The sequence below is a fragment of the Desmodus rotundus genome, chromosome 3, assembly GCF_022682495.2.
Source record: "Desmodus rotundus isolate HL8 chromosome 3, HLdesRot8A.1, whole genome shotgun sequence".
In the NCBI taxonomy this organism is placed as follows: domain Eukaryota; kingdom Metazoa; phylum Chordata; class Mammalia; order Chiroptera; family Phyllostomidae; genus Desmodus; species Desmodus rotundus.
The window spans coordinates 30,708,238-30,834,916 of NC_071389.1; the positions used below are offsets into that span (position 1 = coordinate 30,708,238).

The following is a 126,679-nucleotide window of genomic DNA, read 5'->3' on the forward strand; positions in this document are numbered from 1 at the left end:
TAGAGTAGGGGTGTCAAACTCATTTTCACCAGGAGCCACATCAGCCTCACGGTTGCCTTCAAAGGGTCAAATGTAGAGCTCCTTGCCCCTAGTTAAGGAGTAGTTACATTTATACAGTCCTAAAATTACATTCTGCCCTTTGAAGGCAACTGTGAGGCTGATGTGGCCCCTGGTGAAAATGAGTTTGACATCCTTGGTCTATAGAGTCTCGCCATTAGAGCTTCACCTATGGGTGGGTTAAGTCTCGCTTTCCTCTGTGTCTCTCCCCAACCCTGAGATAAATAACAACTGGCTAATGCTGATTTGCTGAATCAGACAATGACTAGAGGACACCTTAGGTAAAACCATTTTGGGACTGGTATGTGGCCACTTAGTCATTCTGAGCCCACCCAGGGCAGGGGTGGTCACCAAAGAGCAGTCCTGACAGGGTTATATGACTTCACAGCTTTCCTAATGGTGGCTTGGCTTCCGGAGAGACCAACCCCTCTTTAGCTGATAAAAAAGGGACAGGGCTATCATGCGGAGGAGGGCTTGAGGAGAGCTGGGTACTGACCGGGGTAGGGCCCAGTTTCCACAGATCCCATCTTTGGGCCCCGACAGTCCTTGGTTCTCTCCCTTCCTTTCCCGGCAGTGGCTGTGGCTACATTCATGAGACCTTCTCAGCACCTTCCAACCCCGTTCAGAGCCCTCACTGTTGGCTGGCCACTGACCCCAGATTCAGAATTTAGCACAATAGAACTGTGCACATCTCAGTGTCAAGGTATATGTGTGAGTGTGTGCGGGCATTGGGGTGAAGGATATTTGGGTGCAGAAGTGTGTGCTGGGGGTTTTCATGAAGCTTGTACTTGTGCCCATGTACATTTGATTTGCGGGCTTCTGCGTAGAAAGGAGTGTGTATGCGGCGCTATTTCTGTGTGTACTGGGGACGGTGGGTCTATACCTGTTTGAGAATCTGTCTACCTGCATGGTGGCTTTATCAGAGTGGGGGCCTGTGCACTTCAGTCGTGTCTGTGTTTGCTGCAGTTGGGGTGCCTGTCTGAGTGTCTGCGTGTCTGGCTTTCCACAGGCAAGTACCCGTGCTAGGAAGGCCTGACTGTGGTACCGAAAGGGTTAAAGGAAACAGGCGCCGCCATAACTCTTAATCATAGCTTTGTAAGCTTAGCCAGTGCCCCTGTTGAAAAATGTTTCAAAAAGCAAAATAAATGATCTTTTAGTTACAGAAGTATTGATTTTGCCCACATCTAGTAATAAAGAGCAAGTCACCTGTAGCTAAAACTCTTGTAAAATATATTTTATACTCTAATAGTCTGCAGATAGAGTCACCCGCTGAGCACAGATGACAAATCTCCCCAGCGCGGCCTGTGCCCCCCATATTTCACGTCAGGGACGCAGTGGTGGAGCAGGCAGCAACAGAGCTGGGCCTCCCTGCGGGCGAAGACAGGGCCTGGCTGGCCAGAGGAAAAGAAAAAAGCTAGGTTCCTGGCACATGGTCCATTCCCCTGCCCCCCCCCCCCCCCGCCGGGCTCTTACCACCAACCTGGGCCCTGGTGGAGGTTCGAGACCAACTGCCCTGCAGACAGAGTGCGCCCTCCCATATCCAGGTCCCTCAGAAGGTGCTCCCCCAGGCTCTCATAACAGAGCTGTATCTCTCCCCACCACCCACCTTTGGGGGCTGACAGTTTGGGAATGTTCAGACTGGATCTAAGAGAAAAGTGAAGAAGGGGGTGGGGGCTCCTTCCTGTTTTGAAGCTCAGTCACCCTAGGTGTGCCCAGACACATTCACACATGTACTACATGCTGGCCCCTCCCAGGCCTGCTGCACACACAAAGGGACACACTTAGCCCCCAATGCACACATACACAGAGTAACCCCCGAATATATGCAGAGACACACACTCGACACACCCCCACCTGTGCAAGTAACACGGGCACGCAACACTTGGCTTTAAGCATGCACTCGGACACACGTCAGGAGCTCGCCTAGTGCACAACCAGCCCTTCACACAGACCTGCCAAGTACCTAAACAGCCAGATCACATCCACTCTACCCAGACAATTCTCTCAAAAATAGACTTCTGTCTGAAATGACCACATAGTCATTTTGCTTTTGAGGCTCTGAATGTGTGTCACACTCTTCTCCTTCATCATATATATATATGGAGAGAGAGAGGGGTGGGGGAGCAGAGGGGGGTCTGGCCAAACACACACCCACTTGCACGTATAGCTCTCCCCACCCATCACTGCTTGGGGAGGGGAGTGCAGCCAGGGATAAGCCCAGGCCTGGGAAGTCACACTTGGTTCCAGTCCCTCCTCTGCCCTGACCTGCTGCTGTGCTGCCCTGAACAAGTCCCTGCATTTCTCTGGGCCTCCCTTTGGGTGGGGCCCAACCTTTTCCCCTGGTATTCATAGCCTCTCCTCAGAGAACGCCCACCCAATTCACCATGTCACTTCACCCTTGGAGAGGCCAGAATGTCCTCCCACCTCCATAACCACCCAGCTGACCTTGGGCTGCTCCCCCTTTTACAGTAAGGCTACCTAGGGGCCAAAGTGGTCAGAAGAAACTCGGTCTGGTCAAAGGCGCAGTCGGAGAACCCCCTCCTCCCAAAGCTGGAAATAAATAAGATTTTCCAGTTCCTGAGGGCAAGGGGGTGGGTAGGAGAGGTGAGGAGGGTGGAGAGTAGAAGTGGGGGGACCTGCTGGGAGTACGAAGGTATGGGAATAAGTCAGGTAGTACCGGGGGAAAGGCTGAGAGATGGCGGGAAGGGGCCAGAAGCACGTGGGGGGTTTAGGGCGGTTGGGTGCAGGAGCCCATCGGAAGGAGGGGACCAAACAGGTAGCAAGCGACCTTAGCTAGGGGAGGAAGGAATGAGCCGGGCAATGAACCGGGCGTATATGGGGGGGTACCTTGGAGTAGTCAGAAAGGGCCAGCAATATGCGGGGGTATCTCTGAGCGGCGAGGGGAGGGGACAGAGCAGGTAGCTGCCCGGCGCTGGGGTTGGGGCGGGGGGAGGGCTCTTTAAGCGGCGGCCGCGCTAATAACCTGTCCAGGAGATGGCTCGTGGCAAATTGCTTTGTTAGTCTTGTCAGCGCGGCCGGGGCCGCCGTCAGCGCGCGCCATGGATCAAGATGATGAATCGCCGCGGACCGCGCAGATGCGGGCGGCCCGCGGCCCGGCCCGGGGGTGGGGGTGGGGGTGGAGGGGGCCGCGGGGGGCCGGGCCGCCGCCATTAACTCTCGAATTAGCTCTAAGCCGCCCACCACCAAGCCACTGCCCCGGGGGGGCCGGCCGCGAAGGCGGGAGCGGGCCCAGATGGGGAGGTGGACCGGCGCCCCCCACCCCGAACCCGGACTCAGAGGAGAGCGGGCCTCGGGGAAGGAGCGTGGAGGGGCACGGTCTCAAGTCTCCCGGGCCCGCTTCCTCGACCGCAGCCTGGCGTTCCCGCAGTTCAAGGGTATCTCCTCCCCGGCGGGGGGCGCCTAGAGTGGCCCCACCCGGGCCTCTGCCCCCTCGCCTCCAGCGCAGTGAGTGGCCAAGGAAGCTGCGAGATCTCTTTCCGAACGTGTGTATAGCGGGTATGGGCGGTGGGAGGGCTGGGTTTGGCGCTGCTCCTCTAAACTGAGTCCGGAGCCCAGAAATGGCAGGGCTGGGCCTGCCTTGAGACTCCAGGGGGACCACGGACCCTCACGTCCCAGGTCTTTCTGCGCAGACGGCTAGGATCTGGTGGTCTCGGAGTTTCCGGGCCTGCCCCAAGCCCCCTGAGCACCTGGTTTGCCCAAGTAGCCAAGTTAACTCATGTCTTGCCTACCCACCACCTCGGTCCAATTTAGAAATGTCTCCCCAACGCCTCTGCAACCTACACGGTCACGGTCTACATTCACATACTGCATATTCAAACGTGTACACGTTACACACAAGTATAGGAGTACATACGTATAACTACTCATATTCACGGAACTCACAGGATTATGAATTAGCACAAACAGAACAAGCCCATCCCGAAATGCACTGCCGCCTCCCGCTCCAGGCCCCAGCAGCCCAGGGAAGTCTATTGGGGGCGGGTCCCCAGCCAGTCTGGGGATGCCTTTCTTTAAGCCCTTTGAAGGTGTCAGCCTCAGCCCTGAGGCTGCGGGTGGGGAAGCTCTAGAAACAAGCTAAGGAGGGAAGCCCTGAATCATTTCCACTTCTTAGCCCTGTCTAGACTGTGGGGCCATCAGATTCATTTTGTTAAATCGGTGAAACCCACCCACATTGTGGCATGCCGAACTCCCTAAAGGACACCTTCCCCTTAGCCCTCCTACCCAGTTTTCCCCTCTTTCCATCCCAGCAGGTGCCAGGGATTTTGCATCTTCTTCTCCATAAGTATCCACAATCAACCCAGAGCCCAGCACTGTGCTGCGGTGTCTGCGGAAGTGCACGGAGATGGGAACGTGGCTCCGTCCATGGCATTCCCACGAGTGGAGGCCTGTGCATCCCTGCCAGGGTGGTCTGCCTGGTAGTGGAGGCTGCTTCAGGTGTCTGGGAATTCTAGTCTGTGGAGGGCCAGAGTGTACCATGAGGCTCGGGGCATACTGACCACCCAGCTACCACCTTCATATTTCTGGGACTGGGACAGCTGTCACTGGCAGGGATTTGAGGTAGAGAGCAAGCAAGGATTTCTTCAGCTGGGCTCAGAGTCTATGTGGCAGACAAGTTCCTTCAAAGAGCAGGTGCCTAGTCAGGGCCTCTGCCCCACAGCCTGGAGCCCTCAGTAGCCCTTTACCTCGCCAGCAGCACCTGCAGTATCCTCAGCAGTCCTGCCCCCAACCCCAAGTCTGGGCCTGGCAGGCCTGGCCCCAGATCAGGCCCAAGCTGGGTTGGGAACCTCACCCCTCCAGTGTGCCCAACAGCCCCAGTCCTGGAACTGGCAGGAATCGGGGAGGGGCATGTTGGAGTTGGGACTCTGGGCAAAGAAAGATGATGGTCCCTCCTGCTGGAAGGAAAGCTCCAGTGAAGCCATGTTCCTCTTGGGGCGTGAGGTGTGCCCTTAGCAAACCCTCCTGGCCACCACCAAGTAGAGATGACTAGGGGCAGGGAAGGTCTCCATATCTGTCTACCATGAAGGGACTTCAGTGACTGCCCCCTCCCTTTATTTGTGTGTCTCTAAATGTGACCTAACATATGTCCACCTGTATCCAGGTCTGTGTGTGACTGAATAACTGTGAATGTGTGTGTAGGCGGTTACGATTTTCTTCAGGATGATTCATATACCTGTATGTGTGTGGAGGGTGCCAGGTGGGGGTGCGGTGTCCTTTCCACCATATCTCCAGCATTTGGAGCGCCCTGCCATTGTTCTGATTCTCTAAGCCAAAGAGACAGCCTTCCCTTTCCCTTCCCTTCCCTTCCCTTCCCTTCCCTTCCCTTCCCTTCCCTTCCCTTCCCTTCCCTTCCCTTCCCTTCCCTTCCCTTCCCTTCCCCTTCCCCTTCCCCTTCCCCTTCCCCTTCCCCTTCCCTTCTCCTCCCCCTCCCCTCCCTTCCCTCCTTTCTGCTCCCCTCCCTTACAGGGCTGGATCTCTGAAGGGAAATTAAAAGGTTATTTAAAACCCTCATCTCCACCTTTCTTGTCCCTTTAAATGGAGCCTAAACGGTTTTGCTTTGGCAGAAGAAATCTTTTCTGGAGCTTTGGGGTGGGGGTGGGGGATCCTGGTGGGAGAGAAGGGTCTAAGCGGCCTAATCCTCTTACCGCCCCCACCTCTCCCCTCCTTTCTGAGGCCCACAGCTCCCCACCCGCCCTGAGGCGCTCAGCCCCTAACTCTGCCGGAGATCACCCTCAAATCCATCCATGGCTCCTTCTGCTCCACCCAGGCCAAAATTCCTGACCTCCTTAACCCAGGCCAGGACTCTAAAACCTACTGGCAGCATTAGCCAGCCAACATCTCCCACCTCTCCATGCCTTTGCCACCAAGCAAACAGCCCGGCTCCACGAGCTAGACCCAGGAGCTTCGCTTACAGACCAGAGGAAATGTCAGAATCAGGGTGCAGCTGCCCCAGCCACAAGTGTAATACCATGTGCCTGTCCAGAGTCCATGCTGTACCCAGCTGCCTGGATTCACGACCACACTTGGACTTACAATTGCACGAGGATTGGTTATACCCCCCAAAAGGACTTACGGTCATAGGAGGTTGCACAGGTACACAGAAACTTGTGGCCATGCGAGTACTGATCAGGAGGACACACTCCACATGTAAGTCACAGTCGCTGCCACTGTGGTCAGAGGCAGGAGGTAAAGAATCTCAGCCATCAAAAGACACACACCATACACACTCCGCACACTGCAACACACCTGGCTAAGTGACACTCCAGTCTCCTCCACATAGCCACACACACACAGCCTCAATACTGTCACTTGCCATTCTACACTCCACCCCCACCCCCGCAGCATGGGCATTACCCTGTTCCTCTGGCACACAACTTAGGCACCTCTCAGGAGGTGGCTTCCATCACCGCATAACCCCAGAGCCAGCTCCACAGCGTTGTCTTCCTGTGAACCTGTGAACCGGTCCTGCATGGAGAGAGTAGGGCTCTGGGCAGGAACTCGAGGGCCCCGGTCCCGGCTTTTCCTCTTGTGGGCCAGGCACCTGGTGTCTATGCTCCTGGAGACAGGTGCTCATGCTGCTCCTGAAGCTGCGTGTCATACCTGCAGCCTCTACAAAGGCCTCCAGCTGTCAGACAGGTGACCAACTGCTAGGAGCCCCATCCTGTGTATGGACTGAGTGTGTGTGATGTGGTCTCTGACTTCGGGTTGTGGGACTGTGTGGTGACGTGGGGGTGGCAGGTGCGGGTGGTGTGGGGCTGATAGGGAGAGGGTGTGTGTGCTTGCATGCGTGTACGCAGCTCGGGACCAATCTTTGAGGCACGGCAGATTGGGAGTCAGGGCGCCCCACGCAGCCTCTGCGGACCCTAGTGCTAAACCCCAAGCCCCCAGCCGCGGGTGAGGCCTTGGAAAGGGAAGGTTTCTCAAGACCCCCTCCTCGCCCCAGGGATCGGCCTGCGGCTTCTGCAGACTCGAGAGAGGCAGAAATCCCTGCCGGGAGAACGAGAGACGGAGATTCGGAGGAAGTGACAGACGTTGGCCGGGCCCACAGACCCACCGACCCACCAACAGTCGGACCCCCGCAGCCTAGGCCGAGAGCGGCCCGCAGCACCGGCAGGGCGGGTCGGGGGCGGGAGCGGCGCGTGATTGGCAGTCACCAGGGCCATTAGGGAGCAAGTGGGCCCGCGCCGGGTGCCCGGGAAACGCCGTTTAAAACTCCAGCCCCGGCCTCGGCGCGCGTAGATGGCAGCGACGCCGGCGGCGCGGGCCAGGGAGACCAGGTGCGAGCGGGCGGGGCCCGCGGGGCCGAACCGGGAGGGGCGCCGGGACGGGGTGGTCTCGGGCCCAGAGCTCAGGGGACCGCCTCCCCTCCCGTGGTCCCGCAGTCCCGTGCGAGCTAGGAGTCCTGGAAAGTTTGCTTGAGGCCAGGGACTTGGAGGCAGACACAGACAGACTGCGCAGCGACCGAGGAAACGGAGGGGAAGGCCAGAGACCCAGAGCAGGGAGACTCAGAGGGACACAAACAGGGAGAGGCAGAGGGAGCGACACCAAGGGCTTTAAACGGAGTCCGAGAGAGCGCATAACTCGAAATTCCGAGGCAGAGAGACCGGAGAGCGAGCCGTGGGCAGAAACGTGCCGAGGCAGACACGGAAGCCTCGGCCGCGGAGACGCAGGCACTGCAGAGGACGCTTCGGATCCGTCACGGTTTTGCCTCATTTGGAAGATATTACTTCGCCCCTGAAAAAAAATAAATACAAAAAAGGTTTGGATATTGAGCGGAGACAAATCCTTCTCGGTTTGGAGGGGGTGGGGGGAGGCGGTGGTCAGGGTAATGCGGAGCAGATGCCGCCCGGGGCGTCGCGGAGCCCGGGTCCGGGGCTGGGGAGGGGGTACGACCGCCGCCCAGTCCCGGCCCGGGAGCGCAGGGGCCGCCCATACCTCCCCAGCTTCCGCGTGCACACCGCCCAGCGAACCCCGAGATGCCTGGAGCGTTGCGCGGGATGCGGCTCCGGTCCCGCTCGCACGGCTCCCGTTCAAACTCTGCCGCCGACAGATGCGTATTTTCTCTCGGTTTGTGATTCCGCACGAATTGGCCAGTTGGGGTGGTTCAGCGCTCAGCCAGCCTCTGTCCTCGTAAATGCTGCCTCGGGCTAGGGTCCCCAGGTGGGTGTTTGGAGCACAGTGGACCTGGTTCCCTGGAATTCGTTTTGCGTCCCGCGGCCTTGGCTGGTGTGGGTCGGAGGAGCTCTGGTGGGAACCTGCAGGCTGGGGCCAGCCCTGGAGCGGCTGTTGCAGTGCACCTGGTGGGGAGGTCGAAGGGCTGGGGCAACTGCGGGGTGTCTCTTCTCTGGGCCTCCCACCCAGATGGCTGTGACCTGCTCCTGGACGGGAACAGGCAATGTCCCGGACACCACCGGCTGAACTTTCCCTCCCGTCACAAGTTCCCGGACTCTGTGCGGGGACAGCAGCCGCTCTGGAGCGCACAGGGGTCCTGCAACGAACTTCTCCAAATTCTCCCTAAATCAGGAGCCCGAACTTTCCTGGATTCCGGTGGGGAAGGCGGGCTCCTCAGTGTTGTGATTTGTCTGTCGTGGGAGGCCGGATTGGGATGGAGGGAGGCTTTTTCCCCCTTTTCCTTGTTTGGAATCCCCCCCAGCTGGGAACCCATGAAGCCTCCAGCATGGCCTCAGGACTGGTTCCAGGGAGGCCGGGCGCCGGGGTGGGGGTGTCGGGATGGTCTTTTTCGTTTTTTGAAAAGTCTGCAGTGGCCTTGGACCAGCTGGGCGGGTGCTGTTTTTCTGGGTGGCTCGCATTTCAGGATGTCGGGGAGAGAGGAGTGCTTTACTGACTCAGTGGGCCTTGGGGACCCAGAAGCTGTTCGCACGTGGGAGGTGGTTCACTCTGAAGCCACCAAAACTGTGCAGGTTCCCAGTTCGCCACCAGTGGCCAGGGCGGGTGTCTCTTCCCTCACTCGGGTTCAGGACCCTGTGCGCTGCAGGCGGGTTGGCCCAGTAGGCGTCTTCCTAGGAAGTTTTGGGTGGGGTGGAGTGAGACTTGTTTTCAGTTTTTTGGAATTTGCGTTTCATTTCTCCGTTTTGCTAGTTGTCCCCCAAAGGGGAAGGCACTCTGACCTAAGGATCGGTGAATTTAGTTCCAGTTCCACTTCCCCTCTCTGCGAACCAGCTGGGCTAATGTGTGTGTAGGCGGTCAGACAAAAAATCGGATTTGCTGCCTAGTGAGAGCAAATTATCTGGATAATTGGCTCAAATTCCTCTCCTCTGTGGCTGGGGTAGACACAGTCTTTGCAGAAGAAGCAGGGAATCTCTACTCAGGAGAGGGTAAACACCTTCCCCTAACCCTGCAGACCTTAGGGGGCGAACTCCTGCAAGGACTCAGGAACCTGCCTGTGGCCGCAGAGACCCTGCTTAAAACTCCGAACGGGAAGGCAGAGGCGCAGAGGAGTGGAAACCCGCCCCGGGCGAAGGCTACCTTGAAGACGAGCACTCTGGCTTGGGGATGGGCTCCGTCTAAAGGCAGGCTTCCAGGCCAGCTCAAGGGCGATGGGTGAGTGTCTGGGGGATACCCGAACCCACTTGCCTGCCACTGTCACCTGTGGGAACCTGTGTGGTGGAGAAATCACACCATTCCTGTGCTCCCATATAAACTTGTAGTGGGCCTCCATCCTCACACTCCCACTCTCACACTGCCTAGTGGATGCTGGGCAGAAAACAAAGTTGCTAGAGGACCCAGGGCTGACAGGACACTGGCCAGGTCAGGCCAAGACCAGGGAACCCTCCCGGCCCTCTGCCAGCACATGGGGTTTGGCAGTTGGAGAACCTGAAACCGCGGGTAGGTCTGGGGGCAACGGGAGAACCTGGAGGGGCACAGCCCCCATCTTTGAGCTAATCCTGGACACACAGGTTTAGATTGATGAACACACACACACACACACACTGACCACCACACAGAGCCAGAAGCATGGGTGGCTCACTCAGGCACACCCAGGGGAACAGTCCCACAGGTGGAAGGGACACACACGCATAGGGGCACACAGGCAGATCTGCGGGATGCACACTCACAGGTCTTTCTGAGACCTGGGTTAGATGCACACCGACACTCACTGGCATCAAACGGGGAGGCACTCCCCAGGGCATTGCGGGGAAGCTAACAGCCCCACCTCTGGCACTGGCCCAGCCAGCCCCCAAACTAGAGCGGCTACACTCCAGCATGGTCTCTGCTCTCCTCACTCCCACGTTTTCTCTGGGCCTCGCTGCTGCTCCCCCTGCCAGGTTCCGGGTCTTCCAGTAGCCAGCCCCCCTACTCCCCACCACATTCCCATTTCTCTCCCCATCCCCCCGCCCCTCCCCACGGTCCCGCACGGCCGCCCCGCGGTGCCCATGTAAATGACAGCAATAAATATCTAATCAAGGCCCCGGGCGACGCCGAGGCCGCCGCCGCCCGCCAAAGCCCATTACCAAGCGGGCGGGCGGGCGGGTGGGGTAGGGAGGGGTGCTGGGAGGACGCTTGAGCTTCCAGGGGAGCTTGTGGTCCGGTCTGGACGTTCGGCTTGCACTCGGTACCCCTCATCTCTGATCTTGGGTAAGTCAGTGCTCTTCCCTCGCCTCAGTTTCCCCCTCGGTGAGAAGGGCACCGAGCTGCGTTCTCCATTATCCTGGGTTCTCACACCCTCCAGAGAACTCTCTTTTTCGTTTAGTTACCCTTCCTTTTTCGGACAACCTATTTGGCTCAACCCCGGTGCTGCCGGATGGGCGGACATCCCAACTTGCAAGCACCCGGGATTTCACCTCTGGCCGCAAATGTTCTTCTGATTTTAGCCGGCTTTTCGGCAGTGGCAAAGGACAGAGTCCCCTGGATCCTCAGTCACCAGGCCGGATGCCTTTCCCAATCGGGGTCACACCTTGCGGCCAGTCTACAGCCGCTGCGGGGGCTGCTTCAGTGTGCCCCAAGGTCAATGGAGCCCCCGGGTCCCGCGACCCCTTCTAGTCTCCACCGCTCTATCTGCCAGGGTTTGTCAGCATCCGGGCTGCCGCGGGCCGCTGCATCTTGCCTCTCTGTCCACGCAGGGCGGGAACAGGTCTCTCTGTTCTGCACCACACGCCCCGCCCCTCGTTCCTCCAGCCGTCGGAGGTCCGAACCTGGGCCTGGAGCATCGGCTCCACAGGGACTCAGCAGTCCCTGTTTCCCAGCCCTGCCTGGCTTGGGTCTGGACGAGGCTGGAGTGACTCGGCTCTTTCACGCGGGTCTCCCCGGCTGGTACGAACCAGGTGAGCCAGGCTTCCTCCTCCCTGTGGGCGAGAAGCCAGGAATGCTGGTGGCTCACCCTGCCCCTGCTCCACCCGGGCTCCGTCCAAGTCTCCTCGGTGTTCGTCTCTGGCGCTCTAGCTGCAGCTATGCTGGAAAGAAAGAGGAGAATCAAGCAATTATCCCGACAGTTCTACTCCCTGGGCCTGTGTGGTCAGGTCTTCTTCGAGAATCCATTCGGGACACGATTGGCGAAAAAACAACAAAAACCGGCCTCTCATCTTCTCTCCCTCCCCCTGCCTTTTTTCATTGCCTGGGGAAAAAATTAACTCCAGTCGCCTGATTTCTTTGCACCTCCCAGCCCTTAAATGAAGGTCCTCGAACACCCAAAGAGGTGGGCGGATGGGGCCTCCCTCAGTCTCGGCCCATTAGCCTGCGGGGGGCTAATTACCCCAATTAGCGGCTGATTTATAATTAATGGCTCGGACCGAGGGATAATTGGATGTTAATGGATAACAGTTTGTGTAGGGTACTAAGCGCCTGGGCTCCTCAAGAGGGTCGTGGGGGTGGGGTCCGCCCTGAGACCCACCAGGGACCCTGGCACTCTCCCCGCTGGCTCCCCCTTCCTCTCTCCTTCAACCCTGGGCCAAGATGGGAGGTGAGAATCTCTTCTGAGAAGCTGAGCTCTGGGTGCCCAGAGTCTAGCACCCCATCTGATCTGACCCTTGTAAAGCCACTCACCCTGAAGCCCACCTGTCTGAGGTCCTTGGCTCCAACTCCAGGACAGCTCTGGAGGCCCTCAGCTGAAGGGAGTGCTAGAGATTCTGGACCTCAAGCACAGCTCCTTCCCTCCCCTCATGAATCAGGCAGCGTGGGGTTGATGGTAGTAATGTGGGGATCACGGTGCCTGTATGAAATGCCACTAGGGCACTGATGGGGTATGGCCTAGGGGAGAGCAGTGGCCAGGGTCAGAGTTCAGTCTGTGTCAAGCTCAGGGTTGCAGCTATGGCCAGGAGGTGGCCTGGCCTTTGGTGGGGACATGGGGTCTTCTCTGCTAGGGGTAGGGCAGGGCAGGCAGGGTGAGGAGGAGACTGGCACAGTCTGCGCTGGGCTCTGCTGCCATTTACGCATCCCCCAGAGCTACTGTCCCCTCATCCAGGGCAGGTGACGGTCTGCATTTCCCTAGAATCGGAGCCCTGGAGCTGGAACTCATTACACTATCCCAGAGTCCATTGCCTGACAAAAATAGTGGCTCTATGTTTGCTTCTGGAGTGAATGTCTAATGTTCCCTGTGCTGGGTATGAAGTACTGGCTTTGGAGCCAGACTCTGCGCTGCAGGAGGTGAGGTTAGGTGAGAACTGAGTTCCCACTTCGGAGTTAGACTCCCTGGGTTCCTTTGTGGCTAAGCTGCTTATCGAGTGACTACCTCTCTGGGTCTCAGCTATCTTATCAATCAAATGGAAATAATGAGATTGTTGTGAGGCTTAAATAAGATACTGCCTGTCCTGTCTCTCTCAGGATGGCTGGCAAAAGCAGTTATTACATTTTAGGCGAAGGGCAGGCAAATGGGCAACTACAGCTTGGTGAGGTAATGCTATGATAGGACTTCAAAGAAGTCACCTGACATCCTGAGGTATCAGGGAGGCTTCCTGGAGGAGAGGGTGTCTAAATGCAGTGTGAGGGATCTACAGTTCTCCAGGCAGGGCTGGTGGAGGGACAGTGTTTCTGGAGGAGTCGTCAATAAATAACACGGTGACTTAGGAGAGCTGTATCTCAGGGGGCGGGGGGAGGTGTGCAGTGGGAGAGGAGTGAGCAGGACGGAAGCGAGTGGAGATGACTCATTTGGAAATTCCTTTCAAGAAATTTGGATTGAAAGGAACCAGAGACAACTCATCTGAGAGATGGCTTCATTTGTTTTAAATGGGAGAGATGAAAGCAGGTTTCGATGCTCACTGGTGGAGCAGTGGGACAGAGGTTTGCAATCCAGGGGAATGAGGATCTGAGGAAGGTGGATGGATGTGACTCCCCAGCTCTTAGACACCGGAAGTAAGTGATGCCACATTTCCAGCCATTAGCCCTTATGTGTGCCTAGAATGTGCCCTTGCTTATTCTCTGTGGCCTCGCTGGCTACACTGAATCACTGAATTGTTGGTGTGCTCGCCCAGCGCCTTGGGGGGGAGCATGGCTGAGAGCAGTCTGGTCCCTGGCAAGGGGAGGAAGAGGCTTTCTATACTTCTGGGAGCCTGATACTGACAGCGGAGTTTCAGAGAGGTTGGAGGGTTCAGCAGTGACCTGAGAATGGATCTGGGGCTTTCGGATCTCCCGTAAAATAAATAGCATCTGAGAGGGTGCATCTGGGATACCCTCATCTTCAGTCTGCCCTCACACCTTGTGCCTGTAGCATCCTTGGTCGAGGTAAGGCAGGGGTCTGGGTACCCCCTTACATCATATTCAAATCCCAATTCTGATTCTTGGCAATTTAGGACTAAGGACCAATGTGGGAATAGAGGTACTTATAGGGATGGGAGCTCAGTTTTCCCTGTTCCCAAACAGCTAAGGGTGACTCATTTTCCTTAAGCCTCAATTCCTTATCTGTGGAGTGGAGATAATAATATTGTCTCCTTCATAGAGTGGGGTTACGAAATTAATGCGGTTACTATAGTTAAGTATCTGGCATGTGCCAGGAATAGGCTTCTCTCAAAATCTTGGACCCATTAGCTTTAAGCTGGAAGAATTTAAGGTCATCTTCTTCAGCTACCTCCAACAACTACAACAACAACAACGACAACAACCACACACACACACACACACACACACAGAGGAATGTCTTCTCCTTAGCCTCCCTCAGGTGCATCTGGTCAGCCCTGGGTAATAACTCTTCTCATGACAGAGCTTTCTTTCCCTTCTGGGGCAGCCGTTGGATCAGTGTCATGGCAGAAGTCAGAGATGGTAGGACCCTTGCGGACGTCACATGGCAGCCTGACGTGGGGCAGGAGCTCTGGCCTGGTGCTCTTGGCTTCATGTATTCTTGTTCTACCTGCTGAGCAAAATCTTTTTGGTCTTTAAAATGCTGGGTAAGAGGGACAGGTACAGGGGCCTCTTCCCCCAGAGGGTTGCCGGGGAGCATCCAGGGGCGAAGGGGCAGCAGCATTTCTCAGGGAAAGAAGTGCACAGTCTACCTTCAGTCCCTACCGCTGCCTTTGCCATCCACGGCTAGTCCTCACCAGGGCCCGTCTCTTGGCCACATTCTGGAAATGAATAACAGAGATCCTCAGTGACCTGGGGTTCCCGTCTTGCCTCTGCCGTTGACTCCCTGTGGGACCTTGGGCAGGTGACTTTACCTCCCTGAGTCTCGGTTATTACATTCATATAATGGGGATAATAATTCCTATCTAGTAGGGTTGTGCTGAGTGAGTAGAAGATGGCCTGGCTCTTGGAAAATGTTCATAAAAGGCAGCTGCCATTGTTAATGAAATAATGTGTCTGACCCTGCTTGGAACGGAGGAGGTAAGTGGGTTGGAGAATGTTGGTTCCATCCCTTCCTGCTTCCTGTCCTTTTCCTTTAAACATAGATGTTCTGCCTTGTTCTCCACTGTGTGTTGGAATAAGAAGAAACGAGGGGGAATTGAAAGTTCAGAAGAGGAGAGGAAGAGGGGAAGGTAGATGGGGCAGCCTTGTGTGGTAGCTGAACCCTGTGCTACCAAAGGAAGGGTCCACTTTCCTTTTAATCAAAGGTGCCTTGTGTGTGGTTTCCTAGTAGTGCTGCTGTTAATTTATAAAAAATGCCCCCTAATAAAATTCTGCTTGATTCTTCGATTGGCTGGGCATTAGGCCGCAGCCAGCAGCGACGTGGGGACATAACGGATGCATTTGCAGATTTGGAAAATTAAAGCCATCTATATGGCGCCTGTGGCGGGAGATCCGCCGATCTGCTTGCTTAATGAAATATAAAGATTCTTTTAACCAATGTAAGCACAATTCGACAGCTTGTGAAACGCGGCCGCCCCATGATGGATGGCTCTCCTGGCTTGCCAGGAATTGCGGGGCGGCACCTTTTAAATATATAATTGATTCTGTTTGGAGTGTGCAGTGGGCTGAACCCATGCAGGGCCCAGCCTGGGGCCAGGAGTGCAGGGCCCTGTTTAGAGGCTCCCGCAAGCCCTGCAGGACTCCAGCCCAGGCAACTCTTGGCCTCCCTGTAGGGCCCACAGCACTCAGAGCTGGATGTGGTTGGGGCTCCAGCTGCTGGGCCGGGCTGAGGACCCCAGGAGCAGATCTGGACTGCCTCTATTTCTGGAAAAGGGCCCCCTGGGCAGGGTTCCACCCATGCCCACGTTTATAGTCCTGGGGACAGAAGGAGTGGTGGGACAGGACTCTGAGTGCCCACTCTGCCCCAAGAACACTGCTTAGGCTGTGGTTCTTTCTCATGCATTCAGTATTTATAATTGACTAAGCACTAGCTGTGTACCAGGCAGGCTCTGTCCCAGTGATGCAGAAACCAACAAGAAAAGCCCGGCTAAGGTAAATCTATTTTCTCTGTGTTGATCGACCTTTCTATCTCCCTGCATCAACTCCACCTCTTTGTATTTCTCTCTTGTTCTCTCTCAGACCCTTTTTAGGGCCACATGACTTCTGAGGGGTACCATTTAGTGTACATTCCTCTGGTCACACACACACACACACACACAGGCCCACAGACATGCACACCCACAGAGATGTGAATAACCACAGATACCTACACAAACATAGATGCACACATGGTTATGTGGCCGATCATAGGCTGTGTGCAGACATGGCCGCAAATAAACAGTGAGAAGAGCTGCAGACAGGTGACTCTGTAGTGCCGCATGTGTCCCACTCAAGTGGTAAGTAGCATCCACGGAAAAGGGCCTCTGTGGGGCTTCAGAGGAGGCCTGGGGCTCAGATGTCCACCCGAAATGAGGAAGAGGAGTGTGAGGCTGCAGAGAGGAGCTCAGCTGGGAAGATTTGGGCTCACACACAGCACCATCTCACAACACACACACGTGCACCCACAAACATACACACCAGGAGAAAGGTGCCTTTTCTTTGCTGTGGTCTCATTGCCTTGGATCAAATCAGAGATGTGAGATGTCAGGGAACGAAACATGTGGGAGTAAGAGCCTGAGTGACTGGGGTTAGGAAACACTAGCTGGTGGGAAGAACCTCACCTGTAGAAACTTGTTCCACCACTTCCTAGCAGCGGGGCCTTTCGAAAACGATCTAATCTTTCTCACCTTCCATTTCTGCATCTTTCTCACCTTCCATTTCTGCATCGGTAAGATGGGGATAATAATAGTCCTTATCTCCTAGGGCATTGGGGCGATTGATGGGGATGTCTGATATATCTTAATAAGTGGTTGTTATTCTTAATTAATTCATCCGATCTTCATCTCCTGAGCTTGCCTCTGTGCCAGACCCTGTGATTTGGGCTGGGCTGGGGAGTCCGGAAATGCATCAGAAACCCTTTCTGCCCTCAAGGAGCTCAGCCTTGCTGGGAGAAAGAGGTGTCATGCATTACTCTAACTCAGGCGCTAGAAATGAAGAAAGTCCATGGAAGGTGCTTTGTGTTCAGTAAATGGCAACTATTGTTGTTGTCACCATCCTTTCTGTGACCTGAGCGCAGTTATCTGGAGCCTAGAGAAGGGGGAGATGCCCCATTTCCTAGGAGGTGTCAGTTGAACTAGGCCTTGATGGAGAGGGAGGAATTGATCAGGTAAAGGGGGCGGGAGGGAAATGGTGATTGCAGGAGCAAAGGCATGGAGGTGACAAGAGGGAGTGGCAGGCAATCTGGTATGGCTGGGGTCTGGGGCGGGGGAAGGGCGTCAGGCTGGAGGGCTGGGCAGAAGCCAGACCAGGAGGGTCTTGGAGACTCAGAGGGCCAGTAGGCTGGGGGAGTTGTGGGGCCCAGAGAGGCACCTCCACTAGCTTCAGTTAATAAAGACTTGTCATGCATCAAAAACTGTGGGATCAGCAATAATTAAGTCAATTAAAATGTCACCACATTAACAGCAGTGAGTTTTAAAGCAACAAAGCCTCGGAGTTTGGTGGGGGAGGGACATTCCAGTTCAGTAGGGTTGGGGGAAGGGACGGATAAAATTACTTGGAAACTCTGTTCCCTCTTCCCCACCTGGAGCTTGTGATGTGTTTTGGAGCCTGGCTCTATCCCCACATCCATTGAAACACATGGATAACCCTCCTCCTCATCACCCTCAGAAAAGAAAAGAAAGAATATAAATGTGAAAATCACCTGTAATCCTATCTGCTATTTCCCTGAGATAACCTCCGTTAACATTTCAGGATATAACCTTCCAGACTTTCTTCCCCTATGCATTTTTATACATACATTACAAAAATGGGATCACATCATGCAGACTGTTACCTATTTCTCCCACTCAACAATATATTGTGAGCATCAGCACATACAGATACACATCGCTGTTTTAAACTGTGGCGCTGTATCCCATTGTTGGCGCCACTCTCCCCTCTCCACTGAACTAATCCTCTCTCAGTTGACGGTGAGGTTTCCAATGGTTTGCCATCAGAAGCAGCGCCGTGATAAATATTCCTGGATACATATCTCTGCAAACATGAAGGAGGCATTTCTGGAAATGGAATTGTCGAATCAAAAGATGTGCTCTGTAAAGGCTTTAGATGCAGGAACTAAAGAGCTCTTTTGTCATCAAGGTAGGGGAAGGACCTTCTCCCACTCCCTTAGATAACGCAGGGTAACAGTTTTTCTTCATATTTGCTAATCTGATTGGTGAAAAATATTTTAATATTTATTTCTTTGGTTACAAGTAAGGTTGGGCTTTTTGTGATATGTCAGGTAAGCTATCTGTGTTTCTGGTGTAATAAGTTGTCTCTTCGCTTACTTAGCCATCTTTTATTTAAGATGATCATGCTTTTCTATATAAGAGCTCTTTATATATGATAGATAGTCTCTTTCATTTTTGTTTGTGCTCTTATTTTAAAATCAATCTTGCTATGTCATTTATAGGGTAAACATTCTCCCAGGTTTATTGTTTATGGTATATTCTATTATACAATGTTTAAACACGTTGTGTTGCTGTGTCTATCATTCTTTTCTCTTAGATCCCTGCCTTTGGGGGTCATGTTTATGGTGCGTGGAGTGGGCTTCTGTAAGTGAATGTTTCCATCGCTCTTATGTGAGTGTTGACTCAGAAATCTGTAAATCTGTCTTTCAGCTCCTGGCTCAAATGTCCAACTGCCAATTCAATATTCTTACTTGGAAGTTGGATCCATATTTCACACTTACCACGTCCCCTCAAAACTGATTTCCATGTCCGTCTTCCAGACCCGCTTCTCCCTCAATAGTCCTGATTCAGGCAATGACCCATCCTCAGTAGCTCAGAACAAAACCTTGAGTCATCCTTTTCTTCCCCCTCTTTCCCTCACATCTTTTTTTTTTTTTTTTAAGATTTTTATTTGTATTTACTTTTAGAGAGAGGGGAAGGGAGGGAGAAAGAGAGGGAGAGAAACATCGATGCGCGAGAGATACATTGATTGGTTGCCTCTTGCGTGCCCCCAGCTGGGGATCTGGCCTGAAACACAGGCATGTGCCCTGACGAGGAATTGAACCTAGGACCTTTCAGTTCTCAGGCTGGCACTTAATCCACTGAGCCACACCAGCCAGGGCTCCCTCACATCTTAAAACTAATCTACCAGCAATCATGTCAATTCTGCCTTCAAAAAATGTTGTGAATCTGACCACTTCTTGCCACTTCCACCACCATCATCCTGGGCGTCTCCGTGGGTCACTGGCCTGGACTTGGGCAGGGACTTGGTCTCTCTGCTTTTCTTCTTGAATCTCTCTAGTCCGTTCTCCATACAGCAGCCACAGTGAGCTCCTAAAACAAATTGGATCATGTTACTCCCTATTCAAGACCTTCCAGGAGCTTCCATCACACTCAGGACAAAGTTTAATGTCCTTACAATGGGCCATGAGCTTTCTGGGATCTGACCCCTTCTCTCCCTGCAGCCTCTCTCCCCCACTAGCTCCCTCCCCTGCTCTGCTCCAGCTCCCCTGGTTTCCTTGCTGTTCCCCACACTGATGGAGCTGTTTGTGCCTCAGGGCCTTTGTCCCTGCTGCTCCTTCTGCCCGGAAAGCCTTTCCGCCAGAGCTGCTCGTGGCTCACTCCAAGTACCAGGGAGCCCTTTCCTGACCACATGCTCTAAAATAATCTCACCTTTTCTTTTTGTTATTCTCCTCCTCTTGCCTTATTTTTCTTCAGATTACTATTCCTGTCTGACATTATTGCATAGATTTATTTGTTGTTATATAGCCCTCCTCCCTTGGAATGTAAATTCCATGAAGGCAGGAGCTTTGTTTGGTACTTAGTAGGTGGGTGCTCAATAAATACTTGTCGAATGGATGTGTGTAGTGTGTGAATGTGAGTGCAACGTTTGTGTGTATATGTATCTGCTGCATGGATACGTATATGTAGGAATATCTGTGTGTGGGACTGTGGGAATAATGACATTGAATTTGTGACTTTGCTGAGTTTGTGTGTGTGACTGCTTCTGTGAGTGCCTTGCCAAGAACATCTGTGTGTGTGTTTGTGCATGAAACATGTGTGTGCATGTTTGCATGTGTAACCGTACAGGCACTGCAGATGTTTGCTTCTGGACAGGCTGTGTCTATTTCAGTGAGGGTGGGGAGCTAGGACACCTGGGTATATTCTTCTCATCCAAGGGACCTGCCATTGCCTCCACCTTTACTTTCCCCACCGCACCCAGGGAACAGGAAACACCTTTGTGTCTTTGGGAGCCTGTGGACATTGTACCATATTCCAAAAATGACATCTCAGGCTGACACAGGGTGGGTGCTCAGACGCGGACTGTGAGGGTCTGGAGGAGACTTGGGGGCTGGTGGGACCTTGGCAGCCTCATGCTGATCTGAACCATCTCAGTGGGAGGGATGTGTTGTCTGATGAACTGGCCACGAAAGAACGAGGCTGAAGCAATGTGGGCAAGGCAGCTTCTGGACTGGCTGTTGTGACGCATCCCTGCTCTTTCTTTAGGACTCAGTAGACTCATCTGTAAGTGGGGCTCATTGTTCTTGTGCTTGCTCCTTGGGAACACAGAAAGAACAGGGGGGTGTAATGGTGGTGAGTGTGTAACAGTGATTACAATAGTGTTATTATGTCTGTGCAACATAATAGGGTTTTAATCCACTATCCCATCAGAGCAGATGCCTCAGTGTCCCCTATCCAGCTCTGGACTTGGCCACATGTGGGCCTCAATGGATGTTTGTTGAATGAATCAATGACTGTTCAAATGAGTAAGTGCCCGGACGGGTAAATGGGGAGGTGCTCACATAAAACAGCAAGTGGATTGGTGAATCACGATGGATCACATTTCTGAGCATCTGCTGTGTGCTAGGCCCTATTGTAAAGGCTTCTCTTAACCCTTGCAACAACCATGTGAGATAAGTGCCATTATTAGCCCCATTTTGCAGATGGAGGAAGTGAGGGTCAGAGAAGTTAAGCGACTTCAGTGAGATTCCAGCCTAGGCAGCCTGACTCCAAGCTTGGAGCATTAAACCCTGCAGAAGCCTTGCTGAGGGAATCAGCTAATGAGTGGTTGTTGAAGAAATAAGTGCAGGAACCCTCACACTATTAGCTGTGCACAAGACAGACCACTTTCTGATGGGGAGGCTGAAGCTCTTAGGGGAGAGGTAGGCATCCAAGGTCTGGGCTGGGGTGGCGTCTTCCCCAGAGTAGTGTGCCTCCCTGCCTTATGTCACCTCTCCCTTTTCCCCCGTCTGCAGGCGCATGCCGAGATGCAGCACTACGGGGTGAACGGCTACTCGCTGCACGCCATGAACTCACTCAGTGCCATGTACAACCTGCACCAGCAGGCAGCCCAGCAAGCCCAGCACGCCCCCGACTACCGGCCATCGGTGCATGCACTGACGCTGGCTGAACGCCTGGCTGGTAAGGGCTGTGGGGATGGGGCCTTGGAGACAGGACTAGGAGGGTTGAGGGCGGAGGCTCTGGAATACAGAGATAGTGGGGAGGGAGCACTGGGAAAGTTTCCTCTGGGAGGTACCAGAAGACCCAGGTCACTTGGCAACACAGAGGGATGTCAATTCCAAACCTACGTGTGACCATCCAGAGCACCCCATGTTGCCAGCACTGTGCTGGGCACCGGAGCTGCGCTAGGCCTTCGAATTCCCTGAAGAACCCTGTGAGGAATTCATTAGCCTGTCTCAGAGATGAAGAGACTTAGGTTGGAAGAGACTAGCCCAGAATTTTATAGCTGGGAAGTAGCTGGCATGCCCGGGGCAGGATATTTCAGGTACAGGGAGTCGTATGAATAATGAGGACTCTCATGTTTCATACACCTCTGTGCCAGGCCCTGTGCGCAGCTGTCTGTCTTTCTGCAGCAAACCGTTCAACCCCGATAAGGAGAGGTTATTATCTCCATTTTTGTGGACAAGGAAACGAAGGCCCATAGAGGTTAAATTTAGGCAGGGGTGGGGTGGGGGAGGAGTTTAGAACATAATATTATAGCTGAAAATATGAACTCTGAAATCACAGACTTGCAGTCATTGCAGGGTCTGCCCAGTCACCTCTTTCTATAGCCTCAGTTTCCCCCTGTATAAACAGGGGGCAATGGCAGGGATCCCCGACAGCGTGTTTGGGAAGTTATATGAAAGAACTCAGGCAGGATAGTGGGTGGCAGAGACTGGCAGGTGCTCAGAGGTCATTATCATGCAAATCCCAAGGTAAGTGCCCATGAAGGAGCTGCAGGCTGGTCCCCCCAACCCCTACTCCTGGTTAAATTGATTGCTGCTCTGTCCTGACAGCCTCTCAGTGGGCATGAGAAGGATTGGGTGGCATGGGTGAGGAGTGTGATTTACTGGGAGGTAATGTCAGCCCTCCCTCCTGTCCTAGGCCAAACCTCCAGGATCTGTTGACCACATGTGGGCCCAATCCTGTGCCAGGCAGTCCTCAGAGGATTTTTGGTCACCGCTAAGGAGACCAGGTGCCCATTGGCCCATGAGAGGTCGTGGCAGGAAGAATGTGGCCAGGTCAAATGGCGGGGCTGCTCAGAGCAGAATGATCAGCTGTTGTAGTCAGGGAGGGCTTCCTGGAGGTCATGGAGTAGGTCTTAAAAGGTCAAGGAGGGGGCACTATGAGGACCCTGCCCGGGTAGAGGTATGGGCTTGGAAGGGAGTGTGGGGCAGCCACTCCCAGTCTTTTACATCCTGCCAGACTCACTGGATAAAACTGTGCCCCTGGTCACCTTCTGCAGATAGCTGTGGGGGCATTAGCTTCCCGGGTGGGAGTGTGCATGCAGTTCTGTCCCGGCTATTGATGCTTCTCTGGTTTGGGGTGAGTTCCCCCTGCCCAACCTGGTGATGACATTAGCTCCTGACTGTGTTCCAGGACCCAGAAAGAGTGGCTCACCTCCTCTGGGGAAGGGGGCACTGGGGAACTGGAGGATTCAGTACTCCCCTCAATTCTCTAATTCTTTTTAAAAACTTTTATTTATTGATTTGAGAGAGAGAGGAAGAGAGAGAGGTGAGTCTATTGTCCCACTTGTTCATGCATTCTTTGGTTGATTCTTGTATGTGCCTTGACCAGGATCCAACCTACAACCTTGGCGTATTGGGACAGTGTTCTAACCACCTAAGCCACCTGACTGGGCCCGATCTCTAATTCTTAAGCAAAAGGGACATGAGCTCTAGATGGGACTTCGTATGGAGACTTGCCTTCCAGCAGGAGGCTTTGCCTGGTGTCCCAGGCTGTGACTGCCTACCCCTTGTAGTCCCTGGAGACAACCAGGGCTTGTCTTACTGAGGGGTCCTCACTCCCTCCCCTGCCCCAGGGTGACTAGCATGAGCTCAGGGCTCAGTCCAGGCTGGTATTAGTGTCAGTTTATGAGGGGTTTGGGGCTTCCTTTATAAACTGAAGAAGGAGCAGCCCAAAGTCTGAGACTTCCAGGACATCCAGCCGCCCCCTTCTCCCTTATCTCAAGTGTTGTGGATGACCCTCCAGTTCCTGGAGTGCAGAGGCTCACCCAGCCCAGGTCCCCTTCAGCAAAGGCAGTTCAGGATCCACTCGCAGGTGATGGGAAGCCGGGGGAGGGAGGTTACTGGCCATCTTTGCAGAAGGGCTGGAGACTAGACACCAGCCCTAGGCAGACATCTACCCTGGGTGGCTTTCTTAAACCAACAGTGCACCAACCCCATCTCTCCAAGCCTGCAGTGGTTAGAACCTGGTCTCTGTCCTTTCATCCTGGAGGAAGCAGCCAGAAGGGTCAAGACTAGATGCAACACACCTTTCCTGTGCTCTCAGGCCCCTGCCAGAGGTCAGGCTTTCTGTTGATGAGCGGGAGCTTCAGATCCTACCGCCAGAGACTCATAGGCCAACTAGGATGATGAGATTCATGCGCAGCAGAGACAGAATCAAGTGCCAGGGAGCACTGCCTACACAGCAGACATCTCCCAACTAGACCTCGCAGAAAAGCCCCAGCTCACAGCCTGGCTTCTCCTGGTCAGGGGCCAGTACTCAGTTGGTATTCAGATTCTAAGGGTCATAGGACATTAGGACCTTTGTGACGTGGACTTAGAGATTATTGGCATCATGAACGGTATACCCAAAGTGTCCCAGGACTTAAAGGATCTTAAGGCAGTGCCCACCCATGCCCGGACCAGATAAGAAGGAACTCTGATCACGTTCCTGCCATCTGTCCCTGGAGATGAGTTAGACCTCTGTGGAGCTGATAGTGAATGATGGGGTGGTACAATCTTGACAACCCAGCCTGAGGGGAAGGGGCCAAGGGCCAGCTCTGGTAGGAGCCTGGGTGTCCACAGTGGGTCAGAGCAGGGTAAGATTTCAATACTATTTCCCATAATTAAATGGGCCCCCTCTCCTTGCCCTCCAACGGCTGTACATTTCAAGACATCATCTTGGAGGCCCGTTATGGCTCCCAGCACCGCAAACAGCGTCGCAGCCGTACGGCATTCACTGCTCAGCAGCTCGAGGCCCTGGAGAAGACCTTCCAGAAGACTCACTACCCAGATGTGGTGATGCGCGAGAGACTGGCCATGTGCACCAACTTGCCGGAGGCTCGGGTGCAGGTACGGCCCCCTCCTCTAACGAGACCTTGCAGACAAGCACCTGCCATCAGTCTGGCTTCCCAGTGTCTAGGAGCCAGCAGTTTGGCCCTCAGTGCAAGTGTAACTGCTGTCTCCATGGACACCTTCAGTGACAGCAGGGGAGTCTTAGAAGGGATTGAAGGTGTGTTTTCTAGAGGGTTATGATGCCCATCTCCCAGAGCACCCAGCTCCACAACTGCCCTTCTTTCCTTCCCCCTCCTACTGCTCCTCTCCCTGTCCCCAGGTGTGGTTCAAGAACCGCAGGGCCAAGTTCCGGAAGAAGCAGCGCAGCCTTCAGAAAGAACAGCTCCAGAAGCAGAAGGAGGCTGAGGGCTCCCATGGCGAAGGCAAGATGGAGGCCCCAACCCCAGACAGCCAGCCAGAGACCGACCAGCCCCCCAGCCTGCCCAGTGGTGACCCTCCTGCTGAGATGCACCTGAGCCTGTCTGAACAGTCGGCCAGTGAGTCAGCCCCGGAGGACCAGCCAGACCGAGAGGAGGATCCCCGGGCAGGAGCTGAGGATCCCAAGGCTGAGAAGAGTCCTGGGGCTGACAGCAAGGGGCTGGGCTGCAAGAGGGGCAGCCCCAAGGCAGGTGAGGCTGGGCAGGTGCTTTGAGTGGTGGGGGCCCCCCCAGGGAGAACAGCTGGGTGCAGCCAGCAGGGGCCTGGGTATAAGAGGTGGGTCAGGCTTCAACACAAGGTAATTGGGCGTGACCCATTTGAAAGAACTTGGCCATAACAGGCTTTTGCCAGGTGGTCACACTTTAGTTGCTGAATCCTGGGAAGGTCTTGGGTGTTTTGGGGGAGGGGCTGGGTGGCAGGGGAAGAGAACTCAGGGCTAAAGCTATTTACTAACCGCTCTGCAAACATTCCAGTATTTTAACAGCCAGCGCAGAGGTGCCTGTGCATACTGGGTGAATATACCATATTGGCAACAGAGATTCCCACACTCAGCTGACAGTTGGAGCTGTGGTTTCTGCCAGAACAAAGCTCTGGCAGGAGGCTATCTCAGACCCAAACCCTGAGGCCAGGCAGGGAAGGATGGGGCTGTGAGCTGAGAGCTAGAGAGGGATGGAAGCCAAAGACAGGAGAGGGGAGGGGAGGTGATGGCCCTTGAAAAGAAAAGGACTTTGCCCAAGAAGTCACACATGGGGGCTTTTGCAGGGTCCCTGAGGCTCCTGCAGGAAGCCTGGGTGTCTCCCTCCCAGGATTCTGAGGGGTGCTTCAGGGGGTGCCCTGGCTGACAAGGGTGAGTATGGTTTCAGCCAAAGCCTGTTTCTGTCATCAGTGGCAAGGGGTTGGGAAGGCTAGGGATCCCCTCCTGGCAGACCAATGCCCTTGTTCTTGGTTCTCTGCTTGCAGATTCCCCAGGCAGCCTGGCTCTGGCTCCTGCAGCTCCTGGGGGCAGCCTCCTGGGCCCCTCCCACTCCTACTCCTCATCCCCGTTGAGCCTCTTCCGTCTGCAGGAGCAATTCCGCCAGCACATGGCGGCCACCAACAACCTGGTACACTACTCATCCTTCGAAGTAGGGGGTCCAGCCCCTGCTGCTGCTGCGGCTGCTGCTGCTGCTGTACCCTATCTGGGTGTCAACATGGCCCCACTGGGCTCACTGCACTGCCAGTCATACTACCAGTCCCTGTCAGCAGCTGCGGCTGCCCATCAGGGCGTGTGGGGGTCCCCACTGCTGCCCGCACCCCCAGCAGGCCTGGCACCTGCCTCGGCTGCCCTGAACAGTAAAACCACGAGCATCGAGAACCTGCGGCTTCGGGCCAAGCAGCATGCAGCCTCCTTGGGACTCGATACACTGCCCAACTGACTGCTGGCCTCCAACCCAGCCAGGGGTCTTGGGTACCCGCCTCCCAGCCCCATGGTTATCCTCAGATGGCTCTCAAGGAGTTAACTCAATGAGCCCAGGGATCCTGGGCCTGGAATCCCGCTCCCTGCTCCCCTCCCCCAGAGTCCTAGCCTAGGCGAAGCCCACACCTGCACTCTCTGCATGGCCCTGCTTGGATCCCGAGGAGGCGAGAGACTGGGGGAGTGAGAGGCTCTCACTTGCTAGACCCCCACCTCAGTGTCGCCTCCTTCCTTCCCTCCCTCCCACCCCTTCTTCCCCTAGTAAGTTGGTGTGCGGAATGTGAGATATAAATATAAATATATAAAACTATATTTTCAGGCACTTGCCTGCCCTAGGCCCCCTGCCCGCTCCGTCTCCTCCTCTGCCACCCTTGCCTCCTCCTGCGGCTCCGTATCTCACTCTGGTTTTCCTTCTCTTTCTGTCTTTCCCCTTCTTCCCTGACCTCCTCTCTCTGCCTCTGTCCAGTTTCCCGTGGCCTCTCCCTTCAGCCTCTGTCTTCTGCCCTCTGGGTCTCTCCTGATGGCTCCTATCCCCGCCCCCTCTTTCTTTGACGCTGGCTGTGCTGGTGCCATGGATTCCCAGGCTGCTTTGTTTGGGGTTGTGGCTTTTTAGTTTTAGTAATGCTGCTTCTCCTGCTCCTTCTCTGACTGCCTGTCTTCCACCCCCAACCCCCCACCCTGCCACCCTCTCTGGGCAGCAGCTCCTCTCCGCCCCCAGCAGAGGTGGTCAGGCCCTAGCTGGAGATGCTGCAGCCACTGGAGCTGCAGGCAGGAGGTGGCACTGGTCCCCACGCCCACCCTCCCCTGGGCCAGGCATCTAGAAGGGGTGAGGAGTCACATTCTCTTTCCTCAGCTTTGAGGCCCCACCTCTAAGATTGAAGAAGAGGGGAGTGGAGGCAGGAATCAGGCTGGCGCAGGCACTGGGACCTCCAGGACAGGGGCCTGCAGCCCCTGCTCATCCAGGACTGCCCACAAGGCTACAGACCTCCCTGATGAGAATTCCCTGGTGGGAAGGAGGTGAAGGGGGAAGCGGTGCTCTCAGAGAGAGGTGGTACTCCTCTGCCACACCCTGGCCTCCTGGTTCAGCAGTCAGTGTCCATTGCAGGGGTGTGTCTGAGCTGGGAAGGAAGGCTGGACTTTAGCTCCTGATCACAATGAGTGCAAACCACACGGCAGTGTGTAGTCTCAGGTGTCTGTTGGCGTCTGCTCCCAGAGCTGACTGTTGACGGAAGGGCTTCTGTTCAGCTAGTCCTTGATGTGTTCCTGTTTATGACTGGGAGCCCAGCTCAGAAAACTCCCTTTCAAAGCAGAGTGACCTTGAGCCAGCCCATAGCCTCTCTGGGCCCATGTCCTCATCTGGCTTAGATGGCCTGTTGCTGTCCTGTCCAGCTCTAATTCTTTGCATGTCTGTGCTCAGAGGTTTTTAGTTAAACTCACACCAACCACAAAACGGCTCTCAAAAGCACAATGTATAGATTAGAAAATTATTGTTGCTTTGCTGAGCAATGGGCGTTGCACGCACAAACCTCTCCACGGGCACCGCCACAATCTCTGGGCCTCAGTTTCCCAGTAAGTATTATGATCCCTTCAAGTTGAGACAATCGGGATCTGATCCTGCTTTTATTGAGTCGCAGTGCCGGCCTCTGCGGTGAGCCCATCTCCATGCCTTCACAGGGCTCAGGGCTCAGGGCAGGGCTGGATTGCGCAGATTCCTTCTGTGGTTCACCACGGAACCTTCCACACCCAGCTTAGAGAAGTCTCGTCTGAGATTCCTAAGGCTTGTCTCTTCTCCCAGTGGAAGGAGGAGGGGCGTCTACTGGTGTCTCAGTAGGGCTGGTCTGCAGAACTCTTGATGCAGGTCACCCTGGGGGGTCTGGCTGAGGCACATGGAGAAGGCTTTGGGTTGGAAAGTGAGGGAAATGGTAGCCTTGGCCAGGAAAGCTGTTTGAACAAAGCAATGGAGGGAGACTAAGTAGACTGCAGGGAAGGTGCGGCTGGCTTCATGAGAGGTGAGGCTGAGGGCCTTGAATTCAAGCTAAAGCCCTTACCTCCATAGCAGGTGAGAGCGTCTGAATAGGGATCAGATGAAGCAGGATCTGGGCTCTGGGATTTCGAAGGTAAATCCAACAGCCATAGGAGGAACATAGTAGGGTGGCAGAGACTCTAGGAGGCAGAAGGAATTTTTGGTTCATCCTCTGTAATCAACTCCAAGAAGGTCTGTTTCTGAACCCAACAAAATCTCATCTGGACTGGGCATGGGGACAGAAGCTTTTTGACTTTCCTTAGATGCACATGACTGTCACTGGGCCTTGGAATCTAATAACTCTAAATATCACCTCCTCCAGGCAGCCTCCCCTGACCTCCTAAGGGGCAAGTCCATCCCAGAGTCATGTTCTGTCATGGCTGGAGCCAGGCCCACCTAAGGTTCAGCCCAGCTTCCCTCAGATCTTTGTCAACACTGCCTCATTCAATTGACCCAATTCCATCAGCCCAGAGTAGGCAGGGAAGTGTCTGTGGTCCCTGACCCTGGGCAGATCTCCACCCAGTTTAGGGGACCAGCCTCAGTTACCGAAAGCCGCTCTACAGCAAGAGGAGAGACCACCAGGCGCCTCCTAGAGGATCAGAGGGTATGGGTTTGGGGCGGCCTGCTGCCCACCGCCCACTGGGACTGGAGCTGAAGCCTGTCCCTAGTCAGCTGGGTCGCCCTGAGGCTCGAGCTCTGACCGCCCCTTTCCTCATTCCTCACTTCTTCCTTCTATTTGAGGTCTCCATTTCCCTGCTTCCTTGCCTCCCCAGAGCATGGTCCAGAGGGGCCTGGGCCCACCCTCCCAACTCCATGGCTTGCGGGCTGTACAGACTGCTTTCCAAACCAACTGTTTTGTGACCATTTGTGCTTAGAGGTTGTGCCAGCCTGTGGCAAAAACACTGTGTACCGTATTTATTTATTCTGTTAGTTGAGAAAACAAGACTCAAGACTCCCCCCTCCCCTACCCCGCCCCCTGCGTAGCGCAGCATGACACTCTGTCCGTGTATCGGTCCGTCCGTCTGACTTCCTGTGACATTGTGACTTATTCTTTGTCCTACTTGGCTAATAAAAGAGTCTGGCAGCACAGCTTTTGGTCCAGGTTCGTTCCCAGAGATGCCTGCAGTGGGCTTAGCAGTCCGTGTGTCAAGGCCTGCTTGCGGCCTGCCCGTCTGGCACTGTGGCCAGTGGGGGAGGGAGGCAGGCCTGCCGCATGATTGGCCACTCCTGCATCAGCTTTGGAGCTCTCTCCTGGGCCCTTAACCAACTTGCAGCTGGCATGTCACTCTGGAGCGGTCACAGGAGCAGAGGGGAAGGGTGGGGAAGGGTTCCATCTACTCTGGGCTGCGTGGGCCTCACCCAAGCAGGGTGGCCAGGGGCAGGGGCGCCTGAGGGTTTCAGGGAAATCTGGGGGTGGGGTTCTGTAGGATGGAGAGGGCAGGGGATTCTGTGGGAAACAGCAAGTAAGCCAGGGCCAAGGGGGCAGACAGGAAGGCACACCTGGGTCTGAAGGCAGGGCTGTTCTCCAGTGGGACGGGCGGCCTCTGGTGGGAGCGCTTTGTCCTCAAGGATGAGCAAGCAGAGGATGAAGAAGGGGTTTCTGCCGTGGGTGGCAGCACGGATTCAAGATTTATGAGGGTCCCTCCATGTCAGGGTGTGTGTATGTGTGCATGCGATTAGAGCTTATTTTACATGTACACGTGAGAATCTGTGTCTGCTTGCATTTGTGTGTATATGCCTGCTTGTGCATGAGCTAGAGAGAGAGAGACTGAGACTGTATGTATAGGCAATAACTGCAGAAAAAGGGTACTACTAAGTTCTTCTTCTTGTGAAATCTCAGCCCCTTCTGCATTTCAAGAAAAAGATGGCAGGCAATCTCTTCTGCTCAGCCTTTACCACCCTTCCCCCAGGGTTCCAGAGTGTCTACTCAGGGCCTCTGTGCCAGCTGGAGGCTGGGATTTGGGAGGGGTGACTGTCACTTCTGGGGATTTCCTGGTAGGAGAACCCCAGCAGCCTGAAGAGTGTGCAGAGGGCTGCCTGCTGGACTTCCCAGGGGCGGTGGCAGACCCCAGGAGACACATTCCTCTTTCCCCAGTGGGGTTGAGGATTAGGGCAGGGAGCACCCCCCTTCACCTTGTCGTCCCACCTCCCTGTCGGGGGCTGGCAGATCAAATGTCTGCCCCAAATCTCCCACTGCTCCCTCAGGGGCCTGAGCCACTGCAGGTCTCCTGCATACCCCAGTGCCATGGCACACACCGCTGCTGGTGCAGAGGCAGCCAGGTCATCCTGCAGTCCCAATTACTTACACGTACCCAGGCCCTTTGAGCACCTGCTGTATGCCTGGCCCTGCGCTAGATACACAGAAACAAGTAAGGGAGACATGGTCCCTGCTCTGAAGACAGTTACAACACAGGGAAATTTGGGGTTCAAAACCAGATAACTGGGAGCACAGGAGGGGATTCCTAGCTCAGCCTAGATCTTCAGGGAGAGAGGCTTTAAAATTTTTTTTTACTGATTGCTTGCGAGAGACAGAGAGAAAAACATCAATTTGTTCTACTTATTTATGTGCTCATTGGTGGATTCTTGTGCCCTGACCAGGGATCGAACGTGCAACCTTGGTGTATCAGGACAATACTCTAACCAACTGAGCTACCTGGCCAGGGCAGGGAGGGAGAATTTTGAGCTGAGTCCCATAGGTCCAGTGTTTACCAGGAAGGCAAGAGAGAAGGGTGTCCTGGGAGAGGCATAGCACATCAGCACTATAGCACCCAGTTGGCTGAGCTGGGTCCTGGTGAGCCCCAGAACCCTGAAGGACCAGGGCCCTGTCTGGGTGGGGCATGAGGACGGTGGGGGGTAGTGTCAGGGATGGAAAGGGAAACTGGGAGCTCAGACTTAAGTCTGAGGACTGAGGGGGGCATGTGGGAAGGTATTTCCAGTGGGGAATGGGGTGGTCAGACTTGTGTTTTAGTATGTCCCACCTCCATCCCATATGCTTGTGGCATGGTGGCTCATAAAGAGGCAGAGAGACCAGAGAGGAGGCCATTGTCATGTCCAGGTGAGAGGAAGGGGGCCTCAAGGTGGACTGGGGGAAGAGGAGTGGGGAGAAGGGGTTACATTGGTAAGAGATTTAGGAAGTAGAACTACTGTGGTGACTGCAGGCATGGGAGGGGTCAAGGGTACTCCTGAGTCTCTGGCTTGGCAATATGTAGATGGGGACCCTTGGGCTGGGGTGAGTGTAGGGGAATGAGCCTGAGCTTGGGCTGGTTTTGTCTGCTGCATTTGAGACTTCAGTTTATTCAAGGGACAATGTTGGGATGTACTGGATCAGCCCTGCTCACTTAGACTTTAATTTTTAAAAAATTTCTAACAGTTTTTTAAAAGGCTTTATTTGCTTATTTTTATAGAGAGGGAAAGGGAGAAAGAGATGGAGAGAAACATCAGTGTGTGGTTGCTTCTCACGTACCCTCTACTGGAGACCTGGCCTGCAACCTAGGCATGTGCCCTGACTGGGAATCGAACCAGTGACCCTTTGGTTTGATGGCCGGCACTCAATCCACTGGGCCACACCAGCCAGGGTAGACTTTAATTTATTTAACAAATACTTATGTGGCACTTCCTCTGTGCCTTGCACTTTACAAATATTAAGTTCCTTAATCTTTACACGACTTTATGTGATAGGTACTATTACCCCCATTTTATAGATGAGGAAACTGAGGCACAGAGAAGTTAAAAAACATGCCCAACACCACACAGCTAGTAATGGATGACCCAGGGTATGGACTTGGCTAACCTCAGAATCCATGCTCTTAACCTTGGTGGCTGTCTGCAGAGAGTGACAAACGAAGCCACATTACTGAATGAGATCACACTGGGAAACGCTGAGGATGGGACCCCAGGGAAACACTGACTATGAAGCAAAGAAGATTCTATTATGGAGTTGCGATAAGTTACTCTGGGCAAACAACTGCCCCTCTCTGGTCCTCAGTTTCCTCTTCTGTGGAATGGGAATCATTAACCATGCCCAGCCTGCCTCCGGCCGGCTCAGGGGAGAGAGGAGGCCTGGAGGAGGCGAGCGCCAAGCGGCTCTGTGCCCGGTGTGCTGTATGTGCTCAGGCCGCTCACGGTGGGTGAGATGAGGAGAGCAGGGGCTCCCGGAAACTGCACCCCCCCACCCACAAGCCTCCTGCTGTTCTTAGGCCTTGGCCTCAGTGTTCTTTCAGTCCAGGGGTCTGGCTCCTCAGGTGCCCTGGGGAAGGGGCGCCTGCTGAGAGGGTCCTGGGGGTATGGCCTCTTTTAGGGCCAGAAGAGCTAGACCCACCCTCCCCCCTTCTTTCCCACAGAGCGGCAGGGGTCTGGAAGTCTCCCCCACCCCTGCAATCTCTCATTCTCCTTTCCCTTCTGGGAAAGCCGATTAGGAGGCGGCCTCCAGCCCGCCTCCCTGACAAGTTTGTCTGAACTTCCAACAAAGGCCCTCAGAGCGCTGTAGAGGGCGGGCCCTGGGCGGGGAACCTGACACCACTGGCCCGGGGTCACCCCAGCAGCCTAGGAGGCAGCTCTCTGGCTCTGACCACCCTAGGCAAGCAGGAATGTCTCAAGAGGGGACCTGACCCCACGAAGGCATGGGGCTGGGCTAGGGCTAGGGGACATCTTCACCTGGGAGCCCCTCAGCACAGGCCAGTACCCAGGAGGGTGGGTGGGGATGGGCTAACATTCTCCCACACACTTCCACACACTCCCAATTACACACATACCCTCCCGTCCTTCACACCACACACACTTACACACATATCCTCCCTCTCAGACACATGGGACATGCTGACTTCTGCATCTGGCCACACAAGCTCAGGGTGTCTGTCTGTCTGTCCTACTCATATACACACTACCATACAAACCCTCAGACACACAGCCCATGCTCTGTTGCCTGGATACTCCACACACATCCATCCCATCCCCAAGATGTGTGTTCTTCCCGGCTTACTCACACCCCATAGAGCACCTCCCACCTCCAACACTTAGAGAGTGGCACCAGTTCCCCTCTACATATGGACCTCTTCAGCCACACTGCCAGCTCGGTGCCCAGAGATATCCCACGACTGCTGTCCTGTGCCTGCTGAAGATACTGCCCAGATACCCACATGCGAGTCAGACCCGGTCCTAGCTGCCACATTAACAGCTGTGTTCCCTGTTCCACACATCCATCCTCACACATTGTTCTCCTTCTTGGGGCCACCTTCGTGGGTGTGTGACCTGTGCAGTCACGTAGGACCCTGGGGTCGAGCCCCATAATGTTCTGATGTGTCTATCTTAAAATCCTTACTTTTTAACAAGGTGTCCTGCATTTTCACTTTGCACTGGACTCCACAAATTCTGTAGCTGGTCTTGCTCCTTCATTAGAATCTCCTTCAACTCACCTGGCCCTTCTGTTGCTTCAGAGACTCAAAGTCTCCAGAAAGCCCTTGGCTTCTCCTACCTGTCCAAATGCCTCCCCTTCCCCTTACCCCTGAGACTTTTCTGTTCGCCTCTGTCCCTCAGTAGGCAGCTGAGTGTGATGGGTGAAGGGACCTACTGAGAACATGCTAAACTTTTGCACACATCCTCCTAGTGTGCCTTGGGGCTCAGCATCCCCATCTGTAAAGTGGGCTCATGACGGCATGGGCTTCAAGGCTTTTTGTGAGGATTAAATGAGATAATGTCTGGACAACATTTAACGCAAAGCCTGGCATTTAGTAAATGCTCGATAAAATGCTTGTCGTTGCTATAGTTACACTATTATTAGTGGTGGTAAACAACAACAGACTCAGCCTCTGACCCAATAGATAAATATTACTGGTATAATCGCATGTACATACATGTAAAGTAGCAGGGGTGGATGAGAAGCACATGTGTCTGACCTCACGGGGTCACCAGAGGCAATCTGAGGTTAGTATCAGGGATCAGTCCAGGGCAGGTGACAGCTCTGTGAGGGACTCAGAATGGAGCCAGGGTCAAAGCTTTGAGTGTGGCTGGGATCAGGGATCAGCTGGGGCTAGAGGTAGGGCTCAGCATAGGGCAAGTCACAGCTCAATTAAAGGCCAGAGGTGGGGCTCAGAATGGGGCCAGGGCTGAGCTCAGTCTGTGATTGGTGCTATCAGTTTCATTTCTAGCATTAACTCACTGTGGGGTCGTTTAATAAGCTGCTAAGTTTCTGTGAACCTCCGCTTATCATCTGTAAAATGGGGAGGTCTTTGCCTACCCCCAGGCTTGTGGGGATAGAGTGAGTAAATCAGGAAAGTGGAGGATTAAACTGCTGCTGCCAATGCCCCTAGCCTGGCCCCCTGGGGCTCTCCTCCCCCTGCCAGGCCAGGGAGGCTGTGCCATCATTACCCACACCTCCAGCTGTGGGAAAGCACCACCTCAGCCCGGGATCCTTTCCAAGAGGAGTCTGGAGATTTTGAAAAGCCTTTTGAACAACAAAGGCCATAGGAGTGATATTTCCTCCAGGGGCTGACCGCCCAGTGGCTCCTTTATCTTGGCAACCAGGCTTGAAGAGCCATTCTTGGAAAGAGCTTGTGTGGGGCGTGTGCGGGTGTGTGTGAGTATGAGCGTGTGCGCACAAAGCTGCTCTTTGTTGCCGTCCCCACCTGAGCAGGCTGGCAGACCTGGACACCTGGGTCCTTCATAGGTCACCTATCCTTCCTCTCACCTCCACGCAAATGTGCTGGGCAGCCAACAGGGAGGGGGCACTTTCTTTTCACACTGTCCTGAGGTGTCCAGCCAGACTGGACCCTCACTGTGCCTTTCCCATCTGTCTTTGGTCTTCCTGGCCCCTCATTCTGGGAAAAGCCTTTTCATTTGTTAGAACACATCCATATGACACCTCCTCCAGGGAGCCTTGCTTGTTATTCTAGGGGAGGGCAAGTCCCCTTTCTCTCTTCAACCCTCTTAGCCACCATGTACAGTTCTTATCCATACGCAGCTGGAGGTCCCTGAGCAGGACCTGATATAGCCCGGAGCCTGGCTCAGAGTTGGTGTTGAACCAATACCATACTTGTTGAATTGAATTGGAGGAGCAGTGTGAGGGCCAAGCTCTGTCTATGACCTCTGGAACCTGGTTACTGTCTGGCCTTGTTGTGTGGCCCTGGCTTTCTCTGGGCCTCTGTTTCCTGTGCAGAGGTTGGAGGGTAGTCTACATAGGCCACGTGCCTGCCTCGGACAGCCATGATTTCTGGATGTTCCATCCAGGACCTCGTCCCATGCTGGGTACACCCAGCTGTGGGTGCAGATGTGGCTTAGAGTCATTTGTGTGGCAGAGCATGAGCGGTGGCTCAAAGAAGTGGGATGAAAGGGCCTCTAGGGATGGTACCCAAGGATGAATGAGCATCTGTTGGCCATGAAGGGCCTCTCCCTTTTCTGGTCTGTCTCATTCTTGGCATCCTTTAGAGCTGAGGCTGGGGCTGAGGCAGAGGCCCCTGACTCTTCCTAAAGACATGGCTCTGTCTTGGCCGGGGCTTTAGATTCCTCTTCTTAGTCTTGAGCACCAATGTCCAGAGTTTAGGGACCACACCCAGTCTTTGTGAGGTGGGTGGGAGCGGCTTCAGTCAATCACTGTTTTTTGAGCACCATGTATTTGCCAGACACAGCCCAGACCCTGGGGACACAGTGCTCAAGGAGACAGCTCCTGTGCCCAAGGCCCTTAGTGTGACTGTGGAGATAATAAATAGATGAGCAATGAAACAAATACACTGGGGTGCCGATTAAAGGTTATAAAAAACTAAAATAGGGACTGGACTCAGGAGTGTGGGTTCAGCTGAGGAGATAGATGGAATGATCAGACCAAGAGTAAGGACAGAGGTGACCAGACAGATGGACAGACAGGTGGACAGAAGGTGAGGAAAGAGGTTGGTGCAGGCCTGGAGGCAGGACTGAAGGCTCCCAAGGGAGAGGGGGTAGGGTGGAGAGGCATCTATTAAGCTGATGACTGCAGGCCCTAATCCTGTGCCAGGCCTAGGCGGGTAGTATGTGTGGGGGGAGGGGAGCACCCCTGCTGGGGTGTAATTTCACGCTGACGGGCCTGATGGGGCATCCCAGGGACTGATCCTTTCTGGATCAGAAAACCCACTTCCCTTTGTCGAATGCAGGGCGATTAACGCCTTAACCCTTTGCGGGTTGCCTAGGGCCAGCCTTGCCCTGTCTCATCTCTAGCATCTTGGGGCCTGCCCAGAGCCTTTGCCTCAAGCCGAGCCAACTCCTGGACCACGACGTGTCTGCAGAGAGGAAGACGCTGTAACTGAGGAAAGCCAGGGGATGGATTCTAAGACAATTTGCTCACGTCCCTGTTTCCAGCTCCCCTAAGCCTTTGTGCTCCCAGAGAGGTGAGCTCCCCACCCCATCTGCAGGTTCCCTTATAGCTCAGTTCAAGTTCAGTGTCCTTCAGGAAGCCTGGAGTTGAATCTAACCCACCACCATAGCCTCCCATATGTCCTGTGATGGGGCGCTCACTGCTTCCCAGGGGAGCCCCTCCCACAGGCAATAAACGAGGAAGCCATAACTTCTTAGTCCCACTGACCTCTCAGGGAGGAATGAACACTTGGCTGCCCCAGGAGGCTAGGTCCTCTAAACTCTCACAAGCCATGCCTCCGGTAGCACCCCAGAGACATCCCTGGCCTTTTTGTCTAATGGTGGGCAGATCCTCACACCCAGCTCCTGCCTCCATGCCCTCTCTTGCTCATGTCCTCTCTTCGGTCTGTTCAAACACACCCCTGGAAGTTGTTTTCCCTTCTCTGGCCCCTGCCCTCATTCCTCCTAGCCTAACTTCCTTGCATCCAGTGTTGGCTCCCATTGCCTCTCGGCTGCCAGGCTTCCCTGGGATGGGGAAAAGGGGCAGGGACCCGGTTGGACTTCCTCTAAGCTCCCTGGGTACCTAAAACCCCAGCCCCATTAAAAGAAAGCCCCTAAATGTTATTTACACTTCGGAGTCTTAAAAACCATTAACAAAAGCCACTTAATTCAATTATCTTCCCGGCTGGCTCGACTGGGCTCAGTTCTCAGCACTGAGCCCTGGCCTCCCCTTGTTGCCCCCTCCCTCTGCCCCCCCCCCACTGTCATTGTGTCGGGCTAATGAGGTAAACTGAAGCGAGCCCTGTCCCCCCTGACAGGTTTATGAGAATTTAATAAAGCGTGGCCGGGACCAAATGAGTTGCCTCAGCCTCGGAGAGCTCATTGTCTCCCGCGTCAGCGTTTTTGACTCCAGCCGCCCCCTCCCCCGCCTGGCTCCTGCCTGGCTCAGCCCTCACTCCCGCCCTGGGTGTCTCCCAAGGTGAGCCTGAGGCCTGTGGGCCTTGCAGAGGCCAGCTTGGCTCTGCAGGTGCAAAGCACCCGGGCTGCACCCTGGGTGGGGCAGAAACTGAACTGGTTGGTGAGCCGGGGAGGGGCTATAGGGTCTCTGTGGACCTCCCCCTCCTCACACACACCACACACCGGGAACGTACAGAGACCTCTAGGACCTCTGCTTCCTGGCCCACGCCACCTCAGTGCTCCCGTCTCACGGGCTGCTGCCCACAGGGAGCTGAGGCCTGGCCGGAGCCACTTTGAGCCCGAGTCACCTGTTCTTGCCTGTTTGGAGTGACTGGCCATGGTAAGCTCCCAGAGCAAGGGGACTTCTCCTCCTGTCAGGGCACAGGGTGGGGACAAAGGGACACAGTGGTGGGCTGGTCCCACTCTCTTCACAGGTCACCTCCTCACATTTTCCCTGAAAGGTAACAAGGGACGGAGCACCGCCCAGTGAGCAGAAGGGACTGGCCCAAGGTTCGGCATGAGTCAAGTGCAGGTGGAAGAGGCTCCCAGGCACATAGGCAGTCAGGAAGGCCCTGCCCCAGAGCCCCAGGAGGACCTGGGGAAGGCCCGGCTGTCCTCCTTCCCTCAGTCCTGGACAGCCTAGAACCAGCCTTTCTCTGCCTGACCTCTTAGGGGTTCAATACCCAGGAGTTTCTGGATCATTCAAAGACCCAGAACTCCTTATCTGTCCCTCAAAAGTGGCTCCAGGAGTTCCTTCCTTTTGGCGCTGAAGCTTGGCCTGGTGCGGGAGCCTCGTCTGTAAAGGCCCTTCAGTCAGTGAGGTGCCGGGGGAGCAAGTCTTAGGTGTCAAGGCTCAGCCTGTGCCCATGATGACAGTCCAGTCTCGGGGTCGGGGCTCAGTGTATGTCTCAGGGTCAGAGTTCACTTTGTGACTGAAATAAGGGCTTATTAGGTATCCGTATCAAGGCTCTCGGTCTGTGTCCAGTTCCGGGTTCAATCTTGGGTAAAGGTCAGGACTGAGTCAGAACACAGTCTAAGATCAGGATCAGGGCCTAGTGTACGGACCAGGCAGGGTCAGGGCTCAGACTGTGACCAGGATCGTGCTCAGGCCGGGATTGAGTATGGAGTTGGGAGACAGTTCAGTCTGTGACCTGACTCAGGACTTACCTGTGACCTTGATAAAGTCTAAGACTATGTCTAGGGCCAGGGCTCCCTCTGTGATAAGGTCAGGTTCCAGGGCAGGAGGTGTCATTTAGTAAATTTGGGTGACTTAATTCTCCTCCCTACCCCCTCCGCAAGCACACCCCACTCCTAGCTCCTCCCATCCTGCAGGGCCTTAACCCTCAGAAAAGGAAAAGGCCAAGTTGTGCAGGCTGCCTGGGCTGATTGGTCTCTCTCCCTTGTCACATACTCAGGCTGCCCTCTAGTGGCACTTCCTAGCAGTGCCGATATCCTCAGCCTTGGCTCACCTTTCTGGCCAACCCCTACTTTTGGGAGCCTGGCCCTCAGGCACGTTGATCAATGCCCATCTAGCCCAACTCTAGATTCCTGCGCCCGCCAACCTCATCACAAAGAAATAGAAAGCAGGAACTGGCCAGGGGGACTCCCACGCACAAGGGAGCTGTTCTCCTTTCCTGCCAGAACTGGATATCTTGGTAATTTTCTATTAGGGGGAACTAGAGCCTCAGTTGTGGGATGAGATACACATCTTTCACTCATTGAACACATATTTATTGAGCACCTACCTTGTGTCAGGTAGGCACCGAGTGCATAGCAGTGAACAACACACAAGTCCCAAGGTCTGGGAGCTTGTATTCTGCTCACTTCTCCCTAATCCCCAACTGCTAGCCTACAGACCTCATCGGCAGGGCACGAGCCCGCTCAGAAAGGTGGTGAGATTCAGAACTGGGCAACTTGGGGTACCTTCTCCCCGCCTAGACTCAGTGGTTAGATTTGTCTAGATTCTGGGTTCTGTCTTCATTTCTCCCCATGTGCCTTATCTGCACTTATGGCTTAACCACCAGCCCAGTGCCAATGGCTTCTAAACCTGCATCCCCTCTGCTCTCTTTCCAGAATTCAGGGTTTGGCTCTAGCTCCTGTGGGAAGTTCCACTGGGCTACCAGACCTTTTATCTTCCAAGAGCCCTTCCTTTTCTTTCACCACATGTCCAGCTGCTCAAACCGAAATTCTAGAACTCCCTCTGAGATTCTTCTCTTCCACTGCCCTTAAACTCCCCCAACAGGGAGACCTCAAAGAGTGGGTGCAGAACCTGTCCACTTCACAGCCACCCCTCTGCTGCTGCCCTCAGCATATCTCACTGCAGTCACCTACTAACCCACCTGGTTTTCCTCTTTCCCCTCAACACTCTATTTTCCACACAGCAGGCAGAGCGATCTTTACAATCATAAATCAGATCATGTCACTTCCCTGCTTAAAACCCTCCAGTGGCTCCCATCTTGCCAGGAATAAATCCCAACTCCTCTCCCTGGCTTACTCAGCTTTACTGAGCTGAGCATTATGCTCCTTTCCCACCCTCACCAACTTCATCTCCCACCTGTGTCTCCACAGCCCTTTTTTTTCTTGGCCTTACACATGGAGGTCAAGTTTATTCTTTCTTTGGGGCTTTTTCACTGGCTGTGCTGCCCCCAGAAGGGCCTGAAGGAGTGTGAGGGGAAGAGTCCCCTGGTGGGGCAGGCCTGGAGAGATTGGGGTGGGGGTTGTTGGGTGGCTGATTAGAAAGTGGGCTCTGGGGTATAGAGAATATCTCCTGGTGTGTCTGTGGAGAGGGAGGAAACTCAGATGAGACAAATGACCTTCAGCTGGTGGAGGCAGGCACGGGAGACTCCAGGGGCCAACGTCACCTCCTCCGCCACCCTACTCCCATTCTATTCACTCACACTGTCTCTGTGTGGCCCAGGGCCTCGAGTTCTTGTCCCTTGTTTACCCTTCCTTCTCGGCAGTCCAGACAGGACATGGAAGTCTTCTTGTGGGGGGAGGAGAGGAAGATGGTGTGCAATTCCAGGCCCCTGCCCACAGGTGGGAGAGATGTTTGGGCTGGGCCTAGCATTCAAGGGCTGGAATCTTGGGTGTCTCCTCCTAAGAAGGCAGGGGGAGGGTGAGCCAGAACACATTCCAAGGCAGCATCGGTAGTGGCCCCCCTTACCTCCTACTCTACGAAGGCAGTAGGTGGTGTCTGAGGCTGCAGACCAGTGAACTGGAAGAGACAGGCCTGGAGCCTGGGGAGGCGGCCTTCCTTACACACACACACACACACACGCACACACACACAGTGGCAGGGAGTGGGGGAGTTCTCTGAGAAGAGGTCATCAGCTCCAGGGGCTGGATGCTTCAAAGGTTAGGGCCCATCGACCCATGTGAATTAATAGAGATGACCTGCTCAGCACCTGCTGAGACAGATTCATCCTTCTCCAGGTCAATGAGAGGGGGAGACAGCAGGAGAAGCAGAGGCAGAGAGGGGGTCAGAGCAGGGCTGACGGGAAGAGCCGGGGCCCAGGCAGAAGAGCAACAAAGCATACTCCGGAAAGAGAAAGGGAGGCTGAGGAAGCCAAGGGTGGATGGGCAGGCAGTTGTGGCCGACAAGGGGTGGTGGTCCAGTGTGTGCCACCATCACTGGGGACTGCTGGCCCCAGTCCCTGCAATGAGAGGAGGGGCTGGCCCAGGGTTGCAGCACCTTCACCCCAGACCCCAGCTCCCTTGTTTCTTCCTGCAAAGCAGCCTCCATTCCTCCACCATATACCCTCACCCACCCAGAGAGAGCACAGGCTAAGCCCAGACTCTGCAAGTCCAACCAGGCCAGGAGAAAGGTTTAGGGTCTGCATGGCCCTGGGAGCCCTTCTTTCCTCACCATCCCTGCTGGGTGATCCAGCCCTCAACCGCTGTCACCGCCACAGGCTCCCCCACATACACATGTGATGTTAGTGTCACTCGCACTCCCCATTTCATACACGTAGCCCGGCGATCTCACCCAGACACACTCATGTATTCACCCAGCCCCCCAGCCTGACACACCTGTTCCCACGGATATTCACAGGCAACCCCAGACTCAGTCTTTGTTCACAGCCACACTCTCCTCTCCCCTGGGGCCCCGCTCTAGGTCTCCAAGAGGATGGGAGGGCCCCAGAATCCAGGGCCCTGCAGTCAGGCCCTCCTCCCTTCAGGGCTGCACACCACAGAGGACTTGACTCCAAAGGTGCTTTATTGACAATCAAGGCTGGGAGGGAATGCTCAGCAAGGGAATGCTCACCACTCACCCCTGCTGGGGCCCCAGCTTCAGCTCCTCCTGCTCTATCTACTCAGGCAGAAAGGGTGGAGTGTGCTCAACCCAGCTGTATCTTAGGGACGGTCCTGGCTCAAATCAGAAACACGCCCCCTCCACACTAATCCCAAAAGGTATCAGGGTGGAGATAAGGGGTGGAGATAAGGAGGGTGAGGGAGAGCAGAAGGGGGAGCTGGTGACCTTCCACAGTGTGCAAGGACAGCAGACACCTTGGGCTGATACTCCTGCCCTTCTCCCGCTTCATCCTACCCCTTGGGGATGTGGGCCTTGCTGGTAGTGGGTCCCTCTCAGAGTGGCCCCATTCACAGTGCCGAATGCTATGGGTGGTGGTGGTGTTAGGGACTCAGAGTCCGGGGGCTCATTTTCCTCAAGTCTGGGGAATGAAGTAATGTAGGGCCCAGCTGCTCCCTCCTGGCAGTGGGGGCATGCCTGGACACACTCTCCCCTCTGGAAGTTCCAGAGATGGGATGAACGAGGCTACCTGTGCCCAGCGCCCGACCCGTATGAAAATTTCGTTTTTCTTGTCTTATCTTTCTTTTCCTCTTCTTTCTCTTTTTTCTTACAGGGCACTGAACGAAAGGACCCCGGCTTGGCGAGTCCGGGAGGGCCCGCGTCGCTAGGGGGCCTGGCGCTCCCGGGGCAGGTGGAGCCGGACCCCGTTGGAGCGCGGCGCGTAGGCGGCAGCAGGTGCGGGGGTGTCCAGGGCGAAGGGGCTGGGGCTTGGGCTGGAGCGGCCGGAGGACGAGGCTGAGGCTGCGGGGCTCAGCTGCACAGCCGTGGTGTCCTGAGCCGTGCGCTCGCTGCTCTCCATCTCCAGCGCCACCGGCCCGGTGCCGCTGCCCCTCTGGTCCGTGCCCTTGGCTGCCGCGGAGTGCAGGCGGGACGCGGGGACCCGGCGGCTACACGCGCAGCAGGCCGCGAAGAAGCCGAACGCCACCACCAGCAGCGCCGGCCCCAGGATCAGCGACACGTTGTGCCAGAGCAGGAAGGAGGCGAAGGTGCCCACCAGCGTCACATTCACGCCCGCCAGCAGCGCGCACAAACCACAGGCGCAGCATAGGGCCGGCGATGGCAGGCTGGGCAGCCAGCCCTGCGCGCGGACCGCAGGCGCTCGCGAACCGGGTCCCTGGCTCTTCCCTTTGGGCGGCATCACTCTGGGAACTCAGGGCACTCATCAGGGTCCCTCCTGCCGCCGGTCCGGACCAGACCCCACGTCAGCGGCCGAGCTCCCAGTGGTCCTGTGAGCGCAGAGCGAGAGGGAGGGGTCAGCAGGGTATCTCAGCTTCCAATCCCACTCTCAGTTCTGGGGCTACATTCAGTGCCTGGGAGTGCAGAGGTCATCTTGCCCAGCCCCCTGCCTCTGCCTCTGGGAAGCAACAACCCACCCCAACCCACCCCTATGGGAAGAGTCTGCCCATTGTTCCCCCACCCAGTCCCTGGGTCCCTCTGGCTACTCTTGCCATCCTCCCGCCCTCCCTCCTCCAGACGGACACAGTCCCTCCACCCGCTCTCTAGGAAGACTTCTTGGACTAATTAAATTGAGTGAATGGCTTCCAGGTGCTGAAATGATAATCATTATTAGTAGTCCTAATTAGAGGGCAGGTATCTAGACAACTCTCGCCCTCCCCGCAGTGACAGAGGGCCTTATAAATCATCTGGTACAGCACCTCCTTACCCAGATAAAGAGGTCTAACAATTTACGCACGATCCAGGACCAGAACCTAAGGACCTGCCTCCTGGCATGCATGTCCCCACCTTAGGCCCTGGTAGGCACAGCAGTGACATTAACTTCTCTGAACAATCAGATGAGGTCCTGGAGTGAGTGAGTAAGTGAGTGAGTGAGAGTGAGGAGCTCCTAATGTTTCAGATGGTCAGTGAGAAGGGACAGTCCCTACAGAGGCTGGGTGTGGCTGGAGCATACTAAGGCCCCAGGTTGTTTATAGACCGGGAATTCTCTTAGATTCCAGTCCTGTGTCCATTCCACCCCGCCTCCCCCAACACCCAGTATTCCTCTGATGAGCCTGGACTCACCAGCCCGGTCACTGGATACTAGAATTCTGGGAATGCACGTAGAAGCAAGGGGAAGGCCATCAGAGTCTAGGAACTCACAGGTATGAAGGTCCTCAAGGATGAGGTCATAACTATGGAGCTGTTAGAATTGTGAAAAAATATCACAAAGGGCCCTGAGTGAGAACCAGAGACGCATAATCAGATGGTGCCAGAGGTGGGAGTAGAGCATGCAGGGTAAATAACAGAGTGTGACCTGGACGAATGGCCTAGCTGTCCACACTTCAGTGTTCACGTCTGCCATGTGGGGCTAATAAGAGAACCTACCATAGGGTGTAGCAATAATTAAATGCTTCAAGCTAAATCACGTGCTTAGCACAGGGCCTGGGACACAGTGAGCATTCCGAAAGTGTTAGCCGTGTTGTCACTGCAGTAGTGGATAGGGAAGGGGGCTATAATGCCTCAGACCTGTGGGGGGTCCATCTTGTCTAGTTTGCAAACAGAACAGTTGGTCTGTCCCTTGGGCGGAAGTGCCCTAGGACCAGGCCCTGAGTTGTCCTTGTGAGTGTCCAAGGCCTGCATGCAGTGAGGTCGCAGAGAATTCAGTGACTTGTGAGTGAAAATGAGGGCAGGTGCCAGAGAGGGGCAGCTCGGGTCCTCACTCTGGACACAGGTTTGAGTTAGCCTGGCTCAAGCAGGTAAGAGAGCCTGGGGTGGGGGTGGGGGGTGTGCATTCCACATCTGCCCACATCTGACAACTCCAGGGCTCCCCTTCCCTGGCTCCGTAGTGAGAGGTGGCAATTCTACGGGGATTCCAGCCAGAAGCACCTGGCTGTCACACTAAGCTGGCAGGAATTCAGAAATTCCCAAATCCTGGCAAAGAAAGCATGTGCTGACCCTTGAAGGCATTTACAGACCACAGATTCCTCCGGAAGCTCCACATTTGCATGAACCGTCCGCTCTCTGTAACCTGCAGCTGTTGGTTCTGACAGGCAGGAATAGTAGCGGTAAAGGGGCGCAGCAGTTTCCAGTCTGCAGAGCACTTCGTGTTCACGATATCACCCAATGGTACGACAGCTTGATATTTGTTAGCAGCCGCATTTCACAACTGTGGCAGAGGAGGCTCAGGGAGGAAGTGGAGCTGGGCTCCCAAAGCTGGACTCAACGACAAGACATTCTGAAACCAGAGTCAGAGAACATAATCTGGCTCGCACTGTATGCAATCTTGCTTCATCTTAAAGAGAAGGATTTGATCCCCTTGGAGTTGATGTGGCTGTAAACCCAGACACCTTCCTGTTGCCCTCAGGAAGGGCTGTGTGATTCCCAAATATCCGTCCCACCCCTGCCACCACCCACACCGCTCTTCCAGCTCCTCCCCACATCACGAATGTCCAACGTTATCCGACAAAAGCCAGCCTTCCTTCCTGCGGGGAAGGCTCAGCCTGAGGCTGCTGGGGGCAGCCTGTGATGGAGTTTGGCCCTTCGCCTCCCCTCACAACAGACTCCTGAGAGCTGACAAGGGACAGGGAGGCCCTAGGAGGCCGGAGGGTCCAAGGCTCTCTTTTCTTTTCCCTTGTGGGAAGACTCTTTGTCTTAGAGTTCCAGCAGTTTTACTATGATGTGCTGAGGTGGGCTTTTTCTCTGTAGTTATCCTTTTTAGGTCTCCTGGTGCTTCTGCAATCTGTGGCTTGATTCCCCCACCACTCCGGTTTTGGAATACTTTCAGCCATTATCTTTTCCCCATTCTCTCCTCCTGTCCTTCTGGGACCCTAATTGTACACATGTTCAACCATTTGACATAATCCTACATTCTATTACATTCTATTCTGTGTTTCCTAGCCTTTTTATCCTCTCTCTGTTTCTGTCTGGTTATTTTTCTACTAATCTATCACATGGTTCACTAGTCCTCTCTTGTGTCTTCTCTGCTGTAAAATTCATCGATTCAGTTCTTAATTTCAGTTGTTAACTTTTCAGTTCTAGAATTGCCACTTGATTATTCTTCAATGATTCCAGTTTTTTGTTGACTCTCTCTTCTTATTTATTTTTCTTGAATGTAGTAAACCCTTTAAAGTCCATGTCTGCAAGCTCTTATTTCTATTGCTTATTTTATTGCTCTTGGTTTGGGTTATTTAGTCTTATCTCTTGGAATGCCAGATAATTTTTATTAAACGTCCAACATTGTAGGATAGCATGAGGCTCTGGATGATGTCATCTTCCTCAGGAGAAGATTTACGTTTGCTGCTGACAGGCAGCTGAAGGGACAGGCCACCCTAGGCCAGCCTGGGAGCTGTGCTTCCGTCTTTTTGAGTCTGGTTTATGAATGGTTAACGAGTATTCTCAGGAGATACCCCTTCCGGCTCCCCAAGTAAAAGCTGAGTTTTTTTTGTTTTGTTTTGTTTTTAACAAGGCCTCTGTTCTTTTTAAGCCCTAAGTTCTGATTTTAACTTCCCAACTCCGTGCCATGGCTACTGCCCCCTACAAACTGCATAATGCCTTAAGGGAAAAAAACCGAAACCACATATTCTTTCTTTTCTCTCCAAGATTTTGGCCCCTCAAGTTCATACTGACTTGGTAGCTCTTCCATGTCCTAAAACAGAGTTCTTATATGTTTAACCCTACATTTTTAGTTATCCTCAGTGAACGAGTTGGTCCGATTCAAGCTAGCCTGTTTTAGCCAGAAGCAAGTCTAAGTGAAAACCTGAAATGAGCACTTTCAGATTGCTAATTTAATGGTCATGTGCTGAGCACTTTCCATAACATGAGATCAAGTACTACCGTTATATCCCCATTTAGTAGATGAGGATATTGAGGCACAGAAAGATTAAACTCATCCAAGACCACTGAGTACCAGGGGTGGGGCCAGGACTTGAAACCTGGCGTCCTGATCCCGAAGCCTGGGCTCTCACCTTAGCACAGTGCTAGGTTTGCTAAATGCTTGTTGACTGAGCTCCAGCAACAGCTAGAATCTCCAAGAATCTCCTAGAAGCTCAGAGCACGGGCTCTCCTCAGGGCCCTGCAGAAAAGCTTCTCTAATCAGCGCTTACACTGCTCCACTGTCAGCAGCACAGGAGGAGGCAGGGTGTTTTGTGTGTCTTTCCAGAAGGTAAACTCCTTGGCTTGCTTAGCACACTAGGTTCAGCAAAAGGAATGCCTGCCCAGGGGCTGAGCTTGCAAGTACTAATTGCCAATAAATGATTCTTATCTGGTCCTGGTTGGCAGAGCTGCCCCTGGAAGACAAAAACTACTTCCAGAGTTTCCACCCTGGGCAGAAAAAGGGCTAAGGGCCCTTTCTGCCCCACCCTGGTTAATTGGGATCTGGGGTGCACAGGGGTGAGGTATTAAGGTTGTTTAGCTGTTGCAATTCGATTTGTGCTGCCAGCGCGCCTACGGGTCTCTCCAGCTGGCGCGGTTGCAGTGCTGGGTGCTCTCACAGTGGGCGCTCTGGCGAGCTCTGTTGTGTCCGTGGTGCTGTTCACTGAATCCTTCTGATTCTCCCCACTTCTAAACACATGTTAAGATTGCATTCCTGAATACTTTGTGATTAGGTGGGGCCATGGGACTAGTTCTAGCCAATGAATTGTGACCTGTGTGACTTCTAGACTAGAGTATTTGATTTTGGAAGCAGGACCCTCCGCTCCGGTGCTATTGCTATCCCAGACCCTTCAAGCCCTTTGTATGTTGTCCCAAACCCAGCCCTCCCTGGCACTGCCTGGGCAGCAGGGGAGGTCATTGCTCTGAATCTCGAGTTGTTAGGGTTGGAACTGACCATCTCCTGAGTGGGCACTCCAAGCTGCTCAGGCTGTAGAGATCACCTAGTTGGATCCCTTCACCTACAGATGGGGGAAACTGAGGCTTGGAGTGGGAAAAGCCATGGGAGGAGTCTGTGGCCAAGCCAGACCAGACCCGGCCAGGCCTCTGACCACTGCTGCTGAGCTGCCCCTGACCCTGATCAAGCAGTCACCCTCCCTGCTGCCCTGCCTCTGGTGAGGGAGGCCTTGTGGCCTCTGTTTGGGAGTCCATGCCTGAAGCAGTCTGGGGCAGAGGCAGATACTCAAGACTGGGCCTCAGATGCCCAGGGCTCTTGATTTGGGTCTGTGGGTAACTTAGGAGGACTGGGGCCCCTTCCTGGGCCTCAGCTGTCCAAATATAAAGGGAAAGGTTTAACCAAGTGATTGTCTCCAAGCTTGCCATCCTGCTGCCCCACCGTCAACCACCTGTGGCTTGTGAAGGTAGAAATGGGGACCTGTTCAGAAATTACCACCAATATATCAAAAGTGTTCATAAAAATGGTACATTTATCTGTAATGCAGCTGGTCTTTGCTTTGGCTAGAATTAAGCCCTTCCCCTGAGGAGTTATCTGCTGCCCAGGGGTTAAGCACTTCCCTTGTGTTAACACAGTTAATCTTCACTACAACCTGTGGGCTGCCGCAGTCCTGAACTCAGGTCACAGTGATGAAACTGAGGCTCAGACAAGGGAAGTAACTTTCCCCAGTGTCCACGGCTGTAATAGTAAAGCTGGGATTCAGACCTGGTTCCGGCAGATCGAAGAGCCCGTGTTCTTTCTGCTACACCAGAATTTCTGCTTACTCTAAGGTATAGCGATGTTTGATTATGAAAAATATATAGTAATTGATTATTATTCAGCAAATCATCAACAAGTTTGGGACCCAAGAAGGGTGGTCCTCAGTAGTTGGAGACAAGAGTTCCAGAGGAGGGGTCTCTGTCTGAAGCCCCTTGAGGTTAGCCGACCCCCCTCACCTTGACCCAGCACACGGATCTGGGATGTCTGTGTTGTACAAGGCAGTTGCCTGACCAGGGGAGTCCCTGTCCTCTAAGTATGATCGAGGACATACTGATTTGATGAATGTTTGCTCAGTCTGAACTCTTGCTCCTCACTGTGAACCCCTCTGTCCCCCTTAGTCTTAGCCCATTTGTTCCCCTTAGTCTTAGCCCATTTGTTCCCCCTCAGTCCCTGAAAGTCTGGGTCAACCTCCTCCCCTGTTTCCCTGCCCCCCCCACAGCCCCAGCACTCTCTCTGTCCCCAATACCCTCCCTTCCCGCCTACACCCCATCCTCAGGGAACCTCCCACATCACCATGTGTCATTGCTGGCTTATTCACCACCCTAGAGATCTCTCAGCTACTGCCAGCTGAACTCTGCCTCCCTAGAGCTCAAAGAACAGCCATGCCCCTACCACAGCCAATTCCATAGGCCCCTCCCCACCCCAAGTGGCAGGCACAGGCACGGGCATATGTACACACACACACACACACACACACACACACTAACTCACTCATGCTGGAAACCAGGCTTGAAGATGAAGTCTGAAGGTGTGGCTTTCCGGCTCCTGCCTCTGACTCCTGGGCCCCATCATGCTCTTCCTTGAGTGCATGTGCGTGCATAAACACACACATACACACATCACACATGGGCACTCAGTGACAGACATGCCAGAAACACAAACACAAATGCATTACACACTGAGAATTACAGGTAAACAGACGCTCTCTCAGTTGCCTGCCTATCTGGTGGCAATGAGGCGTTGCCCAGCAGAGGTACCTCTGGAGACTTCTCTTTGCCAGGAAGTGTGGGGGCGGAGGGGAGCTACTTTGGTAGTAAGGAGAACAGGAGCCCTGGGAGAGGTGATAAGGGGCCAGTGACCATTCCAGCTGCTCTGATGGTGCCCTCCCATTTCCAGTGGGTTCCATGCCTGCAACAGGCATGCGCTCGCAGTTCCTCTTACTGCAGCTTAGTTTTGCTGAATTTGGTCTAGATGGTCTCTGCTGGCCCTGGCTTCTGGTCCTGGTCCAGCTGAGAGGCCCCAGTGACACAGGACTCTCTCTGCAGCAACCAAGCTCTGTGTTCCTTAAACCAGTCCTGTACCCAGTGAGGTGAGGTGAGCCTGCCTGTCCTGGGGCTCCTGCTCTCTCCTGCCCTCCCTGGTGCACTCAGACTTGCCCACCAGACTCCTGGGGCCCCAGCAAGGGCTGTGTCCGTGGCCAGACTTGGATCCCAATCTCAATATGGGCCTCAGCTTCCACTCCCTGAAACTCAGCTGCTTGGGCCCAGCTGGAGGGGTGGAGGGAGGGGACTGCAGGCTGGCTGGAGTGGAACTGCCTCCCTGCCTACCTCCTTCAAAGGCTTTGGGACCAGCTCTTCCTGTTCCAGCCCAAGTCCTGCCTGTCCCCACCCCGCCGAGGGAATTCAGTATTCTTGGCACAACTGCCCTACCCTGTGCCCGCTAGTTCCTTGGCTCCTCCCCTCCAATGCCCAATCCTCCATTCCACTTAGCTACCCTCCCCCCTCATCACACGGGGACCTCATCACCTTTGTCATCACCCTGAACCATTCCGTCTCTGAGAAGCCCAGGCATCCTACTCTCAACCATAACCCTGTTGCTACCACTATGGAAACACGTGTACAGCAGTGACTACTGTCAAACACTGTTCTAAGCCCTTTATATTATTAACTCATTTGAATCTTGTGACAATAATATAGGTCAATGCTATTGCCATCTCTGTTTTCAGGTGGGGACACAGAGACTGAGAGAGGTTGACTGAAACAGGGATAACATGTGGCAGAGCTGGGACTCAAACCTAGGTGGTGTGTCTTCTTCACCATAGCTCCACAGTCCTCTTCCTGCAACAGTTCTCTGAGATGATGCAATCCTGAACTCTCTGCATTTTCTCCACGAGCCTCTTTTCTCCACTTCTTTCTGTAGCCACCAAGAACCCGCACGTCTTACTTCAGATACTGTCTTGCAGTTTACCTTGTCTTGTAGCTTAATGTGTTGCCCAGCAAAGCCTCAACTCTGCTCAGCCCAGCTTCCTGCCTCCTCCAAGTTTGTGCCCAAATTGCTAAGCCTCGTAGGTGAGAAGAAAATTGTGAGCTGAGCAGCACGGGCTCTGTGCATCCCCGTCTCTGGCAAGGCCTGGGCCTTCAGGCTCCCAGGACACCTCCGCCTTCCTGGTCAGTGCTCATGAACCCCTCTTAAAACAAAACCTGCCGTGACCAGTGTGGCTCAGATGGTTGGGCGTAGTCCTGTAAGATGAAAGGTCGCCTATTCAATTCCCAGTCAGGGCACATGCCTAGGCTGTGGGCTTGGTGCTTATTGATGTTTGGCGCCTATTGATGTTTCTCTCCCTCTTTTTTTTTCCCCCTCTTTTCCCCTCTCTCTAAAAATAAATAAAATCTTAAAAAAAAAAAACCCTCCTGCAATCCCATATCTGCCTCTCTCCCCTTCTTGAAAATGCTGTCTACACTCCCTGCTTTACCTCTTTCTCAAGAGTCAGTCCACCCCAATCTGGTTTCTGTCCCATCACTCGCTCTCTCCAAGGCCAACAGCTCCTTCCTTTTGCCGAACTCCATGAACGCTGTCCAGTCCTTAGCTAACTTGACCTCTCCATAGCTTTGGCCCCACTGAATGCTCTCTCCTGGAAACATTCTCTTCCTCTTGGAAACAGGCTCCTTAAACTTCACCTTCTCCCACAAAGCCCAGCCTCCCAGCCAGAAACAGGGGTTTCATCCTTGCTCCTCCTTCTCCCTTAGGCTTTCCTCTGAGCATTTCCTGTCCAGTCCCCGGTCAGCCTGCCACCACACCCTGCAGATTCTCCCCTCCAGGTGTCTCTAGGATCTAGGCCTTCCTCTCTGGTCCCCTTCTCTGCTTCCTTCCCCATTTCTCCCTATTGGTTAAAATCCCAGTCCTGGCTCCCTCCAGGTAGACCTTGTGATTGTGTCTGAGTAGAGCTGAACTCAGCAGGTGTGGTCTGTCTGGTGGGCGTAGGACTCCTGGGTCTGAACCATGTGTTGATTTGACCTTCACCTGGCTAGCTCCAGCTCAACCCTCAGAGTGCAGCTGGGACGTCACTCCCTTCAGGAAGCCTTCTTTAACTCCCCAAATCAGCAGGCAACTAGTGACCCTGGGTCTAGGTCTGAACCCCGGTGGTCTTCCTTGAGGACCAGAGTTCTATTCACTTTGCAGCCGCATCTCCAGTGCAGTGCCCAAGTCCCCACCCCCCTCCCCCGGAGGCCCAGGGAACGCTGCTTAAACAAATGGTGGAGGGAGGAATTGGTCAGAGGGGCCTCTGATGTGGTTCCTGTCTTTCTGGCTTCACCTGTGTCATGGTTTTGAAGTTGCTGTGTGCTGCCTTCTCGCTGATTCCCTCCTCACTTTGGGCCTGGGAGGGTGTAGTGGGCAGCTGGGTGAGGACTGAATGTGGATTCTAGGGAAGATTCTTACTGAGTTAAAAAGGGGAGAGATGAAGGTAGAGCAGAGGGAGCCCAAGGCAGTTACTCTTGCTGTGTGTCTCCCTTCCTGTTTCCCTCTGTTTTTTGTTTTTTTCCTTTTCATCTCTTTTCGAAGAACTCTGTCTCAAGGCTACAGGTTTCTGACCTCTTGTCGAGTTCCCCCTGGGAGTTAGGGCTGGATGGAATATCTCCTCGTTCCTTAGAGTATCCCCTCCTCACTGCCTTCTCCCTTCTCTCTCTCATCCCCTCCAGCCTCCTCCAACTCGTGGCTTCCACTTGCGTGAGCCGGTGGGTGGTCCGCTGAGCACCCAGGGCTAGCAGGATGGAGGGATCCCAAGAGATCCGGGAGGCGGAGGGATGCGGGGAGGGGGAGGGGGGCAGACTTGGGATGGAATGGGTTAGCAGGCTGGTCTCCCTCACTCACCCGCCTGGCTGCTCGGAGATCCGGGGCTCGGCGGGTTGGCAGGGGCGCTGGGGACCCCTCGAGCAGTCTCTGGTGGCCACGGGCTGGCAGGACCGAGCGGGAGCGGTGGGCGGCGGCGGGTCGCGGGGATTCCAGCGTGTCCTTCGGCTCCCCTCTGACCCCAGGAGGAGCAGCGGTCTGATCTCTCGGAGCCCTGCCTACCCCTCTGCCGCCCTTGACCCCTCCCTCCTCGGTTTCACGGGTTTCAAGTCCCCTGCGGAGAGCCCCAGCCCGCCCACCCGCTCCGGTCAGGACTTTCCTAGCCCGCCAACTCTCCAGTGAGGAGTGCAGGTCGCACTGGCTCTGTCTTCAGCCCCAAACGGATTCCCCACCTTCACTGGAGGCGTCGGGGACGGATCCGTAGGAACAGTGAGATTTTTCCAGGGATGGTGCTTGTTCTCAATCACCCTTCCCCAATCACCCTCCACCAATCGTGCCCCTAGAAAGGGGCGTGGCCACGCGCCCCTTAAGGAGTTCTGTCTCCTAGTAGGATTGGGAAGGGCCCCTTGGGGTTGAAGGATGGGGAGGGAGTGCCCAGGTCAAGGCCCACCAGCCGGCACTGTGGTAGAGAGGACTGGGTGGGCACCAGAGGTGCTGACTTTCTAGACCCGGGAGTTCAGCTGGAAGAGCCCCTCAACCTCTTCTTCATTCACTCACCCATCCCGAACATGCCAGGCGCCCTCCATTCGGAGAGAGGCCCGGTGAGGGTGGTGCTGTCCTTAGCCACCGTCGGCAGATAAGGAGACTGAGGCACAGTGCCCCTGTGGGCAGAACCAGGATGTGAGTCTTTCCCCTGACTCCATCCCCAGCCTGGTCAGCGCCCCCAGGGTGGCCAGCAGGGGTGTCACATGTAGAGGGCTGCCTGGACCAAGCACTCCCCGGCTTTGGTTGTGTTCTCTTCACCCAGCCAGGGGCCTGCAGGGCACTGCCACAGTTGAGGTCAGAACAGGCTATTGGCCTTGGCTGGTGTGGCTCACTGGATTGACCTCCAGCCTGAGAACCTGGGCTCATGGGTTCATTCCCAGTCAGCAGGGCACATGCCTGGATTGTGGGCCGGGTCCCCAGTAGGGGGCACTCGAGAGGCAACCACGCATTGATATTTCTCTCTTTCTCCCTCCCTTACCCTCTCTAAAAATAAATAAATAAAATCTTTTCTTAAAAAAAAAAGAAAATAAAAAGAACAGGCTATTGGATTGAACTGATTTTGTTTATTGTACAGACCTCTGGCAGGGCAGGGTCCAAAGACCTGCCCCTGTCCACATCCCCTCCCGTGTGTAAATATTGGAGGGTGCAGGAGCTGCTCAGAGCTGAGTACCCACCACACCACACCACCTCTGCCTCCTTGGCCCAACCCCACCTTTTTTCCAAAGCATGGCAGGAAGAAGATGTGTGTCTCCTCATGGACTGCTCCTGTAACCAGGTTGAGGGGATGGGAGTACCCAGAGTGGAGATACATTTGGGAAGGGGATATCTGGACATTCACCTGCATGGCGGGGTGGGGGCCAGGGGGAAGGAGATCTCAAGGAGCCCTTGGCAGGAAGAAAGAGAGAGGAACCAGAGGCAGGCCTCAAAAACTCCCACCCAGTTTCACAGGTCCTTTGAACCCCACCCAGTTCCTCTCCAATGGACATAGCTCTTGCTTTTCCATGTGCTCATCCCATAATTCCACTTTGATTCCCAGCACTGCTCTGCGCCTTGCCCTGCCAGTCTTCGTGGATACCTGCCACGAAGGTCTACCTTCGTAGACCTGCCATGGGGAGGTCAAGGCTGGGACAGGTGGGTGGTGGGCCAGGGTGGGAGACCATCTTCCCCAAAGCTCAGGCTCCACTTGCCCCCTTTCACCCCCTGCACCCTTGGACACCTTTTGGAGGCTGATGCAGGTGAGGATTGAAGATAGACAGGAGGAGGGGTTATTTATTGACCAAGGAAGGGCCACCAGCCCTGAGTTACTGTTGTTGATAATGAGGTTGAGGGAAAGGAAGAAGGAAAGGAGAAGGGGCAGGAGCAGGAAGGAAAGAGGAGAAGGGGAGGAAAGTGCAAGGAGGGGAGTTGACTCCCCTCAGGCTGGAAGAACCCAATGCTCCACAGCCAGCCAGAATAAGTGAAATTGAGCCCCTCTATGGAGGTCTGTCCCTTCACAGTCAGGGAGTTGTGCAGACAATCACAGAAAGTAGGGCCTTGGGTGGGGAGAGAGAGGAGACCTGGGTGCAAGGCATGGCTCCACAGTCTCTCACCATGGGACCCGATGAGTCCTTTTCCAGCAGGGTCTCAGCTTTCCCATCTGTACAGTGAGAGGGTCTCTCCCACTTTTGGTCGGGTTTTTCAACATCCACTGGGTATATCTTCTGTATGCTCAGCCCTCTGCCCGCTACTCTCCAGTGGGGGAAATAGACAAGGGCCACTCATAGTGATGTGGGCTATGATGCAGAGTCCTGGGGTGGTGGGAGCACAGTGAAATCAGGGGACGCTTCCAAGAGAAGGTGCCACCTGCCCTGATCCTTCGAGAATGTGACTCTTCCTAGCTTGGTCCTCTGCTCACCAAACTAGGACAGAGGCCACAGGAGCAGATGTCTCTGTAGAGATCATGAGGGTGCAGGTGTATGAGGAGCAGTGTGGAGGGAGGAATGATGTTTTCTGTACAGCCACACGCACGTGGGCCAGGTCTTCCTCAGCCCAAACTCTGTGGGCACGTGGGGCCTTGAGGGGTTCTGCAGAGAAATCCCAAGGAATTTTTTTTCCATTAAATTTAAGCCATTAACATTTTGTGAGTACCTACTGTGTGCTCTGATGGTGACTGGAAAAGGGCAACATACAGTAAGTTTAAGTAGGATTAATAATTCTTTTGTGAAAAAGAAGACTTCAGCCTGCCTGGAGACTGTTGAGAGGGAGACACAGGCTAGTGGAAGAGGACCAGGAGGGCACTATGGTTACGGGGATTCTTGGAATTAGGCCTTTAAAGGTGGACTTTAAAGATTGATAGGCAGAGAGGAGCAGGGGGGCATCCAGGAGAACATAAGCCAAGGCTTGGAGACTGGAATGTGTTGATTGTTCAGGAGGAGTGAGAGGGTAGGGGAGAAGAAGGAAGTCTGGAGGTCTTGTCTGGAGTCAAACACCAAGAGTCTCAAGGGAGGTCTCAGCTCAGTAGCCACCTCCTCCAGGAAGCCTCCTGTCATGGCAGTGACCACTTTGTCTGGGATTTCCCATCTAGTTCACTGCCGCTAAGGTCCATGAGTTTTGATATCCCCCCCAAATGTGATCCAGCCCTTCTATCCAGCTGGATCACCAGGCCTTGGGGGCTGAGCCAGGCCCCTGTCTGTGGTTCCTGTGGGCCTGTGGTTCACTTCTGTGGCCAGGCTGGAGCAAGGGACTGGGGTATTCCCTGGGCTTAAATTCCATTGAAACCAGTCAGCAGAACAAAAAGGGAAGGAAACTGAGCTGCAGTCCAGAGAGAAAATCCAGGTCCAGAGTCTGAAGCAAGCCCCTGGCCGCTTGGGACTTCCAGCGACACCTTGCTTCCGGACCCCGTTCCCCCACTCTGTGGATTCTGTGGCCAAGAGCCTTGGCCAGGTGAACGCAGGTCTGGCGTCTCCAGGGCCTGGTTCATTTCTGGTTTGGACCCAGGAGGGCTCTGAAATCAGGGTGTCAGTCAGGAAGGGAGGGCAGGGCAGGGAGCGGCCCCTCATCCCCTGCCTTAGCTCTCCCCAGTCCCCCGGGCCCCTGGCTTCAGCTTCTCCAAGGTTCTGCTCACGGTAGACAGGCTGCTGCGGACTCCTGGGGGAGAAACCAGGATGGGGCTGCCTGAGTAGACAGATCTCTGGGTCAGAGCAACCTAGAGGCACCCTGGAGCAGAACAAAATGGAACAGCAAGAGAGGGGTGTCCCAAGAGGCAGTTTCCACCGTGTTGACAGAGGCCTGGATGGTCAGAACGGCCTTTCAGGAGGACAGCAGCCTGGTATGAGGGTTAGAGGCAGCACTCTGGGGCTGCCTCCCTGGTCTCCGTTCTGGCCTCACCACTTCCAAGCTGTGTCACTTAATTCCCCTGTGCCCCATATGTAAAGTAAAGTGGGGCTACTTAGAGTACCTTCCTTATATCGTTGTTCTGAGAATGGAAAAATTAATGTATGTAAAGTGCTTGGAACATTGTCTGGCATGGGACCTTTTGCTGAGATTAGGCATCTTACTGCTGGCGGCAGACACTGGGGCCGTCTTTGAGAAACTCCTGCTCTGGAATTTTCCAGTGTGCAGGGATGGGGCAGGAAGAAGTCTCAGGTACCAGCTCTGAGAGCTGGATATCACAGTGGGAGAGGAGAGTGAGAAAATGAACTGGACATGGGATGGAGGGGAGGGGAAAGGGCAGTGAGGGGCATTGTGCCCAGGTGTCGTGCTGGGCAGGACAAGAGGCCCTGTGGCACACGAGAACAAGAATCGCTCAGCTCAGCTGGGAGCAAAAAGGGTTTTGACTAAACACATGGAAGAAACTACCCAACTCTGCGGGCTCTCTGACACTGGGGCGGCCCCTTCTGCTACTGCGATCCACAAAGCTGCCCGGCCAGAGAGGAAGGGGGGAAGATGGATTCTGGAATTTCTGGAACTTACCCTCTTTATTGCCATTGGCGTTGGATCTTCCCTCCCCACCATCTGGCCTTGGATGGGGGTGGATTCTCAGGCTCCCTGCAGGATGAGATTACCCCAAACCCCCTGGTCACTAAGCCTTTCTCAAATCAAGTCCTTCCTGCTGTTTAATCTCCATTCCTTCAACTCTCTTTCCTCCACTGCATTCCTTTAGGTTTCCCACATGATCTGGGCTGGTGTGTGTGTTGGAAGAGGGGCGGGGGGTGAAAATAAATGGGCCCTTGAAGGAGAAAATGGCAATTTTTTAAGGAGATGAGGGTCCTGGGGAGAACTGGGGATATGTAAAGCCCATGCGATTGGTGGATTTGGGAGAGTGTATGCTGGGAAGTGAGAGAAGTAGGGAGCCTTACAAGGGTCCTAAGATCTTGAGGGAGATAGGTCTTCATGGTGGCTCAGAGTTGAAGTAGGGTGATCTGGAGATCTTGGAGGTTTGGGGGAGATGGGAAATCTATCAGGGGAGATGGGAGTTTTAGGTGCTCTGAGCTGGTTTAGGCACTCTTGTGGCAGGCTGGAGTCTGCTGTACTGTAGTCATAGCAACGCCTGCACCCAAACACACACATACAGACAACTCCAACACACAGAGCCAGGAGCCGTCACACATGTGGACACTGGTCCCCCACACAGTGGGCCCCAGAGTAACACACAAAGAGTCTCGCATGGTCTTTGGCAGAGACTACAGGGGGTGGGGAGAAGACTCACCTATGTTAGGCAGGATGTGGTCCAGGTTGAAGCGAGCCTTCAGGAACGGGTAGGCCAAGATGAGAAGCCCTGGGATGAGAGACATAGAGGAGTTCTGTGATGGGGAGGTTCCTGGTGGGTGCGAGCTGCTGAAGTTGGGGGTGGGCTGAACCTGGGGGTGAAATTGAACGTGCATGGAGGAGCGTGAATGTGCAGGTTGGGACTGTGGGTGTGTAAATGTGAGCCTGTGAGTGTGTGCACCAGGAGAGGCAGAGAGCAGTGCCTATTTGGGGAAGAGGCTACAGGCTCTACCCAGCCTGCTGGAAATGGGCCCAGCTGCCATCACCACCACCAGCTGTCCTCTGCCCCACCCTCCTCCAGGGCCCCCAGGGTAGGACCAGGGTCTTCTTAGCATACTCCTCTCCACCCAGGCCTGGGGAGGGGGTAGCAGAAGAATGGCTCTTGCCCTGCCCATTCCCACTTCCTCCCCAGACCCAGTGTCTGTGGCCATGGCTGGAGTTTGCAGCCACAGATGCCTAGAGCCTACAAGCCTAGTGCTTCTGGTTCTGTTTGTGGCCTGGGGTGGTGGAGTGGGTTGAGGGACGCTACTCAGCATCACTGTGGGGACATCAGTGGGATTGGCCCAGATAGACAGATGGACAGATGCCTGGACAGACAGATCTGCTGCTAAGACATAGCCTTAGTCCTATCTGCAAACTGTCTTGGCTCAAGGAGGGGCCACTGGGAACCCTGTCCCCTTTTACCTGCTCTAATCAACCCACCCCCAATGGGCTTATAAATCCCACCACAGACCTGACAGCCCAGGCCTAAGACTGGAAGCCGTAGGGGGAGCAGCCAGAGAGGAGTGTGGCAGCCTGCTCCCTCTTTCCCCTCTCCCTGCTCTGACAGTCCACCAAGGGAACCTCACCCAACCTTCCCTTCCCTCCCTGTAGCCCCCAATGCTGCCTTGCTCACACCTCTAGCTTCCACCCTCCCGAACCAGTTCCTGTTATCTCAGTCCTTCCCTCCATTTCCTGTTCACTTGACCGTGCCCCTGCTCCCTGAGCCCAGCACCTGCTCACCCAGACCAGCGGCGCCAATAAAGATACCACCCACAGCAGCTGCAGCTTTGGACATGGAGACACCGATGATGATGCTGCCAGCCACCAGGCCAAGGGCCACACAGGCCAGCTGCAGGCAGCGGAAGTCTCTGCTGCTGATGGGGACGTCCATGTAGGCCTACCCCGGTGCCGTGTCCTGCCAGTTGGGCCTGTCCCCAGAAAGCCCTGGTGGTCTTGGTCCTCTTGGTTGTCCTTTGTTGGAGTTCCACCTTCTGGGTGGGAGTTTCTGGCCAGTAAGATTCTGAGCTTGTTACCCTTAAATTTATCTGCAATTCTATCCCACAGCTTTCCTCGGTGCCCACCCACTGCAACCCCACCTTGATCTAAGATCTCTTCCAGGTCACCCCACCTTACTGTTCCTCTCCTAAAGGCCCCTGAAGCTGGGGACCACCTTGGGGACTCCCGTCTGGTCACATCTGGCGATGGCCGCCAGAGTTCTGGAAAGCTGGGCCTGCCCCATGGGGTCCCTTACTGTCAGCCTCCTCTTGGGAGAGCTTAGCCCAAGCTCCCCTGCCCAGAACATCCTGTCCCAGCTCCCTGGAGCCTGCTCAGCTGCCACTGAGCCTTGGTCTATTAAAGTTTAAAACAGTGGGGGAGGTTGGCCCAGGGGCCAGGCTCCTCTGAGATGCAGGCAGCAGGGAGGTGCTGAGTTATTCATGAGGTTGCAATGTGAGCGACTGACTGGGTCCCAGAGGCCCACTAGGGCAGTCAGCCCAGGTTCCACTGCTGGTCCCCAATGGGCAGGATGAGCTTCACATGGCATTCAGTAGCCAGGGATGTGAGGAGGCTCCCTGGCCACATGCTCAGGGCCCACTCTGCTGTTCCTTTGGCTTGGAGGTGCCCCTGGGGCCCCTGCTTAAGGACTTAGAGACAGAGATGGAAAGAGACCTACGGAGGACCCTCAAGAGATGGGACAGCGACTATGATAAGAGGAGAAGGAGAAGTGTCCTTTCAAATCTACTCTGTTCCCTTGCCCTCCCTCCCTGGCCCCCCATCTTATAACCTCTGGCTCCTAGGCAGGGCTGAGGGGTCTAGTTTGAGATCCCCCCCTTTCTCAGTTGGGCTTGGTACCCACTCCCCTTTAGTTTTTCATGGGTTGAGAAGGCGAGCCCTTCTAGCTTCCTGGGAACCCTGGCTGGGACTGACAGGGAAGGGTAGTGGTGAGGACCACGGGGGAAGAGGAAACTTATGGGCTAGGGCAGGGAGAGGAATCAAAATTGGAATCAGACTGGGTGGGGGCTGGGTACCTGTGGCCTGGTTTGGGAGACTGGAACATGGCTGGTGCGCCCTGACCTCTGGCCTGGGCTTCTTTTCCCAGCTGGTCTGACCTACTTGCAGGATCCACCAACTTGAGGCTGGGCACTGCTCACCCAGCCTAGCCAGCTCAGCTCTGTCACACCCCCCAGTTCTAGCTCTCATCACTAATTTCATTCTCTGGTCCTATGTGGATCAGGGTCTCCCTCGTTCCAGAGGATGGCCCTGGCCTTAGCCCTGTACCCAGACACTTGGGCGTAGTCCCCAGACTCCCACCACTGGCCCCTCTAGCTTCTCTTTGGGTCCCCCATCTCTCCCCACCACACCTGCTATCTGGCACAGCTGGGCCCACAGTCTTTGCCTCCAAGGCTGCCCCTGGCTTCTCCCTCCCCTTCTCCTCTGCTGCCCTCCTGCTGAGTGTCTGCCTGGGCCCTATAGTCTGGGGCATACCGCCTCATCCTGCAGGACCCTGCTCAGCCAGCACCAGCTATGTGAAGCCAATTCCGACGGTGCTGGGCAGGTGGGCTGCCTGTCACTGCTGCCATGTCCCGAAGTGTCCACTGTCAGTCTTCACTCTCTCTGTGTCCCTTCTGGAGACTGTGAGCTCCACAGAATGCCATGCCTAGAGGGGACCTGGGTTAGGCTTCTGGACACAAGGCAGAGGTCAGGGAAGCCCTGGACCCACACAACCACCTCAGATGGGCAGAGAGGAGGGCCAAGGGCACCATGGGACCTCTGTCTCTAATAGGCAGTTTCCTTGGTGGGGGTGGGGGCCTAGGAGGGCCAGGGTCACCTGAGTGAGCTTCAGCTGAGGGAAGGCACTGCCCAGGTGCTGGAGACAGGCCTGGGCGGGCACAGGGATGAACTCTAAGGTGTGTAGAGAGGAGGGGTGCCTGCAGAGCACTGGTGGGTTCCCTGGACTGTGATCCTGTCTCATAAGAGAAAGGCCCTGGAGGTGGGCATTTCCCAGCCACAGTGGGCATTCCCTAGCCACAGCCACTGCTGCCGACATCCCCTGTGCGCCTCCCCAGGATGAGGTCTGATTATTCCTCTAATTAGGCATCAAATGACAGACCATATCTCTGTTACATGTAATTGATCCCCCACTGACTAGTTTTAGAAAGAGCAGTCAGAATAATTGCCATGGAAACATGTTCCTGAGACGTCGAGCTTTGGGAATCTGAACAGCCTCCGCAGAGGCCCCGTTCCCACAATGTGTTTACAGAACCCCGGTGGGCAAGGCCTGTGCCGGCTCCTCTCAAGGTGTAAGGCTGAGGGTGGTGCTCCGGCACCACAGCAAGACAGGCTCTCGCTAGCCTGCCGCATCTCCCACCTCGCACTGTGGGGCTCGGGCCAGCCGCGCCATCCTGAGCCTCACTTGGCTGCACTTGGGAATGGGAATGGGGACAGCAGAGGCTGCAGTCAGGGATGCTTGTGCGTGGTGAGTTTCAGATTCCAGAAGAACACTCTGACCTCTGCAAGCTGGAAACCAAATTCCAAATTAGAGTTTTTCTTGGACATTGTACATCCCTCAGGGCACAGTATCAGTTACAAGATCACAGAACTCCAGCACCATGCCTGCCCCTTCCTAGAACAGGTGAGGAGACTGAGCTGGGAGTGGAAGGGTTGGCCCAGGGTTCCTGCTCAGTTGGGAAGCACTCTAGCATATCTCTGCCCCTGAATTTCTATCTTATCTTATTTGAGACAGAGGAATTGGCAACCTCACCATCAGAGGGAGACACTATGTTTCAAAGAATCGGTCCAGGCAAACGTCTTTTCCCTCATCACAGGAGAGGGTCTCTAAAGGCTACTCGGAACTTTGCGACGCCTGCTCCTCCACTGACTATGTATGTAGAGAGGAAAGCTTGCCAGTTCTTGTCTCCATGGAGGCTGTGTCATCTCTGAAAGAGGGTGGTGATGTGCTTACTACAATAGGTAAACGAGATGGAAGCTCAAGGCCCTAGAGCCGGGCCCCTCATGGTTCCCCACACTACAAACACCAGAGCCCTCCTCCCTGAAGCCTGGGTCTTCCAGGCCCCAGATTCAGGGCATGACTAGGCCACAGGTCACCACTGACTTCATCACACATCACTCTCTTCATCTCCTGGAGAGGCTAGGACTGGGGGGCGCCTGCTTCTGAGCTTTCATTCCCAGATCCAGAAGTAGCCTGTGGGTGGGGAGGAAGAGTGGGTGAGAGGACTCAGCTTGCTTTAGTTCCGTTTATTTTCCTTGAGGGGTGAGGACCCTGGAAAAAAGCATAATTAATTCACTGATCCCCTGGGGGTTGGCAGCTTTCCTGGGCTGTTTGGAAGCTGAAGTTGGGAAGCAGCTTCCAAGGCAACTGCTACCATGGCAACAAAAGTACCAGCCATGGGGGAGCCTTACTCCTCTATCCCCTCTAGACCTAAGTCACGGAGCAGTTAACATGGGACTCAGGCACTGCTGTTCATGGAGCTAAGTTTGGTGAGGGGCAGTCAGCCAGGAAGGAGGAGGGGCCCCAGAGCACCTGTGCCAAGGCCCCAGATGGGGCTCATACAGAAGTCCCTTGGTTCTGCTTAAACCAGGATGGGGCTGAGGCCTGAGGTCTCAGACACTCCGCTGTCTGGGGTCAGCTCTCTCCTACAGTCCAACCCAAGTGTGAACCCTAGATCCTGGGAAGTGGCTGCCACAGTTCCAGGTCCTAGAACCTCCCACAGTGTGTCTGCCGCATCTGCCTCTGCCTGGGAGGGCCAGGCACTTCCCAAGGTTGCCTAGTGAACAGTGGCAGGGGAAGGACTAGAACTCAGGGCCCCTGGCCCCTACATCTGCCCCTTGGGGACAGGGACCCCACCTCAGAGGGACAGAGCTGCCTGTCAGCAGGAGGATCCCACAAAGGGCCAGAGGCCAGGCCCATCTGGAAAGCCCAGACCTATCTCCACCCAATGAGCCAAGGACAGGGGGAAACCTCATCGCCATCACTGGGACTCAGTTGAGTAATTCTGCCCCAGGAGGTAATAATAAAAATAACCAAAACTATCATAGCCAACAATTATTGAGTACTTACAATGTGTGCCTGGAACTGCTCTAAACACTTCACACTCAGTAATTTATAACTTTCACAACAGCCTGCCCAATTTTTGGTTAAAGAAACCAAGACCCCCCCAGAGAATAAGTAACTGTCCAAGGCCCAAAGCTAGTAAATGGCAGAGCTGGGATTTAAACCCGGGCAGCACGGTTCTGGGCCCCAAGCCTCTCTGGAAAGAATTCCTGTCCCACCTTCCTAACTATACAGCCCTGGGGCAAGCTATTTTTTTCCCTTCTCCGCTTGGTTTCTCATGTTAAGCAGGGTAAAAGAATAGTCCCTTACTGCGTAGGACTGCTGTGAGAATTCAATGAGATGTTGCCTGTAAGCTTCTCAGAAAGAATGTGTTACTTAGTAAGCGTACACTAATGCTAGCAAAGCCAGAGTGGGCACAGCCGCACGTAAGCAGGGAGTGGGGGATGAGAGGGCCTTGCCAGGAGGACTAGGGTGAGGAGGTGGGATGTAGAGGGCTCAGAGGCAGGAGAGAGCAGCTGGAGCTTTGGGCAGGTTGGGAGGGGGGAGTGCTTGGTCCAGGAAGCCCCTGAGAGTCACACCCCAGCTGGGCCAACCTGAAGGACTGACCAGGTTGGGGCTGGAGTCTAGAGACATAACTCATACCCTGGTTCTGAGTCCACAGGGACTGGGAGATGTTGGGCCAAAAGGCTTGATTCTGCAGGCCTGATTTCCTCTTTCTTTTTCTTTCCTCTCCCTCCCTCCCTCCCTCCCTCCCTCCCTCCCTCCCTCCCTCTCTCTTTCCTTCCTTCTTTCTAGACTTTATTTATCTGTTTTTAGAGACAGGGGGAGGGAGGGAGAACGAGAGGGAGAGACACATCGATCAGTTGCCTCTCACATGCACAAAACCCAGGCATGTGCCCTGATTGGGAATGGAACCGGTAACCTTCTGCTTTTCAGGATGATGCCCAAGCCACTGAGCCATGCTGGCCAGGGCCAGGCCTGATTTTCTAGCCCATCTCACTCCAGGCAGATGAAGACAGGATGTGGGGGTGGTAAGGGTTCCTGCAAAGGGACGCCTGCCACAGAAAGTATGTCATCACCAACATGGAGGCACTCACAGTACAGGACAGCTGGCAGCTGGGCCCATCATCTGCCCCCAGAGTGAAGAGCCCCTAATCCCAGCTCCCCAAGGTGAAGGGCACCCAGTCCACCGCCCTGATGTTCAGACCTCCCTTTTGCCACCTCCTTGGGAACTGACAAGGGCCCTTCCTGCCTTAGCCCTTTCCAGCCCGGTACTGAGGATTTCATGGGACAATTTCATGGATGTAAGGCACCATTTTTCTTTGTAGACAACTCTAGAAGGACAAACCCAGCCCCGGGGACACAATGGAACCTCAAGGGCTTAGAGTTGCTTTAGACAGAGGGGAACTTTGTTCCCACTTGGGTAGGTGGGCTGGGCTGTGTGCAGGGCACGTCTGTTAAAGCAGCTTGGAAGCCAGCTTGTGTGATGGTTGCTGATGCCACCTCTTCCACTGGGTGGGGAGATCCCAAATGGCAGGAGCTGTTTCCTACTCATCTCTGGGTCTTGGCACAGACTAGCAGATTAACAAATGTTTGATGAATTTCACTTCCTCACCTAAAAAAGAAAAGCAATCACTCTCCTTCACCTTGTCTATGAATCCAATGAGGCGCTATGTGTAGAGGTCCTGACAAGGGGCGCCTGAGGGGATCAGCCCCTCTCCAGAAGGCCTGTCTCCTCTTCAGGTTTGCAGGTGAAGAAAGGACTACCAGGAAGGCCACAGCGACAATTTAAAAGTTTTATTAAAACAAGCTCAACGTATAATAGCATTGTTGTGTTGTACAAAGGTCTGACACACACATCGATTTTCTTCCGGTAACTCAGCAGCTCGGCTTATCTGATCCCAGGCTTGCCTTCATGCTCTCCAGCAGGCAGCAAGCTCAAGGTCGCTCAGAGCAGAGCAGCTGGGCTGCCTTGGACTGGCTCTGCCTCAGGCACAGAGCTCCTTGTAACTGCCCCAGACCTGTGCTGCCTTCCACACCAGGCCCAAGAGATGCAGCGGCAGACTCGGTCACTAAGGCGCCCATCATCTCATAATAGCTTAAAACCAGTTAGAATAATAGGAAACTGTCAATTAAAACCTTCCAAAAGCATGGATATTCAGCAAAAGGAGAGCGAGCCTTTGCACGCTCTGGCAAGTCCATGGGCTTGCAGTGGGAATTCAAACTCCCATCTTTGGTGGAAGAGCAGGGTTAAAAAAAAAACAAACATTTTTAAAAACGAAATAATACTGACTTTAGAAGCAATCCCAACCAAACAAGGAAGAGGATGATAAATGAGGGACACATTTCGGTCACAGCAAAGAAAGATTATGTGCTTCTCTGTGCTCCAGACTGGAACACTGGTCTGGCTTCCGGATGCAAAGTCTCTCTGCCCTTCCCTGAATTGAGGGGATGGCTTTGCTCAGCCCTGGGGGAGGACATCCAGAGGACAGAGGAAGGTAGGACCGACTGAGTGGGGGTGACAGTGCAGGGAGGGAAGAGCCTCCGTCAGCTTCTCAAGACTGGCTCCCTGAAGGCTGCGGCCGCTCATTCACCAGAGCAGGCTGGATCCAGGATCTGCAAGCGGGTGAGCAGGTGGGCAAGAGCCCAGCAGAGATGTCCCTGCCTCAGGCGATTATGCAAAGTGACAAGTGATTGCTTTCCTTTTCAAAGACAACCCCTTTGGAAAAAGCTTTTTCCTCGAGGTCTCTGGGGGCATGGGGGTTGGGTGGGAACCTCAGGGCCTTGGCAGATGAAAAAGCCCTGCTGCGGCCACACAGCAGGTCCCTCTGCCTTCCCTGGAGACTGGCCTCACAGGTTGCCAGGGGGCAACGCCTCGACAGGCCTAGGGCCTGAAAGGTGTGGCTGCAGTCGGTCAGAGAGCTGTGGGTGTTGGGCACGATCCCTCATCTCCACTGCGGCCTGCCTGGGCCAGAGCCCTCCGACGGGCCAGGCGGGACTTGGAGGGAGGGGAAAGCTTCATGGAGCAGAGGCCCTCGGCCAGTGCCTGTGACTCCTCTGCCAGTTCATTCTCCTCGTGCTGGGACAGCTGGCGGTTGAGGGCGATGGCCTCTGCTGCAAAGAGCGTCAGGTCCACTGTGCTGCTATTTCTGTAGGGACGGAAGGAAAAGCAGAGAAGAGGGAGGCAGGACTCGATGGCCTTGGCCAGGCTAGCTCCTCGACACCCCCACCAGCGGCTGCAGTTCCACGCTCTCCCCAGTTTGCCCAGGCGGCACAGGCTGCTCTCTCCGAAGTTGTTCTTGTATGGGTTTGCAATCTGATTTCACTGAGGACGGAATGGCTTTGACTCTCAATCACTGTCCTTGGACTTAAAGGGGAAAAATGCCCCTTTCACTCAGAGCACCCTCCTCTGCACAGAGCTCTATCAGAGAAAGGGCCCCGGCACATGAAACCTTCCCGTGTATGTATCCCTCTACCCCATCAGGGCAGGGAGCTCCAAGAGCAGGGACTGCGCCTTTGTGTCTGTGTCCCCAAAAGCCAGGTTTACTGAATAAATCTGCTAAGGTGGATCTGAGGTTTGGAGTCTCAAAGCATCTGGATGCAGCTCTAGAGAATCAGGTAGGAACCCAGGATGGGCAGTAGCATTCTGGCTCAAATGAATTGAGATGATAAAGGTGTAAGACTTCCCTGTGTAGTTCCTGGAAACTGGCCATGAGGTTGGTTCCTCATGGGGGTTCCCATAATGCTTTAGCAATGGCCCTTTGGGAATAGGGCAGTGCTCACTAAGAATGTGAGTGAGTGTTGAAAGGAACTTAAGTCAAACAGATCCAGGTTCAAAGTCAAACTCGCAAGGCTACTGTGTGGCTCTGAGTAAGTTAACTCCATCTTCTGTGTCTTAGTTTTCTAAACTATAAAATGGGGTAATAGGAACACCTCTCTTTGAAATTTATCATGAAGACTATTATGGATATAATCTTTGTACCATATCTGGCATGTGGTAAGTATTTACTACACAGTGGCCATTATTGTTATTGATTGTCTAGTAGTATTTATATCACATTTGATACCACTGACCACTGCCTTACAGTGCTCCAGATTCCTGCTGCTTTCACCAAACCATGGTAGCAGAGGGAAAGCTTGGTGTAATATCCCACAGATAAGGCCTGTGTGGGGGCTGCAAATGGTGATTTCCAGTTAGGATTCACGTGTTTATGCAAAGCAGGTTTTTCTCCTGCACACAGCCCTGGGAGAGGCCTTGAAGGTGCTGGAGGGCTGGGGAAGAAGAGGGGAGGGAGGCATTTACTGCAGGGGGTAAAGAGAGGAAGAGAAGTTGGGAGAAGGCAGGCCAGGGAGCCACTTCAGGAGGATACCTGAGCTCCCCAATCCCCCACCTTTATCACAACGTGGCTGAGAGCTTGAAAGTCAAAGCCAAGGAAGGAAGGGTATTGGGTGTGGTGGGAGCTTTACCTCTGGAGGACTTGCGGCGTGGGGAGTCCCCTTTCTGGAGCCTGCTAGAATGGGAAGGATAGATGTGTGGGTAAGCTGCCCCCTCCTTCAAGAGCTGCCCCCACCCACACCAGCATAGAGTGGGTAGGTGACTACTGGCTCTGGCCCAGCACAGGGCTGTGGCCAGGCTTGCCTGCAGGGTCAGACCTTCCAAGTAGAGAACAAGCAAGGAACAGCCCTCGAACCAGCTGCCTCTGCAAGGAGAGCCCTCTCTTTGCCAGGAGAGCCTGGCAAAGTCTTAATCATCCTCTAAGACCCAGCTCTAGGGCCCCTTCCCCTGTGAGACATTCCCGTTCCCTGCCACCTCCCAACGCCTGCCTGTGTAGAGTAGAGGTGGGTGGCTGTCTGCTGGTGCCCTGAGCATCTGCCAGGCTGTCCTGTCACACGCTCCCTTGCTTCCCTTTTCCCGTCAGAACATGAAGGCGGGGCTGGGTCTCACTCATCCTACTGTGACTGGTGTCTGACACGGTGGGCACTCAGCAAAGACAGCAACTTTGAGTGGCTGAGGATTAGCCACTCAGAGACACTGGACTGCATCCCCACTTATAACATGGGGGTATTGGGGCCACAAGGCTGGCTCGGGCCTGGCAGATGAAGGAGACACAGTGATCCCAGGAGGCCTGGCAGACCCCTTGGAGGGACAGAAGTCAGGTCCCATGACTAACGATGGAGGATGGTTAAAATGTTTTCTAGTGAAGATTTAGATCCTTAGTTTGGTGAAAATGCCACCATTTGCCTTTTAATCAAGCTGCACACAGACCCCAGGACCACAAGGAGAACGTATGTGCCCCTAATGCAGACACACAGCAAGCAGGGCAGCAAGGCCTGCTTCTGTGTGCTTTCAGCGAATGATCTTTTTGTACAAGGGGGTGGTACTACAGGCCCCAGTGACAACACCAGGCTGCTTCCTAGGCTGCATGGCTCTGCCAACAGTGGGATACATATGCTGAACCCCGAAGGAGCGTGGGTCAGCTAGGGCCTTAGTCTGTGACCAGGCTTAGAGCCAAGCCTATGACCAGTATGGGACTCAGGCTGGGGCTGGGGTAGGAGTCAGTTCACTCTATGTGCACAGGAACTGAAAGTGCTGTACAGTCTCCCTCCAGCTGAGGTCAGCCACCTGGGTATGGGAGCTTCCTCATGGCCATGCTGCAGGCCTGAGGGGGTGAAATGCCACCCTTCCCTGGGTCACTCACCCCCTGCACCCATGGGTGCTGCAGAACTTGGGCGGCGCTCAGTCTCTGCTTCGCATCTCGAACCAGGAGCTTGGAGATGAGGTCTTTGGCCTCACTGGAGATGTGTGCCCAGTCCTTGTCAGGAAACTCGTACTTGCCCTCCTGGATGCTCTCAAACAGCTTGTTCTAGGTAAAGAAGGTTCTCCTTGAGGTGACACTGGCCACAGGTGGATAGGATGTGCCTGTCATTGATCTAGTCACCCTGGCTTCAGTTGAAACCGCAGCTCATGGCTGGGGTACACCACACACTCACCATACTCTCCCCTAAATCATCAAATGACACAGCATGCCCCGGCAGGCAGAACGGCTCTGCTACTTGGCAGGCTGGCTGTGGGTGCGTGGCAAATATCAGTTAGAGAACAAAGCTGGGATTCCTTGGCCCTTCATACAGGGCCCTCTAGGAATGGGCTGCTGGCAACCTCTCAGGTCTCATCTCCCACCACCATCAGCCTTGTACTCTACTCTTCTTCCCTCTACACACTTAGCTGTTGCAAACCTTCGTGTCTTTGCTTTGTTGTTCTTTTACTTGTATTTCTTGCCCCTCTCCCCGAAGGCAAGACGCATCCTTTCAGACTCAGCTCAGGTATGATCTTCTCTAACAACCCTCCCTGAACTCCAAGCTGGGCTAAGTGCCCAATTACCTCTATTCCACCTTGTGGCTGCCCTTGGACACAAGAGGGAAGGGGGACTATGTATCTCTTCTACATCAGGAACAACCCCCACGCCCAGCTCTGCTTGGCAGCCCACAACCAAGCTGACCTCCAGCTGGCCCTCTGTAGTGGGTCCGGGGACTGCGCTCACCTGGCATACCCTGCAGACCTCTCCCTGGTCCCAGCCACAGTCGGCCCCACAGTGACCTACAAAGGGCGGGTAGCCACTCAGCATGATATAGAGGACCACTCCCAGGCTCCACAGGTCACAGCGCTTGTCGTAAAACGTGGCCTCATCCGTGAAGACCTCCACCACTTCTGGGGCCATGTATTCTGCAGAGCCGCACTGTGGGGCCAGGGTTGGTAAGGGGGAAGTGGCAGAGAACAGAGTGGTTTAGTCACAGGAAGAAGGGATGGCAAAGAACAGAATGTAATGGGACTTGAGCAAGAGGACTGAGTTGTAGAGCAAGAAGCTGCCAGGAAAGCCAGCCAGGGAGCTCGTCTGATGCCACCAAGGCACTCAGGAAAGCTGGGCCAACTGGACTTTTGGAAACTGAGTGCTATCATTCCCCATGATCCATGTGACTAGTTCCAGGTCACCTTCTTATCTTTTTAGGTCCTTCTCTAGTGGGCAGAGACCCTTGGTCAAGAAGCTCCAGGAATCTCTCCCCGCCTCAGCTCTCTGTATACAGTCACGTGGAGTACAGGTACTTCAGTGTATGGGAAACATGGTTCTGGGAGGGAGGTCTGTGGAGATTGATTCCATAAAGCAAGGATTTCTTAAAGTCTCCTGCTCAGCTTCCATGCTAGCTTAGAGCAAGAAAGTACAAGGATTTAGAATTAAGAGACCATTAAAGCTGAAACTCTTAGAACAAATCTAATCTCCCCACTTCTCTCACTTATAGATGGGAAAACCAAGCACTAGAATGGGGCAGGGATTTGTTCAAGCACCTCAGTGGTCTGCCCAGGATCCAGGATTCCTTCCTCCCCTCCTTGCATAGAAAACTGCTGGTAAAAAGAAAAAATTCTTTTTGCTCCCCTCTTCGCTATTTGAGGTTCACCAAGAGACATCCCTCACCTCCAACACACACAACTAATTTGATGGAAAGATGGTAAATGGAGATAGGACATTTTCTGTTATTGGCAATTAGAGTTAATGACTTTGAGAACAAGGTAGCTCAGCATCGTAAAAGCTAATACACAAACATTTCTAATAATGTTGGTTAGGATAAGACATGGCCATAGTCAAATGCATGTCTTAAAAAGGTTATTAGGAAAATTCACTTAGAAAGCAAGCAAATCTCAAAAGAATCATAATTACAGTATATTGAGTGTACAGACAGGTCTTAGGAAGAAGAGGCCCCCAGCAGCACCATCTGGGCATGAAGTGCGAAGGGAGAGAAGCAACAGGACAACTTAGCCAAGCGAGCCTATGCGCAGAGAGCCCAGGACCTCAGTTCTCGCCACAGAGAGACCACATTCCCCGCCCCCCCCCGTCACTGGGTGACGCACCACAACCTCGGCAGTGGGAAAGAGACTCTCAGAGCTATCATGTGCTCCTATGCCAAAGGGCCGGCCCAGGAATGGTGTCTGTCTTTACCTGGGTAAGGATCCAGGTCTCAGCCTGTTCTTACAGATAAGTCTCATCATTGGCAGAGGACCCACCCCAAACTAAAAGCTCTAATGTCAGTTTCATTAGCAACTAAGCACTGGGGCAGGGAGGGCGTTATCAGCACAAAGCTGTGAGCCGAATGACAAGTCAGGCAGCAGGGAGGGGTGTGGGTGCACTGGCTTTTCCTTCCTTGGCCCTCTGTTCTGGACTCCAGAGCTCTGGGTCAGGGGCACTCTGAATGTATGGAAGCTCAGAAGAAGGTGGCACAGGGTGTCCAGCTATACATACTGGAGTGGTCAGCTCTGGTGTAGTTATGGGGGTGCAGGAGTTATTCAGTTTCACTCCACTGCCCAAGTCAAAGTCACAGATTTTCACTGGAGACACCTGAAAAGGAAAGCAGAGAGCGAAGGTTGCAAATATAAGAAAGCAAAGGGCATGAGGAGACCGGGGTGACGATGTGGGTGCATACTCACGTGGCCGCTACACCGAAGCCCAGCTTTACCTGTCAGGTCATGTTTATTCTCTCGGGCTAATTAGAAACCACCTGAGGATTTATCCTGAGGTGCTCTCTTCCCCGTGCTCTTTCCTTATCTCATGAGTAAGAGAAAGTGTGTGCACTCATGGTTCAGACTACTGCGAGTTCAGTGTAAAACAAACAGCAAACCTATGAACTTTTGCCAACAAAGGTGTAGGGTGCGACACAGAAGTTAGAGAAGTTAGTTCGTATTCCTGGGACACTCCTTGCAGACCAACCGGTAGAGGGCAAAGGAGTTATGAGCAAAGAAAGCCCTTGACCACCTCAGGTGGCTTAGGGTGACAAACTTGTTGGGACTTTGGGACTTTTGGGAGCTTGGGACTTTGTTGGTTTGAGCCCTGTAAGTCCTATGTTTCAGGAAACTCCCAGGTCAGAGCAAACTGGGATGGCTGGCCACTCCAGGGAGCATCAACACAGCAGCCAAGCCCCAGAACTGGATGCTGCGCCTGAGACCACACACAGCATGAGTTACCGCGGGAGCCGACCAGGAAGGCAGTTGTGTGCATGCAAGAGAATGGCCTGTGTGGTGGAAGCAGCACAGGAGTCAAAAGTGCTGGTTCTGTGAGTCTCAGCTCAGACATTTACCTGCTGGGGGAGCCTGGGCAAGTCTCAACTGCTCCTTCTTTCCTTCTTTCCTCCCTCTCTCCTTTTGTCCCTCCCTGACTTTCCTTTCTCTCACAGTTTTTCTTCTTTTCCTTTTCCACCTAGCCTCTCTTTTTTTATTGTGATAAAATACACACACACACATACATGTATATAGAAACCATAAAATATGCCATTAAACTATTTTTAAGTGTATAGTTCAGTGGCATTAATTACACTCACACCGTTGTGCAATCATTACCAGTATCTGCAAAACTTCTCCATTGTCCCAAACAGAAACTCTGCACTAACTCTCCCTTTTCCCCACTCCCGAGCCCCAGTAACACCTAATCTACTTTCCTCTACATGAATTTATCTATCTCAGATACTGCTTTTTTAAACAAGATTTATTTATTTTTAGAAAGATGGGCAGAGAGGGAGAAAGAGAAGGAAGAAACGTTGATATGCAAGAGATGCATCAACTGGTTGACCAGGCCCACAACCCAGGCATGTGCCCTGACTGGGAATGGAACCAGTGACCCTTTGGTTCACAGGCTGGCACCCAATCCACTGAGCCACACCAGCCAGGGCCCACTTTTTATTTTCTTGATATTGTCTTTTGATGCCCAGTCTCTCTTAATTTTACTTTTTCAACCATAACAAAGGGTCACCAAATCTGTACCATGAAGATCAAATGAAACAAAGAGCATGAAAGTACATTGTAAGCCAGAGGCAATATAACAAGGTAGTTCGTGGAGTTCTGGTTTTAATCTATATTCTACCACTTATCAGCTGAGTGACTTTGGGCAACTTTCTTAATCTGTCTAAGTTTCAGTTTCCTCATTCATAAAATGAAGATAATAGTAGTATCTACCTAATGAGATTTTATAAAAACTAAATAAAATAAGTGCCGGTACACTGTAAGTACTCAAAAAATGTTAACTGTAATTATTTTTTCCCTTTTTATTTACTACATTTTATTGATCATGCTATTACATTGTCCTGATATTTCCCACTTTGCCTATCCTCCACCCAGCACCCCCACTCCCTCAGGCAATCCCCACACCATTGTTCATGTCCATGGGTCATGCGTATAAGTTCTTTGGCTACTCCATTTCCTATACTGCACTTTATATCCCCATGGCTATTCTGTAACTACCTATTTGAACTTCTTAATCCCCTCACCTCTCACCCATTCCCTTATACCACTCTCCCATCTGGCAACCATCAAAACGCTCTCTGTATCCATGATTCTGCCTCGGTTCTTCTTGTTTGCTTAGTTTGTATTATAGATTCAATTGTTGACAGATTCATATTTTTTTCCATTTTATTGTTCATAGTTTTGATATTTTTCTTTTTCTTAAATAAATCCTTTAACATTTCATATAATAATGGTTTGGTGATGATGAAATCCTTTAGTTTTTTCTTGTCTGGGAAGCTCTTTATCTGCCCTTCAATTCTAAATGATTATCTTTGCTGGGTAGAGCAATCTTGGCTGTAGGTCTGTGCTTTTCATGACTTGGAATATTTCTTGTCAATCCCTTCTAGCCTGCAGAGTTCCTTTTGAGAAAGCACCTGACAGTCTTATGGGAACTCCATTGTAGGCAACTAACTGCTTTTCTCTTACTATTTTTAAGAATCTTTATCTTTAACCTTTGGAATTTCAATTATGCCGTGTCTTGGAGTGGCCACTTTGCATCTATCTTGTTTGGGACTCTCTGTGCTTCCTGGATTTACATGTCTATTTCCTTCACCAAATTAGGGAAGTTTTCTTTCATTATTATTTCAAATAGATTTCCAATTTCTTGCTCTTTCTCTTTTCCCTCTGGCACCCCTATGATACAAATGTTGGACCTCTTGGAGTTGTCCCAGAGGCTGTTTACACTATCCTCATTTTTTTGGATTCTTTTTTCTTCTTGTTGTTCTGATTGGTTGTGTTTTGCTTCTTTATGTTCCATGTCATTGATTTGATTCTCAGCTTCATCCACTGTACTGTTGTTTCCTGTAAATTGTTCTTTATTCCAATTAGTGTATCCTTCATTTCTGACTGGATCTTCTTTCTGCTTTTGAGGTCCTCATTAAGTTCCTTGAGCATCCTTACAACCAGTGTTTTGAACTCTGCATCTGATAGATTGCTTATCTCCATTTTGTTTAGATCTTTTTCTAGAATTTTGATCTATTCTTTCATTTGAGCCATGTTTCTTTGTCTCCTCATTTTGGCAGCCTCCCTGTGTTTGTTTCTATGTATTAGGTAGAGCTGCTACGTCTCCCAGGCTTGGCAGTGTGGCCTAGTGTAGTAGGTGACAAGTGTAGGGTCCAGCCTCCCCTATCATCCAAGCTGGGTACTTGAGGTGCGCCCTTTGTGTGGGCTGCGTACATCCTCCTCTTGTAGTTGAGCCTTGACTGCTATTGGCAGGTCAATAGGAGGGATTCACCCACGCCAGTCAGGGGCAAGGAGTGGCTGTGAGCACATACCATCAATCTCCTCCCTCTGTGGAGAATCAGCTGTGCAGGGGCAGGGTGGTGGTGCTCCAATGTGGTCCGTAGTTGTCCACAGAGTGCGCTGGCTCTGCAGTTTCCCAGATGGTGCAGGCCAAGGTCAGCCCCCACCTGTGTTTTGCCCTGGGCCACCCTTCCTGAGCTATACAGCAATCTGAGGTGGCTACTTGTGCTGGGCTTGGAGATTCCTAGGAGAAGCCAAGCTGTGAATCTAGGTTGGCTGCTGCTAGTGCTGGACCTGGGGCTCACTTAAGCCAGCTATTGCTTATTTGATAGGTTTTAGGAAGTTGTAAAGCCTGAGCTAAGATCAGCCATTGATATGGTAAAGCAGCTTGGGGGGCCTGTAAGTTGGGTGGGGTGGAGTCTCTGGGAATCTCCAAGGCAGGTTAAACAGTGTTAGCCAGGTTGATGCAGTCTCAAATATGGCACCAGCTTGCTGGCTCTATGTGGAAAGGGTTTAGAAAAGGGACAATGGCCACTGCTCGCCTTGATGCCAGACACTTCAGCTCCTCCCTGTATACCGCTGGTGTCTTTCAAGCTGCTACCCTGGTGCTGGAGTTCAGAGGGAGTGAGTCTGAATAGGTGAGTCTATGTATGGGTTCTTTAAGAGGAACTGCTTAGGGCTCCAGCAGTTTCTTCCACCAACTCAATCCTTGCTGGTTTTTGCAGCCAGAAGTTGTGGGGCTTAACTTATCATCCTGGCACTGGGACCCTGGGCTGGGGGGCCTGGTATGGGGCTGGGACTCCTTGCTCCCGAGATAGCCCCCCGAATTTTTGTCCACCACACATGGGTGAGGGACCAGCCCCTCCTGCCAGTGTGGATGGATGTGGTTTCTTTAATTCCGTAGTTGTCAGACTTCCATTCAACTTGTTTTCTGAGGGTTTTGAGTGATGGTTTTTCTGTATTTTAGTTGTAATTTTGATGTGGTTGTGTGAAGAGGTGAGCCATGCCTGCCTGTGCTGCCCTCTGCACGTGACAGCAGTTGGGTTTCTGGCATTGCAATCCTTCCACCTGTTCATGTGGTCCTCACCTTGTGTTGGCTGTCCCACCGAGAAGCACAGTGACTCACGGGAGCGGTGCCTTCTCCCTCTGAGAGCTCCAAGTAGCTGCTGAGTGCCAGGCAGCCCTGACCTGTGCCTTACTTAAAGCCGTGGTGGCTCCGGTGCCACTCGCGAGGGGTGGGAGGTGGTGTGCCCTGTTAACTACAATTATTAATAATCCTAATGATAATAATGATAAGTCTTATAGTTTAATGTCAGAGCCACTGACAGGAAGGCAGAAGGTCTCATTGGAACAATACATTATTACCACTCACAAGAGTTGTAAGTACCACTCTGGCTGGCAAGCTCCATTGGTTAGAGTGTTGTCCTGATACGCCAAGGTCGTGGGTTTGGTCTCCAGTCAGGGCATGTACAAAAATTAGGCAACGAATGCATGAATGAGTGGAGCAATGCGGCAATGTTTCTCTCACGCGCTCTCTCTGTCCCTCTCTACCCCTTCCTCTCTCTCTCTAAAATCAATAAATAAACATTAAAAAAAAGAGTTGTTAAGTACCAGGTTGACTCACATATTCACTTATAGCCACTCCTTATCTAAGAGATATCCCTTAATTCCGACCAAGACATATGTGTTCACGCATACACACACATACACAAACACAGAACTATGAGTGTGGGCCATCAAATCCACCAGGGCCTAAATCCCTCCGAACAGAGAATTTCTCAAATTCATGCATGCTTACGGAAATGCGAACACTTCCATCTATCAGTAGATTGAGTTAAGGGCAAGTTTAAAATAGATGGCATTTGTTCAACCCCAAGTACAAATGTTTTCTTTTTAATGGGCAATAAAAATAGAAACAGAAATCCTTTTCAATGTTCACTTCCAGTGGCACATATATCACGACATGACCCTCTTTTATAGGCAGAGATTTGCTTCATATAGGATTGAGTTGGTTATGACTCCCATCACCTGCTCTAAAGGTAGGTGCATTAGACTAGAAAACATTCATTTTGTGTGACTCTCATATATTTTACAAACTCTCAGGCTTAAGCCAATCACAATCACACTGCTAAAACCAGCAGAGAAGGGAAAAGGATTAACCCTACTAGGAATATAGAAACACTACACATTAGGTATAACATTCTCACACGTCCATAATAATCAGTTCAAGTTAGTACCAGAGGCTGAGAGGGCTGCTAACAACCTATATGGAAAACAAGGTGGCTTCCCTGCATCAGTATAAAATCTGTAACATCCTAAGTCAGGCCCTAAGTACCTTTTCTGAAGACTCACACAATATATTTTCGGGCTTCAGATCGCGGTGAGCAATGCCTGAAATGATAAAGGGCAAAGAAATGGTTAACATATGCATATAATTATCAAACATTCCACACACAATTAATTTTTTCCAAATGCTGTTGTTCGCAGATTAATTCCCAATTATGGTACATTAAAAAGCCAACGAGCTGCAGGAGGCAGACGTAACCAGAGACAAACCAAAGGCACAGTTGAATCTGTATGTTCTTTCGAAGCAGAAGCTTTAGAAGTCTGGCAGGGATAAGAAGGGCTAAATGAATCCTGGCCAGCACTGCAGGGACAACGAAGAATAAGAAGCCTAACAGGAAGCAGAGCAAAGAGCTCTGCGAACAGCCCTGTTGGAACAGCAATGCAGAAATAATGAGTGCCTTGTTTAAAAGCATCTCAGGGGACTGAGACTGCTCTAGCCCATTTCTTCTTGTGTGGCCGATTAAAAAACAAAGATTCCTTCAGTGGGACTTCCTTAATGTTCAGAGGATCAAGCGTTAGCGAACATATCTCTCAAATCTTGTCCAATTCCCTTCTCTCCTGCTCTGCATATCCAGGACAGTCCTTCCAGAGGCACAGTGCTGGCTGCTTTGGCCCATGGGGGGGCTGTTTTTAAGATAAGGCCTCTTCCCCCCTGCATTTTGGCCAGCCCTTCTGAAGGACATTACAGATAGCAGCTGACCCCATGGGAGGTTAAAAGCTGCTGACCAGGACAAGAAGGCACCTGCGGGAAAACCACCTTTTAACCAACGACGGGGGCAAAGAACCAACTCACAGGGCCATGGAATTTTAGTTGTGGACCCAGAAACCCTCCATTCCTCTTTCCTCCTGCAGAATGTATGATGCAGAGACAGAAGGGCTGCAAGGCTGAGCAAAAGCTGAACGGCTACTACTTGGAAGTACTGGAAAGCAGCAGAGGATTCTCAGGCACCAGGAAAAGGCAGTCTGCTTTACTAAAACTCCCCGGATGATCAATTTCTCAGGCAGCCCTCTGACTCCCTAGTAGGTGACAGAGGCCCAGCCCACTGGAGGCCCTTCACTCGAGGAAAAACCTGGGCTCCAGCAGGCTCAGTGACTTCATCAGTCACCTAATTGAATGAGAACCCAGAGCAACTCAGTCCAGGCTGCACAAATTGAGTCGGGCTACAGCTTGCCGCACTAAAAGTGAAAGATATTTTCCATTACAGCAAGTGCTCCCACAGAAGGATCATGAGCCACACACGGAGCCTTGCTCTCCAAATAGGTGCTGATGGCCCAGTCGTCCCCCAGCCTGGAACTGAGAGCCATGTGTAATAATAGGCCTGCCTCTGTGAGCACACCAGCCATCGAGCAGCTCTGGTTCATTTCCCAGAGGTTAAGCTGCAGTGTGTCCAATATTTAAAAGTATGGAACTTGTTTCCGGGCTGACCCATTCTTGCCCAATTCATCTTCCCAGTGTGAAGTTATTTAGAAAACAGCCAAGTTCAGCTGGAAATCGTTTTTCATCCCCTCCAACTTCTAGGCACATGGGCAGCTGGCCAGGTAGATGTTAACAAGCACTTCAGAACTCCTTGGAAACTACCAGCCTCTGTTCCCTTTGGTGCATTCTTGTAAAAAAATAAATAAATAAAAAATAAAACCGCCTTTACCCCCCTCTAAGGTATGGATCTTGTAAAAAGCGTGACCCAGTTTTGCAATCTACGGAGGCAGCTGGGGGAGCAGTTGTAAATCTTTGTCAGGCAGGTGTTACCTACACGCATCCCAGCTTTCAGAAACAGAACCACTGCCATTCATCACGCTGTGGAAAGTACAGACACCCCCTTCTAGGAATTTTCACCCCATGCACAAGTCAGGCCCCCAACTTGGGCACTGTCAGTCTGCAGATCTCTCTCCAGCCTCTGGAGGAAACGAGGTAGAATCAATGAACCTGACCCTCCCACACCCAGGCCACACCAGCTTGCACAGTGCTGCTGGCACAAGGTGGGGTGCATGGACAGGATGCCTACAAGTGGCCCTGAGCACTCACAGCCAGGGTGGTTGGCCTGTATCCACAAAAGTGAAGGGAGCAGAGCTAAGTCACAAATTATTTGCTCTGTCCCCCACCAGGCAGGATGCTTTAAGAGAATTAATATTAGGAATAAAAATGCTTTCTGCCTGGTGGGGGATAAGGCTGCAGGAAATAACAGTATTGAAGAACTATGTACTATGTGCCAGGCACTATGTTCCACCTATGTTAGGCACATATAATACACACATAGGACAAACACAATTACATAAGCCAGTAAGTACCGATGAAAGGCATGGCAGTGCCCAGCACGTAACAAGTGCTGTCTCAGTGCTAACTGCTGCTGGTGATATAACTCTTCCTTCATTCTCACTCTGACTCTGTAGGGTGAGCACTGTTACTGAGGGAGCACATAGCTGGTAAAAAGGTAAAGCCAGACTTCTTTTTTTCCATGGCACTGTTGTCCAGCAAATATAAAAAATGTATGTAATAAACATATTTATGGAATGCAAAAATCCCAATTTGCAAAAATATTTAATTTACTATAAAGTCCTTTTTTAAAAAAATTAAAAGGATTTATTTATTTGTTTTTAGAGAGAGGGGAAGGAAGGGAGAAAGAGAGGGAGAGAAACACTGATCAGCCACCTCTTGCACACCCCCAACCAGGCACCCGGCCTGCAACCCAGGCATGTGCCCTGACCAGGAATCCAACTGGTGACCCTTTGGTCCGCAGGATGATGCCCAACTCACTGAGCCACACCAAAGTAGTGTCAGGACACTACCAAAGTTCTCGACTACATAATCACTCTTAAATAAACACTATAAACCAAAGTGTAAATCAAACAATAGCAACCTGCCCTTTACCATCGTGAAGTTCAATAGATACCTTGAACTTACCATGTTAGTAGAAAACTGCATTTTCCATTTATTGTCAACAAGATATAAAACTACATATACACTATCATGCCAATATAGGTGCTGTATTTTTAAAAGAGTTCATTTATTTATTTTTAGAGAGAGGGGAAGGGAAGGAGAAAGAGAGGGAGAGAAACATCGATGTGAGACAGAAACATCGATCGGTTGCCTCTCGTATGAGCCCTGACTGGGGACCAAACCCACAATCCAGGCTTGTGCCCTGACTGGGAATTCAACTGGTGGGTGGCCTTCCGCTTTGCAGAATGACGCCCAACGGAGCCACACTAGTGAGGGCTATACGTGATGTATTTTAAGACTAGAAAGGATAACACCCAACTACTTACACTAGAATGGTTGTATGGTACATGTTCTGCATCTTCATTAGGAAAGGAAAATCATTCATAGCCACACACCCACATATATCTTGTTCAAGATGAAATTTATTTTCTCCCCTGACCTTTCTTCTGTAATCCTTATCAATTCTTACTAGCTCCACATCTACCCGCCACCCATATCAGAAGTCTGGGAGCCACCCTGGTTTCCCAGCTCACCTTTGGTGTGTAGGAAGTCAAGGGCAGAGGCAACATCCCGTACCACTCGGCTGGCTTCTCGCTCATTGAAGTGCTTCCGTTTCTGAATGTGGGCCAGGATGGAGCCTGGAGAGCAGAGGGGACACAGGAGCATGCCTCTTCAGGCTCTGCTAAGTATAACTTCTCAGAGGCCAAGTTCCCACAAGTTTGGGGTGGGAACTTGGCTTATTCATAGGCTTATTCATTACTGAATGTCCAGCACCAAGTGTGGTTCCTGGCACAGAGGAGGTACCAGCACAAAATCATACTGAGCAGAACTGAACTGCTATCTTCTATACTTGTCTATGATGAGTACAGAACAAATAAGTGGTCATTTATTTAAATGACCGAAAGATATAAATGCCATTTGGCTTCTGGAATCAAGAAGAACTAAAAGTGAATTGGCCTGGGGTTGGGGGGGCCTCTCTGTAGAAACTTTCCTCCTTTGCATCTGATCTCAGATCCAAACAAGAGCACAGCCTACCAACAGAAATGCCACGCCCTCACTGGATATGTGAAGGTCTAGAACAAGAGAAAAAACTGCCCCCCCTCGAACTTTCTCTATTATTATCATCATTATCATTATTATTATGTTGTTGGCAACTTCTTTGAGAAGTCTCTGGGATTCATGATGGATGGTCATCACCCTGGGCCTTGATCAGAAGTCCAAACACATACTCAACAGTAAGTACCTCCTTGCAACTTCTCAAAGACCAAGTAAATTTTATTGGCTAACATTTATTGAGTAGTTACTATGTGCCAAGCACTGTGTAATACTTTTTAAATAGATTATCTAGACTAGCTTCACCACAATTTTACAAAATGTACAAATACATTTTATAGGTGGGAACCCAGAGCCGAGAATGATTAAGCAACTTGCTCAAGATGGTACACCAGTAAGTGGTGGCCTCAGAACCTGCGCAGACCTCCCCTCAGGAGGACCTGTGGCCTGGACGCTGGGGCATGGGTTGCCCTGAGCCAACCCCACTCTCTTCACCTACTGGGTCTGACCTCAGTAGAGCTGCACTCTGACTCATATGGTGTCAGCTGCATCTAGCATTTCACACATGTAACTCACAGTCCTAGCGTTGCTGGGCAGGGCAGGGCAGGCACAGGCATGAACACATGGCTTGGCTCCATGTGGTCTGTGCTCACTCCTGGAAGCCTGTGTTTCTGGACTGAAGGTATCATCCCTGTGACGTACCAATGGTACGTGTTTACTTTGTTACCTCTGGTTTTTGGCATGCACAGGAGACGAAAGATCTTTCACTTGCCAGATTAAACAATCAAGGGATCCCAACATGCTAGAAAACATTCCAAGAAAACTAGCTCCTGGTTAGGTCTCAGGTTTGCTGTACAGTAGTGAGTCTCTTGTTTCCAAATTTGTTAAAAAGGAAGGTGGAGTATAACATTCTGCATACTTCTCACCTAGCTCCCACCATACCCAATTGTTTTAATAATATTAAACCACTGACAATTATTGAACCCTTAGTGCCTACTAGGTACTGTGCTAAGCATTTCACATGAATTCTATTGTTTACCCTAATAGCAACCCAAGGAAGTGGGTGCTCCCATTATTCCTATTTTACAATGGGAGAATATGTTTGGAAAGGTTAAGCGACTTGCCCAAGGGCACACAGCTAGTCAGTGATGGAGCTAGACTTAAACTTAGCATTGTTGGTTTCTAAAACACTGTCTGTTAACCACCAAGCCTCTCTGTGCAGCCGTCCACTCAGCTCCAGGCACCCTCCCCAGTGTTCACCTTGCAAATGTGTCCTGGGGTTCGGTGAGTGACGGGGAGACAAGGGCTTCTCTAGCTCCTTCTCTTTGTCAGAAAAGCAACTTCAATACACATCCCAGGGATTATGTGTACGGGTGATGGCGGGAGTGGTGATGGTCAGAAATGGCGACTTTCCATGTGAAGGACGGCACATTCTCAGGCCTCTCTCTCTAGCCTGCATCTGTGTCCTAAACAATGGGGCCCTCCTCTCCCCTGGTGAGCCTTTCCGGACGTCACAATGTGTGTAAGAGCTTCCACCCACAATTAATTCAGTTAAATAGAGAACATGTCAAAACCAGGATTGATAAGTTGGTGACTGCATGTATCTATACATGAGCCCTATTACAATGAGAAGGCATCTACAGAATGCCCACACAGGTGACATTCTAAGCTTTGCAAAATGCTAATTATCATCCTTCCCTCCGGCCTCCCTTCTCCCAAATCAAGGGCAGTTTTAAGTCCTTCATCCTTTTTATTAGCTTGACTCGTTTTAGACGTCTCTGGGATTCATGATGAATGATCACTACCCTGTGTCTTAATCAGAAGTCCAAACACATACTCAACAGTTAAGTACCTCCTTGTAATTTCTCAAAGACCAAGTAAAACCTTGTGTCATCTTCAAAGAACTCAATCAGCTCCAAAATGTTCCTTAAATAGGGAAAAATAGGAAGAAAAGCAAAAAAAAAAGGAGAAATGGTATTATATATTAAAGCCCATTTATAAATATACAATGAAAAAAATATACAACACCCTGTAACAGGGCGGAAATCAACTTGAAATCAGAATGCTTATTAAAGACCCATGTTTGAGAAGTAGCCAATGGTGTTAGCAAGATTCAGGTCACCTTATCTTTCCATAATGTTTGGTCTCTGGTGTTTTCACCAAGTCTGTGCTGTCAAACCCCAACCCTAAAACCCACTAGGTAGAGTTATAAAAAAGTCCCGGTCACATTAAACTGAATAAAATCTGCAGCCGACTGGAAGCAATTGCGGCTAATAACGCTGAATAGTAGGTGTGTGTCCTGGAGGCAAGCAGCAAATAATTACTTGCCCTCCCTCTTGCCCATAAATCACGGGGCAGTATTTACATTGCCTGGAGAAAATGGAAACATCTGTCAAATAGACTTGGGGCCTAACGTGGGCACCGCTAGACCCTAACTGCTAAGCGCTGCTTAATGAAACAGCCGTGTTCCCGGCCACCATAGCACTTGTGGCCTTCCCCGGTGAGCACTCTCTGTCTGCCGGAGCATTACTGTGCTCTGCCAACAAGGTCGTCTTGTAACTCAGTAGGGAAGCCACCAGCCTGGATATTGGAGGTGTTGGGGGCTTTTTTTCTTTTAAAGAACGAAATAAACCAAGTAGAGTCTCTAATGCTGAACTCAGAAGCTGCAGGCTGAAAATAAAAATCTGTCCCTCATAAAAAAATGCTGACCACTTTGGGAGACACCAGGCTTTTACTAGTGTGAAGGCGTCCAAATAAGATGGCCAAAATGGCCTAATTTGAAAGAAGATTGTAGAGGCAGTGCCTGGAGTTAAATCAACAGCAGCCCCCATCCTCCAAGCTTAATGACAAAGCCATCAATACCGGGCCACTGGCTCCCTGCTGACCCTGCCAGGGAAGGAAAGAGAGGGGGAAGCGGAGTCTTAGAGGTGACCCTGATTTAAGGCCCCAGTGGGAAAGCCACTCATTTGGAGCGGGTGGTGAGCAGACTAAGACGGGGCTAGAGAGCACCTTGGCCCGGTTCTCAACCACAGAGGGTAAGACCAGGCCTCAGGACCCTCGGTGGTAGCTGCACGTATGTGACCATCCTAGAAACAGAAACCAGCAGCACGTATTCCTGGTAGTTCTCGTCATCCTCGTCTGTAATCAAAGCCGGTTCCTAAAGGTTTCCACCAGGCAACAGTCTGTCAGCCTAGTTTCAATAGGCACTTGAAAGACATAAAACCCCACTAGTGTCCCAGGCACTCACTCAGGTCCCTCACTCTTCTAATTTACCTGAACTGCTGATATTTATAGAATGGCGGCTTAAACAGGAGATGGCTTCTTTGCTCTTTCTTTAAGCATTGAAAGATGGAAAGAGTTACACGCAGTTGTGGCGAAAGCAGAGCTGGGGAGAGGAGATGGTAATAACCTCCTTTTCTGTGGCCTCGTGCACCCCGGAGAAGGAGCGAGTAACCCAACACTATACTCACTTATTTCCTTGACACTGATAGAGCGTCTCCACCTCTCGAAATACCCTACTCCGACTATGCCCGGCTTGTTTTTCGATGATCTGTGGGAAGAATAACATCTGTCAAATACACCCACCTGACCTCAAAACACCCCTCCGCAGGAGCCCTGTGGCAGAACGGAATGCCAAATTTGGCCCAAGTCAGTTTCAAGCACACGTCTGGAGTAGGTCTTGGTGGCACAGGTGTTGTGGCTCTGTCAGCAAAGCCGCAGTCGGGCCCGAGGGCTTTCCAGCCTGGCTGGGCCTGTTCGACTCCGGCCAAGCACTACACTGTGGACGCCTCTGAGGGCAGTTCCAAGCTGCCCAGGGGAGACTGAGGCAGCAGCAAGCCAAAGAGCTCTCTCTAACCGGCTCTTACTCCAAGGGCCTCTCTTCTGCCTTCCAGGTAAGAATTTACAAGCTCTACTGAGGGATCTCCTAGTGTTGGAGGAAGAGCAAGGGGGATGAAGGGCACTGTGGACAGGAACTAGCTCTGGGGCCCAGCTCAGGTCCACCTCTGCAGTTCTTCTGAGAATTCACTCTTTGGCAGGCACTGCATGAAGTCATTTAGGTACATAATCTCTAAACCCTCACAACACAATCCCCAAAGATAGGAAGAGGTAAAGCATTGTGTCCACAGCTCTGATAGGTGCCAGGACAGGAATTCAAGCCCAGAGCTGCCTCTGAAGCCCTGGCTATCCTGCACCTGTGTATGTTTTATACTGCTTCTCTCAGAGAACCTACAGGCCTGCCTCTCCTATGACACAGTGGGCTTCTCCTTTGCTCCTGTGTGCTGCTCCCTCCCCACCTGTATTTGGAGATGCTTGGCAAGTACCGACTGAAGGAATGGGTGAGCCGGCAGATGAGCAGGTGGTTTACACAGGGGCTGGATGACTCTGAACGTCTCTACGGACCCATCCAGAGCTCTAACTGTGTCAAGCAGAGTCTGTGGGCAAGTGTTCTGCAGAGCTGGCTCTGCTTCACAGCCCCACGGGACGAGTGGGCAGCAGATGATGACATCCTGTTCCTCCGTTCCACGAATGCTGGGTAGAGTACCTCAAACTTCTCCAATGCGCTGCAGCACGAACATCCTTGACTAATGTAATTTTCTAAATAAATCTATGCCTGTTAGTACACCTCTGGACCCATTTTCTGCACAAAGAAGTAGTGCTGGGGGACAGAAGCTATGCAACTTGCTCATTCACCAAACGTTTCAGGTCAAAGTCAGGAAGAACTTCCTAGCAGGCAAGCTGTCCAGCAATGGCATAATTTTCTCTGAGGAGGTAATGGGGGAGTGGAATATGGTCCAACTATCTGAGGAGTTACAGAGCAAATTCAGGACTAGGTTATCTTGAAATTCCATTCCCACCCTGAGGCTCTAGCATTTATCAGTTGGATGCTGGTAGGGAAAGCCCAAATAAGACTGAGTATTGTGGAGCCACACTGGGAGAAGCAGCCCATCTCTAGGGAACTTTCAAAGAACAGGGGAAACATGAGACACAAGCAGAACCACTGAAGTCCAAGAACTGTCAAGCCTGGGTCCATCGTTGCCCAAAGATACCAGGGGACATGGAGGAAGGGCCTGGTTTTCCTCTTGTGATCCAACTTTGAAGAAATAGGTCTATCATCCATAAATGTAGTTAGGCCTTTGAAAACCAGTGGACTTTTGTAGTTTTTACCACATTTAGGGCATGCTTAAAAAAAAATTACTTGTAATTTATACTGATCGGTTTCCAAAAAGGAAATGAGGTAGTGCTTTTGTTACCATATTCAACAATACTCCAGGTAAAAAGGAACATAGCTTAGCAGAAGTGTTCTACTTTGTAAACCCACAGCTGGGACTATGGCCAGTTGGTTAAAAAAAAACACCACCTCTTTCAGGAGTCAATTTGGCTGGGTTTGCCCCTATGAGGCAGCCATTAGACCTGGCAGCTCAGGTGGATGACTTGAAATGAGTTTGAATTGCCCCCGTGGGGCAACAAGGTCTGTAATAAGACCTTGTTTCTAGATCAGTGGCTCTTGAACTTTGGTAGTAATAGAATCACTTGGAAACTTGGTAAAAATAGAAAGGCCCTGGGGCAGGGACCACACTTGGAGAACCGCTGCTCTAGATCCACCCCTTCTTCCATGGGAAGTCAGTAAATGGAAGCACGGACGGGGAAGTAAGCCACTCCCAGGTCACATAGCGAGAAGCCACCTCTCCTGCTCCACAGCTGAGTGCTCCGTCCTCATTATCACGATACGTCACTTTAGAGCATTTTGTAATGTGCAAAATCTTTCTACTAATACCAGTTTATTTTTATTTTCGTTTTCATAACTAATCCATGAGACCGGAAGGGCAGGCATGATTATCTTCATTTTAGAGATCTGGGAACTGAGGTTCAAGGAGGTTCAATGACGTTCCCAAAGTCAAATAGCGGCTCGTCAAAACACAAATTCAGGTGGATCATCTAATTCCAAATCTGTCCATCTACTCCCTGAAGCTAACTTCATTTGCCAGTTTAATAAGAAGCAGCTTACTCTGAGCTAGGTACTGCTCTAAAGCACTTTACACATATTACCTTATTTCATCCTCACAGCAGTACTATATAGGTTCTATAATTACATGTATTTTACAGATGAGGAAACTGATGGACAGAGAGGTTAAGTAACTTGCCTAATGTTACACAGCAAGTTGAAAAATCAACCTTTGAATCCAGCAGATATAGCTTTGGAACCCTGATTCTTACTGAGCCACCATATTGGGGAATATAACATTTATTTGGTTTAGCAAGGGCTATTAGTAAAGTAAAGCCTGGCATTCCGATGAGATACTCACTTTGACAGCATACTCTTTGCCATTCTGCAGGCTCACAGCACCTTGAACTTTGGCATAGGCTCCTTCTCCAAGCAATTCAGAGGTCAGCTTGTACGTATCTGGAGATGAAATGGATGAGAGGAATAACAAGATGAGTTACCCTGTGCAAGTTAAGATGGGAAGAAGAGCTTCTGTCACTCAGCTTCCTTGGTCTGACAACGAGGCAGACGACGGCTCCACAGCACAGTGACGAGGACGACCATGAGCTGTCCCACTGTCTCGGGACTCAGTTTCTCAACAACTAGGCCACATTGAAGGCATCCTGTTCCCCATTTTAGAAATGAGGTCAGTGAAAGGGTTTCAATTTGGCACACCTACTTCCTGAGCACCTACTATGTGTCAGATAGCATATTAGACTCATAATGGGAACAGAAGGAGGAATAAAATATAGTGCCTGCCCTTTGAGGGTCACAGTCCAATGGGGAAGACAGATGTGTACACAAGTGACCCCAGAGTAAACCAGACAGTGGGAAATACTATCACAGAGAGACAAGACACAGTAAAAAGGGGCCAGGGAAGGGAAAGGTTAAATGTACCTGTTCAGGGAATCTGGGGGATCCCTGTAAGAGGGGTGCGATTTGAATGGACACCGTGCATCAATTTACTCGTTTGCTGAGCACCTATGTGCCCAGCTCAGTGCTGGCATGGCTGACATAAAGGGGAATAAAGCACTGTTTTATTTTATACCACACATGAAGAAACTCATTGGATGTTTTTGAGAAGTTTCCAGAAGCCACCCACAGGAAGCAGGAGACAAACATAAATGTAAACGGATGCCTCGAGGTTTTTAGGGTGCTGAGTCAGAGTGGTTCTAACAGAGCAATAGGCCTGGGTCGAAAGAACTTTCAGGTGACCTGTGCAAGCTCACAAATAGCACAAGATCACCGAGCCCCTTCGAAAGGCAGCCACAGCTCCCCCATGGCCTCTGCTGAGCTGACCTCCTTCTCCTGTGGCCTCCATTCTTCAGCTTTCCCCCCCTGAGGCAGCCTAGCACTTAAACCCACAGACTGAGCAGAATACTTCTTAACCATGAAATTAGATTTTATCACTCTGAGTCATGACAAGCCCTATAATTGCACAAACCACCCTTGAATAACAGGAAATACTCTTATGTTCATTGAAAGAGCAAGACCTGTTGATTTGGAAGCTATTTTAAAAACCTCGGGACTTTTGTCCATACCTTCTGTCCTTACCCCTCCACCCCATCCACATACACATCTACTGTGTGAGTTAAAGACAAACAAGCAGACAAAACCCCACACTAAGTACATTCTTGGCTTCATCACGGGTTGGTCTCGGCAGCTGTTTGAGAATACACGCTGCTGTATTCCTACGTTCATTGCAGCATTATTCACAATAGCCACGATGTGGAAGCAGCCCAAGTGCCCATCAGTAGATAAGGGGATAAAAAAGCTGTGGTACATTTACACAGCGGAATACTACTCAGCTGTAAAAAAGAAGGAAACCTTACCTTTTGCAACAGCATGGATGGACCTGGAGAGGATTATGCTAAGTGAAATCAGCCAGTCAGAGAAAGGCAAATATCATATCATTTCACTAATATGTGGAATCTTGTGAACAAAATAAAAAAACAAAATAGAAACAGACTCATAGACACAGAAAACAGAATAACAGCTATCAGAGGGGAGAGGGTTAGGGGGCTGAGTTAAAAAGGTGAAGAGATTAAGCAAAAAAAAAAACCCCTCACAGACACAAACAACAGTGCGGTGATTGTCAGAGGGAATGGGGGGGTGGATGTAGAAGAGGGTAAAAGGGAACTAAATGGTAACAGAAAGAGATTTCACTTTGGATGTGAACACACAATACAGCATACAGATTACATACTATAGAATTGTACAGTTGAAACCTATACAATTTTATTAACCAATGTCACCCAAATAAATTCAATAAAAATTTTTAAAAAAAGAAACAGAAGAATACATATTTTTGTTTGTAAGTATTTTAAATAACATGCTTCACTCACAATGGGCACTCTAGCATTAGCCGTTTACACACGGCAGAATGGGTTGGTGGTTGGAAGTACAATATTCCTGACGCATAAAAAGGGCTTGTGACTAGAACTGCTCTACAAAACAATCAATTCATTAGTGTATCTGCAGTATTGGAAAGAGGGACCTTGAGGGGAAGCTCTTTCACGTTTCACAAAAGAAACAAAATGCATGAAGGGGCAGGTCACTCCTAGGAGTGCGACTGATCCTTTCAGTCCTTGGCGGAAGTGTCCAATGACCCACTTCACCCCATCACATGCCCAGTGATAACAGGACCAGCGCTGCGCCTGGCGCCTCACACCGTCGGGCTTGAAATGTTTGATGACCAACACTGTGTCCCCTGAACACAGCGTTCACTCTTAAAATGAGCCAAACTCATACAGCACAAGTAGCTGCAATCTCTTGAGTCAAGTTCTCTGCCTACAGAAGACTGCAGTTTCATTTGCTGCCCTGGCCCTCTCTTGCTCTCACACGCTTGTTCTATGTCTCGGTGGCCCTTCCAGGAATAGCTGAAGGAAAGGTCACATCTGATAGGGGCTGGAACACACCAGACCATCTCACTCCGTGTACAGATTGGTCTTTCTGTCCCTTGACCATTCAGAGAGGCCTGCGCATCACCCAGGGGCTCTTCCCATCTCTGCTCTGTCACTCCTTTGTGCAGACGCTTGCATCCCCACCTTTCATCCCTATCACACGCACAACCATGAGCTGGCTCTACGATGACACAGATCCTGTGATCTGGACCCATGGGCTTTAGGATGCTCCTCCCACGACTGGAGAGCCACAGGCCTGATCTAAGAGAGTAGTGGCACCAACCTTCAAATTTTCCAGGCAAAAATTCCGCGGCCCGGGCCTTCCGTTTCTTCTTCTTCCTCGTGTCACCTTCTGCGATGGGAAGGGGCTCACTGCTGCCCATCTCTGGGAGAAAAGAGGAGATGGAAGGGAGATATCACCGTACTGATCAAGCTGTAAGTTTACCCAGAAGGAAAGAAAAGGGGTGGGGGGGGTACCCAGGAGCTTTACACTGATGGCTTTTAAACATCTGTGAGGACTGTTGATTTGTTTTGACCCAGGGGGCAAAACAAAAGGCAAAAGCATCATAGGAGATCATTAACTGTGGAAAGAAACTCAGACAGGCTAGATTAAAAAAGGATAGCAGAAGCCTGCTTTAACCAAGCTCATTAGCACATGGATTTAGATCTGCCACCAATCAAACTATTGTCCCCAAACAGAACAATGAATCCATAAGCAGAATCCCACCAGTTAACATCCTTCAGCTTCAGCACGAGAAAGACAGGAAGGAGGGTGAGGTTGGGTAGGGGTCCATGCAAGTGAAATCATGGTTAGTGACATTCCTGTGAGGATGGGCACAGGGATTCAAAGGCCTTCAGTGGAGACTGCCTCCGTGAAGGTATAATAGAGCAGGGGATGGGTCTGCGGGTTAGATGACGTCCTGTCTAAGGGCACAGCCAGTGCCTATGGAGCCACAGCATACTCTTCCCTCCTGTTCCTTATTTGAGAGGATGCAGGTAGGGTGTGTTCAGAAGTCTGCAGTTCATAGGTCTGTACCAGGCTTCTGGATGAGGTTGCAATTCATTGCAAAAGCATTATTTTCTCTCACTGGCAAGCCCCTGGTACCCCTTGTTAAAGGGAAGATTTGGGAGGCAGATATTCGAACACTGGCCAGGGTGGGAAGGAAAAAGTAGGGACAGAAAGAATAAGCAGGAGACTGAGAAGGGGAAAGAGAAAAGGAGGAATAATGAGCCAGTACCCAATCACTGTACTGTTTCTAAGACACTCGAGTAGGGCCTTCCCCTGGTAAAGATAAATTACTTATAGAACATGTCATGCCCCTGATCCAGAGTGGAGCCTTAATACTCTTTGCCTGCAGTTAGAAATAATAAGATTTCTCTGAAGTTTCTGGGTCTAAATCCCCACCAGGGTGATTAAACCTTTACATCCTTCTAAAATAGAGGCACTGAAGTGCTGATGGGGCATGCAGTGTGAAAGACTTGTAGACCAACCTTCCATAAACACAGGCTCTGGGTTGTTGGATTTTTTTTTTCCGTGAGATTTTGAAATGGAAGCTGGCTCTTTGCCCACTGAGGGAAAAGGCCTACTCTCTTCTCAGAGGACCCCAGCTGAACACGATCAGAGAAATGGCAAGTGTGCTCAGGAAGATTGATTAGAGTCGATGCGCGGCTTCTATGCTGTTCTCGGGAGCAAGTACGTGGCAGCCATTAAGAGAAAGCACACAGAATGACGGCCCCTTTCAACACCACAATCCAGAAAGCATGGTTAGGCAGCCAAGTGTCTGACAGCTCAATTTGGGCACATTCTTCCTTCCCTTTTTAGGATCTAATGACAGCAGATTTTCAATTATACTTTACAGAACAGATAAACACACGGATAAAAGGAATCCACAGAGAATCTCAAATATTACTCTAGCCAACAGCTTCAAGCACAAGATATATCTTGTGCAACACGCTATGAATTTAAAAAATTAAAATGACATATCAGCACCCCAATACCCACCTCCCTCTCCGAGGTATATTAAAAAGCTGCTCAGCATAGTGAGAAATGCTACAGTAATAAAACACAAGGTCACTCATTTTCGAGAGCTCAGGGAGGGGGCACCGACCATTTGGACAGCAGGCTGAGAAGGAGGGACATTGTCCCTCTGGCTCTGCTTCTGCCTGCAGTCCAGTGTCAGCCCCTGTCCCCATCTATTTTCTCGCCAGCACTGCAAGCCAAGTGTAGCGTGGACAGATTTTGGATTCACTTCTCTTTCTCCATCCCCTGCCCACACTCTGATGGAAGGTCTAAGGACAAGCAAAACAGCCACCAGGCAGGCAGTGCAGGAGCAGCAAGAGGGTTGGCGGCTTTATAATTCACAGGGGATGCTCAGACATACTTACAACCCTAGCTAGAAAACCCTGTTAGCCGCAATTTATACTCGGTTTTTAGCACAGTAGGGCCGAGGGAGCCCCTTGTGGAAGCAGCGTACCTCTGGGCGCTGCTGCACACTCAGTATTCGATTTTATGGTTTCACGCACAAAAAGATAGAGTACCTGGTCTATTCTGCATGGATTTCACTGGAAGAGGGTACGCCAGAAGGGACAAACGGTTAAGACTTTCCTTGGAAACAGAACTTGTTGAAGGAGAGTTGTTTTTGAAACTAGGAAGAAAAAAATGCAGGAAGACAGTGAAGTGAAAAAACATGCCTAACTTCCCTGTTTACACTGAGGGAGGGGGAAGGGAGAGGTGTCATAATCTTACCAAGGGGTTGATAGGTTCCTCTCTAGAGCCTGTCCACACGCTCTGTTTTATCACAGACAATCCACTTGCAGGGACTGTGGGGCCTTAATTTATTATGCATGCAATCATTCAATAAAAGAGTCTTTAAGGGCAAGTTTCCATAATCAAGCGGGTCTTCGGCTCACCTCTTTCCCTTGGCGTAAGAAGTCTTCTCAGCCATTAAAACCATCTCAAAGTCTCCTTCCCTCTGACTGAGTTAAGAGTTGTGCAAACACTGGTAGGCACCATGCCAATAGATGCTATTACTGCACAGGACTAGAAGTCAGTGTTCCATCCTCTGCTCCCAAACACCCTGCTGGAAACTGAATCAGAGCACTGATTTTATTTGGCCTCGAGATCTCCCCAATGTTCCTAAACGCCAGGACTGTCACCTGTTCTTCCGTGTATCTCCTATCAGTCACATAAATCAGCCATCAGAAAACATGCACTGGAGTGAAAATGGCATAAAATGATGCACGTACTAGGTGTTAGGTACAGTGCACGTCACCCAGGCCCTTTAAGCACTGAGTGCACATACTGAAAGAAATTTGGGCACATCTTTGCCCTGGAGACTGAGTAAAGCTATTCAGTTTCATGAATTCCGTGATAAATTTCCTCTCAGAAAGAACACTGTGACCGGAACGGTTTCTAACTTTCTAGGAAGAAGCCTGGTCCATGCTATAGGGTTGGGCAATGTGTCTGTTGTTTCAGAGAAGGAAGTGGGCACTTCTTTTCTGCTTTCAGACTGAATCTAGCTGGTGTGGAGGCTCCCAGCACTTCCACTGCCTCCTCCCCTTGCCTTTGTCTTGGGCAGGGCTCTGGGGTCACTGCTTGCATACTGGTGGAGGTGGAGCTGGAAAAGAAGCACACTGCTGGGAAGGCACATGGGCTTGGTGCCAGGAGACCAAACAGAGTCCTGGTACAGACAGTACCAGACAGAGTGCCGAGACCAAATTATTTTGCCTCTTAGAGGTCTCCGTTTTCTCATCTACAGAGGGATCTGAAAATACTACTGGCCTTTTCCAGCAACCCTGTGAGGACTCAGTGATATACTTACTATAAATGCGCTTCAAAAAACGTATGTATGCATACACAACGGATAAGAAAAACTGTATAGAAATACACAGCTCTGCTTGGGTAGCTCAGCTGGTTAGAGCATCGTCCCAATACGCCAACGCCGTGGGTTTGATCCCTGGTCAGGGCATATACAAGAATCAACCAATGAATCCATAAATAGGTGGAACAACAGGTCAATGTTTCTCTCTCTCTCTCTCTCTCAAAATCAATCAACCAATAAAAAATGTTTAGTTAAAAAAATACACAAATATATTAATACTACTCTAATTTGAAAGAGTGCCTACTATGTGCCAGGCATTTATAGACATTATCTCTAATTCTTACAATGATCCTAAAAGGTAAATATTTCACCATATTTCAAGTGAGTAAACCAAGGCTCAGAAGCTGAATTATCAACCAAATGCCAAACACCTAGTTAGTGGTTTACCTGGGATTCAAACTCCATGCTGCCCTTCCAAGGCCAGGCTGTTTCTAATCTGTAGCAGTTTTTTCCCTGCATGCTGGGGTGATTTTTATTTTCTTCCTTATATTTTTCAGTATCCTCCAAATTGTACAATAAACTGTATTACTTTTTACACTATTATTGTCACATTTTATTTTTCAATAAAATACATGATAATTTTTCTCCAATGCACACTGGAATTTAGAATCTGATTATACATTTTTAAAAATCATATCTAGATTGAAATTCAACATTTGGTGAAAAAAATGTTTCAGGAATATTGGTGCCTTGAAGATATTTTTTATAATCCTGAAAAACAACATACTCTATTTTAATTTTTGCCTTTTTAAATGCTATTTTTAAAAAGGGAAAATGTAAAAACAAAAAAATGCATTGAACATTCAAGTCTGAGAGACACGGGTTTAAATCCTGGCTCTCTGCATGAGCCCTGGCGAGTTGCTGAGCTTCGCTGAGTATCCGCGTCCTTCATATACAAAATGAGGTCACAGTAGGGCCTGGGCTGCTTATATCATAAGGTTGTTGTACAAAAAAGAACCTAGAAGTGAAAGCACTCCTGAATTATTCATTATACACATACTGTATTTACTGAACACCTAACTGTCCAGTACTAGACAGTGAGGATACAAGAGAAGACATTTATGTCCTTACGGAACTTAAATACACTGACATGTAAAACAATTTCTTTTTTTTTTTTTTTTAAAGACTTTATTTATTTATTTTTAGAGAGAGGGGAAGAGAGGAAGAAAGAGAGGGAGAGAAACATCAATGTGTGGTTGCCTCTCATATGCCCCCCTACTGGGGACCTAGCCCACAACCCGGGCATGTGCCCCGACTGGGAATCGAACCGGCGACCCTTTGGTTCGCAGGCCAGCACTCAATCCACTGAGCCACACCAGCCAGGGCATGTAAAACAATTTCAATACAGTGGGACAAGCACTGTGACAGGGGAGTACCAGGTGCTGTGGAGCAGGAGCGAGGCAGCTAACTCAGTCTGGTAACTACAGGAAGGGACAGCTAAGCGGGCACCTGAAGGATGAGTGGGAGCTGGCCAAGGCGGAGGCTGGGGAGAGGCAGAGGAAGAGCACGGGCCAAGGCCTGAAGGAGAGGCAGAATGGCCGGTTAGTGCCACCGCACTTGTTCAGGCTCGCTGGAGCAGAGCCTATGTGAGGGAGTGATGGCAAATCAGCCGAAGGGGTAAGCAGAGGCGGAGCATATGCAGTCTCACCATCATAGTTCGATCAGCATCCATCGTAATAAATGTTTCTAGTCCTAAGCCTAAGTTGACCTTGTTTTCTCCATTGAAATAAGAGTAGGAATGTATGTTCTCCTTTCTTGTAAAATCTGTTAGTCAATAAGCATTAGGTATACTGTTAGTGTAGCAGCTGTTAGAGACACAGGTCCAACAACCCACCTGCTCTTGCATGGGGAGAGGGCCCAGAGAGCTCACAGAGCAGATGAGGAGTCTCACCCAGCAGGACGACAAAGGCAACAGATATTCACAACACGCAGGTACTGATCTCCCCTCCCAGCTAACTCCAAAGCCCATCCTCTGAAAGAACTGTGCCATTTCTCCAGGAAGTCTTATGAGCCACAGTGCTCCAAAGCCACCAGATCTGTTCTCCGTGTTTTGGTAGAGCCCACAGAGAACTAACCAGCTCCCACATCAGTGTGTGCTGTCAGATGGTCACTGTCCCACTAAGAATGGACTTTGTGGGCTAACGGTTCGGCTATCTCAGCTCACGTCCCTCTTCCAACCATTCTAGAGTTCTTTTCCAGGTCTATGATTCACTCCTCTTCCCACTCTCTAAGACTTCTTTCCCTCAGTCACAAGAGCTTTCTAGAGAAGCAATAGCAGGTAAGAGCAAGCTAATGAGTACAGTAATCAATTCAGCTCTTTTCTCATTCGTCACCTGGCTGAAGACCCCCAAACAAATGGAAACTGAGAAGATGAAAGAAACAGAGGCAACGAAAGGAAGGGGGATGGACACTCTTAAGGAACAGACCCAGACTAAGAAACGTGAGGCAGAGGAGGAGGTCTCCGGAGGGGCCTGAGAGACGGAGCCCAGAACAATTACTTTCCTGAAGCCGTGTAATAGCAGTCAAAGTAAACACTACTACTACAAGCAGTCACGGTATGCACACGCTTATATGGCGCTTACCATACGCCAGGCAATGTTCTGAGCACTTTACAAACACCACATTTTACATATACTGACTTACCTAATCTTCTCAACTCTATGAGGTAAGTATCGTTATTTTCACATTTTACAGATGAAGAAACTGAGGGGCAAAGGGATTAAGTAATTTGCTCACGGTCACATTGCTAGTGAGTGGCAGAGCTAGGATCTAAATCTAGATAGTCTGGCTCAGAACTCAAACTTTAAACTATTACACTGCATTTAAACATTAATGCTGAAAGCAGGAGGGGGTAGCCAGTCAGAGCTAGTCAGACGTCAACGAGAATGCTTTCGTCTAGAAACCTGAGCACAGAGATTCCTACTGATGTGTGTGAACGAGATATTGATCCTCTCGTCAGGCTGAACAATATCATCTTCCATGTGTGCTATGATGTCAAAAAGGTCGGTCAGCTCTGCTCTAGCTTACAGAAATGCAAGGGCATCATACTGCTTTATTATTAATCTGACATCTGACTATATTAATCTGACATCTGATTTATCAAAAGTTTCTTCTTGCTCCAAGATAGCTTTGTATTTTGTGTTTTGGAATATAATGTAGGAGAGCTACGAACCGGTCCAACCGCATTATTTCATGGCAGTTCTTGTATCAGGTACAAGGTTACATTCTTTTTCTGCCAGACCTATTAGTTGGCTGATTTGGTTTCTGATGATGTCATTACTACGTAGGGGACAAGGTCAAGGAAAGGGTACGCTCAAACAGAAGCTAGTTAAATCTAAGGCACGATGGATGAGAGGAGCCACCTGTGCATCAGCTCAATCAAAGGACTGTAAGTGTGGTTTCAGGGGCTAAGGCATTTCACGGGTTTGCCCAGGAGCCCTGTGTGTAGTAAGGCTGGGCAGCATCATGCAGATCGCAGTGTCTCACTCAGCCACAGTAAAAGAAACCTGAGGCCTGCTAAGGTGCCAGCAGGGCGGTGATTCACAACAGGCCTCAAACAGAGCGGGGGTAGTAAGATTCTCAGAGGCAAAAGGTCTAGATTAAGGCCCATCTTCTTCCCCTGCTCTGATTCTGGGATCACAAGCAGCCTTTAGAGCTGTCACTGCATCTCCTGGTGGGAGGAATGACAAGAGAAAGGGCGAGAGGGGCAAAGAAAGTATGTGTTTAAAAAATAGCAAGCAGGAAAACAGAATTACCGTACGGTTTAGCTATCCCACTTCTGGGTATTCATCCGGAGAAAACGAAAACGCTAACTTGAATAGGTATGTGCACCCCCATGTTCAATGCAATATTTAGATTAGTTACAATAACCAAGATATGGAAACAACCTAAATGTCCATCAATCAATGCATGAATAAAAAAATGTAATATGTATGAGTGTATGTGTGTGTGTGTACACACACACACAATGGAACATCATTCAGCTATAAAAAGAATAAAACCTTGCCATCTGTGACAACATGGATGGACCTTGAGGGCATGATACTAAGTGAAACAGGGCAGAGAAAGACAAATATGGTACAATCTCACTTATATGTGGAATCAAAAACAAAACCAAAACCAAAATCATAACTAAGCCCATAGGCACAGAGAACAGATTGGTGGTTGTCAGAGGTGGGGAGCTGGGGGGAGGGATGAAATAGGTGGAGGGAATCGCAAGGTACAAAGGTGTAGCTACAAACTAAGTCAGTCATGGGATGCCATGCGCAGCCCGGAGACCGAAGTTAATAGGACTATACTGTGCGTCTGAAACTTGCTAAGAGAGTAGATCTCAAAAGTGCTCATCACAAGAAAAAAATAATTCTGTGACTATGTGTGGTGACAGATGTTAGTTAGACTTATTGTGACCATTTCACAGTATGTACAAATACTGAATCATTGTGTTGTACACCTGAAATTAATGTATGTTGACTTTACCTCAATTAAAAAAAAATGACAAGCAGTAGTAAAGGACAGTGTAAAAGGCTGAGAAAGGCAGGCTGCTGTCTGAACACCCACGCCTGTGGCCTACAGGGCCCCCAACACCTGGTGCCTATCTGCTTTCCAACCGCACTAATGGTCAGTAATTCTTTCGAGTAAAAATGAAAACACTGGGTAGCTCAGCTTGCAGTTCAAGCATCCCACACGTGCTTCTCCTCGCGATCACTTGCTGTGGGGGCAGCGGAAGTGCTTTCTGAGCATTCCCATTCTGTCACACGAACTATTAAAAAGATGTATACTCAAGGGTTGAGATTCAATAAAATTAATAATTTTACTGAATCTTGAGCATAATCAAGGACATTCGTAAGTGAAATGGCATTAAAAAAAACCCTGAGTGAGTAGCAGGGAAGAACGCAATGACTGCTAGCATAGTTCGGAGCCACTGACTTACGCTCAGGCACCAGCAGTGCTGCCTGTGGTTGCTCTGTAACAACAGACAACATCTTGGGACTATTATGAAAATAGTTCTGACCGTGTAGATACTCGGAAAGGGCTTCTAGGGCCTCCCCGCCTTGCACAGCACACTTGTGAACCACTGTTCCTCACAACACGGAGGGACTGTGTACAACTGGATGGTGCTTTAGGGCCATCGAACTGGCTGTGATGTACGGAAAAAACTGGAGGCTGGAGAGGGACTGGAGGGTGGAGTGAGGCTGCTGCAACAACTCGGAGGAAGGTAAGAAAGGCCTACAACTAAGGCAGGGATAGAAAAGAAGAGAAGGAAGCAGAACTGGTCTTGCCAAACGACTGGAGATGGAATCAGAGCCTACTTCCCTCTGTGTCTGCTCTCTATCCCCACTGCCTAGTGTGGAGCCAGGCACAGAGGAGGACCTCCATATATGCTTATTAACCAAAGTCACATAACCCCAAGAGCAGTAGGACCATCAAGGAAAGGGAGAATTCAGGAAGGGAAGCTTGTTGGGGATGGGGAGCCATGGAAGACAGTGAGCCACTGGGAAGCTTCAGGTGAAGGGCGACACAGCAGCAAAGCATGAAAACTCACAAATCGGGCTAAGAGCATTCTCACCCAGCCCTCGTCGGACCCCATCTACAAGTGAGGCATTATTCCTTACCTGCCAGGCATGGTAAAACCTCAGGTTAGAGCGTGATACAGAACACTTCAAAATGTCATCGTATATATCACATATAAGTTTAAAAAAATACCTGAAAAGATACATCTCAAGCCATTTTAACAATGGTTTCTTTGGGAGAATGAAATTGGGTGGGGCAGAATTTTACTTTTTAGACTTCTGTTTTATTTCATTTTGTTTTGCTACAATACAGTTGTTTTATAATTAAAAGTAAATAAGTATGTTTTACTTACGGCATGGTTTTCCTTATGAGCCTCTCTGCCATTTTATTCTGGTATAAGTGTGCTTCTCCCTATTAAGTCACTGTCTTAGGCATACCAGGCAGCCCAGCTAATCCTGGCTGCCCAACTGAATACTGAAATCTCTGACGGACTCCTTCCTCTGGAAATAGATAATTTCAACCTGAAGCAATCTAAAAGTCTAAGTAAAATTGTATATCCAATCTTACCTATAGGGTTGCCCAACTCTTGGAAAGAAAATCCTCTATAAACTTTAAATTCCAGATAAAACAATGCTTGGGACAGAGGGTTGCTGTCTTCCAGCCACAGGAAATGTGTCAATGGTCTCTGTGCGTGGCGGCCATTCTTCAGCTCTCCTCTGCTTCAGGTCAGCCTCTGCTTCATCATGTCTGGCGTGAAAGTGGTCTTCAAAGAGCGGAAATAGAAAGCATAGCAAAATGCTGACTTCTTTAAAAGAACCAGAGAAGATAAAGATCAGCCTAATTGTTCCCCAAACCTACGTGCTACACCAGTAAGGAGATACATATGAGGCAATCACAGATTTCCCCAGTCTTTAAAATCAGACATTTGAGCATTTGAGAATGTTCACATTAAGCATTTGATGATTTAATAAGTGAGTAAAAGTTTCCAGATTCTGTTTCCACTGTGGAATTCTAGAGCCAAAAAGACATAACTGGACCTGGATGACAGATAGTGACACCTTTGTTTGCTGAGGAGTCTCAGGCAGGAGACAAAGGCTGCCCCTTCTCTGTTGTCCAGGTCTCACAGACAGGGGGCAGTGGGGCCAGGCAGATAAAGTAGATGCTGAGCGCAGCAGATGGCATTCACAGGAACAAAGTTTTCTGCCAAATGCATCATTACTGGTAGTTTTCTATCTGACGAGTTCATTTTCTGTCTGCTGCTATTTTTAATCTCGTGGCTGCAGTGTGTCAAAGTAGATTTGTGAATTTCTCTACAATATGAATGTGTCCTTCCCCTTTTCCCAATGGAAAAGCTCTACAAATGCAGTTTAAATCTGAATTCTGGGGACCTTGTGCCAGAGTTTCTTAAAATAGTTTTCTAACTGGAAGCCGGATGTATTTCACCATTTCCTCAAATCACGTGTCCCAAACTGAACTCATACCCTATCCACTGCCTCCTTCCTCCCTTCCCTTCTCCTCTATCAGATTATATCCTCCTGCCAGTCGCCCAGCAACAGAACCTTTAAATCAATTCTAATGTCTCCTTCTCTTCCAATCTCATAAGCTCCAAATACTCACAGTGAGGCTTTCCCTCAGCCCGTTATATGGCTTTTTGAAGAATAGCACCTATTCTTTCTTCAAGGCCCATCACAAATTACTGAAAGTAATCCCATAAATTACAGAAACAGTCCCTGACTCTTTTTTTCCTACTTCATCCAGCATTTAATTGAACTCACAGTACACTATTAAAATACTTAGGGCTATAGCTGAAATACTCAGCATGCATATGCGGCTCTCCCACTAGGCTGTGAGCCCCTCAGAGGCAGGAACATATCTTTTTCATCTATGTCTCTTTGGCATCTAACACAGCATCTGGCACAAAACAAAGGCTCTAGTAAATATCTGAATGAATTACTTCATCTACAAAACATTTCTTTATTATCCAATAGAGGGTGTTAGCACATAGAATAATCCTTCCTATTGTGTTTGATTCCTAAACAAATCTCTGTGGCCCAATGAAACAATTTCCAGGGCTCAGAGAAGCTCAGGTTATACTCTCTCTCCTCATGACCACAACACTTCCAGAGACAACCTTGAACTTCAACTCTTTGCCTTTAGTCTTGCCACGGTATTAAACCCCTTGGTCTCTTCCTTCTTGTTGCCTATTGTAGGGGTTGGCAAATCTGTTCTGTAAAGGGCCAGATAGTAACTATTTTAGGCTTTGCGTGTTGGATGGTCTCAGATGTCGCAACTATTGAATTTTGGCTTTGTAGGGAGAAAACACAGGCACAGACAACACATAAATGAATGATTGTGGCTACATTTCAATAAGTATTTATGGAAACTGCAACTTGAATTTCCATGGCACAAAATGTTCATCTTCTTTTGATTTTCCCTCCACCCATTAAAAAATGTAAAACACATCCCTGCCCTGTGGTGTACATCACAACTGGTAGTGAGCCAGAAACGGCCTGTATGCAAGTTGGCCAACCCAGCTTATTTCCCCTCCTTACAGCTGCATTCCTCTGCACACACTCACACACGCCCTGATTGCGCCTCTCGGAGATCTACAGTAAAAACGCCCTCGGAATTCCTTTCAGAACTTCGTGTTATTCTGCTGTTTGGAGCTACTCTAGGGCTGGGCAGGTAGAAAGCCCATGGGCTTCCCAAACGTTAGGGCTCAGATTCCGATTTTGGCTTTACCATACACAAATGAGGTAGCCTTGGACATAATACTTAACCCCCCTGTGCTTCACTCTCACCACCTATAAAATGGGGGCAACGACATCTACATCACAGAGTTGCTGTGAGAATTAAACGAGCTAATATACACCCGGTTCATGGCACAACACCTGGCATATAGTAGGTGCTCAAAAAATAGTAACCATCATTCAAGCTTGGGATATGACTTGCCAGATCGGCTGTGGCCTTGGAAAGTACTCTGTAAACCACAACTGAGCAGCGTGAGGGAATAAACTGTTAGCAAAGTACAAAAGCAAAGAGATAGAATTTGGAGGTTTTCAGATACATGATGCAGGTTCTAAGGGCTTGGTTGGCCCTGATGCCTTCCGGCAACATTCCAAATTCCTTTGAGCCTCCTTTCCTCCTCAGCAATAATGTCTGCTTCTCAGTCTGCCTGCATCTTCTTAGTGTTCCTTACCAAACACCAGCTAAGCCCTGGAATCCCGTCCTCATTCTTGTACCTCCTCTTGGCATAGGGCTGGGGAAGGGTGAATGTGGCCAGACCAGACCTACCCAGACTGGCCTGCCACTGGGTCTTGTATGGTTGGGCACCCAACTCTCTCTCAATCCTTCATAAATTTCTGGTGCATAGGGCATAAAATTTCACCCAAGCTGAAGAACTAGTTTTTCTATAGAAGTTTTAGAGGGGGAAAAAAGCCAAGTATACAAAATAAGGGATCCATTATAACACTTTCAAGACAGAAAACATCAGTGGTGGGCAGCTAAGACAAAGGCTTGTGGTATCTCTGTCCTTGGTCCAAAACACCACATTTGAACCTGTCACTTCTTTGCTCCAAAACCTCCAATGGGTGTCCACTTATTTTGGAACCCCAAGCTCCTGTGCTGCCACTCAGGGCCCCCACAAACTTGCCCAAGACCATCCACCCTGCATTATGTCTTACTACTCCTGTACAGAAGCCTTGACCTACGGTCCAGGCAAAATGGACCGTTTCTACCGAATTGACCTCAACAATTTACTTCCCGCACTTATGTGTAATTCAATCACCTATGACATTTTATGGCACATCTTCCCCTACCCCGTGAGCCAGGGACAGGGCAGAGACTATGTCGGATTCATTTCTGGGTCCCCCACACCAAGCACAGGGCCCGGCACAAGGCAAACGCTCAGTCAATGTGAATAAATGAAGAGAAACACCTGAAGTTATTCTTCCCTTAAACTGTTTTAGTTGGACTCATTAGCTGACTAAGCACAGTCTGCGTTATTGCCAAGAAGCACAATAGGAAAACCAAAGAGGAAGAAAAGAAGCAAACCACGGGATCCAAGCAACGGAAAATTGGTGTTAAGAGTAAGGTAAAAGTAACCAGGGCTGTTTAGTCTGGAGAAGAGAAGATGAGGCCTAATTTGATTCTGGCTTTAAGTACACAAAAGGTTCTCATGAGAAAATCGTGACTTCATCCTTCCTCTATAATCAGAAGGGACTTCTCCATATTCATGGAAAATGAAACAAGAAAAATGGCTTAAGTTAATGCCAGAGGGGTTTAGGGAGGAGGGAAAGAAAAATCAAATTAGGTACCACTTTTCCAGAGATACTGTTATTGTACTTTTTGGCAAGTGAATTGGAGCGTCCTGCTTAGTACTTTTGTTGAAGGCCGTGCAAAAGGGAATAAATACGCTGCTGTGTTCCTGTTTACTGTGGAGCGAGGTGGGTAAAACATAAGTCAGGTAAGATTTTCTAATGAGCCGAAGACTTTTTATTGACCCTTTTTCTATAGGCACTTTCTTTCATGTCATGCTTTGCAATCCTGTGATGGAACAATCCAGCATTTCGAAGTTTCCTGATGGGGCAATTGAAAGAAAGAGAAGTCAACAGTGTCCGAGTAAGATGGTAGGGAAAATGCCTAATAAATATACTTTCTATAAAAACAATATCTAACTGGACATTAATAATAATTGTTAATATTATTACTATTAAAGCTAACATTCATTGAGCACCTACTCTGTGCCAGGCACTGTGCTAAGTGCTTAACATAAGTCATCTCAATCCTCACAGCAACCCAATGACATAGGTAACATTTGTATCCCCATGCTACAGATGAAGAAACTGAGACCCAGGAAGGCTAAATAACTTGACCAAAACACACAGCTAACAAGTGATAGAGCCGGGACTAAAACCCAGGCAGTCCGACTTCAGAGTCTGTACACCTAACTACTGTCTCTCTCTATAAGAAGGATGAGAGGCTAGAATTTAACTCTAGTCTCTCTGAATCCAGTTTCATATTCTCAGCTACATGCCAATACTGCCCCAAGCCAGGAAGAGCAATGCTACGCATGGCATTAGCAAGAGAAAAGATCTCAGAAGTGGACCAAAATACCCCCTATTGCAGAGAAAGAAGCTGAGATTGACTCACAGGTGATGCGGAGCAGAACCAGAACTTGAATGCCAGCCTCTCGACCCCAAGTGTTGTCCTCTTTCCTCCTTATAGATTCTTGTTGAATTTGAGGGTGAGAAAATGCAGGAAGGGTATGGGCCAAATGGGTCCCTCCCTAGGCACTTTTGTAATGAACTATTAATCTCACATTAGAACCTATGCCTGAACTACAAGGGTGCCAGAAGCCTCTATAAATTGATTCTAAGGTCCTACTAGCTAAGGATGGCAATACACTGATTTATGATACTACAGGAGCTGCTATAATGCTCACATATTAAACCAATCAAGCAGCCCTAGACCAGGCATTTTCCATAGCAGCTCAGTTGTTGACAGCTTAAGCCTGAACTGAAGTATTCCAACAGCTTCCTCATCGATGTCTCCATCCGGGGACCTTCTTTGCTCCAGTCTAGCCTCTACTCTGCAGCCACGGTAAACAGCCCAGTCGTGGCCCACAGAGCCTTGCAGCACAATGGAAGAAAGCACATGGGTCTTTGCATCTAACACTTGCAGATTTGGACCAAGCTCTACCACTTACTTGCTACCTGACCTTGGGCAAATCACTTTAATCTTTCTGAGGTATGGTTTCTTCATCTTTAAGTCAGGGATAAATATCCCCATATTACAGGACTGTGAGGATTGACTAAATTATAGTGTGTAAGCATTAACATATTGCAAGCCACAAAGTACAGCAGATACTCGGTAAATGCGTGTTCTCCCCACTCTCTTCTCTACATTTGGGGTACAAACCACCATTTCAGCTTATTTCCACCCCTCACCAACTCCATCCCTCTCTCCCAACACACACACACACACACACACACACACACACACACACACACACACACACCTGTTCCTTTCCACTAGGCTGCTGCTCGAGCTGCTCCTTCTCACAGGAATTAACTTCCTCCGAGGCCCAGCACACATTTTCCACCTTTAGGGATCCTTCTCTAGGGCCCCTTTGGTCATATTGGGATTGATTTCTCCTCCCAAAGGCCTACTTTGTTTATACTCTTTACTACATTTACCATAGTCAGTCTGATTTCAGTTATTTACGTACTTATCTATCTTCGCAACCACGCTGGAGGGAAAAGGCTCTAAGAAGACAATTACTTACAGGAGGACAAGAAATGAGAGATTTTGTGTATTTGTCAATACCAGGGTCTTGTACACAACAAGACTTCCATCAATATTTGTTTATTGAATTGAATCTTGCTACCCTTGACTGGGAATCTTTACAGAAAGATCCTGGACTGAGTTTACTCTAAAACGCTACATTTACTGCCTGACTTGATAAACATGCAGTTTTTAAAGTATACTAATATTTTTAAACTAAGCTCCACTAATACCCATGTCAGCTTGCCTCATTCCTTTAACCATTCTTCCAACACACTCTGGACTCGTCTCAAGAATCCCTCCGGGATGTCAGTAGACACTGCCCGGGGGCCATCACCCATTCACAGAGATAGGGTGATCGGGGAACAAGGTCATTGGAGAACTGTTCCCCCCAGCTGGTTAGGAGATGGTTGCCATTAAAACTATATTAAAAACCAGGGTTGTGGAATCCTAAAGTAGATCTGAATGATTTTCTACCTGCTTCAGTTTCCAAATCTATAAAATAGAGTTTTGAGATGTTACATATAAAGCACTTAAAACAGTATCTGCCACACAGTAAGCGCTCAATAAATGTTAGGTATATTAACAATGTAGCAGAAACATAAAGGGCCAGGAGTTTTCACTTCTGGTACTACTTCTACCACTGTCTGATTCCTTGGGCAAGCTTGATCAAGTCCTTTCCCCGCTGGGCCTTTCCCTGTCTGTGAAAGTAAAGAGGTAGCACCAGGTGGTTCCCACCCATGCTCTTTCTACTCCCAACAATGTATTTTTTCTACAAATAACAAAAACCCTTCTGTTTCATATGTTAAAGCTGTTGGCAAGGAAAAATGTGAATGTAGCTGCTGGTTCCCAGATGGAAGGGGCCAAGGCCAAAGACAGGACAATCGATTAGTAAACCCCATGTCCACCTTCCCCTTTGTGAACTATATCATACTCAATGCAGGTATCTCAACAGAGCACTGCCTCCCTTCCAATAAAACTCACAGCAAAGGCAAGATGAGAGCCTGAAAACAAGAGCAGCAATGAAATCCTTTCTTGTGCAGAATACCTGCACTTTCTTGCCTTTGATGTCTGTCATTAAGGCATGATCAGTCTACACCAGGGCTCTCCTAAGGCACCAAGAGAAGGCAAAATACAAAGGCCCATTCTAAACCCGAAAGCTCATAAAACAAAAACCAAAGCCAGTAAATAAAACTTTCACTGACTCATTCAACTATAAACACTGCACAGGCCTACTGTGTGCCAGGCAGAGGAGGGATGAAACAGGCACCGTCCCATGCCACCAATGTACTCAGTACACATGAGGTGATATACCCCAAGGCAGACAGTGAACAGAGCTACATTCGAGCTGTGGCCTCTGCTACAGAGGAGGGAATGGGAGCAACTAATCCAGCAGGGGGATCAGAGAAGCTTCACTGACAGGTCACAGGAGACACGGACCTTGAAAGATGTGAAGGAGGGAACTCCAGGCAGAGAGAATACAGGCAAAGGAACATGCAGGGAGTGTCTGAAGTAGTAACAAGAAGTAGTTTGTTTTGACTGGGTCACAGGGTGCAGGTTTGGGAGGACAAGGGGAAGCAGGACAGGAGAGAGGTCTGGACACAGGTTATGGAGGAACGTGCCCATGGGGCTGAGGAGTCCAAATCCTATATAGTAAGCAATGAAGCTGCCCAAAGTTTTTCAAGAGAGATACAAAATGATGAAAACATTGTCTCAGGAAGGTCATACGGGCACCCATTGAGGATGCAAAAGGAATCAAGTTGTTTGATTATTATGGGACCACATCACAGAAAACCACATGCGCTTTGGAAGCATGTGCAGGAATCCAACAGATCCTGTTCGCAGAGCTTCCCTCTGCCATTGTCCAGCTCCATGCAACCTGACTTTAAGAGGTGCTCACTTGCCAGGCCCTCTACCATCAAAATCTTTTAGAGCACTAGAGTAACAGGCCTCCCAATTAGTCAAAACCCAATTCTGGATCACAGTAAGGGAAGAGCTGATGTGGACTAAGTTGGAAAAATGCGGCACCAAAGTCTCCAGCTGGCCCAGCTCCATGTGAAAAAACGCTGGCTCTCCACTTTACATCCCTTCCAGCCCAACCCTCTTTAGAGGGGCTGAAGCTAAGGGTGGTGGGCTGAAAGCACCTGGTCCATGGCTGAGGAGCCAGTGAGGCAATATACACCAACTGCCCTGCATGGCACTTGGCACATGGGCAATGGTTGGTTAGGAAGCATTCATTCCCTTCCCATTCTGCAAGGTCAGTTCTACCTATAAATCCCACTGAGGCTTCAGGACCTAAGTCACCTCAACTCTCTCCCCAGGGCCTCCCTGAAGTACCCCAGTCCAAAAAGACCTAGTTCATCGCCACAGCACGTGACACGTAATTCTATTCAACTTTCGCAATGCCCCTACTTTGCCCTTTCTGTACGGGAGAAACTAAAGCTCTGAGAGGCAAAGGCTTGCTGGAGGACACACAGAGAGGAAACGGCAGAGGTGAGATCTGGACCCAGGAGTGCCTGCCCCTGCCCCGATCGCTTCTAACATTTCCTTCCTGTCCCGCGTGCTGGCCCCGCTGCTGACCATCTGACAGGTAGCCCGGAAACTCCCTCCCTAAGGAAAGAGATCGCACCTGACACTATTCCATCTCCTCACTGTACAGCCGCCGCACATGTCAGGGGCTTTCAAATGAAAACAGTTAACTGTAAAGTAACGTAGTACAAAGATACTAGGAATTCCTCGCGTGAAAAACTACTCATGATGTTGGACTGCCTGAGCCTTGAACCCAGCCATACAGCCTGGCAGGGACTCAGCCTCAAACTGGCCCCAGACTGAGCTCCGAGCTAGGACACCTGTCATAGCCCAAGCCCCGACCGGGGACACACGCTGTGCTCTGAGTTCTGCACAGATGGAACCCTGGGGAGACCCTAAAGAAGCGTCCCCTCGGCTGATCTCTGCAGCAGAATCGGGTCGTGACCTCGGACAGTCCCGAAGGCCTGACTGCTCCGTTCCGGAGCACAGACTCACTCACAGACCACCCTCCTCCCCCAAATTCCAGCTCACTTGCAGGGATACCTCACTGTCTCGTCTTTCCCTCAGCGGACTCGCCACGGGAGCGGTCGCGCGCTGCCCGACCTGCAGCCAGCTCTGCCGGGAACGCGGAAGAGGCGGTACTATACCCAGGGGGCGGGCGACCCGGAGCAGCGAGAGGGGGCGGATCTGCGCCTGATCACTGACAGACCCGCCGAGCGAGAGAGTGGGGGCGAGCTTGGTCAACTGCGCAGGCGTGACAGAGAGGGGCGGGGAGATTGTTGGGAAGTGGGTGGGGCTTAGCTCCTTAGATGCTGTCTTTTCAGAGTGAAGGTCGGGAAGCCTGGGAAACGTCAGGAGGGAGGGGTCCAGGAAGCAACAGGTGTAATTAACATTTACCGAGAGCTTCTGCACGCCAGGAAGGCATTTTTTAAATGCCTTTTGACACACGGGGGATATAAGCTGCCAGTCTTTTCTAAAATGAGAGCTAATTCTGTAAAAAGTCTTAAAAGGTTTGGGTTCCTATAATTTCACCACGGGAGTTTCTCCTTAAGTAAAGCGTTCCCCGGCATTTCAAAATAAAAAGACTTAAAAGCAAATTTCTTGGAGAAAACCAACTGCAAGTAAATTAGTATTTCAGCCAGCCCCGGTCCTTTCCCAGCATGCAAGTGTGATGAGGTAATGAGAGTGCTGACTTAGGGTTAGTTCGGGTCCTGACTCTGAGTGTGTTTCCTCTGTTGTGAAATGGAAATATCCCTTCCCTGCCTGTCTTGGGATTGCTGTGGGAGTCTGGTGAGCAATGCTAGTTAAAGAGCCTCTTGCACTTCCTTCCTATCATCCATCTGAAAAACATTTGTTCCCTTTCCCCTTCTGGACTCAGTCTTCACATCTGTATGGTGGGAGGAGTTCTGGAATATTTGAGAACATTCAAGGCTTTGCTAGATTTTCCAGTCTAGATGAAGGCCAGAGAGGGGCTTCTTCTCCAAAGCATTTGTATTCAGTCACTTCTGGAATCCTGCAGTTCAACCTGAAGGGCCACAGGTATCCTACCTCTCCCACCATCACCTTCTGGGCCCATTCAAGCTTCATGTCCTCAGATGCCACGCTGGCCTGTTTCCCTCTCTGTTCCCTGAATGTCTCAATAACCAGCTGCTCCTGAGCCACCCAGGCCTATGCTCCAATCCAGGTTCTCAAAATTGCTATGCCCCCCATATGGAAATCAAGTTCAGTTAACACCAGAGAGGAAGGCTCTGGGGAACTCAGAGGAGGAAGGGCTCAAGGATGGCTCCCCAAAATCAGGTGAAGCTCCAGCTATGCTTGTGGCTCCCTTCACGAGACACTACATACAACTCCGGGGAAGTTGAAGTGGAGGCAGGAAACCCCAAAGAAGGGCCTGCAGTGTTCATGGAGGGGCAGTCTTTACTCAGTTGGTGGATGCTTTGCCCCAAGGTGAGGAGAATAGCTTGCTTTCTTATTCCCTGCTCCAAATAGTTTTATGGATCCAGGAAAACAAAGCCTTCCACAGCCTGGCTACCCAACCAAATTGTCCCTCTACTCCCAATAAATTGCCTCTCCCCGGACCCTCTCCTGCCAAATTTTGCCCTATGAATGGAGAGGGGCGGGGTGCTCTTTTTTCTCTTCTGTCTCCTCCTTCCTCTCTACCTCTGTTTAGTCTTCTCTAACCATCCTTCTCTGAGTTTTTTAAAGCAGTTTTGTGACAGCTTGTAAGGTCCAGGCCTTGGCCGCAGTCCTGAGATTATTCTACCCTGGTTGCCTTGGTGTATTTCAAAACACCTATGATCCCAGAGCCTGACGTTTCTAGGAGTCTGACCTGTCCAGTAATTGAGAAAGTAGTGAGTGCCCTGTCATAGGAGGTGTGCAAGCAGAGCCACTTCTTAGAATGCTGGACTGGGGCCTCCTCTGGAGAGCAAGAAGAAGGGGCAGCAGAGTGGAGGGCCTTACAAATCCTAGAGCAGTGAAAGGAGGGATGCTGGGCACCAAGAAGGGAGCTAGGCAGCTAGCCAAAGACAAACTTGATTCATCAAGCTATTATAGTATTAGCTATTACTGTTATTATTGTGAATGATTCACAGACTGTTAATAATGAAGGAGCTTAGAATTAATCATTTTCTTGCTCCCACTTCTGGTCATGAAATAGATGGGGGAAATTGAGGTATGGAGAGGCCTGCCATAGTCAGGGGCTGGGCTGGGAGTAGACTCCAGCCTCTGCCTCCCAGGAGATCTGCTGTACAAAGCCAGGCTCCTTCCTTCTTAGGTAGAGGGGAGAGCTGTAAGTGGGCCTTTGCTGACTCTTAAGAACCAAGCTGTTTTTCAACTCATCTGGGCAGTTGAGAGTAAGGGGCAGTGGAATGAAAGCTAGACCTGAGTGAAAAGACTCAAGTGTCTCCTGGGAATAAGCTCTGGAGTCAGCCCCATGTCCTGCTACCCCCAACAAACAGCCTTTTCTTGAGAAGAGCTTCCTCTGCTGTGACTAGGGTTAGAACTCTGTTTCTGCCCTGTTCCTTCAGCCATTAGCTCCAAAAAACCACCAGATTAAGGGAGTGAGAACAGCCCGTGCCAGGCAATCTGAGCTGAAATAAGGACTCTTCCAAGAGACTGAGTTCCCCAAAGGCAAGGGCCAGTCCTCCCCACTCCTAGGGCCTCAGCCTTGCCAGGAATTCTTGGTCCAGAATTCCCAGAGCCCTGGGAAAATCTTGGTGTCTCCACCCTGGTGAGCTGGGCCAGATGTGACCATACCAGCCAGCACTCCATATGGCCCGGGACAAAAAGCCCTCCCTGCCCCACTCTAGCCCAGCTCCTTCCACAGCCTGCCCAGGAGCCATGTGGCACACAGACCACAGCTTCCCACCAGTGCTGCTTTAATTTGCCTCCTTTATTTTACCAAAAATAACAACAATAAAGTCTTCCCTCTGTTTCACAAAAATAGATTTCCCCCCTCCCTCCCCACCCCTTCACCCCCTTCTGCAATCAGCACTGGCCACAGCTTAGAATCCATTTTCCAATCCATAGTCCTCCCTGGGGGGATGTTTGACACCCTTACTCCAGAGCCTTTGGCAAAACTCCTGGGCCAGTGTGTTTCTCTTGGGAACTTCTCTGGAGGCAGCAGTCCCAGGTCCAGCTGGCTGGCTCCAGGAGCCCCATCTGCTTCCCCAGAGATCAGGCAGCTGCTGGGCCATGGAGAGGGGTTTGACTTTGGAGGCTGGGCTCAGTAGATAACCCTGGCAGACCTGAGGGAAAGTGGGGCACGTCGGCGTCAGCCTAGAAATCCTTGCTCAAAGCAGGAACAGTTGTGTCCTGGAGAGGGGTTGTCAAACCCTCTTTCCATGTGCTTCTCATCGTCCTCTGTAGCAATCCACAGGCCACGGGGTGGGAGTCAGGAACCTGGTTTCTACTCCAGCTCCACAAAGCCTTGCGGTGAAGCCTAGGGTAGTTTCTCCCGGCTTCAGTTTCCTCTTATGTATGTGGAGGACTCTGTGAGACTGGATGATCCCAAGGTCTTTTCTGCCTCTCCATCCTGGCCTCCCAGCACGGAGTCTATGGGAGGAAATGGCCTTGTCCCTGCCTCAATTTCCCCACCTGTGGATGTGGGCACAGAGCTGGCCACTAAGGTGCTGAGTAATGGAGTACTGAATGAACATCCCAGTTTCTCTGTGAACAACTATGCTCTGAGAGACAACCAGCTTCAGTGTCTTGAGAGATGGTTGAGAAGAAGGCAAGTACTTGCAGGATGGGGGCTCTCCATGCCTGGAAGAGTCCATTCATTATTCACGAGGTCCTTAATGTGCCAGGATGGGAGACAAGACTCCAGAGTTTCCCAACTCAAGTTCCACTAGATCCTTGGGTTGGATGGTTATACTGTGCTGGGCTTCAGATCCTGGGAGCCAAGGCTATATAAATCCTAGGAGCTAGGCTGGAGCATGGGATTCCCAGTTTAAGGACCAGAGAACCTTTGTGGATGTGAGGGTTCACCCCCAACCTCCAGGACACTGTCTATAATCAAGCCGTTCTGGAGGAAGAGGAATGAGTGAAATGACAGCTGACAAACATCTCTGGGTGAGCGATCAGAACCGGTGCCTGTGGTGGGCCAGGGATTTCAGTACCCAGAGCGAGGCCCTCCCTCCAACTTCCCCACATTTCCCCAGAATTCATGCTGATGGAAGAAGGTAGCTTAGAAGGTTCAAACATGGAGCTGTATCTATCTGCAACCACAATTTGCACACTTACACACACTGTGGGGCACAACAATTGGGGACAGTAACTGTCATTACTCCTACAGTGGTCATGGTCTGATGGTCCCAAGCCCTCCTCCCTCCCTTCCTTGTTCCTCTGTTCCTTCCACCCATCCATCCATTTGCCTAACATTTATGAGGTCCCCCTGTGTGCCAGGGAGGGTCTAAGGTGGCTAATTCTCACAGACAAACCCCACAGTCAAAATCACACACACACTCACACACATACAGAGTCATCTGTGCTCACTCACACACAGGCTTCTCTCTCTCATATTTTTCTTGCCATCACCTCAGCTCCGTCTACGTTGTCCAGATAGGCTTGGGAACCACCATGGAAGGGTCAAGTATCAGAGTGGAAACCCTCTAGCCTACCCCACCCCCAGACTTCATGTTGGAGGTTTAGCTCTTCCTTTCCTTCTGTTTGCCCACCTTTAAATTCTCCCCTTCTGCACTTACAAGCAGTCAGGGGACATGTGGGTGGACTCCGGAGAACCAGAAGTCCAGGGGCTTTGGGTGTGTGGAGGGGTCCCAGGGCCTTCAGGTTCCTCTGCCACCAGACTCCTGAGGGTCCCCTCCCCTAGCCACTCTATATTCAGATGATCATTTGACGAGCAACAATGTCCAGGCCTAGGCTCAGTGACAGATCCGCTCTGTCATCTCCTTCTGTAGAGACACAAAGGGATGTGGGGGAAGTGTCAGACAGAGCTCAACCTGCCAGCAGCCCCTTCCCAAACCATAGGGCTCTTCTGCCCAAACCTGGTCCCTTCCTGTACCCACACCCCAACTCCAGGCTGCAGATCTGGGTTTGTAAACTGACAGTTGAATGAATTCTCTATTAAGGTACAAAGCCACTTTTAAATGAATTGCCTTTCCCTAATTTATCCACTTGGATATTGCATTTTCTTAAAGCAGGTAGCCTTTGGACCGGAAAACTCAGAGACTAGCCCTGGTGGGGGAGGGCAGACTGTAGGGGATTGGCCTCACCAGTGGCTCCAGCTCCCGCTGGTCCACCAGGCTGAACTCGCGGATGAAGTAGTAGAAGTGCTTGTAGCAGGTGTTGACGTGTGCCTCGGCCCCCATATTGAGGATGCTGTCGAAGTGGTGGATGTAGACGTGAACAAAGACGCGGAAGAGGCGGGTCAGGATCTTGGTGCAGACCTGCTGGAAGTTCTTGGGAAAGGGAACTCCTAGGGGGCCAGTGAGGGGCAGAAGTAGGGGGGGAGGGATCAGAATCCTGGTATGAAACCCTGCCCAGCCCTGCCCTCCCACATACAGGCAGCCTTTGCCTAGGATGGCCTCTTCCCTAGCACACTTCCCTGTGGGAGACAGAGAGAAATTGTGATTTGCTTCCCCCCAATACTTCCCTTTTTAATAAAGCACAAATCTGATTTTGCCTCCTTTCTGCTGAAATACAAGCCCTCTTCCCCTTTTTTCCATGACTCTAAGAAAAACTCTGCCACCTGGTTGGGGGTCACTGATCAACCCTTCTTAGCATATCATGAAGGAAAGAAATGCCCAAATTCTCTCCAGAAACGTATGTGTCTGTAGGTGCCCTCACATAACAGCCTGGGATATAGTTCCAAGGGGAGTCCATCAACATCTGGGATCCATTTTTAAAAACATGGGCCTCCGTGATTAAGTCCTAATTTCTCAGCATGGTGCCTGCTCAAGCCTTTCGGGATCCTGGCCTCTCTCCAGCTTCACCCCAACTCCTTCAGCTTGGCAACCTTCACAACTCAGTTTCTCAGAACCCTATCCTGAGAAATATTAAGTCTTCAAGAACTAGTTCAGGTATCTCTTATACCTTCAAATATTCATCATGGGCCGGTTGAACCTTTCGCCTGGTATGATAGCCATTCTAGACCTGGTAAAACGGGGGTGCATAAAGGTGGAGCCACTTGCCCAAGACCACTCCAGTACAGTCTGGAGGCAGGATTCAAACCCTCTACACTACACTGCAGCACCCCTCTGAGACAAATGCCACAGACCCTGCTCGAGAAAAGCTACAGGACCTGTGAAAAAGACACAGTTTCACACAGCTTCCCCCGTGCTCCGGGTGGAGAGCTTGGCGACCAGGCCCTCTTCTCTGCCATCCCAGGGGTAAGGCACAGACATCTGGGGTTCTCACAGGCCTGGGGGTTAAGGCTAGAAGGGAATAAGAGCTCAGACACAGGCCCACATTGGCCCATAGATTTCTTCCCCTTCCACACTGCTCTCAGGAAGGGTTGAGCCCTGCTTCTCTATCATCCCTTCCAGGCCCAGCCCAGGTCCCCCAGACTTGTCCTGTCCATCTAGACTTGGGGCTCAGGCCCCAAGAGACCTGCGCTGCAGTTCTGAATCCCTCCTGATTCAGTGCACTGTCCCTCTCTTGGCCTCATTGTCCTCGTGTGTGAAATGGAGATACCCATTGCTGGGCACAGTAGTGCAGGAAAGGACGGGCCACAGCTTCAGAGGGACCTTGAGCATTGAATTGTGACTCAGTGCTCAGCTTCCCTCAGCATTCAGAATTCTCCCCTCTGGGCTTGACCTCTCTGCTCCACCCACCTGTGATTCCCAATGCTTTGACAGGGATGAACAAGAGGCCAGGTGGGGGTGGGGCCGCTGGGATGAACAGTGCCATACCAATACCCCTTCTTGATGCCCCTGGGTGGGGAAGCAGGGCCAAGGAGATATCGCTCCTCTCCTCTACCCACCCTCACCCGCCCAGGCTGCCCAGCTGAGATAAGAAAAGGCTCCAAGCCTTGGGCCGGACTAGGGAAAATTCTGCCCTCAGAGGTTCCTGAGGTGGAGATATCATCAGGCACACCCAATCCCCACCCTCTTCCCTTTCCGGGGACAGGAACTCCCAGGAGGTGGCAAGTCAGATCAGCCCAAGCAGGGTAACCTGCAAGGAGCACCTTGAGGTACCTCTTCTGGAAGGTTCTGAGAATCACAGTGGTCTTCCCTGGAGGGGCACTCAAGCTGTGGGTAAGAGGACTCCGGAACTGGGAGTCAGGGAGCCCGAGCACACGATGCCTGAATTTGACCAGAGAAGAGCCTCTCTGAGCCTGTTTCCTTCTCCACAAAATGGGGATGAAAATTACACTATTTCCCCATCGCCTGCTCCCGAGCCCCCCACGTCCAATTGCTATAGCAAACCAAATGGCTTATCTGTGAAATGGGCTCCAGTGACTCTCTCCCTCCCTGACCTGCCTGCTAGGTGGCACTCACCGACGCGAGTGGGAAAGACGTCCTCATCGTTGATGAGACCCTCGATCCAGTCCATGAGCAAAGCCATGTAACGCGGTGCCGAGAGCTTGGCTGGCCGCCGGTACTGGCGCTCGTCCTGCCAGCGGTACTCGTAACGGGGCCCACCGGCCATCACCGGGCAGCTGGTCTCACTGCAGCGCTCAGCCATGGTGCCGTAGATGAGGTTGATGCGGTTGAAGAAGTCCACCACATGCACGGCGATCCAGTCGTCAATATTCTCGCCCGGCGGCAGCCTCACCACACTGCGCAGGTCCAGGCCGGACTTGAGCGATGCCTGTGCCTTCTTATACAGCTCAAAGCGCTGTGTGCCCGGCTCAAAGCGCTTCCGCGGCCGGAATGTTTTGTCCTTGGCAAACACCTGCTTCAGGCACAGCGCCATGGCCAGACTGGGCCGAGGGACAGGTGTCCGGGGGAAGGACCCAAGGATGACCTGCAGGGCCAAGGGCATGGGAGAGCATAGTGGTCAGGTCCTTACCAAATGTGCTTTGACTTCCCAACACATCACTTCCCTCTCACCTCTCAGCTTTTGACCCACCTCTGCAGCCTCTGACTGGATTCTAAATCCTTTCATCCCCTCCGTCCAACACCCCTGCCCTATTTCCAGGTTTCCCTGTCTCCCCCTGTCAAGAACCACAGCCCTGCCATCTTGTGTCCTCTCCACATTCACTGCATCTCAGATAGGACTGGGCCTCGGCTCCAAAGAGGTGCTCCTCAGACTTGCTGTTGACTGGTAGAGAAGTGGCAGAGGCTTCCTGCAGGCTTTCTAGGAGGCAGGGGCCTGGACAAGATGACCTCTGGAGGCCCCACAGGCCAGCTGGGGCAGCGTGGGAGAGCCTGGCTGCATTGTGCTGTGGTAGGGGGCGGGCCTGCCTTCAGCTTCCTCTGGGATATCTCGTCCATCCGGCCACCGGGAATTCCCAGGGAGCAGGAGGGACTTTTCTACCAAAAATGTCCTTTCCTTTCATTACCCTGAAAGAGGAAAGGGACCTCATATGGCCATCTGGGTGGCCTGTGAGTGTGGCTGCAGGCACTGGAGGAGAGAGGGAGGTGGCAGGTCTAGAAGGACACCACTTCCTCCAACAGTGGCTGGAGATCCTTTCCACAAGTCAGCCTCCTCCAGGCGAGACACCCTAATAAGCCACTGGCCCCTACCTCTGCACCTGACACTTAGTAGGCATTCCTGGAGCACTTACTATGTGCCTGGAACAGGGAGGTAGGAATGCAGTCACATCCATCTAGCTGGGCCCATCTAGAATTCTGATGAATTTGCTGTGCCTTTTAGAATTGAAGGATCCCAGACTCAGAACAGACTGTGGGGACAGCAATCAGATCCCCAAGCTTGGAGGCAGAATCCCTGGGTTCTAGGCCCAGCACTACCATGACTGAACTAGGCATGGACTTGGCCCCTGTAACTTCCCGGGTCACTCTGATATAGGCCAGGTTTCTGGGACTCTCGGCGTAGGCTCTCATCTCCCCTGTGAGTGTGTGAGCTCTTGGGAAATGTAGACCCAGGTACCTACCGAGGCTGGAATTTAGCCACAAATTGAGCACTGACCCTAACCCCAGACTGAGCACTGCGTATATAACAAGTACTGAGCTCTGGCTCCAGGGTTAACTCTGACCTGGCCTTCACCCTGGTTAATGAGAGTGCTGGCTCTAGCCCTATACTGAGGCTTGAATATAGTCACAGACAAAGCCTGGCCTTGATCTCAGAGCTGACATTGGAACATTTTCCTTTCTCATGTCTCTAGTAATACTGGAACAGGATTGGGGAAGGAGGATGGGAACAAGGTGACAATTAGTTGCAACCAAAGGCACAGTACATAAGGGTTGGGGGAGACGTCACATCAGGCAATAAGTCATGCTGGTGGAGAAGTTCGGAGCAGGGGGTCTTCATTGTACCCACAACAGGCGGGCCAGGAGGGGGGCAGTTAAGTAAAATGAGAGGAACTTGGAGAGTAGGGGTAGGTCTCCCATCGGGATCTTGTCTTCTTCAAAAAAACCCTCAAAGATATGGCAGGTGATCTCATCCATGCCCTGCCCCTCGCCTTCTCCCACAAAGTCCTCAGTGTAGAACCCGAGCTTCCTGACACAAGAGGAGGTGACTTCCATACTTCACTTGCCATCTGCATTTTAAACTCTGCTTGGGGCTGGTGCTTCCAAAATCTCTCACATTGCAATTAGCGGGGTTCTGGGGCTCTTAACCTTCGCCCAGCCCTCTTTACTGACAGTAATCAACAGACCCTCACCCTGGCATTCAACACCTTACCCTACCTTTCCTGCCCCACTTCCCTACACCAACCACCCTGGGCTTCTTGACGACCCCTGAACATGCCACCCTCCCACCCGACTCCTGCCCCTGAGTGTGCTCACACTGGACCCTTTGCCTAACTACACATGGTCAGGTTGAATGCTACCTCCTCCCACAGCCCCCTCTACTAAACCCAGATCTCTTTCTCCTTGAGTGGAGGCTACCATTGCAGTCTCTACACCCTCTCCGAGCCTGCCCCCCCTTCCCCCAGCCTAGGTCAGGGCCAGGCATGTAGTCAATGCCTAGGTTTTAAGGAAAGCTTACAACCAAGAATCTTAGGACTGAAATAGCCCTCAGAAATCAACTGGCCAATGCACTTCTTGTACACATAGCAAGTTATAGGCAGAACTGGGAAGTGGGATAAGGTAGGGCTCAGCCAAAGACAAGAATAAAAGACAATTTTCTTGCACTGGCTGCACTAGCTGGTCATTGGTCTGGTGGAGATAAGGGGAAAGGAGAGCAGTGGCAGGAGAGGGGAAGTGTCTTCCCACCGATTAGACCAACCTAATTCCTGTTCCAACACGCTGAGCCTCCCCCACTGCCACCACAGCAACTTGGGTGTCCTGACCAGTGAGCTAGAGTCTCACCTTCCTGATGTAGAATTTCAAGGCCTGGGTCTTTTCCCCAGGAAAATGTAAGTTTGCTAGTGGGGGGAGGGAATGGTGCCCTTCTATCCGTGCCACTTGTTTCTCGTCACTGCCCACTCCCATGCCCTTCCTGAGTTTCTGCCCCTCACAGAACCTTTGCTCCCTCCTTGAATCAAGGCTATTTATTGCCCCTCTTAGCCCCTGGGTGTTTCCTACCTCTGGGTGTCCTTTTACCCCTAAAGTGGTCAGTGATGGCTCACACCCTGACTGGCAGCTGGGCTTCCCAAATGAAGTCCACGGAATGGCCCTTCTTGTTTCTGACACTCAACCCCCTGCCAGGGCCACACCTGCAATTCCTCAGGCTGGCTCCAGTCTGAACCTAGAATCCAGCCTAGAGCTGTGCAACAACGTGGGTGTGAGGGGAGAAGGGGGGCGGATCCCAGCAGGGCACAGATCCGAGAGTAAAGTAGTGTGTGTGGGGGGGGGGATTCTGTGCTCTGCACTGAGTCTGCGCCGTGCCCGCAACATTTGGCCACCCAATCCCACCCTTCGGCCGTCGTCTTCCACCACCCCTCTCTAGCCCAGCTGCCAGGACAGACGGGTCATAGGACCCAGAGGTGAAAACCTGACATTTCCGCTCCCGAAGACACGCCCCCCTCAAACCCTAGCACCCAACCTTGACTTTCGTTGGTCTGAGCTTCGGACCCGGGACCGAGGGCTGTAGACGACCTGCCTTCGGGCAGAGGTGGCCCCAGGGCGCCACGCCAGGACAGTCGGAGAAATGAAAGTGGAAGCTAGCCTGGGTCGCGTTCGCTGGGGTGGGGAGGGGGACGCTCTGGGCGCGGCGCTCACTCACGGGGTCCGCCTCGGCGGGTTAGTGCGAGTCGTCCCTCGTCTGGCCGTGGGTCACATCCCCAACGCGCTGGGTCGCCTCCTTTTGCCGGTCCTCCCGCTCTGCCAGTTCTCTGTACAGTCCGTCCGCCTGCCCTACCGGGCCGCGGTCGCCCTATGGCCCCCGAAGCGACGCCAGCTCCGCCCCGGCCCTCCCGGCCCCGCCACGCTGCGGCCAAGGGGCGGGGAAGGGGCGGGGAGTGGGGATCCCCCCACCCAGTGCACAGACACACTCACTGTCGTCGCCTTTCCGGAAAGTCCATATCGTGCTCCTAACTTCCCATTGGGCAAAGGACTTTCTGGCCTTTCCAGTGTCTGCTTGGCCTTCTGCCAAGGAGGCAGCCTCAGCTTTCCCCACTGTAAAATGGGGACAAGTTCAGTTTCTGTGTGGAGCAGAAACAAAATCGCTGCTAGATAATAGTGGTTTTCTTGCTCTCCCAGAATCCTGCATGTTTTCACTTGTGCCTGAGCTCCATAAGGGACCAGTTCTGCCCTATACATTTCCATATCCTCAGCTGTTGAGGTAGTGCCTGGCACACAGCAGGCCCTTAATACCCACTTGTTGAATAATGAATGAATGCCTTGGGACTCATGAGTGAGTCCCTTGGCCCAGCACTGAAAGGACTGGCCCTGAAGAATGCTCAGATCACAGACTGTCACCTCCCCCACAAGGGCTGGGGTCCTTGCTCAGATTGGACTGATTCTCCTCTCTCCTTACCTGAAGTCACCCCATTTCCAGCTGTTCCCATTTGGAATCTCCTCTTTCCCTCCTTCCTTCCAACTGAATGCAAACTCTTCAAGACTTGATCTGTTCTCCCCACTTTTCTACCTGGGTTCCTCCCCCGAGGGCAGACAGATATTTGGCACCAGCACCCGGTCACACTGTGGGACCCAGGCCCAGGGAGCAGGTGGCTGTCATGGGCCAGGAGGGAAGGTTGGAGGCCTAGAGTGGGAGGGCCAAAGAAGACGGATTGGTTGCTGGAGTCACCCTGGTGGGGTGCAGGAGATGAGCAGGCAGGAGCAGGGGAGAGCTGGCGGCTGGAGGAAGGCCTTTACTGTGGCACAGATGCTCACTGGGCTTCCTCCCCTTGTGTCTGGATCTTCTGCTTGCTCTATGGCGTGAGAACATGCTGCATCCTGAAGAATCCCCACTCACAGGACTGAAGATTCTTTCTTTTTTAGCACCTATTTTTGCCTGGGCCTAAAGTTCATTTGCTCTATCTCCCGCTGGGTGGGTCCTTAGCTGTACCTCAAACCCCTATAAACATGTGCGTGCTCTACCATATGTAGAAGAGGTTCAAATCCAGTCTTTCTTTTGTTTGATACCCTAATCAATCTCCTTTATTAAGCACGACTTTGTACACTGAGAGCAGGGCATCAGGTGATGAAGCTGCCCCGGTCATTGACCTCTGCTGACAACAGGTCAGCAAGGGGGACAACACACTGAGATAACACAAGGTCAGAGGTCAGTCATCCAGAAGTGAGAACATGACAGGGAGCACTTTGTGAGAGTGGGTTAACTGCAGGAAACACGTGGAACACCCAAGCTGGGCACTTGGTGGAGAATTTAAAGAAGGCACTCTTTAGACGTGTAGTCAGGGTACACGGAAACCACACAGACGGGGCACCCCCAGAGGGCTGGCCCTTCAGTGTTCCTCTAGGCTGAAGCTGTCACCCCTCCCTGAAGGGGTGCTGGGAGTGAGTGTCAAAATGGGAGATGTGAGGAGGAGGCTTCTGACCAGAGCTGTGGCCTAAGCTCGAGGGGCATATCCAGCCCACGGCACTCATACTGCAAAGGACTGGGAGTCTAAAGGGGCCTTCCCCGCCTCCTTTCCTCTGACTTCCAGCCAGGTTTCCCCATTGGCCAACTCCTACTCTTGAAGCCAAGGACAGGGAACCTGTTGATTTGCCCACAGAAGTCAGCCTCCTGGGGCCAAGAGCTGGGTAGAAGAGGGTGGAGAGTGTATCTGGGGGCAATGGAAGGTACTTGGCACGTGAACTCAGGGACTTTTACTCATAGAGGAAATAGAAACTGCTTTGTGCTTCTCTTATTCAGTCTTAAATGTTTCATAATTTCATTGTCATTTCCTCTTTAACCCATGGATGATTTAGAAGTGTGTTTTTTAGTTTCTTATCCTATGGGAGGTTTATGTTTCTTGAGCTGACTTTTAATTATATTGCATTGTGGTTGGAGATCATGGTCTGTAAGATTCTTTGGAATGTGATGTGACTCCTTCTGTGGCTTTGTACATGGTTATTTGCTGTACCTCCAGCTGGGTTTATAGGATGGGCAGGAATTTGCCTGGTGAAGAGTGAAAAGTACAGAATCTTACATTGTGGGAAATATGGCTGATCCATTTAGAGAGAACTTCAGAAGTTGCCAGCTCCCCTACAGAGCTGTGGTGTTTGCCCATTATTAGCTGACAGGTTGAAAGGTTGGGAGAAGACAGAGATAGCCCAGATCTCTTAAATACCTGTACCCCCTCCCTGTGGCTCTCGGTCCGGGCTAGAGTTACCGTGTTTTTACAGGAGGCTCTGCTGGAGCTGAGAAGATCCAGACCTTTGAGAACAGGGTCCTGGCTTTCCCATGTACTAGTTGTGTGACCTTGAGTTCCTCCTGTCCTCCCTGATAGCACGCTATCACCATACAGCACTGCAAGCTATACAGGACGGACACTGTTCCTTGCCACTGTGTCCTGAGTATGCCAAGTGGCTCAGATAAGGCCCTGTCTCTGAAGCTTGGTGGGAGCTATTGAGAACCTAGCTCCTGCACAGTCCAGGAACATGACTCTTCCATGGGAGCTCCAAGTGGCCCTGCTGTGTGTCTCTAGGAAAGCCTCTGCCCCCTCCTTGGGCCTCAGCTTTCCCCATCTGCACCACAAAAGCATCTTCCAGCCATACCACACTGAGTGCCTTATCAGGGCCAGCTTCCTGCCCTTGCTTCTATGGGCCTGTACCCAGTGACTCCACTGATACAGGAGAGCCTCTCCCTGGGGACTTCCCAGCCCCTCCTAGGCTGCAAAAATTCCCGCATCCCTGTACTCCTCTCAGAATGAGCTACAGCACCCCCAGATCACCCTACCAAGCTTCTGGAAACTCCTGTAGCCTGATGGGGCCCACCTTCTCCTTAATCTCCCAAGAAAAATTTTCTATTTCAGCTTCTGCCTTTTCCTGCCCAGAAGGCAGTATCTTTCATCCTGGCACGTTTAGGAAAAAACAAAGAATACCCTCATTGCAATAAGAGGAATTGAGGTTAGACTTCCTTTAGTTTGAAAGACAATGTTGAAAAGAATGTGCATTAAAATTCTGTGTGACCTTGGACAAGGCGTTTGTTCTCTCTGAGCCTATTTCCCCTTTTGTAAAATGGAAACAACAACAATACATGCCCCACAGAGGAGCTGTGAGGATCAGCAGAAGGCTGTGGTCAGTCTTTTTGGGGGTGCTGCCTTCAAACCCCCAGCAGGCTTTTGTACAGGTGTTGCACTGTCCCTATGGCCCTGGAAGATAGGGGGCAGAGACCTAGGGCAACATGAAGGGACACAGGGCACATCAGGGCCATCCAACCAGTTAGCCTAGATGGTTGCACTGACTTTGAGGGCGGGGGGTGGGGGCGTCGGGAGAATGTGAAAGCAAAGGTGGCCCAGCCCACCGCAAGATGGGCTTCAGCGGGTTTCAGTCCCTCTGAAGAGCAGAAGGGCCCTCTTGACTCTGAGAACCTAGGACTCAAGTGTTCTGTGCCCCAAGGTCGCTCTTCCCTCTCAGCTTCCTGCCCATGCTATGAGTTGGAGGCATAGCTGTCATCTCTCCAGGTTTCAGGACTTCCACCTTGGGAAGAGAACCTCTGGAAGTTGTGGCGGAAGCCTGGTGTGCATTTGGTTCTTAGGATATTTCATAGCATCCCTCCCCCAACCTGACCTGTCCTCCAACATAGCCTTATGGGCATTGCCCCCTACCCAGATGCATGCCCTCCAACCACTTGGGTTAGCTCCTAGCTCAGAGGTATCCCAGGAGTGGAGGTGATAGTTGGTGTTTGGGGTTAGGGTGTGAGGGGCAGCAGAAGTTTTACCAGTGTCCCAGGCTCAGCCTTCCATACAACCCACCATGAAGCCTGAACAGGAAGTTCTGTCCAACCCTACCTCCTCTGCCACCTTGGAGCCTCGCTTTCAGCCTCTGGGGCTGCCTGCCTGGACCATGACCCCAGTTCAAACCCTTCTCCTAAGGAAGCCTCTTCAGACTATCCCAGTCCCCATGGCACTTCCCCTCCAGCACCCCTTCTCCAAGGGTTTGCAGTAACACCTCCCTTAGAGTCGCCAGTGGGGATGCTCCTTACAGAGGACCATCTGAGTCTGAGCAAGCCTGGAGATCTGACCATGACAGGAAGCACTGGGACTAGAGGAACAAGTGAATGACACTATGGGCATGAAATCAGCAAAGTCCAGAATGACAAAATTCTATAGGCAGACGCTTAACACATAAATGTCAAGAAAACAAAAGAGATGAGGCAAAACCTCTAAGTTAAAAGTGACAATATGGAATACTACTCAGCAATAAAACAAGCCAGTTTTTAAGACTTGTAACAACTTCCCTGACTGGTGTGGCTCAGTGGGTTGAGTGCAGGCCTGTGAACCGAAAGGTTGATGGTTTGATTCCATGTCAGAGCACATGCCTGGGTTGTGGGCCAGGTCCCCAACTGGGGGCATGTGAGAGGCAACTGATTGAGGTTTTCCCTCCCTTTCTCCCTTCCTTCCCCTCCCTCTAAAAAATAAATAAATGAGAGGCAACCACACACTGATGTTTCTCTCCCTCTCCTTCTCTCTCCCTTCCCCTCACTCTAAAAAATAAATAAATAAAATCTTAAAAAAAAAACCCTGGTGAAATCCAAATAAATTCTGTTGTTTGAATTGTATCGTATTCATGACAGTTTCATGGTTTTGATAATTATACTATGGTTATATAAGATGTTAAGGGAACTCTGTATTATTTTTGCATCTTCTATGTGTGCCTAAAATTATTTAAACATAAGAGTTGAAAAAACTGACTTGGACATATCTAATTGCAAGGTGTAGACCTTGTTTCGATCCTGATATAAACAAATCAACTGTAAAAAATGAAAGTCATGGGACAGTTGGGGAAATTTGAATACAGCTATGCATTTGATAACATTAAAGAATTATTGTTAATTAAGGTAGGAATTTTTTAAAGCACGTGCCCTTTAGAAATAAAAGCGGACGTGTGTGTGGATGAAACAATGTGCCGTGCGGGATTTGGAGGGACTGTGGGTGGGGATCTAAACGAAGCAGCATGCCATCATGCGTTGAAAATATTTTGTATTGGGTGATGGGGGCTTGGGGTTCATTCATTATGCTATTGGCTCTATTTTAGTATATGTTTGAAAATTTCAAAAACGAAATCCACAGAAGGCAGGGCCTGTCTTCTCGAGATTTTATTTCAGTACCCTTGGGGTGGGTGCAGGAAGCTGCTGTTTAGCAAAGGTCTCCAGTGATATTTGTACCGAAGACTAAGGTTTGACAGTCTCTGCGGCAGGCTGAATATTTGTGTCCTCCTAAATTCCTAGGTTGAAACCTAATCCCCAATGCAATGGTATTTGGAGGTGGGGCCTTTGGGAGGTGATGGGATTAGCACTCTAATAAAAGAGACCTCAGAGAGCTTCGTTCCCTTTCTACCACTTGAGGACAGAGCTAGGAGAGGGCCCTCTATGAATCAGGAGGAAGGTCCTCACCAGACACTGAACTGTGGGTGCCTTGATGTTGGACTTCACAGCCTCCAGAACTGTGAAAAATACGTTTCTGTTGTTTATAAGTCACCCTGTCGATGGTATGCTGTTATAACACCCAAAGAGACTAAGGCTACCTCTTCCTGGTCTCCATATTACTTGTGGGGTGAGGTAAAAAAATGGGGGCTCTCCCAGAGGGATGAGGTGATATCTTTTTTTTTAATATCTTCTACTAATAGTAGCAGTAAATAAATATTATAGTTTTAACATCTTAGAGAGACAGCATGGTGGGATGGAAACAGCACATCCATTTCTTTTATTCATTCATTCATTCATTCTTCCATGAGCATTTACTGAGGACTCATTAGATGTCAGGCACTGTATTTGGGTTAGGTGCAGACCTTGACCTTGCTTGGTGGGTGATGACAATGGTCTCAGTCTTTTGAGGAACTTTCCCCAGGCTCAGGTGTCCCACTTTATAGCACATCATACTGAGGCTATAGATGATCATTAAAGAGCCCTGGGAGGTCAGGGAGGGGTGACTTTTAAAGGGGAAGGGTCCTTGGCTATCCCAGTCTAATCTCCTCAGAGTACATGGGAAAACTGAAGCACTGGGAGTGAAAGGGATTGGCCCAAAGATGAATAATGGTAATAAAAACCATTCATAGAAGGTATAAATCCTTCTATATATCTTTGCTTGAGGTGCATTTTCTCATTTCTTATCAACCCTAGGAGGGGGAAGGTTTATCTTTTTAGAGATGTTAAGTTGTCCTTCCCTCCAGAAGGAGGGATGGAGGGTCA

The 126,679-nt window shown here is 51.3% G+C and overlaps 5 protein-coding genes across 19 annotated transcripts; 1 reads left to right on the forward strand and 4 right to left on the reverse strand.

Annotated features, from left to right (window-relative positions):
- Positions 1-7,316: 7,316 nt before the first annotated feature.
- Positions 7,317-29,431, forward strand: DMBX1 (diencephalon/mesencephalon homeobox 1). Of its 7 annotated transcripts, none has more exons than XM_053921639.1 (7): positions 7,324-7,352; positions 7,674-7,834; positions 9,437-9,636; positions 21,146-21,311; positions 24,288-24,466; positions 24,729-25,077; positions 25,847-29,431. In XM_053921639.1, the coding sequence occupies exons 4-7, from the start codon at positions 21,158-21,160 to the stop codon at positions 26,299-26,301; spliced, it is 1,137 nt and encodes a 378-aa protein (XP_053777614.1). In that variant the 5' UTR covers positions 7,324-7,352; positions 7,674-7,834; positions 9,437-9,636; positions 21,146-21,157; the 3' UTR covers positions 26,302-29,431. The 7 variants fall into 7 exon arrangements, with proteins under 7 accessions (XP_024427030.2, XP_053777614.1, XP_053777615.1 ...); XM_053921638.1 differs by lacking the exon at positions 7,324-7,352 and adding an exon at positions 8,170-8,235 and having other exon boundaries at positions 7,364-7,834; XM_053921640.1 differs by lacking the exon at positions 7,674-7,834 and having other exon boundaries at positions 7,331-7,352.
- Positions 29,432-42,527: 13,096 nt separating this feature from the next.
- TMEM275 (transmembrane protein 275) lies at positions 42,528-43,082 on the reverse strand. The gene has a single exon (XM_045204195.2). It carries the CDS (start codon positions 43,080-43,082, stop codon positions 42,549-42,551), a length of 534 nt encoding a protein of 177 aa, XP_045060130.2. The 3' UTR covers positions 42,528-42,548.
- Positions 43,083-56,340: 13,258 nt separating this feature from the next.
- Positions 56,341-59,193, reverse strand: KNCN (kinocilin). The gene is made up of 4 exons (XM_024571079.1): positions 59,043-59,193; positions 57,982-58,050; positions 57,246-57,320; positions 56,341-56,420 (listed from the first exon to the last, which is right to left on the reverse strand). Exons 1-4 carry the CDS (start codon positions 59,191-59,193, stop codon positions 56,341-56,343), a joined length of 375 nt encoding a protein of 124 aa, XP_024426847.1.
- A 5,961-nt stretch (positions 59,194-65,154) lies between these two features.
- Positions 65,155-109,021, reverse strand: MKNK1 (MAPK interacting serine/threonine kinase 1). 8 transcript variants are annotated; one of them, XM_071220912.1, is made up of 16 exons: positions 108,902-109,021; positions 100,112-100,307; positions 93,974-94,108; positions 93,063-93,232; positions 92,691-92,797; positions 90,436-90,537; positions 87,572-87,669; positions 84,737-84,816; positions 83,119-83,192; positions 80,747-80,851; positions 77,268-77,323; positions 71,661-71,756; positions 69,912-70,106; positions 69,072-69,236; positions 67,840-67,883; positions 65,155-66,521 (listed from the first exon to the last, which is right to left on the reverse strand). In XM_071220912.1, exons 4-16 carry the CDS (start codon positions 93,104-93,106, stop codon positions 66,287-66,289), a joined length of 1,401 nt encoding a protein of 466 aa, XP_071077013.1. In that variant the 5' UTR covers positions 93,107-93,232; positions 93,974-94,108; positions 100,112-100,307; positions 108,902-109,021; the 3' UTR covers positions 65,155-66,286. The 8 variants fall into 8 exon arrangements, with proteins under 8 accessions (XP_071077013.1, XP_071077014.1, XP_024426889.1 ...); XM_071220913.1 differs by lacking the exon at positions 93,974-94,108 and having other exon boundaries at positions 67,840-67,880; XM_024571121.3 differs by lacking the exon at positions 93,974-94,108.
- A 2,977-nt stretch (positions 109,022-111,998) lies between these two features.
- Positions 111,999-120,371, reverse strand: MOB3C (MOB kinase activator 3C). 2 transcript variants are annotated; one of them, XM_024571256.4, is made up of 4 exons: positions 120,110-120,371; positions 116,317-116,785; positions 114,091-114,293; positions 111,999-113,769 (listed from the first exon to the last, which is right to left on the reverse strand). In XM_024571256.4, exons 2-4 carry the CDS (start codon positions 116,732-116,734, stop codon positions 113,740-113,742), a joined length of 651 nt encoding a protein of 216 aa, XP_024427024.1. In that variant the 5' UTR covers positions 116,735-116,785; positions 120,110-120,371; the 3' UTR covers positions 111,999-113,739. The 2 variants fall into 2 exon arrangements, with proteins under 2 accessions (XP_024427024.1, XP_045060164.1); XM_045204229.3 differs by lacking the exon at positions 120,110-120,371 and adding an exon at positions 116,891-116,999.
- Positions 120,372-126,679: the final 6,308 nt, after the last annotated feature.

What these genes read in the sequence shown, in the direction of transcription:
- DMBX1 (XM_024571262.3), top strand. Translation starts at nt 21,158, where the DNA reads ATGCAGCACTACGGGGTGAACGGCTACTCGCTGCACGCCATGAACTCA. An exon ending in GCTGGCTGAACGCCTGGCTG is followed by an intron (nt 21,312 to 24,287) that starts GTAAGGGCTGTG and finishes GTACATTTCAAG; the next exon opens with ACATCATCTTGGAGGCCCGT. An exon ending in TGCCGGAGGCTCGGGTGCAG is followed by an intron (nt 24,467 to 24,728) that starts GTACGGCCCCCT and finishes CCCTGTCCCCAG; the next exon opens with GTGTGGTTCAAGAACCGCAG.
- MKNK1 (XM_024571121.3), bottom strand. Translation starts at nt 93,106, where the DNA reads ATGGTTTTAATGGCTGAGAAGACTTCTTACGCCAAGGGAAAGAG. An exon ending in TGACTTCCTACACACCAAAG is followed by an intron (nt 77,324 to 80,746) that starts GTGAGCTGGGAA and finishes TTATCATTTCAG; the next exon opens with GCATTGCTCACCGCGATCTG. An exon ending in CACCAGAGCTGACCACTCCA is followed by an intron (nt 70,107 to 71,660) that starts GTATGTATAGCT and finishes CTGGCCCCACAG; the next exon opens with TGCGGCTCTGCAGAATACAT.
- TMEM275 (XM_045204195.2), bottom strand. Translation starts at nt 43,082, where the DNA reads ATGCCGCCCAAAGGGAAGAGCCAGGGACCCGGTTCGCGAGCGCCTGCG.
- MOB3C (XM_045204229.3), bottom strand. Translation starts at nt 116,926, where the DNA reads ATGAAAGGATTTAGAATCCAGTCAGAGGCTGCAGAG. An exon ending in TCCAGTCAGAGGCTGCAGAG is followed by an intron (nt 116,786 to 116,890) that starts GTGGGTCAAAAG and finishes TTGGCCCTGCAG; the next exon opens with GTCATCCTTGGGTCCTTCCC. An exon ending in CGTCTTTCCCACTCGCGTCG is followed by an intron (nt 114,294 to 116,316) that starts GTGAGTGCCACC and finishes CTGGCCCCCTAG; the next exon opens with GAGTTCCCTTTCCCAAGAAC.
- KNCN (XM_024571079.1), bottom strand. Translation starts at nt 59,193, where the DNA reads ATGGACGTCCCCATCAGCAGCAGAGACTTCCGCTGCCTGCAGCTGGCC. An exon ending in TATTGGCGCCGCTGGTCTGG is followed by an intron (nt 58,051 to 59,042) that starts GTGAGCAGGTGC and finishes CTCTCATCCCAG; the next exon opens with GGCTTCTCATCTTGGCCTAC. An exon ending in CGCCAATGGCAATAAAGAGG is followed by an intron (nt 56,421 to 57,245) that starts GTAAGTTCCAGA and finishes TTTCTCCCCCAG; the next exon opens with GAGTCCGCAGCAGCCTGTCT.